This window comes from Cupressus sempervirens, chromosome 8, assembly GCF_028749045.1.
Source record: "Cupressus sempervirens isolate cs-2001-9-10 chromosome 8, ASM2874904v1, whole genome shotgun sequence".
NCBI classification, from domain to species: Eukaryota; Viridiplantae; Streptophyta; class Pinopsida; order Cupressales; family Cupressaceae; genus Cupressus; species Cupressus sempervirens.
In genome coordinates, this window is record NC_143125.1 from 326264374 (window position 1) to 326408552 (window position 144179).

The window sequence follows — 144179 nt, forward strand, 5'->3', positions numbered from 1 at the left end:
TCTCCTTATTTCTTTATCATTATGGCTCTTAGGAAGATATATTAAATCTCAAGTTGAACAAGGGCTCATTCATGAGTGGAAATGAAATAATAATAGCCCAACATACTTGCACCTCCAATTTGTGGATGATACTGGACTGATGGCCTTAGCTATAATCAATGAGGCAAGAAACTTCAAAATGATTTTAGACACCTTTTGGAAAGCTTCTAGGCAACAAATCAATGAAGGTAAGTCCTCTATTTATTTATTTGATACTCTGTAGCTAATCCAACATAGGACTGCTAGGATTCTTAGGTTTCAAATTGACTCTCTTACTCTGACTTACCTTAGAGTCCCCTTAGCTCTGGGAGCTCAGCTGAAGGATTATTGGCAAGACCTTTTGGATAGATTTCATAGCAGGGTGAGTCAATGGACTTCAAGATAGTGATTTAGGTTCTTCCCATTTACAAGTATCTTGTGCAAACTCCCCCTACTGATGTTATGAAATAATTTGATGCTTTGTCTCGACAATTTATTTGGTCAGGTAACATTCTCTCTTCAAAGTGGAGTTTAGTCAATTGGGACATGGTTTGCTTGCCAAAGTTTTTTGGGGTTTGGGTCTCAGATGTATGGCTCTTGTTGCCAAGGCTCTAGCTACTAAGTTATATTAGAGGTGGTGCAATAATTAGGATCGGGATTGGGCTAAGATTATGGCCCAAAAGTATTTTCCAGGAGTGGATTGTCAAGATATCCCAAGCTTGGCTCTAGTTGGGAAAGGTTCCTTTATTTGGGATGCTCTTAAAAAGGGAGCACATCTTATCAAGGAGGGCCTTTTATGGATATGTAATGAGGGATCAAGTGCTTTGTTCTAGCAAGATTCATGGGATGACCATCCTCCCATTCTTTCCAGCTACCCTCGGTTCCAACCTCTCTGCCATTTCTTTATGGATTTAGGGTGGACTTGTATGCACCCTAAAATGGTCGCCTAGACTATGGGCCCCCATTATTCAATTTATCAATTTATCAAATTTCCTGAATCAATGGTGTGTAATATTTTATTAAATCAATTTAAATCAATTTCCTTAATCAAATTCAATTATTCTATTTTTCTAAGGTTGATCATTTTATCCTAAGTCTTATTTAATTAAAAGAAAATCTCCTCTTTTAATTAAATAAAATAAGTCCCCATTTAATTAAAAGAAAACCTCTCTTTTAATTAAAAAATTCATCCACATTTAATTAATTAAGAGAAAAACCCCTCTTTTAATTTAATTAAATATCTCCTATTTAATTAAAAGAACTTGCTCCCTTTTAATTAAATAAAAATCCCACTTAAATATCTATTTTTGATGAAAAAGAAAAGAAAATAAATTCTTTTATTTAATTTCTCTACACTTAAATGCACATATTTCTAAGTGGGACTTATCTTTCCACTTTCTTCTCAACCACTCCTCTTTTCTCATTGGTGGATCCTTATTTCACATGGATCATTATTTCTCCACCCTTGATTAAATGTTTTTCCTCTCAATCTAGATCGTCCAATCTTCTTTATAAGGGAGAGCCCTCTCCTCATTTTGGATACCCATGATTATGCTATTGTTATGTTGCAGGATTGGAGAGCAAATTTTGAAGGAGTTTTGAATGCTAAAGCTTTTGTGGAGAACTTCTATCTTCTTGTCTCATTCTCTCTTGCACCCATGGCTTTCATCATGGGCTTTTATCATTGCATTTGCATATTAGTTTCTAGTCATATTTGCTTTCATAGATTAGAGCTTGCTTTGTTTTGCATTGTTATCATTTAGATTAGCTTGCATCTTCATTTTCATAAATATTTGATGATCATGGAGACTAGCACTCTTGCTTTTCCTCTTTGAATCTCTGATTTCATGGTGTACTTGCATGGGCATGAACTAGGTCAAACTGAGGGCCTCCATTGCAAACCCTTGCACTCCATGAATAAAGAGCTATGAGTCGCCATTCGAGACCTCACTTTTGAGAAATCTTGGATATAATGACCCATAGTAGTGTGCCCACATTTTAGGCATACGTTTTTGGCACCCATCGTGGGGCAACCCACCTTTGCTTGCTAGTTTTTGTGCAGATCTATTTGGAGACTCGAGAAACCCTAGATTTGAAAGATTTGATCATATCTTTCAAACGGCTAAGTATTTTGATCTAAAAAAAATTTTGCAAGGTGTTGATATATCTAAAAATCTTTGGTCCAATTTTTAGATTTTTTTGAAACATTTTCGGTTTTTTATGGTTTTTCCTTGATTTTTCATAAAAAATCATTTTCGAGAGTAAATCAGCACATTTTTTGAAAAATTTTATAGTTTTGGAAAGCTCTCTAAATTTTAAACAGAGTTGGTTCTTTGTGTTTTGATTTTAGCGGTCATATTAGGGGCCAATAATTCAATTTATAAAAATTGGTCTATTTTGATAAAATGACTCCCTAGGGCACAAATTAAAAGATCTTTTCAAAATTCGGATATTTTTGGAAAGCTCTCTAATTTTTTACAGGGGCCACTTTTCCATATTTTGAGTTTTGGATCCGAATTCATATCATGTAGATCCAATCTTTATGACTAGGTCAAAAATCAATTGAAAAAAAAAGGCATTTAATGAATAGTTTGCATTTCATTTTTACAATGAATCAATGCATGATGTAGGCTTTCATTTGGGTTACTTACTGATTATTATCAGTCTTAAAATTTAGATTTTTAGAGCTAACCCTAGTTTTGCATGAGTTGGACATATATTGCATATCTTATGTTTGCTTGTTTTGTTTGTGGCTTTGTTCGTTGCGAGCAAGCGTTCAAGCGTAAACAAAAGGTACAACAAAGAAAAGACACGTTGCAAGGATTACCAAGTATTTTATTTGAACTCTAAAACATTTAGATTTGAAACTAAAATGAACATCTCATGTGTTTGGCTTGAGTGTTTTTACATGCTTTCATAGATTCACACTTCAATTGGGGCTTTAAAATTGAATCTAGATTTGCTTTCATGCATTTGTGTTTCACATAGTAATTAGGCCCTATGAACATTATTTGAGAGATCTTGAGCGACTGAGCTTCATTCACTTGCTTTACATGCGAAGCTCCTCTTGACGATGGATCCTCTTATAGGTAGAGAAGGATATTTGTTATTATCTTACTATTTGGATTAGATTTGTCCTCAACATCTATTAGTCTTCTCTCTTTTGAGATTGGTGGTGTTTGTTGTTGGATTTTTCAAAAATTTGGTGACGTAATTTCAAATTAGCGTGTCAAAAAATCTTGTTTGCTATGTTTGGGTAAGGTGAAGAGGCTAGAGGAGTATGCTCTGTTCCCTTTTGGGCACATCAGAAACTTGGAACCCTTGAATCCAAACCAAGTCCTCATGTAGTACAACTTTGTGAGTCTACCTTGATTAGAGAGTATTAAACTAGAGTGGACATTCCTTTTATTGGGTAAACCACGTTGATGGTACTTCAAGTGGTAATAGCCATTTTTGACGTGGTAGTAGCAACCGCTATATAAATGTCCTTGTGGGGGAAATCCTCACAGATGTAGTCTTTTGTTGGGCTATCAGATCTCCTCAATATCTCTAATTGATTAAATTCTCGAAATATGTCAAAACTCTAGTGTGCCGAAATTGGATTTCACCCACTCTAGATTGCAAAAGCTGTAGAGTTGAACATGAGTAAGAACCGTAGTGCTACCAAATTTTCTTTTCTAAGACTATGTGCATGATTGAAAAACATTTGGAGAACATAGACGGTAGTGATTTTAGGGATTAGATTGATATTACGACACTATTCTAATTCATGTGCAAGGTTGCTTTGTCCCTTGCTCATTGTTTGAAGACATTTTCTTGAAATCCTTGATTATTATCTTACGTGCTTGGTTCATGATTAAGAATCTATCGATACATCTAGTTGGACATTTAAAATAAACAAAATTTGAGTTCTTGAGTTAAGACTTTACGATCAAATAACTTTGTTATACCATTATTTCTAGTCTCCCTAGGTTGATCCTATTTGGATTAGGCTACTTGCCCCATTGTTAGAAGCCTTTTTTCACCTTGGGTTATTGTGCTTTGACCTCTTGAATTAGTAGTCATTGATTTCACAAGAGACCTTATTTGGAGTTGGTGAGTTAGAAACCATCCTTGTTGAGAAAGATATACACTTGGATCTTTTGATATTACACTTGGGGAGTCTTAGTAATCTCTTGTCCATTCACTTTCATAAAAAATCAATTTTAATTATTTATAATTTGGGTAAATCATCCTCCTGGTCCATATGTGCTAGGGTATTCACCCAAAGTTGTGAGCACCTCTGTGGCAATGTTGGTTTATGCCTATTGCAAAAATTCTATCTTATCACATCTCTTTGGACAAGTCAGTGCTTTTACTATCCTAGTTTGGTACCAACGTTTCTTAGGGTTATCCTATCAATTAGTACCTTTTCTTTCATGCCGGTTACAACAAGATATCAAGTAGATCAAGGAAAGCAACCTCAAGTTGTCTTTAAACAATTACCTTTAGTTCAAACTCGTAGAAGACGTAAGGGAAAGGAACCTGTGTCTATTCAATCACCTAAGAGTATTCTATAAGTTTTGTGTGACCCTAGTGGTGATCTTATTGAGTTGAGTACACCCTTAACATCACCTCATTCAGCCATGGATATGAATTTTGCAAGAGCTCCATACAAGAAAAATCAAAGTAGTGAGTATAATGTTGACCTTTTGAGTGGTGATCCCACTCTTGGAAGTAGACCAACTTCACCTCTTATTGAGGATAGGTATTTGGATGCATATCAAAGGGATGAGAAAGGGAGATATTATGCCTATCAAGAAGAGGAAGCTCAACATGATGATCAAATTGGTGAGCCTTCTAGTGCTCACATGAATGCAACATTTACTGGTAATCAGTTTAGACAATCAAGACCATGTACACCACTCATGACACCTTTAGGTTATGCAAGTGGAAGACTCAAAGCAATTGATCATGAAAGAAAAGCCCTTCTAGAAGAACAAGCTAAGAAGGAAGAACAATTTCAACGCCTAGAGGAAGAAAGGAAAGTTATTATTGAGATGGAAAGGAAATCCCGTCAAGAAGAACAAGACTTTTTCAATCTTTCCCACTTTTACATTATGCTTTCTTGAATTATCCTATACTGGCCTTTCATTTCTTGTCCAAATGTTCTTTACATGACAATTTTTCCCTAGCTTAGATACTCTTGAGTAGTGAGTTCTTGAAGATCACTTTCACTTGCTTCATACACTCTTTGCTTATCCATCATATCCACCAGCTTGTTGCTCCATCATGTCCTCTACCTTGCTAAACATTGGGATTGCACGATGTGATCATGCTTGAGAGTTTGTTCCTTGTTTTTGTTTGGGGGCACTGTACATTATTTGTACATATTTATTGATCCTGAAAAAATATTAAAAAATGATATATTTCAAAAAATACAAAAAATTGATATATTTCAAAAATCCAAAAAAATGATATATTGTGAAAATTCTAAACATTGAAAAATGTCCTAAAAAAAATGATCATCTTAGTGACAACATAGCAATAGGTTCTTTGATGTATCTCCAAAAAAAATTATATATTCATAAATACAAAAAATTCAAAAGTTCAAAAAAATAAAAAAAATAAAAAAATAGAAAAAGTATCCTTGGTGAAAACCTAGAAACAGGCGCCTTGGTAGCAAAAAAATACAAAAAAATTTATAAAAATTCCAGAAAAAAAATAAAAAATAAAAAAATCCAAGTGGTGAAAACTTGGAAATGGGCTCTATTTGAGGCCTTTGCACCCCTATTTCTTAGCGCATGTCCTTGACACTTATCCTTTCTCCATCATGCCTTGTCCTTGTTGCCTTGGTTTGGAATTGGTCTTTGTCTAGGGGACATAACTATGTTAGCTTTGGTCTCTTGGATGTGTTAGTCTTTAGAACACCTCGCAAATGGTGTTTTTCAAAACCACCCCAATTGTATTTTTCAATACAACCGTTGACATCGAGTGTTTTTCGACACTTATTGGTTTGGTCTTACCTAGTATCATCATGTGATCTTCCCTTCTTGCAAGCATTTGATCCTTATCCTCGGAACTCAGTATCAGTTAACACACTTAAATTTTTTAATGCAACACTTAATGCTTGACTTATGTCATGATTTTTTCTTCGTGTACTGACTATTATTGATTTTTATTGAGTGTCCTTGTTTGATAAGTCTCTCCATGATGCATCGTTAGAGGGCTTGGGGCATGGGACATGCTTTTATTTGTTTTTTTGCTTGCGGGTGTGGTCTTGAAACTCTAGAGTGTCTCTTGTTGTCCCCTTGAAACACTTAGGAGATTTGAGGCATCATCCTTGATTGTTTTTGCACAACCGTTCTTATGGTCATCTTGGCATCTATGCCTTAATGCGAGCACGGTTTTGCTACATTAAATTGGGTAAGCTAACATCGAAGTCATCTTGACCTTTATGTCTTTGATGCTTATGTTAGAATCTTTCCACATTCCAGTCCGATATAAATTACATTCATATCTTCATAGTTGCACTTGTGACTAGTGATGATTGTGTGATTTTTCGATGTCCGTTAATAATGGCCCAATGATGAAAATAAGTTCTTTTACATTCTCTAATAAATGATGAACACAAAAATCCTATGTTACAGTTGCTCTTTTGCAAGTACACATTTTCATTTTCATGTAGCTCGCATTATTAGACTTCATGTTAGTTTGCATTTTTAGGCTGCATTATGAGTTTGAGAGGGTTCTCCCTTCATCTTTATTGTGGACTTTTAATCAACTGTGGTCATGTTTTGATCTTCATTTCCTTATCTTCTTTCATAATCTCAATCGAAATTTCTATCTTAAACAGTTGATTGATTTTGGGGCATTTTATTTTCTTCTTTCTATTTCTTTCTATATCTTTCAAACTTCTATCTTCCATTTTCTTTTTCCCCACTTCTTTTCTTCTAAATCACCTTTGGGGCATAATATTTCATGCTTGATGATCTACCTTGGTTTTATGATTCTTATATCTTTCATCTTACATCAAGAACCTTATCTTTTGTTCGATATTATCAAAATTTATCAATTTTTTGTTTCTCCTCTATCTCATTTCGATTTCGATCATGAGGGGGTAGTAATTATCAAATTCAATCTTTGAGTCAATTTTATCCTTGACTTTTTCAAGTCAAAATTTATTTGTATTCTTTTTCCTGATGTGTTCCCAATTCGACCACACATCTGGGTTGTTTTGTGATCCCAAATCGATCTCACACTTCAATTTCTTTCGTTGACTACATGTGTTCCCAAATTGATCACACATTAGTCAAAGGTGTAACAGCATTGAGACTTTGGGAAGACACTTGCTTAGGTTTACTTGACTAGTTTGAATTGGGTCCTCTAACGACAAGGGGACCTTGAGATGACTCTCTAGAATGAGTACCCCTTAGCACCAAAATAGGTTTTTTACCAAGGATAAGAGAGCTCAAATTTAAATCATAACCATTGGGATCTTTATCTTCCATCATGTTGACACTTGCTTCTACAACCTCAAGCATATTGACAACATTTTCTACAGTTGCATAAGTGTAATTGATTGCAGCCCTGCCATTCTTAGGTTGGGAAGCTTCCCCTTTCTCATACTTGGGCAAAGGCTCTTTAAATGTTGTGTGATTAGCATTGGTATTTAGTCCATCTATTTTAAGTTTTCCATTCTCAATAAGATCTTGAACAATATGCTCGAATCTCCCACATTTTTCAATATTGTGTCCAATGCCATTGTGAAGCTTGCAATAAGCCTTCTCATCCCACCACCATGGCTTAACTTCAGGTATGTAGAACTTTGCAGCAGCATAAGGGTGAATGAGATCACGTGCAAGGAGCTTTGTAAATATCTCTTCATATGACTCACCCAATTGTGTAAAGTTACGTTTCTCGCCTTTAGGCCTTTCTTGATATCTTGGCTTGTTACTCTATTGATTAGCACTAGCCAAATGGAGAATAGCTTGGTCTTTAGGGTTTGAGGAATCCACAACTCCATCATTGACCACTTGTTTGATCTTATTCCAATTTATGTTCTTTCCTTTATCCTTCTTGTTGTTGTTATTATGACCATTATTGTTGTTGTTTCCATTTTTTGTCAAAATACCTTCTCTCTCAAAACATCCTCAATTCTAAATGCATATTCAATCATGGTAGCAAAGGATTCAAAAACCATCCAATGATGGTATCATGGTATCAATGACTGGTTCAAGGTTGTGAATATGGATGATATTTCTAGTGTTTGAAGATTCTAGGTCTGTCAAGTAACTTCCTAAACTACCCAAATCAAGATTCGTCCTCACAAGTGAAGAATCATCCACTAAGGCAACATGCGAGTTCAAATCCTCTAATCCTACGTATGATTCATTAACTAACTCAAGTTGAGAACTATATGTATGAACAACATCAACATCCATATCAACTGTGGAAGATTTTGAGAAAGAATCCCATTCATACTCATTAGAATCTGTTTCAAAGTCTCGATTAGGATGCTTACACCATGAATGCTTGGGATGTCCAGATGTGGAAGCTTCAATATCATCAAGAGTCACACATTCTTGTTCTAAATTGGCAACTGTCTCACGAGATATCAGATTGTTTGAATCTCCCCAAAGGAGATTAGTAGAAGGGACCCAATCTTCACACATATCTTGTTGGTTTTCTGAATTAGGTATGTATTCTTGTTCTTCTTCACTGTCTAACTTATCAAGGATAGAAGCAACATTCTTACTTTGATCCACATACTCTAGGCCAACTGACTTCTAAGACTTGCATCCAAAAATTTGATGATCAAGAGGTTCAGCTCTAGAATCCAATCTATTACTAAGAGGACCATGTCTAGGATAACCCATTTTCTTGACAAAAGAATACCCTCTTCCATAAGCATTAGGTGAAGGAGTGAAATCTTCATTGTGCAGATACTTTTCTTCTCTATAATTCCAATCTCTAACAGCCACATCTTCTTTCTCATCTTGAATAGGCACTGATGGCTATACAAATGTGTCAAATAATGTCATAGCTAAAGAGGAAGGTTTCATCTCTTGTGAAGGTTTACCATAAGACCTAGGTGAAATTAGTAATGCAAGAAGGGAGTTAATTTGATATCCCCCCATGCCAAGGTCTATGGACTTAAACTTGTTCTTGCAATAAGCTAAAATCGCATTAAAATCATCTGCTTGTCTATTAAGGAGAACATGAGTACTTGCTGAAATCGAGTTAATAGACAAAGTGTTATCCCTAGGAATACATATCTCTATTCCATTGTAAGGAAACTTAACACACTGATGATAAGTAGATGGTACTGCTTGCATATCATGAATCCATGGTCTACCCAGCAAAATGTTGTACGCAAGGGGTCCAGCATCAACTATTTGGAATAAAACATGTTTTTCCACAGGGCCAATCTTAACAGGAAGGACAACCAACCCCTTTGAACTTCTCTCTGCCTCATCATAAGCTTTAATAATAATCTTTCTTTTGCTATCAATAACATGTTCAGAATAACCCAATGTCTTTAAAAGACTCAAAGAACAAATATTAAGGCCATCACCCCCATCTATCAACACACGCCTAACAAGGGTCCTATGTATCATAACCTCAATATGAAGGGCAAGATTGTGCGGATGGCTCAAAGATTTATCATCTTCCTCCGAAAAGGAAAGATAATGAGGGCTTGCAATATGATTAACCATGTTCTGGAATTGATCAACTTGTAAACTATTGGGGACATTCGCCATGCACAAAGCATCCTCAAGGACCTGCTTATGTCTCGGAGACAACTCTAAAAGCTCAAAAATTGAAATCTGAGCAGGGGTTCTTTGCAATTGATCAACAAGATTATAATTTGACTTGGGATTAACCACTAGTTTTGAAGGAACATTCTTGGATTGCACTTGTTTTGGTTTACTTGGTTGGTTTGAACTAGGTCCTTTGATAATAAGGGGACCTTGACTTCATGTAATAGCATTGAGACTTTGGGAAGACACTTGCTTAGGTTTACTTGACTGGTTTGAATTGGGTCCTCTAATGACAAGGAGACCTTGAGATGACTCTCGAGAGTGAGTACCCCTTAGCACCAAAATAGGTTTTTTGCCAAAGGTAGGAGAGTTCAAATTTAAATTATAACCATTGGGATCTTTATCTTCCATCATGTTGTCACTTTCTTCTACAACCTCAAGCATATTGACAACATTTTCTGCATTTGTATAATTATAATTGATTGTAGCCCTGCCATTCTTAGGTTGGGAAGCTTCCCCTTTCTCATACTTGGGAAAAGGCTCTTTGAATGTTGTGTGATCAGCATTGGTATTTAGTCCATCTATTTTAAGTTTTCCATTCTCAATAAGATCTTGAACAATATGCTTGAATCTCCCACATTTTTCAATATTGTGTCCAATGCCATTGTGAAGCTTGCAATAAGCCTTCTCATCCCACCACCATGGCTTAACTTCAAGTATGTAGAACTTTGTAGCATCATAAGGGTGCACAAGATCATGTGCAAGGAGCTTTGTAAATATCTCTTCATATGACTCACCCAATTGTGTAAAGTTACGTTTCTCTCCTTTAGGCCTTTCTTGATATCTTGGCTTGTTACTCTATTGATTGGCACTAGCCAAATGGAGAACAGCTTGGTCTTTAGGGTTTGAGGAATCCACAACTCCATCATTGACCACTTGTTTGTTCTTATTCCAATTTATGTTCTTTCCTTTATCCTTGTTGTTGTTGTTATTATGACCATTATTGTTGTTGTTTCCATTTTTTGTCAAAATACCTTGCTCTCTCAAAACATCCTCAATTCTAAATGCAGATTCAATCATGGTATCAAAGGACTCAAAAACCATCTTCTTAACTTCATACTTCATCTCAAGAACCATATTACTAATGAGGATTTCAATCTTTTCTTTCTCAGGAATAGTCCTAGAATAACGAGAGCATTGTCATCTCCATCTTTGCAAGAAAGTAACAAAGGGTTCTCCTTGATTTTGCTTTGTGTGACATAAGTCCAATAGTGAGACAGCTCATGAAAGATTGTATGAAAAGTGTTGAACAAATCTTTGAATTAACTCAGGGAATGTCTTAACAGGAGGAGTTATATTGGTAAACCATTCCATGGCTTGAGCCTTAAGACTCCTTGGAAATAATCTCATAAGATATGAGTCCTCGTCATGAAACTCAAAACTCATAGTATATAACTGACGCACATGATCATTTGGATCCCCATTTCCATCATATTTGTCATATTGGGGGATCTCAACTTTCTAGGAAAGTCTTTCATGTCAATACTCTTATCAAAAGGATTAGGACAAATTGAATCAAGTGAAAAATAACTCTTGGGTGCCAATATTTTCTTCATTTGTTTCTTCAATTCATAAATTTCTTCTTTTATGGAAGGATCATGCTTTTGAATCTTTTTATCCATATCAAAGTTGTAAGGAACCTTAGCACCTTTATTGATTAAACGTTGAAAGCATGCATCTCTATTTTGGTCCATATATGCTTCCATGCATTGTTGAAAATGTGGATCTTATGGTATAGCCATGAAAGCATAAGAATTATATTCAAAGTTTGAACTCCCACCTCCATATCGTGAACCATGATGAGCTTTTTGTGAAGGTTTTCTTGAAACTCTAGGAGGTGTTGGTCTCCTAGAATAATCATGTCTTGAAGTTTGCCTTCCTCTAGGAGCAGGAGATTGCGAAGATGTTCTTGAATATCTCCCACTTTGTGGAGTCTGGGGAGGGGTAGATGGGGGAGAGTTGTTTCCACCACCAATGTGCACATTGTTGAATTGATTGCCAAGTTGTGAAGTCTTGTTCTTCTTGACGAGATTTCCTTTCCATCTCAATAATAACTTAGCCTTTCTCCATCATGCCTTGTCCTCGTTGCCTTGGTTTGGAATTGGTCTTTGTCTAGGGGGCATAACTATGTTAGCTTTGGTCTCTTGGATGTGTTAGTCATTAGGACACCTTGCAAATGGTGTTTTGCAACACCACCCCAATTATATTTTTCAATACAACCGTTGACATCGAGTGTTTTTCAACACATATTGGTTTGGTCTTACCCAGTATCATCATGTGATCTTCCCTTCCTGCAAGCATTTGATCCTTATCCTTGGAACTTAGTTTTAGTTAACACACTTAAATTTTAAACGCAACACTTAATGCTTGACTTATGTCATGATTTTTTCTTTGTGTGCTGATTATTATTGATTTTTATTGAGTGTCCTTATCTGATAAGTCTCTCCATGATGCATCGCTAGAGGACTTGGGGCATGGGACATGTTTTTATTTATTTTTTTTGCTTTCGGGTGTGGTCTTGAAACTCTAGAATGTCTCTTGTTGTCCCCTTGAAACACTTAGGAGATTTGAGGCATCATCCTTGATTATTTTTGCACAACCGTTCTTATGGTCATCTTGGCATCTATGCCTTGATGCAAGCATGGTTTTGCTACATTAAATTGGGTAAGCTAACATCGAAGTCATCTTGACCTTTATGTCTTTGATGCTTATGTTAGAATCTTTCCACATTCCAATCCGATATGACTTACATTCATATCTTCATAGTTGCACTTGTGACTAGTGATGATTGTGTGATTTTTTGATGTCCGTTAATAATGGCTCAATGATGAAAATAAGTTCTTTACATTCTCTAATGAATGATGAACACAAAATCCTATGTTATAGTTGCTCTTTTGCAAGTACACATTTGCATTTTCATGTAGCTTGCATTATTAGACTTCATGTTAGTTTGCATTTTTAGGCTACATTATGAGTTTGAGAGGGTTTTCCCTTCATCTTTCTTGTGGACTTTTAATCAGCTGTGGTCATGTTTTGATCTTCATTTCCTTATCTTCTTTCATGATCTCAATCAAAATTTCTATCTTAAACAGTTGATTGATTTTGGGGCATTTTCTTTTCTTCTTTCTATTCCTTTCTATATCTTTCAAACTTCTATCTTCCATTTTCTTTTTCCCCGCTTCTTTTCTTCTAAATCACCTTTGGGGCATAATATTTCATGCTTGATGATCTACCTTGGTTCTATGATTCTTATATCTTTCATCTTACATCAAGAACCTTATCTTTTGTTTGATTTGATCAAATTTATCAATTTGTTGTTTCTCGTCTATCTCATTTCGATTTCGATCACGAGGGGGTAGTAATTATCAAATTCAATCTTTTATTCAGTTTTATCAATTTTATCCTTGACTTTTTTAAGTCAAAATTTATTTGTATTCTTTGTCCTGATGTGTTCTCGATTCGACTACACATCTGGGTTTTTTTGTGATCCCTAATCGACCTCACACTTCAATTTCTTTCTTTGACTACATGTGTTCCCAAATCGATCACACATTAGTCAAAGAGGGGCAAATGTATGCACCCTAAAATGGTCGCCTAGACTATGGGCCACCATTATTCAATTTATCAATTTATCAAATTTCCTAAATCAATGGTGTGCAATATTTTATTAAATCAATTTAAATCAATTTCCTTGATCAAATTCAATTATTCTATTTTTCTAAGGTTGATCATTTTATCCTAAGTCTTATTTAATTAAAAGAAAATCTCCTCTTTTAATTAAATAAAATAAGTCCCCATTTAATTAAAAGAAAACCTCTTTTTTAATTAAATAATTCATCCACATTTAATTAATTAAGAGAAAAACCCCTCTTTTAATTTAAATAAATATCTCCTATTTAATTAAAAGAACTTGCTCCCTTTTAATTAAAAGAACTTGCTCCCTTTTAATTAAATAAAAATCCCACTTAAATATCTATTTTTGATGAAAAAAGAAATAAAATAAATTCTTTTAGGCCCCGTTTGGTTGCTGGAAGATGAGGGCCAAAACCGGGTTATCAGAGGCAAAACCAGGTTTTGCAAAAAAAAATTTGTGTTTGGTTGGTTAAAATTATAACCTGGTTTTCAATTTCATCTTCCAATTTTGGTCAAAAATTGGAAGAAGTTTCTTCCAACAAAAAGGTGGAATTCAAAATTAAAACCAGGTTTTGAATTTTATGACAATTTTTTTAATAATATTGTGAGGTCCACAGTATATTCATCTTCCGTGTCAACCAAACGAACCATTGGCTTTCCAAACCACAAAACCAGGTTTTCGAAAACCTGGTTATAAGATAACCTGGTTATGTCAAAAAATCATCTTCCCCAACCAAACAGGGCCTTATTTAATTTCTCTACACTTAAATGCACATATTTCTAAGTGGGACTTATATTTCCACTTTCATCTCAACCACTCCTCTTTTCTAATTGGTGGATCCTTATTTCACATGGATCATTATTTTTCCACCCTTGATTAAATCTTTTTCCTCTCAATCTAGATCATCCAATCTTCTTTATAAGGGAGAGCCCTCTCCTCATTTTGGATACCCATGATTATGCTATTGTTATGCTGTAGGATTGAAGAGCAAATTTTGAAGGAGTTTTGAATGCTAAAGCTTTTGTGGAGAACTTCTATCTTCTTGTCGCATTCTCTCTTGCATCCATGGCTTTCATCATGGGCTTTTATCATTGCATTTGCATATTAGTTTAGAGTCATATTTGCTTTCATAGATTAGATCTTGCTTTGTTTTGCATTGTTATCATTTAGATTAACTTGCATCTTCATTTTCATAAATATTTGATGATCATGGAGACTAGCACTCTTGCTTTTCTTCTTTGAATCTCTGATTTCATGGTGTACTTGCATGGGCATGAACTAGGTCAAACTGAGGGCCTCCATTGCAAACCCTTACACTCCATGAATAGAGAACTATCAGTCGCCATTCGAGACCTCACTTTTGAGAAATCTTGGATATAATGACCCATAGTAGTGTGCCCACATTTTAGGCATATAGGACTAAGGTGGCACATTTCAAGACTGTCAAACGATGTGGCTCAATGGATTTGGCTTGTTAGAAGGACCCATGAGAGTGGCCTTTAGGGGGTCCCATGGAGATTCAAGATGATCTTGCTAACCTCCTCTTCGATAGGCTCTACATCTCTTCTAATGACAAGGATATCCTTGCTTGGGATTTGTGTCCTAACAAAAATTTCAGTGTTGCCCAAGGTTATGCTTGGCTAGAGAAACAACAACATGGACTAGTTAAAGTTTCTTGGTGGAAGAAGGTTTGGAATATGTTTTTTTGGCCTACATGTAATTTTTTCTTATGGCTGGTGGCTCAAAAGAAATGTCTTACTTGGGATAACCTTAATTAGAGAGGGTTTCATGGGCCTTCTTTTTGCTCCCTCTATATGCAGAATGGGGAGAGTGTCTCTCACCTGTTCTTCCTTTGCCCCCTCTCTAGAGAAATTTGGCATAACTGGTGGGGGGCGTGGCGTCATGGTTACATTCATGCCATGTCTCTTATTGAATTTTGGGAAAGCCTTGGTAGACTTGAGCCGGTGAAAACCACTTTCCTCCAGGTGGCTTAGATTGTTGGACCTACTTTCATTATATGGAATCTTTGGCTGGAACGTAATCACAGAATTTTTTGTAACTCCAGTTTGGGAGTCACTAAATTGTGGCAGCTTATTTTGAGTAGACTCCAGGAAACTATCTATGTCAAGTGTGTTGTGAATGAACATGTCGACCCTGGAGATTATAGTATAGTAAGGAATTTGGGACCGGTGGACAAAGGAATGGGATGCACAAGCGGTAAGAGATCTCAGTCACTCAGGAGTAATATTTGTAGAGTTGGGAGGTGGAGACTACCTCCAACTAACATCCTTAATATTAATACTGATGGATCTTCGATGAAGTTATATTTCTTTTCTCTATTTATAAAGGAGTTCATTCTAATAATCTAATGGAGGTCCTGGCCATTAAGTTGGTTGTTGCGCGAGGATGTTCTTTTGGATGGAGGAAGATGATTTGTGAATCGGACTCTCAAATTGTTGTGGATATGATAAACAACCAAATTATGGGTGATGTTAACTGACAGTTAGCCTTTATTATTAGAGAGATTTTGTATATGAGTAGTCATGTGGATTGGATCTCTTTTTGTCATATTCCTAGGGAATGGAATTTAGTCACTGATGTCTTGGCAAAATGGGCATCAGAGAAAGGAGTTGGCTGGGATATTGCAAGAAGGGATGAAGTTCGTGCTTATTATACTAAAATTTTTGACCAGTTAGTGGAAAATGATAGGATTTAATTGTTATTGTGCATGTTTCTAGTTCTCTTGGGCCTAAGACCTTCTGTATTATTTTGGCTATGATTGAATAAACTTTTACCTTGTTTTTCAAAAACAAAAAAGTTATAACAAAAAACATAAAACCACACTCCTAAAATAAAATTTAACACAACACAAGCTTAAAAATTAAAACAAAACCCAAAATATAAAAAACCAAAATAAAAGCAATAAATATATCTATATTTATGCATATGCAAATGTGTGTATATATATACACACACACATATACATATATGTATATGTATTTATGTATGTATACATATAACATTTATATATAGGGCACATTTGATTTTATATAAATATAGATTTATTGATATACATATAAACTTACGCTCACAATTATATTAGTATAATTATCAAATAGTTAATACACACACATGTACGTACACACACACACCTATATATACACACAAACATATATATATCACTCAAAAAATATAAACAATTCAAGTGTGTATTAAAAAAAAGACAATAATACTAAGCTCAAACTATGGTGAGTATATATAAGGACGACTATAAACACACACACACACACGTATAAAAATTACATACATATATATGTGTGTAAAAATATTTACATATATACATACATATATCTATACACATATATATATATACACATGTGTGTATATATACACATGTATATATACACACATGCATGTGTATATATATACACGTACGTATATGTATATACATACATGTGTATGTATATACATGACACAATGTATACATACATACATGTGTATGTGTATGTATATACATACACATGCATGTATGTATATATATACATACATGACACATATACATACACATGTATGTATATACATACATACATGCATGTGTATTTATATATTGTGTCATGTACACTTGTATGTATATATACACATATATGTATGTATGTATGCATACATACATACACGTGTATGTATGTATAGATATATACATACATTGTGTGTGTGTATACACAATGTATACATACATGTGTGTATATATAAACATACACATGTATGTATGTATAGACATACATACACATGTGTATGTATGTATGTCTTGTATGTATGTAAAGACATATATACATGTGTATATCTGTATACACACACATATGTATGTCTGTATATACACACAATGTATGTATATATAGACACATGTATGTATACATTGTGTGTATATACAGACATACACATGTATGTATATTGTGTATGTATGTATAGACATACATACATGTGTATGTCTGTATATACACACAATGTATGTATATATACACATGTATACATTGTGTGTGTGTATACACATGTATGTATGTATTTATGTAGATACATACATACATGTGTATGGATGTAATTACATATACATGCATATATATACACATGTATGTATGTATTTATGTAGACACATACATACATGTGTATGTATGTATATACATATACATGCATGTGTGTATATATACACACAATGTATACATACATGCATATATATACATACATACACAGCATGTATGTATATATATGTACATACACATGCATGATCATACATACACATGTTTATACATATACACATGTATGCATGTATGTATATATACACATGTGTCATGTATGTATCTATATACATATATACATACATGCACACATATACATGTATGTACATATGTGCATGTATGTATATACATACATACATACATGTGTATATATACATACATGCATGTATATATACACATGTATATATACATATGTATGCATATATATGCATGTATGTATATTTATTTGTGTCTATATACATGCATGCATGTATGTATATATACACATATATACATACACATATATATACATGTATATGTGTATGTATTTATGTGTATGTATGTATACATGTTGTATGTTGTATATGTGTATGTATACATGTATACATAGATACATGTATGTATATATGTGTATATATACATGCATGCATGTATTATACACATGTATATAGATACACGTGTCATGTATGTATATACATACACATGTATGTAATGTATGTATGTATATCTATGTGTATGTATGTATATACAGATACATGTATGTATATATATGTGTATATATATACATGCATGCATGTATATATACACATGTATATAGATACACGTGTCATGTATGTATATACATAGACATGTATGTAATGTATGTATGTATATGCATACATGTGTATGTATATACATACATGACACATGTATGTACATATACTTGAAAAGTGACTACACAAAATATGATTTTTTTTTACGAGGGCAAATTTTCGCATGAACCTACTCATAGGTCTATCTAATATCAGCCGACAGTAAGGATTGTTCTTGATTTTATAGCATGGTGCGTATCGTACTTTCATTTTTTTTATCTAATATCAGCTAACAGTAAGGATTGTTCTTGATTTTATAGCAAGGTGCGGATCCTACTTTAATTTTTTTATTTGATATCAACTGACAGTAAGGATTGATCTTGATTTTATAGCAAGGTGTGGATCGTACTTTCATTTTTCATTTTCCATTAGCTCTTCTCAAATATTTGGAAATGTCGTGTAGGTAATGGCACTACTTTTGGACAATGGCTACCTAGCCAGTTAGTTCAACATGGCTAGGTATGCCTATCGCCATGCCCATACGAGCATATGTATGTATATACATACACATGTATGTATGCATGTATATATATACATACATACACATGTATACATGCATACATGCATGTATATATATACACATGTATCTATATATACACATGTATACATGGATGTATTTATGTACACATGTATATATACATATATACATGTGTATATCTAGATACATGCATGTATATATGTACACATGTATACATATACATGTATGTATGTATATATACACTTGTATACATGCATGTATATACACACATGTGTCATGTATGTATATACATACACATGTATCTATATATACATACATGTGTCATGCATGTATACATGTGTATATATACATGCATATATGTATATATATATACACATATACATACACATGTATGTATGTACATATGTACATACATGACACGTGTGTATATATGTATGTATATATATATATGTACATACATATATAGATACACATGTATGTATATACATACATACACTTATATAGATACACATGTATGCATATACATGCATACATGTGTATACACATACATGTTTATATATACATACACATACATACATGTATGTATATATACACATGTATGTATCTATACATATACATGTGTATATATATACACTTGTGTCATGTATGTATATATATACACATATATGTATGTATGTATGTATGTATGTATGTATATACATACATCCATATATACACACATGTATGTGTGTATATGTATGTATATATGTACATACATACATGTGTATGTATACACACACATACATGTATGTATAGATACACACGTATGTATCTATATTACATATACATACATGTGTATATATATACATGATATGCATACATGTATATACACATGTACATACATATGTATATATATATATGTATGTATATACATACCTATAGATGTACATACATGTGTATATATAAATACATGTATGTGTGTATGTATACATGCACATACATACATATGTGTATATATACATACATGACACACGTGTGTATATATATAGTGTATATGTATGTATCATACATACATATACATGGATGTATGTATATAATATATACACATGTATATGTATAGATACATGTGTATATATACATACATACATATATGTATGTGTATACACATGCATGTATGTATATACATACATATATACATACATACATGTACATATATATACACGTGTGTCATGTATGTACGTACATACATACATATACATATATACATACATACATGACACATATGTGTACATATACATACATACATACATACGTGTACATACACACATACATTTATGTGTATATATACATACATATATACAAATGTATGTATGCATGTACATACATACATGACACATGTATATATACACACATGCATGTATATATATACACACATGCATGTATGTACATATTCACATGTATGTAGATACATACATGTGTCATGTATAATGTATGTCTATACATACATGACACGTATGTATATATACATGCATGTATACATGTGTATATCTACATGTATAATATATGTATATACATACATGACACATATATATACATGCATGACACATGTATGTATATATAGATGCATGACACATGTATGTATATATAGATACATGTGTATGTATATACATACATGTGTCATGTATAATGTATGTATATATATATGCATGTATATGTATACACATGTGTATATATACATATATACATGTGTACATATACCTGCATGTATATATATACACATATACATGCATGTATATGTATACACATGTGTATATATATACATATATATATATATATATATATGTACGTGTCATGTATGTATATACATATATTATACATGTATATATACACATGTATATGTATGCATGTATATGTACATATATTATACATGTATATATACACATGTATATGTATGCATGTATATGTACACATGTATATATGTATATATACACATGTGTATATATATACATGCATGTATACATGTGTGTATATATATATACATGCATGTATACATGTGTATGTATGTATATATGCATACGTCTCATGTATGCATATACATACATATGCTTGTATGGGCATGGCGATAGGCATACCCAGCCATGTCGAACTAGCTGGCTAGGTAGCCATTGTCCAAAAGTAGTGCCATTACCTACACAACATTTTCAAACATTTGAGAAGAACTAATGGAAAATGAAAAATGAAAGTACGATTCACACTTTGCTATAAAATCAAGATCAATCCTTACTGTCAGCTGATATCAGATAAAAAAATTAAAGTACGATCCACACCTTGCTATAAAATCAAGAACAATCCTTACTGTTAGCTGATATCAGATTAAAAAATGAAAGTACGATCCTCACCTTGCTATAAAATCAAGAACAATCCTTACTGTCAATTGATATTAGATAGACCTGCGAGTAGGTTCATGCGAAAATTTACCCTTGTAAAAAAAAATCATATTTTGTGTAGTCACTTTTCAAGTATACATACATACATGTGTCATGTATGTATATACATACACATGTATATATATATATATATATATATATATATATATATATATATATATATATATATATATATATATATATATATATATACATGTGTATATATACACATAAGTATATATACATACATGTATGTATATATGTATGTAGATATATATACATATATCTATATACATATATAAATATATATATACATATCTATATATGCATATATGTATATATATCTATATATGTATATAGATATATGTATACATACATGCACGTATCTATGTGCATGTATGTACATATATGTATCTATATACATGTATGTACATAGATGTATATATGTGCATGTATGTATATATGTATATAGATACATGCATGTATCTATATACATATATACATGCAAGTATGTACATGCATGTACATACATGTACATACATATATATATATATATATATATATATATATATATATATATATATATATATATATATATATTGATGAAGGTACGCTCTGATACCACTGATGAAGGGCCACACTACCCTACCGACTCATAACCAAGAATGCAACAATATGAAAATCAAGAGAAAATAAAATGCTTCCCAAAGAACACTTTTATTATACTTGAAAATCCAATAGCAATTACATTAACATTTCTGCAAGATCTCTCAAGATCTAATCCAAACCCAAGCTAATCCAGATCCACACTCTGGTAGAAACCTCTAAGATCTCAACTTGTGCTCGCAAGCCACCAAGCAACCTCCTTGTTTCTAAACCGCAGTCACTAGCTATTCTCCAACTTTATCTAAGATCCAAGTGTAAACTGCCTCACATTCGGCGCTCTGTCCACACACTCACAACTCCATCACAATCCTGTTGTAAACTGCCTCACATTCGGTGCTATGTCCACAGACTCATGAAAACTCACTCTTCACTTCCTCCTTCTCTTTCACACCTTCCACAACTTTCACCTTTCCAAGCTTTCCATCCAAAGCTTCTACTACCATGTTTTCTAGAGCTTCCACTTCTCAAGCTTTCACTTCTCAAGCTTCTACTCCTCGAGCTTTCACCTTCTTCTCGAGCTTGATTAGAAATGCTCATATGCCTTGCTTAAATAAGCACTTACCACCCAATGCATGAATTATCCACAACCTTCTAGAATTCCACCTACACAATATCCATAACCTTCTACAACTTCCATAACCTTCTACAATATCCACAACTTTCTACAATATTCATAACTTTCTAGAATTCTTCCCACACACTTCGATAAATGGAATGACAACCATTTATTTTTTATTTTTTCTATTATGCCACCTATGCACCTCGAAAATAGAAATCCCCTTTTCCTTTCTTTTCTCCTTTTTTTCCCTTTTTATTTATTTTTATTATTTCTCCTCTAATTTTCATCACTTTCTCTCTCCTCCAAATTTTTTTTTCATTTTTTTTTCCAATAATTTCCCCATGCAAGATGCTCCTGCATTAGACTCCCCCGGTAGATAGAAAAGTGTGTCCCACACTTTGACACCAAAAAAGAAAGATCTACCACCATCTTCATCTTCACCAAAGGTTTCCACCTCAACGGGGACAAGAAAACCACCATGCAAATCTTTCACATCTGCATTACTCTATCAAACACCAGAATCTTAACCATCCAATTAGCATACTCACTCCCAAAAATAAACTGAACATAATTCTTCATCAACAAACCCTCATTCACATCAGCAACTAGTGAATCCACACTAGTAGCAACAAACCCTGCATCAGCAACAAAAAACTCCATATCAGCACCAACATGTAGATCTCCATCAATACATGGCAAACTAGCAATATAATTGCTCACAACAAGATGCTCTGCAATACATAACTCACCTCCAACAACAACCGGATCATCCACGACCAAGTGCTTGGCAACATACAAGTCACCACCAACATCAACTAGATCATCCATGACCAAATGCTCTGCAGTCTCCATGTCAGACTCAACCAACTGATCATGAAAACCAATCTCCATCCCAACATCAGCAAGGTTAGGAATATCCTCAGCAACAACCTCTATTTGCTCTACAGGTTCTACATTAGGCTCCACAACCTGATCAGCAAAACCATCCTCTTCCACCTTGACCTTCTTAACTTGATCAGCCAATCTAGCATCCAATTGAGAAAACATCTTAGAAAAATTCCTCTCCACTATATCATGGATTTTCACAATTATCTTAGGGTCCAATCCTCTTGGAGTCATCTCCCAAGATCTTCGTAAACCCTTTGCAACAAATCTTTCCCACACTCCTTGTGACAACCAAATTGTTTGCAAGTTAGATCACAACTTGCCACCTCGCACGAACAATCAGGAACTGCATCACAAGTCTAGGACAACGGATCTGCAATCCACCAGCTCTCCACAATCATGCCTCAACAAGTTCAGTCTTCCATCTCCGCATCAATCGATCAATCTGCATGTCCTCCCAAGGTCCTGGTGCAAACTACCTCAGCTTCGGTGATCTGTTTACACGCTCAGGAACTCCCACTCTAATAAACTTCACCCAACCAAGGTCCTGGTACAAACTGCCTCACACTTCGGCGATCTACTTGTACACTTAGGAACTCCTGCTCTGATACCATCGATGAAGGAACGCTCTGATACCACTGATGAAGGTAACACCACCCTTACCAAATCACAACCAAGAATGCAACAATATGAAGACCAAGAGAAAATAAAATGCTTCCCAAAGAACACTTTTATTATACTTGAAAATCCAATAGCAATTACATTAACATTTCTGCAAGATCTCTCGAGATCCAATCCAAACTCAAGCTAGTCCAGATCCACACTCTGGTAGAAACCTCTGAGATCTCAACTTGTGCTCACAAGCCACCAAGCAACCTCCTTGTTTCTAAACCGCAGTCACTAGCTCTTCTCCAACTTTATCCAAGATCCAAATGTAAACTGCCTCACGTTCGACGCTCTGTCCACACACTCACAACTCCATCACAATCCTGCTGTAAACTGCCTCACATTCGACGCTCTGTCCACAGACTCAGGAAAACTCACTCTTCACTTCCTCCTTCTCTTTCACACCTTCTACAACTTTCACCTTTCCAAGCTTTCCATCTAAAGCTTCTACTTCTCGAGCTTCTCCTTCTCAAGCTTCCACTTCTCAAGCTTCTACTCCTCGAGCTTTCACCTTCTTCTCGAGCTTGATTAGAAATGCTCATATGCCTTGCTCAAATAGGCATTTACCACCCAATGCATGACTTATCCACAACCTTCTAGAATTTCACCTACACAATATCCATAACCTTCTACAACTTCCATAACCTTCTACAATATCCACAACTTTCTACAATATTCATAACTTTCTAGAATTCTTCCCACACACCTCAATAAATGGAATAACAACCATTTATTTTTTATTTTTTCTATTATGCCACCTATGCACCTCGAAAATAGAAATCTCCTTTTCCTTTCTTTTCTCCTTTTTATTTATTTTTATTATTTCTCCTCTAATTTTCATCACTTTCTCTCTCCTCCAGTTTTTTTTTTTCAATAATTTCCCCATGCAAGATGCTCCTGCATCATACATGCATATATATATATGTATGCACATACATGCATGTACACATACATGTCATATATATGTATATACATGCATGTATGTGCATAGATGTATATATGTGCATGTATGTATATATGTATTTAGATACATGCATGTATGTATACATATATGCATATATGTGCATGTATGTATATATGTATGTAGATACCTGCATGTATGTATACATACATCTATGTACATATATAGATATATATACATACATGCATATCTATATATGTATATAGATATATGTACATGTATACATACATGCACATATATACATGTATGCACATACATGCATGTATGTATATATGTATATATATACATGCATGTGTATATATATACACATATATGTATATATATACACATATATGTATATATATATATATATACATAGATACATACATGCATATATAGATATGTATAGATACATGCATGTATCTATATACATATATACATACATACATGCACATATATACATACATGTATATATGTGCATGTATGTATATATGTACATACATGTGTCATGTATGTATATACATACACACATGTATGTGTATATATATACATACATGTTGTGGATGCATGTACATGCATGTGTATGTACATATATATACATACATGTTGTGTATGTATGTACATGCATGTATATATATATATATACACACACACACACACACATGCATGTATATACATACATGCATGTATCTATGATACATGCATGCACATGCATGTATCTATATACATGTATGTACATACATGCACATATCTGCATGTATGTACATACATGTATGTATGCATGTATGTGTATTTGTATATGCATACATGCAAATACATACATACACAACATGTATGTATCTATATACATGAATGCATGTATCTATATACATATATACATACATGCACTTATATTCATGTATGCACATACATGCATGTATGCACATGTATACATATATAAATATATATACATACATGCATATCTATATACGTATATAGATATATGTGCATGTATGTATACATATCTATATATGCGTGTGTGTGTGTGTGTGTGTGTGTATAAATAACATACATGCACATATGTGCATGTATGTACATACATGTGTCATGTATGTATATACATACACATACATGTGTATGTATATACATACATGACACTCTATATACATACATATATATACACATGTATAGATACATACATGACACGTGTATATATACATACATGCATATATGTGTATGTATATACATACATGCATATATGTGTATGTATATACATACATGATATTGTATATACATACATACACATGTATGTATATATACACGTATGTATACATTGTGTGTGTGTGTATACACATGCATGTATATGTATATACATACATACACATGTATGTATGTATCTACATAAATACATACATACATGTGTATATATACACACAATGTATATACATGTATACATTGTGTGTATATACAGACATACACATGTATGTATGTCTATACATACATACACGACATACATATGTGTGTATGTATGTATATATATATATACAATACATACATATATACACACAATGTATGTATATACACGTATGTATATATATACATACATTGTGTGTATATACAGACATACACTTATACATGTGTATATATATACATACATTGTGTGTATATACAAACATACACATGTATGTATGTACATACAATGTATACATACATGTGTATATACATACATACATTATGTGTATATACAAACATACACGTGTATGTATGTACATACAATGTATACATACATGTGTATATATATACACACATTGTGTGTATATATAAACATACACGTGTATGTATGTATAGATATACAGTTGTATGTCTATATATACACACAATGTGTGTATATATAAACACTTGTATATATATATATTATGTGTATATATATACACAATGTATGTATATATCTATACATACATACACGTGTATGTATGTAGATATATACATACAAGTATACATGACATAGTATATACATACACATGCATGTATGTATATATATACATACATGCATATGTATATACATGACACAATATATACATACATACATGTGTATATATAGATACATGCATGTGTATGTATATACATATACATACATGTTTGTGTGTATATATAGATACATGCATGTGTATGTATATATATATACATACATGTGTATATACACACACAATGTATCCATACATGTGTATATATACACGTGTGTGTGTGTGTAAATATTTTTATACACACATATATATGTATGTATTTTTATACATGTGTGTGTGTCTGTTTATAGTCGTCCTTATATATACTCACCATAGTTTGAGCTTAGTATTATTGTCTTTTTTTCAATATACACTTGAATTGTTTATATTTTTTGAGTGATATATATATATGTTTGTGTGTATATATATAGGTGTGTGTGTACGTACATGTGTGTGTGTATTAACTATTTGATAATTATACCAATATAATTGTGAGCGTAAGTTTATATGTATATCAATAAATCTATATTTATATAAAATCAAATGTGTCCTATATATAAATGTTATATTTATACATACATACATACATATATGTATATGTGTGTGTGTGTGTGTGTGTGTGTGTGTATACACATTTGCATTTGCGTAAATATAGATATATTTATTGCTTTTATTCTAGTTTTTTATTTTTTTGGTTTTGTTTTAGTTTTTAAGCTTGTGTTGTGTTAAGTTTTATTTTAGGAGTGTGGTTTTATGTTTTTTGTTATAACTAATTTTTTTTTTGAAAAACAAGGTAAAAATTTATGCAATCAGAGCCAAAATAATACAGAAGGCCTTAGGCCCAATAGAACTAGAAACATGCACAATAACAATTAAATCCTATCCTTTTCCACTAACTGCTCAAAAATTCCAGTATAATAAGCACAAAGTTCATCCCTTCCTACAATATCCCAACCAACTCCTTTCTCTGATGCCCATTTTGCCAAGACATTAGCGACTCCATTCCATTCCCTAGGAATATGACAAAAAGAGATCCAATCCACATGACTACTCATATACAAAATCTCTCTAATAGTAGAGGTTAACTGTCAGTTAACATCACCCACAATCTGGTTGTTTATCATATCCACAACAATTTGAGAGTCCGACTCACAAATCATCTTCCTCCATCCCAAAGAACATCCTCTCACAACAACCAACTTAATGGCAAGAACCTCCATCAGATTATTAGAATGAACTCCTTTATAAACAGAGAAAAGAAAGATAACTTCATCATCCATACTTCTGCCAATACCCCCAATACCTGCCCACCCAAGGTTCCCGTGGGAAGATCCATCAGTATTAATATTAAGGATGTCAGTTGGAGGTAGTCTCCACCTCCCAACTCTACAAATATTACTCCTGAGCTGCTGAGATCTCTTACTGCTTGTGCATCCCATTCCTTTGTCCACTGGTCCCAAATTCCTTACTATACTATAATCTCCAGGGTCCACATGTTCAGTCATAACACACTTGACATAGATAGTTTCTTAGAGTCTACTCAAAATAAGCTGTCACAATTTAGTGACTCCTAAACTGGAGTTGCAAAAAATCTCGTGATTACGTTCCGGCCAAAGATTCCATATAATGAAAGTAGGTCCAACAACCCAAGCCCCCTGGAGGAAAGTGGTTTTCACCGGCTCAGGTCTACCAAGGCTTTCCCAAGATTCAATAAGAGACTTGGCATGAATGCAACCATGACGCTACGCCCCCCACCACTTATGCCAGATTTCTCTAGAGAGGGGGCAAAGGAAGAACGTGTGAGAGACACTCTCCCCATTCTGCATATAGAGGGAGCAAAAAGAAGGCCCATGAAACCCTATCTATTGAAGGTTATCCCAAGTAAGACATTTCTTTTGAGTCACCAGCCATAAGAAAAAATTACACATAGGCCAAAAAAACATATTCGAAACCTTCTTCCACCAAGGAACTTCAACTAGTCCATGTTGTTGTTTCTCTAGCCAAGCATAACCTTGGGCAACACTGAAATTTCCTTTAGGACACAAATCCCAAGCAAGGATATCCTTGTCATTAGAAGAGATGTAGAGCATATTGAAAAGGAGGTTAGCAAGATCATCTTGAATCTCCATGGGACCCCCCAAAGGCCACTCTCATGGGTCCTTCCAACAAGCCACATCCATTGAGCCACATCGTTTGACAATCTTGAAATGCGCCACCTTAGTCCACCCTACATCCATAAAGAAATGGCAGAGAGGTTGGAACTGAGGGTAGCTAGAAAGAATGGGAGGATGGTCGTCCCATGAATCTTGCTAGAAGAAAGCACTCGATCCCTCATTACATATCCAGAAAAGGCCCTCCTTGATAAGATGTGCTCCCTTTTTAAGAGCATCCCAAATAAAGGAACCTTTCCCAACTAGAGCTAGGCTTGGGATATCTTGACAATCCACTTCTGGAAAATACTTTTGGGCCAAAATCTTAGCTCAATCTCGATCCTAATTATTGCACCACCTCCAATATAACTTAGTAGCTAGAGCCTTGGCAACAAGAGCCATACATCTAAGATCCAAACCCCAACAAACTTTGGCAAGCAAACCATGTCCCAATTGACTAAACTCCACTTCGCAGAGAGAGGGTTACCTAACCAAATAAATTGTCAAGACAAAGCATCCAATTCTTTTGAGACATACATATACATATACATATACATATGTATCTATATGTATACATGTGTATAAATATATGTATATACATACGTATATGTATATATGTATATATATATGTATGTATATATGTATATATATATATGTATACATATATATATATATATATGTATACATATATATATATATGTATACATATATATATATATGTATACATATATATATATATATATGTATACATATATATATATATATATATATATGTATACATATATATATATATATATATGTATACATATATATATATATATATATATGTATACATATATATATATATATATATGTATACATATATATATATATGTATACATATATATATATATGTATACATATATATATATATGTATACATATATATATATATATGTATAATACACGTATGTACATATATATATATACATATATACATACATACATATATACATATATATACATACATACATATATACATATGTATATACATATATATATATATGTATATACATATATATATACATATATATATGTATATGTATATATATATATGTATATATGTATGTATGTATATATATGTATATACACGTACGTACATACATACATACATATATATATACGTATGTATATATATATATATATATACGTATGTATATATATATATATATATACGTATGTATATATATATATATATATATATATATATATATATGTAAATACACGTATGTACATACATACATACATACATTTACGTATGTATATACATACATACATACATATATATGTATGTATGTATATAGATACATACATATATAGTATATATACATGTATGTATATATATATGTAAAAGGAGTTGCAAGCGGAAGATAAATATTAGAGAAAGAGATGAAGCGATGTGACAAAAAATCAAACAAGAAGTTCGATCCTAGGGAAAAGCCCGGAAGTGAGAAGAAAGGGATGAAGGGGGAAGGTTAAGGGCTGAACAAGGGGAGGGGGTGAGGGGAAGAGAACAAAAGCTAGGAGAGAATCAAGACAATAGAAAGGAGGAGACCCAAGGAGTAGAGGAGCGTGCATTACCAAGGAAGATGACAAGGGAAAGACCTAAGGGATGGTGGGGCGGGGGGGGGGGGGGAGAAGAATCAAGGAAGATGACAACTATGAGCAAACTTAACAATGGTTGCCAAGACTAGTATTATATACTTTCATTTGATCATGTTACAACTAGTATCGTGGCCAATGATTTCAATAGTATTGTAGCACCAGTGCTTTCAATAATATCGCAGCACAACTAATAAAACTACCAAATATTTATGCTAAAATATCTTAAAATATTAAATATTTATTATTTATAATATATTATAAATAGATAAATAATTTTAATTAATACATTTATTCACGTCATAATAATTGAGAAGTTACTTTTAATATTGGTATGATAAGTATTGGCTCATAAATACCATCTTATTGCTAGTTTTCATCTTTGGCAAAACATCCCATTGGATAAAAGATATAAACTATTCATTTACATCACAATGTAGTATTATGTACTTTCATTTGAACATGATACAACTAGTATCATTGCCAATGATTTCAATAGTATTGTGGCACCAATACTTTCAATAATATCGTAGCACAACTAATAAAACTACAAATATTTATTTATTTATAATATGTTGTAAATTTATTTATTTATAATATGTTGTAAATAATAAATATTTAATATTTTTATTTATAATATGTTGTAAATTTATTTATTTATAATATGTTGTAAATAATAAATATTTAATATTTTAGTGTAAATTCTTATATTTGGTAGTTTTATTAGTTGTGCTACGATATTATTGAAAGTATTGGTGCCACAATACTATTGAAATCATTGGCAATGATACTAGTTGTATCATGTTCAAATGAAAGTACATAATACTACATTGTGATGTAAATGAATAGTTTATATCTTTTATCCAATGGGATGTTTTGCCAAAGATGAAAACTAGCAATAAGATGGTATTTATGAGCTAATACTTATCATACCAATATTAAAAGTAACTTCTCAATTATTATGACGTGAATAAATGTATTAATTAAAAATATAAGAATTTACACTAAAATATCTTAAAATATTAAATATTTATTATTTACAACATATTATAAATAAATAAATATTTGTAATTAATACATTTATTCACGTGAAGTTACTTTTAATATTATTAGAATAAGTATTGGCTCATGAATAGCATCTTATTGTTATTGTTAGTTATCATCTTCGGCAAAATACCCCATTGGGTAAAAGATGTAAATTGTCTACTTGCCGGTTTCTACAGAAGGAAATCAAGTGAGTTTGGTTTGATTGTTAGCCAAAGCTCTTATTGAATTGACTGGCTTTAACAACAACTTAAAACACCCACCAAACTCCGCAGATGTACAACATTTCGCATAGTTAATTTGCGTTTCGGACCAAGAAACAGCGAGGAATTGTAAGGTTTGAAGATATCCTTTTCTTGGAATTTAGGAATTAATGGTAGAATTAGCAATTAAGATAGATGTTGAAACCTGTGCTTCGTGGGTGAGTAAGGGAATTCACAAATTCCAAAGTTGGAAGGAGTGCATTTCATTATCAATTTTCCGTTTGACACATGACGGAGGTTTTTGACTTTACTGCAGGCTGGGCTCTTCAATATTCTTATTTTTCAGGCGCTCATAATTTCAGATCCATAAAAAACTAATGCTGTGAGCGCTATGCTGTGGTTCTCTTCCACATTGATACCTCTTCCCCGTTACTAATCAATCAATCGTACGAGTCCTTTCTCCTCGTCTGGTCACACACTTTGCATTCTCTTTCAGGAGGTACAACTGCCTTGAAAACCCATGTGGTGATTCTTGCGCATTTTGAGAGGGGATCTGGAGGCCCACTAACTTGGAGTGGTATCTTGTGAGATGGTCTACTGGAACTGCCATCTGGGTCATCAAATTACCAACAGAAATCTCAATAGAGGGCATACAGGTTTCGACTACCTGACATACAAGGACTTGGGTTCTTTAGGGGGAGGTTAGGTTGAGTGTCAACCCCCTATTGGGTCTATGTGTATATATGTTAATTCTGAATGCCTGGTGGGCTGGTGTGCAAGGGGCAAATTAAATGCCCAGGCGCAGAGAATTCCGGATTTCAGACTACTTGGTAGTTCTGGTATTAGTGCCCCTGGTTAGCCTCGCGCTCTTCCGCAGATGGCAGAAGAAACGGGCTGCGAAGAGGGCGGAAATAAGGAAGCTACTTGTATTGGCTGCAGAAGAAGCTGCAAGGGCCGAGGAAGAGGCTGCACAAGTCTACACGTCAATTTTTGTTACACGGTATCAGTGCGCTCTCTGTTTCAGTCCTAGTACAACAAGGTGCTCCAGATGCAAGACTGTCAGATACTGGTTAGTTAAAATTTACACATTTTTCCCGCTCAAAGCTGTTCATTGCGGTGAATTCAGTAGATGGTTTTTTTATTGTTGTTCATAACTGATCTAAAATTTGTATTATCCTACATATGGTAATAGTCGTATGAGGGCTAACTACAGCGTTTGCAATCTAGATCTAGTTATATTCTTCAAAAAAATGTATAATAAGAACAAATTTAAACTAAGATGAAACTGGATAATATTTAGTTAATGGGTGAAGGAATAGGTAGACATCGAAAGACAATCTCAGAAATCATACATTGGTTTGGTTGTGTTTTTAGTTTCATTTGGGATCTGAGAAAAAAAGATTCATGTCTGTTTCTGTGGAACTCTAGATAAATTATGTCTGGCATTTCCTTTCCAGTACCCATCATCTGAACCTTAAAAGTGTCATCACATGTATCACCATTTTTGCAGTAGTTGAGGCAGAGGATATTGTGTTTTCCCCCCGAGTTCATTTTTCTATAGCTTCTTTGTTATTTTCTCTCTCACTTCATTGGTACAGCTTCATCTGCGATGGGAGGTCTAATCTTTAGGAATTGGTTTGCACCCAAAAATATATATTGGTTTAAAACTGTATCCATTATTGAATACATATATATGAAAAGACCATTCAAAGTATTAAACATAAACGTGCAGGGTGCTATATTGGAGAATTTGGACACATTGATCATATTTTAAATATTTGGTATTTTGCTTCATGATGGAAATAACATGTATGCAAGCTGGAAGTGAGTGTTTGGTTTTACAGAGTCGGGTAACATGAATATTCCATAACCTCCATCAGGAAGATTATATTCGACAAAGTTAAATACTAAAACTTAAAAGTAGTCTTGAATATGGAAATACGATATTTAGTAAACCTTCCAAATGTTGGGAAGATGGGTCTGTCAACATTTCCTTTTCTACAAAACTAAGCTAATCCAGTGTATTCCATAGAAGACGTAAAAATCTGGAACAGAAGGAACTGCACAGACTTACTATAACTCCCACAAACCTATGTTCCACAAAGTCTGGAGATGGGGGTATGTGGGTCTTGAGGATGGGAAGAAAACGGGTCTAGATTTGGTGATGGGGGGCAAGGATAGCGGGTATGGGGATGAGTGGAGATTTGGGCTTGGAGACTCTAGTGGGATCCAGGGGCAGTGCACTTGGTGTGTTCCTTGTGATGACAGGAGGAAGGGTCAAGGGATGGAACCCTTGCCATCAGGGGCATTTAAGGCCTTTGAAATCACACAAACCTTGATGGTTCAGGACAGTTTCACTCTTTTATCACTTTGTTTTTTGCAACACCAAGTTATTATTTTCGAAACTAAGGAGTTATTTGGAATGAGGTTTAGATACCTAGATGCCAAATAACGATTTTTTTTGTGACTGCTTAGAGGTGTGGTTGGGGTCCATAGACCATTATGCTTAGGGTTAGGGGCACAAGGATCCAATTCTTTGGAATTTTTTAAAGATGTTTTTTTAGGAATGTCAAGGGGGACGCTTGGGTGTCTTGGATGTGGTTAAAAGAAAGGAGGGAGTCTTTTAAGCATCTCAGGGCTGTCTATAAGATGGGGAAATGTCTTGTAAATTTCCCCTTTTTGAGGGAGACATTGTTAAAATGCTCTTGGGTACTCAATGGTAGTGGAGGAAGACTAGAGGGATGTTACCCCAAATATTTATGTTGTTGAAACATCCTCGTCTTGTAAACTCTTGGTTTTGGGGTGGTGTGTCCTTGAGAGATAGTGCTGCAAAGAAAATCTCATGGGAAATTGAAAAAGAACCAGCGAGCTTCTTTTTAAACAAAGTCAAATGAATTCTTGGATCCCAAACAAGTAATTATCACAAGAATGTACAACCTACCAAAGATTCTCTAGTTAGGTGCTCGATAAGGCTTGTCTTGGAGGATCTTGTACCTCTTTGCTGGCAGTTTTTGCAGTAAAAAAAAGTGTCAACAATTAGTGGTTAATGATGCAGGAGCACCCTAGGCTTACTTGCAATGCTGCATGTTTGGAGGAACTTTGGTTAAGTGTTGAGGAGCATCGAGCTTGGATTTTGGTGGAGTTATGCTTTCATGGTTAGGGATGTGTTGGAGACACATTGGAGAACCTTTCCTCATGATTACATAGAGATTGGATGGATTGAGTTGAAGTTTGAACTGTTTTACCGTGCTGCTGGAACTGTATTTTTTCTAGTTTCTGGGTGCCTGTTGCAGGCTGTATAACTAATTTTGTGCAATGAATGAGAGGCTGCACACTTCAGGGATTGAAGAGGGCCTCGAGTACTTACTTGTGTCAAAGGCGCAAGTTCTAATTCCTCATAAGTTGGGAGATATGGCAATTCTCCCGGAGTATTGATTTCTTGCAATTTTGTGCGATAGTTTTCTGTGCTTGACTTTCGGATGGATGCGCACTTATCCTTAAGGAATCAGCGTTTGCGCATTTAAGGGGTTGTAGAGGACCAAAATTTCTACCTTCGGTTCGAAGGACGAGTTCTAATTCAATCGGAGCTAGGAGATATCGCGATTTTGCTCAAATTTCAATTGCTGGACATTTAATTGCTGTTGCAGGCCGACTTGTGGCTCTTCAAGTATATAATGTTTAGTTTTATTTAATTTGTAATTGCTAGGCTGACTTGTGGCTTAGATTGGTTTAAGTAGGGGTCTTGTGGAGTCTTTTAGTCATTTTTTTTCAGTTGGGGGATAAAAGGAAGGATAGATGCGAATTTGAAGAGCTAGAGCTGTGACTTAGGAACTAGAGGATCTCTTGGTGGACCTAAGGGTACAAGTGTGGATTCTTCTTGGTGTTCTTATCCAGTTGTGTATCTGGACTAGTTGAGATTGGTTGTAAGTTGGATTTTGTTGGATTTTGCAGTACTGATTTTGTAATTGCTGTTTGTATTTGGCCCTAACCCGGAAGGCCTTACAGCTGGGCATATTGCATGTAATCAGTTATCTTTATGAACAAATTATTGTAATTTGGTATCAGATCTTGCATTGTTGCTTCTTGTTGTTGTGTTTTTGCTATGTGGTTATATAGCTAGGGGCTAGGATATCTCCTTTGGGGATTCTCTTGCCTTGTGCTGCGTCAGTTAAGACAATAGTTCCCAAACTTGGATTTAACGAAGCTGATTCAACTAAGACTCGGCAAAAAATCTGCAAGCCTCAGCAAAAACTCCATAGGACTCATCAAGAACTCGCTAGGACTCATAAAAAACTACTAGGTTTTTGGAGAGTTTTGCCTAGGTTAAGTTTCTAGAGAGTCAGGGGTCACTAGGACTCGGCTAGGGTCACTTGTTTTGGAACTCACTAGGATTCAGAGAGAATCTACTTTATTCATCAATGATTTAAAAGAGTTTTCAGCCTTCATTGAAGGTTAGATTGTTCATGAGAATGACGTTATAGTAAGATTACACAGTATCATTATTTTCAATAAATCTTCTATTTGGTGCCATCATGCTGATAAAAAAATTAATATGCGGGGACATCGTAGTTTGCTGAGCTTCATTTTAGATGTACTTTCTTCTCTTTTTAGGAACATTTTAGCAAATTGAAATTGTTAATATGAGTTCTCTATCAGCTATGGTAAGAAACATATATGTGAAAGATATTGAAGGTAGAGCATTGTTCCTTTTCCATGAAAAAAATGGTGGAAGCATTTTGTGCATGATACAAACATCAACAGGTAGCATAGGATGGAAAGTCTTGAATAACTTTTCTCTCATTGCAACAACATTTGGTTTGGCATACAGTTCAGTCAAGAAATTGAGGATAATGGCTCTCTCTCATTACTTGATTTATGTATATCAGGAAATATTTGTAGGTCAGTGGCTTGAATGGTAAACAAAAAAAGTATTCACATTGACATCTCCCTCTATGCCTTGTCACATCATCGCCTTTTTTAAAAGGTAAGGACTCTTTTAACATTTATCAATGATAATGGACATTTGGAATCTTGGATGTGTATCATTTTTAGGAAGAGAAATGGGTTTTTGACTAAAGTCATGTGCATGGTGTCATGTTTGGATGGATGTAGAGTGCACTATAATTGCATTAACATGTGCTTTATCAATGAATGGGAAGGTCATGAATTGATTGTGAATGGGTTGTAGCTATGGCTCCACGCTCGATTGTGATACAAAAGCATTGGTTATGAAATGAATTAGATTTCGACAATGTTCAAAAAACAAATACTTTTGGGTATACAATTGAAAGTTTCAATGTGAATCTTCTCAAGGTTCTATTTATTGATGACATTTCTTTCAATATAGAAAGGATTCTGGGAAAGCACAATGATAAATCAACTTAAATCGCATAGAATGAAATCAAAAGCATGATCAAATTGGTCAAAGAATCTTGATTGGGATTCATCATATTTTATTACTTGGCAAGTCTAATGTTTAAGAGATGCAAACATTCTTTTAACAAAGGTTGGAGGATCATGATTTTTTCTTGGAAAAACCAAGAATTCTAGGGAGGAAGAAAATTACTTGAAGACAAAGCTTCGAGAAATGGTTGAAAGTAGTAATATCCAAACAATATAAATATAGATGCAGTGCCAAAATCGAGCAATTTGCAAAAAGACTATTTGCTTTAAGATAATTAATAATGTGCCATTCATCTTTTTAATATCATCATTTTGCATAAGTAATGAGTTCTCAAATGGAATTTGATTTATACGTCTTGTTTAGATCTGGGTATTTGCATAAGATCTCCTTTTTAGAAAACTTTTCATTTATCCTCATGATTTTCTAGGACGTTGGGTTCAAAGATGTTGATTAATTGCAAATATTTTCACAAGTTTTTTAGAAGCCTTTTTATTGATAATTAACTTGGCTTTGTGTTATGTATCCAAGAATATGATGTTATAATGTATTTAGGTGGATGGAGATGCCAATTTGGGGCGTTCATTGCTTTAGTTAGTTATATTAGGTCATGTGGACAGCTTGTGTAACTAATTATAAGAGGTGTTGAGAAGACATTCATTGGGATAATGGTACCCCTCCGTTATATTCGTAGGAGGTGGTATATGAATAGGAGATTTATTTCATTGCATAGATATGTGTTAATTATGATATTGTGTTTGGGATCTCTTGGAGGTATAGCATCTGTTCGCTTCTTGAGGAGTTTAGTGTTCCTACCTCAAGGGTTATTATATTTTTGCATATATGGCATAGTAGGGCATCTTGGTCCATATAAATCTTTTGTATTGTGAGTTCTTTCGTCTACATGATTATTACAATTTTTTTTGATTGGTAATCGCTATTTACTAGAGCTATGAATCAGTTGGGTCAAAATGGGGAACCCCATCCCCCTAGTGGCACAATTGTCAAGGTATTAACCCCTCATTTTTTTTCACTTTTTGGAGAATGTCCTCTCAGTATTCAGATTAATGCTATGCCTATCTTTATTTATATCTCCTTGGCACCCATACAAAACTCCTTATCTCTCCAATATCTCCTTATACCTCTGTGTCTTTGAGCACTTTTTTGTCGTGTCAAACCATCCGAGTTGGCATTTGAATGTGTGCATGTGGGTCGAACAAGAGGGTGACAATAGAAAGTGGGGACTCTATGAGCAATGTCCTAGTCAAGGCATCATTGGATCTCTATGTGTATTAGTAGCCTAGTTAGCAGGCAAACCATCCTCGTATAGGTAATGGTAAGCGCAGGCGAGGGATGCCCATTGGTACTCATGTATGTGTAGCATTCGCTATCAACAATGACAGTCACTCAATATTTTGTCCTTCGTCCATCGAGCAGGGAAATTGAACAGCAAATGCTAGGGGTAGTAATCAGGGGAGCTAAACAATTAACCTGTATCAGCTCAGGCTTGCAACGTTACCAGTGCACTGCGGGTGAGCCCCCACGATTATTACGATTATTATGTGTATGGATCTCATCAATTGACACTTAGGTGCTGCAAAAAAATGTAAGTGGAGGTTTTTGGTAACATGTAGCCTACCAAAACCATTCAAAAAATAATTAGCTTTCTTGATATCACTTGAATTGCATAAGCCAGAATTACATGTTGTCATTTGCCTCCTTAGATTGTTCTTTCGAAGAGGAAACACAATACATTTCTCCTAATATGATTGCATCCTTAAACAAATTTATATTTAGAGCCATATCAATTTCTTGCATGTCTTTGAAGAGCTAGGCTTGTCCTCCCATCAATTTGCGGAAGTGTTTCGAGTAGTAGTGTGGAAAGCCTTGCCTTGTTTGATAGTGCCGTTGATACCTTGTTGCAACATGAATATGCTAGCCCCTATTGCCAACATGAATATGATAGCCCCTGTAGACAACATGAACATAGAATTAGAGCTTGTGTGATGTCAAGGGCATTCTTCTTGCCAATTGATTGGTTTGAGGCTAGCACAATGAATCCATCCGCTTTATTCCAGTGCATGGCTCCCCATGCAAGTCTCTCTTCATACTCCAAATCTTCAAAAGCCACATTCTCAACACTGAATTGGTGATTAACCTCTTTAGATATGCTGCAAATCTTTCCACCACCTTTTGTTGCTTTGCTTCTTCCACCATTAATATTCTTTAGTTTCCTATCATTACCTCCTGCCATGCTTTCTTTTTGCATTTTACCTTCTAATTCTTCAAAACCTTTGCCATCTTTAGAGTCACACTCTCTATATAGCCAATAGATGCACATGAAACCAATAGAAGCCACCAAACAAGAAAAATATATGGTTCTTCACAACCAAGAGTGGATCCTTTGCTAAATGTTGGCTTCTCCTTTCTATCTTGTCTAGATCAAATGTATGATTAATGCCATTTTAACACATAATCAAGGATAAAATGCTTCAACCAACATACATCTTGGCTATAATTACCCATCTTAATGCATGAATCATGTTGCTCTTACCCCTCAATAAAGGCTTTTCATCGTAACATAGTATTGTGCCATCCTCCTTTAATTGTATATACATGCCCATTATTTATCCTCATTTATTGTTCCCTTGCAAATCTTTCACTAGAAGTGTTTGTGCCTTATTTGTGAATCTAGTTTCCCAAGACATAATTCCAATACCTTCTTTGCCTTTCAATCCTACACCCTTTTTTGCAAGCCAATTTGTGACTTAATTTACTTTTCCTCTTATGTAGTTAAGAAGATTGCCATTTTTTTTCATTTTTATTTCGTCTCATTAAATAATTATACTCAAGAACCACGACTTATGTCTATTGCCTTTCATATGATGTATGATATGCTTTTGGGACTTGCACCACCTTGATTTTTTGTCGTCCTCTTCCTAGGCATCCTCCATACTTCACAACTTGCTATCCCTTCATTTCTATTCCTTGCACCATCAATGTTTAGTTTTACCCATCTCGGTTGTTGAGGCTGCTATATGGCCACTTTAGGCTAGACCTTGTTGGCTTTGGATTGCAAGTTGTGGAGCCAAAATAGTCAAGGCCATGCTTCCAGCCTGAAGTTTTGTTTTGGATCATTTTCCATTCCTTTGAAGCTCAACATTCTTCTCTCTCTTGCATGGTGACCCCTATTCTATCCCATACAATTATCTCCTGCATTTCCTTGTTTTCAAATACTCTACGATTCTCTTTCTAATGAAATTTTCCAAACAGTTAGGGAAGGGGTGATTTCCCATATTAACATTAGACTAGGGCCTTTTTATTCTCCTCTTCCTTTTTAAAAGTAACTCCTTGATGTTGCTAGTGGTGGCTAATTATCGCTCCATTATGTTGCAGATCATTTCCATAGTTGTCTCACATAAGTGCATGAAAGCAAAAGGTAATTACTTGTTTGAGCTACCTCTTTATGCACGATACACCTAGATGACCCCTACAACCTCATGAGTTTCACTCTATCCGATTGAGGATCGGCCCCATGTTGTGGTGCATAAAAAGGCATTGGCCTCTGGGAGGGTGGGACTCAACCAAATATTATTGTTAGGTAATGGAAATTGACACCATCTCCTGTGGCGATTGCTCCATAAGCTTCTCTTAGCATTGCAACCTTTAATTTATTTTTATTCAATATGAACTTGTCATCACTTAACTTGTTTTATAGGGGTAATTTCTTTAAAAAGGAAGTGAAGATTAGAGTTGCCTGCCCTTTAGACCTATTTTGGGGCTTGGAGCTCAATCCAAACTCTCCCTTCTCTTGATTTATTGATGTAATCCTATACCTGAGAACACTTAGGGACATGCTTAGGGGTTAAAGAACTTAATTTTCTTCCAAAGGTTTGTCTTTTAACCAGACATTTAAAAAAAAATTCATACAATCCCCTCCTTGAGTTATCTACCTTGTTCCTTCTCTAGTAGGAGATGATGCATTTTGAAGTTCTATGTACCTGATCCCAATGGAATGCTGTGCGGAAAGAAAATTGAGCAATCTCCAGACCCTTCAATGTTGTATTATGAATGAAGAATTCAACTCTAAAGTTGGTCCTATTTAAGCACACATCCTTCATAGTGATTTCATGCCTAGGGCTTTGTTCATTTAGCAGCAGTTTCAAAACAATCCACCAACTTTATTCTCCTGAACTCTAAAATAGAGTTTACAGATGCTAATAATAGTGTAGTCTACAAATAGACTTAACTGAGAAAACTCAAAAGAAAGCCTAAATGACCATTATCTAGAACTAGATAAATATAGCAAGATACTAAAAATATAAAAAATATTCTGATAGCATACATTCTCCCATTTTATTAGATTGTTTTTCCTTCATTCCACCATGCCATTCCAGAGTGAGTATTTCTGACTGCCCATTGGTGCTTTTGCTATCTTGCTAAGTGGTTGCAAATTGGAATGTTTACATTACATAAATAGGGATGGCAGAGAGCGACACCTTTATTAGTCGGATCATCCCTACTATTGCTAATCATTTTCCTTTCCATGAGCATAATTTATTGTGTACTTTGCCCATCAATACCTTCCACTTCTCTAGAGTTGCCCTCCTTTTTATCGGAGGCATACCCAAATATGAACTCGGCAGCGTTGCAGTTTGAAACCAAAAGAATGTTGTATATTCAGGGAATCTTCACTATAGTCCATAAGTAAGTAAATTTCCTACATCTGGGTAGTTGAATTTTTTGCTTGCAGTCCTCTCATTATTTTTTATGATCTTCTTCATTACCCTCGCTTCCTTGATTTGTGCCTCCTCAAACGAAAGAGTATCACCTACGAACTATAGCTGTGTGATATTTTCTGCATCTAGCTGATTTTTGCTGTCCTCGAATGATTTTTATTTCAAATGACCACCCTCGGAGCTTTCCCAAGTGACTCTGCTACAATGTGGAATAAAAGAGGAGAGTGGTTCTCCTTTTCTTAAACCATGCTTGGCCTAGTCCAAGGGAATGCCATTGATGCCAACAAAGAATGAGGCCCTAGATGCCACTATACACCATTTCTGCCATCATTCCAAAATCCCAAACTTTGCCAACACCTACATCAAAAACTTAATGCCACCATGCCATGATCTTAGTCACATCTAATTTTAGAAGCAGTTTATCATTTTTCCTTGTTTTATGGAGTGGATAATCTTGTGCTATAATTATCTTGTTGAAGATTTCTCTACTAGCCAAAAATCCAATATGCTCTTTGAAACGATTGCTGCCAAAAGAGGCTTCAGTCTGGTTGCTGTTACTTATGTTACACTTTTATAAATTACAGAGCAATTGATGGAAAGGTATCTAATTATAATTATTTTATTATGACTAGGAATATGTTGGTCTGGCCTCTCAACATCAACTTCTTTGATTTGCATTCTTTTGCTGCCTACTGCACATCCTTACCCACTATATGCTAGAATTTTTGAAAGAATCCCACTGCAAGTCCGTTAGGTCCAGATGATTTCTTGGCTCCTAAAGAAAAGGCTGCCTTTCTAATTTTTTCCATTGTGGTAGGTTTCATCAAGGACTCATTTTGTGCTTTGCCACTCACATAGTACATGTCACCGAGAAAGGAATACCTAGCTTGAGCTGTCTCAAGGGGGCCTGGCGAGTAAATCTATGTAGAATCTTGCTTCTTCAGTTCTGATAGCTGCAGTATTATCTATTATGTTGCTCGAGGGAAGAGTTATTTGATTTATCTTATTCTACTGTTTTCTTATATTTGGGATAGGTGAAAAAGTTCCGTGTTTGTAGCCCCCTCTTTGAGTCACTTTCCTTGCAATTTCTATAGCCAGAACATGTCCTCCATTCCGTAGAAGGACTACAATTCATTCATGATGTTAAAGATTCCTTTGATAGATCCCCCTCAGCTAAATTTTTCCTACACCTTCTGTAGGTTCTTTTCCTGCTCTTCATCTTCTTACAAAGATGTTTACCACTATATTTGTTCCATTTCCTAATCTCTAACTTGACCGTATTTGGTATTTTTTGAAGGATGTACTTTTACATCCTTTGAATTTTATAAGCGTCTGGGTTTTTGCTCCCCCATAATATCCAGGGAGATTGGCATTGGATCCTGTGAAGGGTAGCACTTTTTGAAATGTCATTTGCATCAGGACTGGTTCTGAGTTGAGAAGGTATCTATTCAACCAAATTTGTATACAATCTTCACCCACTTGCTTATTACACCATGTTTATCAAATTTGTTTGCCCTTTTGTTCACCAGAGCCATCTTGTAACCAAACTACTGCACAAGATAACATTTGTCAGGGGCACTGACGAACGTGACATTCCAGCTTATGACCTTCATGATTTCTTGGTGGGGAGAATGTTCTACCACCTTGACAAAAAATGATTATTGGCGGCAGCTGGGTGCCTTTTTCTACATCTTCTTTAGCTGCTGACCTGGCCTTATTCTTTTCCATTTACCTAACACTTGGTCTTTCACCTCCAAGATTAACAGAAGGTACAGAGGGTTGCTGTCAAATTCTTTGCACTGCTTCTGGTAACTTTTTTAAACCACTGTACCCTTCTTAATGCGTGCCATATCTTCTAAGGTTGCTTTAAAGATATCTTTGTCGCTTTTGAGCTCCTTGAATTGGTTCTCTGATTTATCTTTCATTTTGGATTCCAACGAATCTTCACGACCTTCATCAACCACTGCCTTTCTTTGATTCTCCATTCCCTTTCTTGACTACTCCTTGTTTGTTCCATGATCAACTGGTTCCCCCAAAGTATATTTGACATCTAACTCATAACTTTGGAGGAGACGAGATATGCATTTATCATTGACAATATCTGCTGCTGGCCATTTAATGTTTTAAGTTGATTTGTACACTTTGATATTTTACTCATAATGTTGGATCAGATGTATAAACATTAATTCTATTAGTCTCAATAGACAATATCTGATACTAACTCTTTGATGGGCTTGCAATTTACTTTTAAAAAAAGTTGATGTAAATTGTTTTTGATATTTTCAAGTAGCTCCTAGCTTAGGATTGGACTCGTAATAATCCCATCTTTCAGTAGTGGATTATGTCATGTTTATGTCGATTTGTCCAATTGTTTACATATCAATAATGCTGCACAACTTTCCTGGAATTATCCTTAACACCAAACTGCATTCTCAGCTAGTTAACTATTTTAATTCAAGAAATTCTGGAATTACATATTTGATCTGTTTAATTTAAGAAATTCTTGATCGACAGTTCTCAATTGTTTAATTTGTGAATTTATAGTTACATGATTATTCAGGTAACGAAATTCTGGAGCTTGGTAACTTGACTAGTAGTTTAATAAATTTGGGAGCTACATAACAAATTCTGGAGCCAAATCAAATTTTCAAAGAAAACAAAGTTGAGGGTTTTTTAGAGTTTAACTTGATTGAAGTATTGAAATGTAGGAGATAGAAGATAAAAAGAAAGTGAACAAAAAAACAAGGAAAAAATCAAGTGGCAGGGAATTTCACCTAGGAATCAAGGTCAGGCAGTGTTGACTGTGAATTGTTACTTTTTGATACCAGTGAAACTTATATTGGACGAGTAGAGACTATCTAAAATTGGCTATGTACCTTGAGCTCTGGATTTGCTTTCTTTGGTAGAAACATGCCCCCAGCTTGAGGAGCCTATGTATTTGTTCTCCTCTTGCCCTACCTCGAGTGTCTTTTCTGATTATGCAAAAGGGGTTCCATTTTCTGGAATACAAACTAGTTTTTGAAAAATTGGTTTTCAGCAAGCAAATTCAGATTCAGTTGATATAACAAATTCAAGAAATATTCAGACTACTTTTTAACATGTTATGTTTCTCATCGGCTTGCAGCTCAGGAAAATGCCAAATAGCTCACTGGAGGCAAGGTCACAAATATGAATGTCAGCCACCTGATATTGATGATTCAAATGATTCTTTGCCACGTGTTTCAGTTCAAGGAAGAGAGATCAATCTAAATTCTATATCTGAGCCACAAACTGTTGAATCTAGTAATGCTAATGTACAAGGGTTAAGTACCTCAGCTGAAGCTTCTAGTTCTGACCAATCAAAAGAGTCTATTTCTGAACTTCCTCCTTCAAAAAGATCTGAGGACTCTGCATCAAAGATCGATCCTGTAATTGCAATTGAAAAACCTGATCTGAATTATGCTATCCCCAAAGTTCTGGAGTTCAGTGTTAAATCATCAATTAAGAGTGACACTCATAACGCTTCTTTAGGGGATGCTCTGGTACCCAATGATCTTATGCATGAACACTATACCCCTAATGTGCCTGTTAACAACACAGAATATCTATTAGGCACTACCAGATCAGCTAAACCTAGCATTGAAGGTTTTATTACTGATGTACCAACCCAAAAGCCTCGTGTGAGCAGCATAAGCTCCTCAACTTCTGCAAATAATGTTTTGTCTTCCATGGTCCCTGCAAGTGATTTTCCCGTTTCTAAAAATGAAAAGAATGAATTCAGTGGATCTGGAACTAGCAATTTTGAACATAAAAGACACAACTCTACAAGCTGTACACAGAATCTTTGTGTTGCCATGGACGAACCTGATCTTCCAGTTGCTAGAAACAGTTCTCCCATATCTGAGGAGTCTGTACATGATAATTCCACTTTGAAGGCAGCTAAGCATTCTTCTAACACTAGTGCCCATGTGGTGAATCCATCTAGATCCTTTAATCCAGGAGCCAGCATTAATGGCCATATGGTGGAATCGTCCAGGTCTCTTAATCAGTCTCCCAGCACCAGTAAAACAGTCATGGATGATCTAACAAGAAAACAGTCCATGAAGAATATCACAAATTTGGGAAATCTGGTAATCAGTTCCTCTGGCCAGAAGGATTCAACCTCTTTGAATTCAAAATCCTCCTTCAATTCTATGTCCAGAACAGATATCCATATGGGGAATGCATCTAGCTCTTGCAATCAAACTTCCAGTAAGAAAGCGGTTGACAGCCAAACAAGGAAGAGCCCTATCAATAATACCTTGAATTCTAGAGAATCAGTTACTAGCTTCTCTGGCCAGAAGAATTCAGATCCTTTGGCATCAAGTTCAAAGAGTTCACAGAAAACTGGTGATGATTCTTCAAGCTCCACAACCTCTGTTTCTCTAGACAGTACGTCAATGATTATGAATACTAAAATAGCAACATCTAAAGTTGAGAACCAGAGGGCTTCAGAATTAAGTGGTACAAGCAGGAGGTCTGTTAGATCTGCTTTTCAAAACTCTTCTCCACTCAAGGAAAGAGCTCCTGTTTGCAGCGTATCACGTCAAAAGAATGGCGGCCATGATATAATTTCTTCTAACACATTCCATACTGTTGTTTCATCTCTTCCCACTGGTAATGCCTTGAAAGCATCTGTTAAAAAAGTTGCACAGCAGCTGAAGTCTTCAAAAACCTCAAAACAATCTTCAATAAAAATGATTAATGACAGCTCAGGAAAATCAAACCAGGTAAGTCTCAAATGTGCTAATTAATTACTTTCATACTATTGTTGGTTTCATTTTTTCAATGCTACCGAGGTTTGTGTGGTACACTTTTTTAGCAGCTATACTGACTCACAAAAGAGGCCTTTAATTGGATTAAATTTTATAATCTGTGTTGCACCTGGAACAGAAATTATGTTCAATTTATTCTTGTTATGTAATTTTTGCACCTTATATTTATTTTTCTTACACACAGCTTTTGCTTGTCAGACACTGTTTCCATATGAATCCTTTGTCAAACTTTTCAACTGGGACAAGCTTGAATTGCCACTTTGTGGTCTCATCAATTGTGGAAATAGGTATGGCAGTTTCTAGAACTAGTAAGACCCTAATATATTAGTTTATAGTTGCTAGTATCATTTTTTGATTTTTAAATTGTCTATGCACAGAGATCATATATTATGGTTCACCTAAAGACATATAATTGTGTTTATTCATATGGTGAGGTTGATTTATAAACTCTCAGTGATGCATAAGATTGAATGAAGCAGCAGATTATAAACATTAAGGCACATGATATGGTTGCAACAGTAGTCTTCAATTAAAAGACTACATAAAGTTTAAATCATTCAAGTGTAAGAGTGACAAATAATTCATTTATGGGCCTTATTCTCTTATGCTAACAACATCGAATTACTTATTTGTAATATGAATTCCCAAATTAAATTATTTCTGGGCTTGGTTAAATATGATATCCATGGTTTGGCTCCGAAATGAATCTGGTTTTCCATTGGCCACTTTTGTTCCTGATGCTCATCTTGGATAGCTTAAATCTAATGTGTGCCATTTAGAATATATAGAGCCTTGCAAGCTAATGATCGCCAATATAAGATGTATTATTCTTTTATTAATTCCTTTACCCTCTTTGCTGCTTTTCATTTTATTCCCTGTTGTCTGAAACTGTTTTACATCCTAATTGGACCTCCTTAGCTAGTAAGACGTACCAGTATCTCAAACATATTCCTCTTTGAAAGGACATCTGTTTGTGTGTCCTTTTTGCATCAGAATATTTTTGAATTATGGAATACTTAACCAGAGCTATTTTTTGAGATACTATCTGCAGGATAGAATGTTGGGAAGCTTGATGTCTTATGTCTTTAATGAACGAGGTTAGACTGTAAATAGTATAATTTGTAAGGTCTTTTTGGCTGTGCAATTGCATATATAGTAATATGAGTGCTTTGCTTAAAGCTTTAGGAATGTTGTGTAGTTTATCTATGCAGGAATTTTATTACCACATTTCTTTTTAGTAATATGAATGCTTTGCTTTAAGCTTTACAAGTGGTGTATAGCTTACATGTATTTTTTTACGTGTCTATGCAAGAATCTTATTACCAAGTTTCATTTTGTTTTCTTTTTGCTTTGTAAATCTCAGGCAAGGGTATAGGCCTTTAGTATGGCATGAAGTAAGCTTGGATTAAGTTCTTAAGATTTGTAATTAAGGGTCACAAATAGGCCAAAATTGTTTTACTGCAATCTTGGGACATGCTAGGAGTTTGGGTTGTAGTATTTTTGTGAGAGGGATTTGGACATGGGCTTCCTTCTTTTGAATGTGTTCCATTACCATTACACCACAAGCTCATAGACTTATTATCCAATTTAATTTTTTCAACCCCTTTTTATTGAAAATAGCTATTTTAGTGAGCTCAATATGGCGATTTACAAATTTAAAACAAATAGCTATTTTAGGGAGCTCAATATGGTGATTTACAAATTTAGAACAAAATTTTGCATCATTACTTTTTATTGTTTCAAGCCCCCGTAAGGAACATCTTTATCTACTTGAATTGATCATCGAGGACTCTGAAAGGAGATGAAATTTGTAGACTTATGATCCAATTTAATTTTTTCAACCCCTTTTCATTGAAAATAGCTATTTTAGTGAGCTCAATATGGTGATTTAGAAATTTAAAACAAATAGCTATTTTAGTGAGCTCAATATGGTGATTTACAAATTTAGAACAAAATTTTGCATCAGTGGTTTGTGCTTCAACTTTTTATTGTTTCAAGCCACCGTAATGAACATCTTTATCTACTTGAATTGATCATTGAGGACTCTTGAAGGAGATTAAATTTGCAGCCAGGTGATTTGGGGATTTTGGTTTCTATTTTTAATGTTAAACAGGTTCTACCTATAATGATGATCAAACTTCTTGAATGTCATGCATTCATGTAGTTATATGTTTAGTGCAAATGTGGGTTTTTCCTAAACAATAACACAGTTCTTATGCAAGAACTGCACTTTTTCATATTTAGGAATTTAAGAAATCTAGAGCACATAATTTGGTTAATCAGGAGCTCTAATCATCTTCTTAAGTTTAGACTGCTACTTAAATTGAATTTTCTTTCAGTTCCTAATATCAGTATGTTGGTTTAAACCAAAGAAACGATAATCAGAATCGGATCAGAATCGGCAAGGCCAAATCGAATCGCGAATCAGCCATGAATCGGCCACCTGCAAATTAAAAAAACCTTTGAAATTTAGTAACTTATTTCATAAACCCTTTATCGCTGATTTGATTCACTGATTCACAAAGAATTGTTTGGCTTGAATCAAATCGCCAAATCACGTGGATCGCCGCGATTCTTGTTACTATGGTTTAAACATTAGCAGTATCTCATTCTTATCAACTACAGAGCTCATGTGCATGATTTCAGAACCACTCCTGTCAAATAGTGCTCATGTTGTAGAGTAGCCATGATGCTCACAATCCTAAACAGCAGTTTGACTCATAACTCTGGACTTCTAATTTGTTTGAGAATAAATCTTTCAATTTATAGATCTCTGGTTCTTTATAGAGAGGAACATATATTTTCTTCAAAGGAAATGTCTTGTGTGATACATCTTTTACCCTAAGACAATCTTTCCATTGTTTCTAAACTACTGATGTGAACTGGTATTCTAATTAATTATTAGTGTTTGTGGTCCTTATTTCTTGGCATTAGTTGAGGCTCCCATATGTACTGTTTTGTTCTTGCACTTTCTTATGTGCTGTTCAAGGCTTCTATATGCTTACCCTATTTTATCTAAATCTCAATCCACACATTCTAAACTTCTCCTGTTTAAATGTTCATCTTTATCCAATGTCTGCATGCTATGTGCATTTCTGTATTTTAACATGTTAGGTCTGCGATAGGTACAGATCTCTATTCTAGATTACATACTTTTTCATGGGTCCCAATTATATGCTATTTGATTTATGTTTCAAATCTAGTTTATTCATGCAATATTTCTTATGTTACCGAATTTGCATATATAGGCCATGCATCGGAACCAGATTTGAATCGGATCTGGTTTTGCAAACTGATTCGTGCCGGATTCACACAGGGTGTGGACTTGATCCTATGGGTCTGTCCAGATCTGCAAATCCGGACCTTGTGCGAATCCGGAATGAATTCATGCGGACCCAGGAAATCTGGTAGAAATTGGTCAGCAATCCACGGGGACCCTGGAGAACCCTACACGAATCCACGTGGATCCCCACGGACCCACTGGCAAAACTTGGAATAAATACACATCCATATATAATGCATATATATGTTTTATGTATATATTATATATATATATTGCACAGACACACACACACACACACACAAATCCATAGGAATCATAATGGTAAAAACATTGAATCCGTGAATCGGATTCTTGTACCTAAACCTGTCCCCGAATCCGATTCGACAGCTTAGAATATTCCTGTTGAAACATGGTATAAAATCGGAGTCAGTATCTCAATTAGCTTTTAATTTGTATCTTCCTTTAAGCAATATTGGTAAAATGGATGTTTAGCCTTTTCTGTGTTAGCGATTGCTACAGTATTGTAGTCCTGGAGATGCAGGGGTATAGGTGTGGGGACATCATTTTGAATCAGGCTACCTAGTAAATGAATAAGGGTACAGTAATACTACTACATGAATAAGGGTTCGGTTGTATTATATATAAATATGGTCACCAAAAATGTTGGCATGGAGATGGCAACACCATTTCAAATCGGAGTAACTAGATAATGAATAATGATACAACTTTATAATGTATAAATATAGTACCAAAATTACAGGTACAGAGATGTTGTATATATATGTCTATGTGGTAATTATTTTTTGTTCAAAGGGTAATGGATTTGCACGTGGTCCTTGGTTGATAATTGATGTAATTTATGTTGAAGTTTGAGGTAGCAGTGCTCCTTGTCATCATAGTACCTCATTTTGTTATCAATGGTTGCAGTTTCACGCACTTCATCAACTCTCCTTTTGTATCTTTTAACATTTTAATTTTTTCTCTTGAAACCATGCATCTTGTATTGCTTCTCCAAGCATAAGATAATTACATGTTTGTCTGGCATCCGAGGGATCATCTTCCCATAAAATGAGGAGATAGAATCTATGTGTTAAGATAAAAATGGTTTTAACATTTGTTAACTACATTTCATCTAGACATAACTTGCTTGACTAAATGATAAATCTTTCCTAAAAGCATGTTTTCTTCTACTTGGAAAGAAGGGCAATCTTCTTATAGGGATGATTTACGTCTTTTTCCCCAGAAAGGAGAATGCAACAAGAACCCACAATTATTTCTGTCTCTATGATTTCCCCTGTTTTTCTTAATTTCATTCCAAAGCAAGGGGTCCATAAAAGATTGCTATATATTGGTTGGGTCAATTGTTATTAAGGTTTAGTTGGTTTGCATTGTAGAGGTTTCAAGCATACAGGAAACCATTTGTTCTTGCTAACACCAAAAAACTAGCAACTCCTGTAAAACTTTACTTAGCTTCATATTGATGTTTAAGCTCTTTGGTAAATCATCCACTCCAATACATGCTTCTAAAAATTTTGGTATTCCATTGTTTTCACTTCAGAGCAATTATAAAACTCCCTAATGTGGCTTATATAAATAGTGCAGTTGCACTGTAGATCCATTTGAACAGGATAAATTGAATCTACATGGTCATTGTTGTTTGAGCCATTTTACCAAGTACCAACAAATATTAATTATTATATCTCTTGATCGTGAGTTCTACAAGGGAAATAGAAGGTTTCTGTCAGCCATTTTATTAAAAGGTTTGCCTCCTATAAAAAAATGGCTACTCAAATCCCTTCCAGCTCTTTCCTTGGTTACCCAGGTTTGCCGGTTTGCCCTCAGAACCACGTCTAGGTTCAAACCAGTACGGGGTTCTGGTCCCGTTCGACCAAAATTCGAGCAGGGTTTGATTTTGAGGGAGGTGGTTCGAATCCGCAGGGAGGAAGTTTAAACCCGGCGAATTTGATGAGCCCAATTCGAATTTGCATTGAATCTGGGCGAATTTTTGGCAACGGGCGGCATTAAGTTATTTTTTATAACGTGTTTGGTATTTTTTTTAGTTCCGGAGCTCTAAAAAGTGAATGAAGTAGGTTATTTCAGCTTCCAACATCATTTGTGGTGTGCAAATAGGTGATTTTGTGAGCAAATAGGCGGTTGAGCAAAAGTAAGTTTTCGCAAGGAGGAGTTAAAAGATTGGATTGCGAGCTATATTGAAGTGTTTGTGTCTCATTGCTACATCTTTGCAAGCTTGAAACAGTGATACTTGAACTTGCTGTTATGATTCATGGATTATTTTTTAAAATCTTAATGTTTTGAATCTTTGATGTTGAATTTGAAAATTGAAATATATGATGGTATGATCTTGATTGATGATGCTACGATTGCAACATACATGTTTAAAGTTTATGCCTATGGTGTTTTTGTTGTTTGAATGATTAAATCATATGATTTTATGATACTCCATGCTTCTAGGCTTTATATATATATATATAAATAAAATACATGTTTATATATATATATATATATATATATATATATATATAGTACATGTTTTTGTACAAATGAACCCAAAACCCTTTCCAAAATTTTGCCATATCGGCGAACCGGTTCTTTGAACCCGTATTTTGAATTGAACTTGAATCGGTACTAAGGCTTTTTCAATTATGCTGTTTGTTATCCTACAAATTGTTCTACTGAGAAAATCATCAGTTAGATCAGGTGCTTTCCTACCAAGGCAGCTTGACCTTATTGTCATCTAGGTGGGAAAAAGTCTAACTAAATGATGCTCTTGAAGGTGCTTGGATATTCTAAGAAGATGCTACCTGAGAAGCCTTTTGGCATGTGTTCAGTGTTGGTTTCCATCAATTTCAGATGGTGTCAGATTGAAATTTGTGATGAGATGAGGATACATGCAGGCATTATCTTCTACAGTTAAGTCTGAGCAATATATAGTTTTAGGTTGCCTATCTGCTATGAGACTAGCTGTAGATACTGGTATAAAAATCCTCATGGATGCACAAGGACCTTTATCCATTACAGGGATTAAATGTGTATTTTCAATCCATGGGATTTTCTGCTTTAAAATTTAGACAAAATATACTCAGATTGAAATCAATTACAGTGGCGGTTGGAGATCAATGACCACCTATTTTGAGATAGTTTGTGTTGAGTTGTAAGAGATTAAATAACTAAATGATGCTTTTAAATCAATCAAGCAATCATCGTGTTATTAGCAATTTCCAATGTTTGTTTCTTTAGTGTTTTTTGCTGTTTATGTATTTTTTAATTGTATGCTCTTCAATCTATGTTTTAGATCCAGTGTATTCATGCAATAACAGAGTTAATGTCTCATTTAGCATTTAATTCATATATTCCTTCAAGCAACATTTGTAAGTTGATTGTTTTGCCTTTTCTGCATTAGCATTTGCCATATTATTGCAGTCCTGGAGATGGAGGGGTATGGGTACGGGGACATCATTTTGAATCAGGCTACCTAGTATATGAATAAGGGTATGGCTATAATATATATAAATATAGTCAACCAAAAAATGTTGGAATGCAGATGGGAACACTATTTCGAAAAGAACCTCTTCCATTAGTGCCACCTTCCGTATACACAACCTTACAATTAATTGCTTCTCCACAAACACTAGGTCTCTCTTCAAGTCAAATATCCACAAAGCTAATAAACAAAAAGGTCTGAAAAATACAATACAATGTTAATTTGTAAGCCTCTCATTTGACAGGTCTCGAGTTTGAGTTTATTCAAACTTAACACATAATAATAATTAATTACAACAAATAATAATTAATCTAGACTTCAGCCCATTATGTATAAAAAAAAATGGTAATAGTAATAATATCATTAATATTAATAAACTATAATAATAATATTAATAAATAGTACAATTAACTGCATGAAAAGAAACCGTTTTTAATATCAATGTATATAAAGAAATTTTAAAACACCTAAAACGAGATAGAGGAGGAAAATAATACATATAGAATTTGTCTGCAGAAGGCTTAATACAGAAATATTTAATAAATATTTAAAGTCCCAGCAGGGGACATTACAAATGGTATCAGAGCTGACTTTCCTGCCAGCCTGTGAAATTTTATCAGAAATAAATTGCAGAAGATTTATGAGAAGGGGTTAAATATTAATAATTGTCTGAGATATTTCAGCTGTAGAAGCATAGAGTTCAGGATATTCTTCCAACAGCTTCTGGCGTTCTTCTTTGAGTTTTGCTAAATCAGCAAGGACTCGCTGGTGTTGAAATGGGGTTAGAAAATTAATCTTTCGAGCCTCAAGTTGTGAGGCTTTAATAGCTATCCGCTGAAGTTGTTCTTCAGGAGCTAGAGTTAACCATTGAGGGTTACTCTGGGTGAGTGACTGTCCATGTCCAGCTTGATATGGGTGTTGTCGGAACATAGAACACATGAACGAAATTTCAGATTCAGATGATGAATCTTCTGGAGAAAAGAATTCTTAAGGATGTTCTTGCACGACATGTCGGACTTGTATGTCATCCTGATCGTCTTCATCACTGGAACTTTCAGTTAGACTGATATCTTTAGAATGTGAAGGTACTTGAATTTCTGTAAGAGGCAAGGAGTCTATGTTAAAGTATGAACTCTTTTAGAATTCTTCTTATCCTTATTAGGACATTTATTTGCATAGTGCACTCTTTTACATATATAGCATGTAGGAGTAAAATACTTTTTGCGCACTTTACTTTGTTTTCTAAGAAATGTTTTCCTATGCTTTGATTTCTTGAATGGCTTAGAAGAAAATTGCTTTCTATCAGAGTAGTCTTTGAATTTTTTAATGGATTTATGTTTTCCTTTGTGTTGAAAACAACTATAACTATTTTGACTACAATGGCACAAACTTGTTTTCAGATAAGGAAGAACTTTTTTCTTTCTCTTCCTATTTTTCTTTTCACTACATAAATCACGGTTGATTTCTTTAATGAATTGCACCAACTGGAGAAAAGTGACATCATTGATAGTCATGTCAGGAGTATTTAAAATACTGTTAAGAATTTTTCCCCTATATAAAGATTGAAACTGGTTAGGGAATCCCTCAAGGAATGTATTATACATCTAGACATTATTGTTTGTCTGTCTTGACTGATAGAAGTTGGTGTATTGTTCACTACAGTATGAGTCAAAATATCTCATGTCACAGATATGATTTTCTTTGAACCTTTTGTAAGCAGCTCTTTGCTCATTATCATGCTGTCCCACGAACATTCTATACAGAGCTTCACAGTGAACATTTACACCACTAGTGATCAGGTTTTCTTTATATTCTGGTGTAAATGAATCCGCAGAGTGAGCTATCCCTGTGAGTGCATTCAAAGCTTTGCGAATGGCTTGTTCTTGAGAAATGTTTGTAGCATAGACAACATTGTCTATCCAGGTTTTAAAGGCATCTATGGTAGCTTTATTTTTTGTGGGATTGTATTCATCAAAATTTACCAAAGGTGGGACATTTTTAGAAAAATTGTGTAGCTGATCGTATGGTCCTCCTGGGTCTTGTTTGACCATATTCACATTCTTCCAACAGCCTATTTTCGTATCAAATTCTTGCAGCTTAGGTTTTGGCACCTCAAGAGTAAGGGCTTTTCCTTTGAATTGACTTTGCAAACGAGTGACATCCTGGGAAGAATTAGGAAAGGTGCATTTGGGAACTTGTTGCGTTTGCAAATTAGTTGCAATGGCTTGCTCGACTCGAGTAGTGATTGTTGTTAAAGATTGGGACAATCGTTGACTATCAGCGAGTTGTTGTGAGCGAATTTGGGTTGCAGTTTAATCAATTTGGGCAGTAGTTTGGGCAACTGTTTGCAATTGATGCATTTGGCACGTATTATCAGTCGACCACGCTTCGGTAGATGTGCGGAAAGCAGCATAAGTTTGGTGCAAGGCGGCAATATTAGCAGTCATAGTGGAATTTAGATGGGCCATAATACGGGAATCAAGAGATTGTAAAGTAGCAAGAATATTATGGAGATTGGAATTCATGCTAGCTTTGGCCTTTTAACAAGCAAGTTCTGCTTGAAGAAACTTCTGATGCATATCTTGCTGAACTAATAAAGCTTTACGGATACAAAGATTGGCATAGTTTAGCATTTTAATTTGAGTTGTGGCATCTGGTTGTCCAGAGGCAATGACATGCTATGGCCAAAAGAGATGCCAAACTTATCATCAGAGGATTGTAACATAAAATCATGAAAAGGTGGTACCTGAGGTTCAACAAAACACTTTTTTGAAAAAGAAGTTGTTTGACCAGATAAAATCATTCGAACATGGAAGACGGGTTGAACAAAAGAGCAATGGTTACATTGTAGACTACCATCATCAAGTTCTGTAAACTGAGGATGTTGGCAAGTAGGAATTTGTTGGGTCAAAGGATTAGACACCAATTTCTTTTCTTCAAAAGATTGTTGACAGATTGTACAAAACAAAGGGCCAGTAGGATTTGGAATAGCATCATTATGGGAACAAATTGGCAAAGATTTTCGACTCAGGGTTGAACTTGATCGTAGTAACTTGTGCTCATTAAAAGACAACTAGGTGCTGGAAGAAGAGCCGTTTGAAGGTTTGCTATCATCAAATGAGATTCGAGCTCCATTAGCAGTTTCATGGATACTAGCAATAGTGGTCAGATTGCGAGGAGCATCTAATTGTTTCAGGGCTCTTACATCAATAATCCATTCTTTAGGCATCTTAATATCTGTAAGGTTGATCATTCGAGGTACAGTCAATTGAGCACCTTTGGATTCTGTTTGCCAAAGCAGAGAGTAACGGGCTTTGAACTTATCAGACCTTGGATCCTTGACTATTGGCACAATAGTGTTAAACAGAGGGCCATACAAGGCAAAAAACAAAGCATGGGTTCTAGATCCAGGTTTCATATCCAGGTATTGGGTACCAAACTGGAACATTTAAACTTTATCAAGATGGTCATCTAGCAAACTCACAACAAATTTGGGTATTACATCAAAAGCTGTAGCTCTAGTAGCCATAGGGGTAGAAATGCCTCCCATAAGCATATCAGTATAACGATTATGTCTGACATCCAGAATGGTCATGAAAACAATTGCAGGAATACCTTTACGGTAGAGTGGCTCTACTCCAGTGACAATACTACCTATATGTAAATACTTAAAACCATTTTGTTGTTTAGCTTGCTTGATAAGACTTTGAATTTCTTTGTTTGACAGCAGATTGATGAAACTATGGGGTTGATCGTTTTTGACAACAACTTGCATTTCTATCAATTTACAAACAGACTTGGATTTGTAAGACAAAAACCCTAAATCACCATAGATCTCATTCCACTTTTTAGATGGCAATTTGAAACGTTTAGAAGGAAGATCTAAATGTGATTTCTCAGATTGAAAAGAGTCTTCATCAATATTTATATTATTTACAGTGTCAAAGACAGAGCTTAAACTTACAAGTTTATCTTCAGTATTACTGCTTTCATTCACAGTACTCTGGAATTCTGACATCTTGTTTCGTCCTGCAAATGGTTAAACAATGCTACCTTCCTTGCCTCTATACGCCTTTCTCACGGCTGCAACACAAGGACTTACTTCATGCAAGAACCGAACAAAACAACCAAGTTCTTTCTAAAAAGAATATGATGTGGCACTTGTAATATTCTAGATGCATATATGATCGGGCCTTCTAATTTATATATGGGGCAGATTTATAATCAAACTATATTGGGACTTTGGAAACATAATATACTGGGATGTGTTTGCCTTTAGTTGGAACCAAATTCCATTTTTATGAGCCTTTCTATTGGCTGACACCTTGCCTTGCATCTCATCCTTGACAGTTCAGAACTATTCTACAGAACTTTCTTGGTATGAAGGGGAAATAGGTTTGAAAATATTTGAAGACATAGTGGGTCCAATATGTTTAAACAGAGCCCAAAGTTCTCAGTTTTTTTTAAAATTCCGATGTTGAAGAAGATTAATATGCTAAGCTCTCAGAGAGCGTCATTTTACATTCCGGAACAGAGAACTTAAATCAGTTCGAACAGGTGTGGATTGTCCATGGTTAGTATGATTGTCAATATTTTACTTGACTGATATTACTATTGAACGAGAAAACCATGTGTTACTGTATTTGGTAAGACTATCACATGCTGGGAGAAGAATATTGAGACCAAGATAGAGCGTCCAGGTGAATTACCAAGTCTATGCATTTCCCTTGTAGTTGCATAGACAGGGATTCTGTTGTTAAATGAGAAGTTACTGTAATATAATCAGAAACATCAGAAATAAATTCAATCGCATCCTTCCTGTGGTGCGAGTGACCAACTTCATGTAACAGATGCAATAGTAATGGCATTCTGAGCAACGCTATGGTTTCTCCCTAGCTTGCAGAGGCAGAAAACTTTGACGAACAATTTCCTACTGGTTCAATTTATATATATTACAATGTGATTTGTCCGCAACCCGAACACCAGAATGTGTTGTATGCTAGTTAGTGTATAAAGATGCATTGGCTGAAACACAAATGGTATATTGAAATGAAAGACACGGCAGTTGGCAGCAGAGCAATAATTTGCTTTGAAACTACCGATGATTATGAATTATATATATCATTTCTTTCATTTGGAAATTTGATGTGTGGATTGCATGATAAAAACAAATCACTGCTGTCAGAAGTAAAATTGTTGCTGAATATGATATTCACAACAACATAAAAGCCTTAAACATTCGTAACAGAGGAGCTCTTGAATAAGAAGAATTGGAGCAAGATTCTCAGTAGAAAACAGTTGGCAGGATGGATGTTACAATATATATGTTTGGTATTATTCACAGTAAAGAATGAAGTGAAAGAAAGTAGTGGCATAAAGATATCCAAGATTATTTGATACAGATCAAGGAATATTCTTTTGGAAGTATATATATTAAATAGACTTGATATTCTAATAGAAAAAGAAAGGAAGTTATAAGTAGAAGATAGCTTATAAAAATATACAGATTGATTAGTGAACTAGATCAGAAACATACAAGAAAAACAGTCAGAAAGATACAGAGGATACATGACACATATAGCTGATAACTTACAGATATTATATTACACACATAGTGCCCGGGAAGGGTATAAAACCAATGAACTTGGAAACTTTGCAATCTACATTTGATACAATCAGACATAAAATGCATCAGCACAGAAGAATAAGACCCATGCATCTCTGAGGTAAGTATATTATCCATTATAATGCTTAGAATAAATTCACTTAAATAATATTCATGCTCAAACCAGTTACTATTTCTAAGCCTGAGAAATGAGTATGGATACAAGAAAGGCCTGCATAAATCAAGTGAACAAGTTCTCTCGAGATGGGTAAAGGGTCAACGTCCTTGTAAGATGCCTTGACGTCTTGTTCAAGATGGGATTAAGGGCTTGGATCCACAAAAACCTTGAGGGAAATTGTTGAGTTTGGTGTCAAAACGATCTATTGTATCTCATCAATCCTTCTAGGCCAGAGTTATAATTAGAATAGCATGATGTTTTCAATCTACATATAGTTTATTACTTACCTATAAGGGTAGCTTGAGGAGAGAGAATAAATGTGTATTTAGGGAAAGGCTAGAGTAAATCCAGCCAATCAGTTATTCCGAGACGGGTAAGGATCAACGTCCCTGTAAGATGCCTTGAGGACTTGTCCAAGATGGGATGAAGGTACCTTGAGGACCTGTCCAAGATGGGATTAAGGGCTCGGATCCACAGTTACTTTGAGGAAGACCGTTGAGTTTGGTGCCTAAGCAATCTGTTTACATCCTAAGTATTCTTCTCGACTAAGAATGATAATAAAAGCAAACAAAATAAGCATCCTACTAAGTAAGCCACCTTGTGTGGACGCATAAACACCACCACCGAGGCCAAGGGGGCCAAAGTTCTGCTCTTGGACTTAGTATGGGATTGGCTTGGAGTAATTTATCATAATTCATATTTTCTTGAAACTCATATATACACTCATGTACTATTGATCACTTGTGATTGCAGGTTTGTAAATTATTTTCTTGACTCTAGTATTGTAAGGCATAAATAAAAAATGCATGTATTATGTGTCTGCTTCATGTTTTCATGCACTTACGTGTCTACATTGTGTTTTCATGCATACTCCATGAATACCTTATGCTTTCTTGCATTCAATTATATGCTGTACAAGAAAAGTTATGAATATATCTATTTTGCTTGAGGACAAGCAAATTTGAGAGGGGAGGATTGTGATATCCCTGTCAAATTTAAAATATACATGAAATAATAATTATAAAATAAAATTAGTAATCATATTATAATAATATATGTAAGTATGAAAAATTAATTATTATTATATAAAATGATAAAATATAATGTAATGATTAGTTATTGATAATATTAATATTATTAATAATATTAATAAACTATAATACTAATATTAATAAATAGTACAATTAATTGAATGAAAAGACACACCTTTTCTAATATCAATGTATATAAAGAAATATAAATAACACCTAAAGAAATGCATAAAATGTCTGCGTGTTGAATTGTGGTTTCAGCCTATACAGTGGTATTAGATTACCAAGTAACTTGTCAGTGTTTTGCTTGGTGGATGATGTTCCTTTCATTTGTATATCACAAGGCCATGATTTACTGGAGATATTTTTCTGACCTTTGTTCCTTAGGAATATTATTTGGGGATGTGTATTCATAGTGCTTAAGGCACAAGTAAATATATTGAATAAATACTTGATAACAGAGTGTAGGCAATTCAACTATGTTCCTGGATTGTAAACACACCACTTTGTTCTTACCTTTGTTAAGATTTAATGATCCAGCAATGACCAGGATTTTCAGATCAATCTGTTATTTGTGCAAAATTTCCATTATTTTGATTTTCTTGGCACAAATTTCTTCTTTGTGTAACTTCCAATATGGGAATAATTTATGCAGCTTACAATTTGATTTTGTTGGAGAGAATTTTTGACTCTTGACGAGTCAATTAGATCACAGCATGCAAGGATGGTTATTAATTGATTTTGGTGCTTTTTTCACCTATACATGAGATTTATAAATGATTATAAACTGTTTATTTTCTGCAATCTCATTTTAAATAATCTTTCAGTTGACTTCATGTACCTGCTATGCCCATGTGGTCCATGACTACCTTAATTCAGAATGAACAATTTATTTCTAACAATCTACAGATGATTGACTTTGGATGTGACTTTGTCCAGCTGCTATGCCAATGTTGTGCTACAATGCCTGATATTTACAAGGCCTGTTTCTGCATATTTGCTCCAAGGATCTCATTCAAAAAAATGTATGTTACATTTCCTTCATCAGGTCATTCCTAAATGTTGACATGTTTTTAGGTGAAAATTGTACTTATGTATGCTGGCCATTTTATCTTATGAATATACACAGGATTGTCATTTGGTATGTTGTTGAATTCAGGTCAGAGAAGTGAGAGAAATAATTGGTGCTTCATGTGTGAGCTCCAACATCTTGCTTCCAAGATGAGGGATGGAAGAGGTCCGATTTCACCCTACAGAATATTATCACAAATACAGAATATTGGCAACCACCTTGGGTATGGGAGAGAAGAAGATGCTCATGAATTTTTAAGGTGAAATAAGTTTTAAGATTGCAGTGTTTACAGTGTCTTGTCAGGGCCAGATCACATTGTCTCTTGGGTTTTTAGTTTTTAGTATGTTTTCTACTTTTAAATATTTGTCATGGTTATGCTGATTTTTGTTTTGGTTCTTTGTCATTTTTTACCAGAAATTATTTCTATATATCTTGATGCATATTGAAGACGATCTATATGGTTCCTATTTCCAGGTTTGCCATTGATGCAATGCAATCAGTGTGTCTTTCTGAAGCTGATGGAGAGAGGGCCCTTGATCCACTATTGCAAGATACAACACTTATCCAACAGACATTTGGGGGCTATCTTCAGTCAAAAGTAATGACACTTGAATCTATAAGGATTGTTTTGCAAATTATGTTTCATTGCTTAACAAACAAGAATAACATTTCTTTGCCTCAAATTGTAATTCTTTCTTATAGAAAATGTATAGGACAAAGTTATTGCTGCAATTTAAGGAAATTAGATGTAAACTTTGATATATTACTTTTCTTTTGGTACTGTAGATAAAGTGTTTGAAATGCCAATACATATCTGAGCGGTATGATCGCATGATGGATCTGAATGTGGAGATAGAAGGCAATATTGAATCTCTTCAAGATGCACTTGCACGATTCACAACTCCTGAAATATTGGATGGCGAGAATAAGTATAAATGTGACAGGTTAGTCTATTTAAAGTTCAGATTGAGATCTTTACCAGTTTTACTAAATCATTCTTTCAGTCCCATATGGTGACAGTTGCTCTTTGAATTACCTTCCCTGCACTTGTTTTTCAAGAAAACCTAAATTTCTCCAAGTTTTGATGATAATGGGACTTGTTTTTGAGGTACATAGATGGTACAGGGCACATTGGCCATATCCACCTAATATTAATCTAAATTTGAATGCTAGAAATAACCACCTATTATTGATTGTTCATTATGTTCAAGATAACTAGATAACCATTGTAGCAGCTATATGGAGATCAAGTAAATATTGAAGTAGGCTGGACTCTGGACTTTCTGCATGTGCACAAACACATAATATATGGATATATTGTGTTGTACATCTTTTAGTGAGTTAGTTGTTAACTAACAAGTAAAATGAAAATACAATGAACCTTTGTAGTCTTCTACTTTCGTCAGTGATAAGAGTCAAAGGGCTGCGGCCTAAGTTACCAGATTCTCTCCAGCAACCCTCAAAGTCTGGTCCTTGTCAAATTCTCCCCAAATTCTCCTGCAGAGCTACAAATTTGCTGCAAATTCTGTCAGAGGAACCCGGGCAGAATCAGAGAATTTTGAAGAATTTGCTGCTCAACACCCAAAGCTGGGCTGGATTTGGTCTCAAAACATTTTTTTAGACTTTTTAAAATTGTTTTTTTGCCTAATTTGGTCTATATTCGTTCCTCCCAACCCTAAAGTGACCACTAAAAAGACCAAAAAAAGATAGTTTATATGTTATGCATTTGTGAATGAAAATGAAAACTTGCTTGTAGAGGAAATCCAAATTGATGATAGGTGACATCCAAATTGACAATTATAGAGGAATTTCTTAAAAAAATATATGATTTCTTAAAAAAATATATGATATCTTTGAATCCAGGGCTTAAAACTTGAATCTCAACTTTTGATCTAGGCTGGTTAAAAATCCTCTCACCAATACAAAATAAAAATTCAGAGAACTGCACTTATTTTTTGACAATTCCTTTCATTTTCAAACTGTCCCCTTGATATTGAAATATGTCCCATGCATGTGACCAAGCAAGTGTATCATGTTTTATGTATGGCTAAATGGTGCAATTAATATTCCATTGAACTGAAACATAGATATGGTGGTGTATTTTGCTATGTTGCTTGTACTATTAGCATAGTAATGTATGGATTCTTGTAGCATATATATACACACACATACATATTTTAAAAAAAATATGTTTTTCTATGGATGAACCCAAAACGAAGCCAAACCCAACCCAACCCCAAAAAGATTGGATGAACTTCGAACTCAAATCTCGAACTCTCATCCATACTGGAATATGAACCGGCAACTTAGAGTCAAACTAATGAATTTCTATTTGCTCATGGGTTTCTCTTTATAGGTTATGTTGGAGAGCTGTGTACCGAAAAGAATTGAGACTGTCCAAGGTAGCTAAGCATGGATGAAAATTGCAAATTCAATGTGTGATAAATTATTATAGAGAGACAATGGGTCCTTGGATGAGTCAGAGATTTCTGTTGTGGGTAGGTAGATTGGCTAGGTGCTTCCTTTGGGATGGATATGGACCATGCCCAAGTCTTTTTGCTAGGGATAGGGATGGTAATAGTTGTACAAGGACAGGCCATGCCCCTTAGTACTTCGTTGGCAATGGCAAGACCCCTTTCCTTTCTTTGTGTTATTTTTTCATTCAATCACCATTCCTCGAATTTGAGCTAAACTTCCAGGTGTCTGCATTTTTCCCAGATTGTAGTTGCTCTTTATAGCCATAGCAGAGATGCATTTTTTAAATATACATCCTGAAGATCTAGAAATGGGTCCTATTTTTAAAGACAACAGAGCAACATGAACAACACAAAAGAAAGATGCCTACATAAACAACCTGTAAATGGGTGTAGCAGTCTTCCATAGACATCTATGAGACAATTCTATCTAAAACCCAAGCTAACAATACATAAGACATACAACACCAACAATATCTAGCAGATGAACCCATGACAGACAAAATTCCATTGATTGCAGTCATCGACACCCATTCATTGAGTCTGAGGAAGATTCTAGTGTGCCTTGGAAGCTACAAACGACTAGTCATGCACTCTGTTGTAGATGCCATTGCCTGAGGCCACCACATATTTAAATGTTGTCGCTACCAGGTTGGCTGTCATTTCCAACCCATTAAATCATATCTGCTTGTCCAACCAAGCACATCAGTGTATAATTCTCGGACGCTGGCAATGCATGCCTGCTAGAAATTGTCCAGCACCCCTCTGTGATGAGACACTACCAAATTCCTTATTACCATATGCAGGTCTTGGCGGAATCAGATGTAAGGAAACTCAGGTGCAGAAACAGCTTCCTACACTAATCTCTTAAGGAAAGTATGGTGCAAATCCTATTAAAATCTTTTACACTTACAGATTCAATATCATGTAAACAACAATATTGCAGCCAACCATGCATACATAAATTAGATAGAGAAAGAAACACATAACACAAAGATTTGCCGGTGGAGAAAAACCTTTTGGTAAAACAACCCCACCCCTCCAGAACTTGCACAATGTATTATCTTCAACAGAAGGTTACAATACACTTGCAATGCAAGTTCAACAGCGACAATAGAAGACTCCAGCAGCACCTCAGTACCTGCACACTCTCCTCTTCATCTCTCTTGCATTTACAACATGCAATACTGCCTTTATAAACATCTTAAGACCCAACAAAATGCCCACAAAGGAGTTGGGCGTTTTTCATGGCTCAACCACCAAGAACCATGCACAATGCCACATGTACATGCAATACCAAGAAAAGGGCGTCCATCCCTTGAATAGGCAATGACAGCTTGTCATAGAATCTGCCAAAAATAGCGGTCACAAGAGAAGTGTAAGGGAATCCGTCATACCAACCTATTTTTGGCATATTCTCTTACACAACCCAACCACTCATTCTTGGGCGCCCAAATAGGCCCCATGTCATAAGATGCTCTTACACCTGTCATAGCTCATTCCTTAAATAGCTCTTACGCGTCATAGGAATCCGTCATAACCATTTTAGCCATGATCTCCTTCACACACTTCAAGATGCCGACACATGTAAGTGATCAACATGCCAACTAGACATGTACATTTACATATTATTTGCAAAAAAATATATTTTACAAAACAAATAATAAGAAAAGGAATTATCCAAGGTTGAGACACCTTATTCCTAACATCAGATAGGTGCTAACATATTTTATCTGTTGCTTAATCTCCTCAAGCATGTCCCGCTTCCCCTGGACAGATTCCATAGTAAGCACAGGAACCTGCAATATTATATCTTTCCAAGGCCTCATTAGAAGCTCCATGAGGCTATCCTTCACTTCTTTTCAGTAGACAACCTCCATTACAATAATCTTATAATACACCAGGATATATACGCATGTACACAATATTTCATTGTCTTCAATGTTGTACTTATCACTTTCCAGAAAAGAGCTAATCTAAATTACTTCAGGTTGGCAGCACGTGACTACTGAAATTTTTATTTAATATATGATCAGAAATCCTTACCTATTGAAGAGGCTCCTGTGCTCTATCCTTACCAACTATGAGAAAAGCAACACCAGCCAATCATAACAACTACACTGGCACCTCAAGGAAAGCCGAAAATAATAGAACAACAATCCAGGATGAATCTCTCAACACATATGGCCATACAACACAAGAGAATGCAGTTTCTTGTGTAGTAAAGCTATAACATCTGGTTCTAAGATTTATCTGAGTACGAATAGAGGTGAATATTCATCCGGAATATGTTAAAATTGAAATATCCCACTGGATGTTACTACTTCAGAATAGTGGAGTGAACTGGATGGTTATCTGCTGTATTTGGACCCCTGCAAGCTGCAAATTCTATGAACCCACTGCGCTGAACTTGGAATAATGCTGATTTCTGATTGCTTAGCTGCCTGTACAAATTTCTAAAGCTTTGTCCATTTCGGAGCTGGAATCATCTACTGACTTTTGGGGGATTTTGTTCCCTATTTTACTTGAGATGTTCAATAACTTTTGTTCTTGACAGTTTCACAATCCTTGGGGTTTTTGTGCTTTGGATTGAATGAACAAGTGTTGAAAATGAGAGCTTGAGGCAAAAATGATTGAATGCTGTATATGCTAGCCTTCATTTATTTAAGTAGCTTTCTTGATTCTCTACCTGTAGGTCAGTGGCTACTAACCTTGACGCGTTGACTTCTAGGGTGTTCACCTCCTTAGTCTTGCTCTTAAATTATTTTTATGCTGAAGGCATTCACCTATATGAGATTGACCAGCTCATTTTGTCATTCAACGGCTGAGAATGTTTGTGCCGGAGGGTCAGCTGATATCAGAAACATCTTGATGAGGGGTCTGAGCTGGTATGGCCCTAGTAGGCACAACGGTCACCTTTCGATATCGTGCAGCAGACACCCCTATTGATCTGGAACTGTTTATCGATGGAGGCCGAGGCAGTTTGGGTCTGGCAGTCAATACTTGCCCGAGGGAGACTGCTGGGACTCACGGGAAGCCATTGGATTGATTTACCCGATTTACATGCTTCCACTGGCCGGAAATATGTATTAAGGGAAAGGACGTCACTTCATGAAAACTTCCTTGGGGCAATGTCAACAAACACCACTCTTGCAAATCTGGCTTTGTTGACAGCTAAATATTGAAATCTCTGAGATGATGACAAAGTTGTCAGTGCAAGTAGACGAAACATTCAATGCTGGAGATTTAATTATACGGTTCAATTACTCTTTTTTCTGCATAAAAACTATCTTTTTCTTTATTAAATCAGCTGAAGAGCATGCCGGCTGGATGGCAATACACAGAAATGTAATAGAGCTCAGTGACTGCCTATTTAAGAGCCTGTAGTTTTTTCGTTGACCACATGAAAAAACCCAAACTTTGAAGAGACGGCTCCAATGCCTCAACTTCTCATAAATTCTCCTATCTGTCATAACTCATGTTTTCACTGTATACAAATTCCATAGTCAAATTAAGGAAAGCAGATGTGCAATTGTTTTATACGAACAGAACTGTAAACACTGTTTTAACTGTTTATACTAATATTCAATTGATATAATATATTGCTGGAAGCTTTTCAATTTGTTTTGTTCCACAAAAAACTAAAATAGCTCTTGATATTTTCTGTGTGATGAATGTGGAGCAGGCGGATGTGATGCTATACTTGGACAGAAGTTAATGATGCTCTTTTTAAATTTATAATAAAGATCTTTCTATTTTTGAATCCATCTCCTGGTATCAATAAGAGCATGGATTTTAAAAGGATTAATCCCTGGAATAAGGACAGTAAGAATGTTATCCAGACATAGACTACATACACACACGGCTGGAGTCTCGACGTTCATCTCTGAAAATTAAGTTTTGTAAGAGATTGCAAAAGGAGGCTCAGTGCAAATGAGAGATTGTGTCATAGGTGACTGACTAACACATTTGCAGATTTATATACCTCTTTTCTCTTGCTAAGTACTCATCCACATTCTATGCCCAAGTGATTGAGTGCCTAGGTCATAAATATAGTAGAGCTCCTCGCATGAGTAAAGGAATGACAATGAAGGGAAGGTGCCACTTGCGTATCAAAGAATACAAACCAAAATCATAGTCTAGGACTTATCTATTACAATAATAGATAGCTTCTATTATTATTTAATGGTTATATATTGTAAATATTAGAATGTTAATTTAGTTAGTTGCTAGTTAACTGTTAGCTAGAATAGAATGTTTCTATTCTTTACAATTGTTTCCTAAGGAAACATCGTTTATTCATTTGTATATAATGATCTATTGATCACTATTAATATCAAGCAAATATTTACCAATTACTTCGTAATATGGTATCAGAGAAGGTCGATGGGATTTCATAGAATTTGGCAATTTGAGTCTCTTGATCTGGAATTTTATTCCAGAAATTTGCTTTTTGATTTTTATAAATAAAAATTGTAATAGGTATTTTATGAAACTTTTGTGGTTAGTCTGAAGATGTTTTGCTGGCAATTGCAAGCTTGGTAAGGGGTTTTGATCCTTCTATTTCTTCGTTGCAGCAAAAGTCCCTGATTTTTTAGGGTTGCATGTAGTTGCATGTTTGTTTCATGTACTTGCATGTGCTGCTTTACCATGTGAACTCTCATGTTTTGCCTCCCATAAAAATTCTAGTGGGTTTTCATAATTTTTTCTCTTTAAAAAAAGTTATAATTTTTCCTTTAAAAATTTCTGAATTTGTAATTCGCAAAGTTGAGTGGGATTCCTTTGTGGGTTATAATATTTTCCTAAAAAATTATCAAGTGGGTTTTACCGTTTTTCCTAAAAAACGAAGCTTTGTATTGTCTGGTTTAGATTGATTTTTCATCTCAAAAATCATGTTGGGTTTTGATCTATTTTTCACCTCAAAAATCAAGAAACTTCCTTTTCTGCCAAAAATGAAGGGTTTTCCTCCTCTAATATATTCTAATATTTCTTGTGAGTGGGTGCTTTGTTCCATGGATTAATACTGGGCAGTCCATTGGGCTTCGTATAGATTGGAGCGAGGGCATCCTTGCATACCACATCAAACAACTTTCTCTCTAAAGCCATCAGAGCGAGGAGAGACCTCTTTGGATTCAACTGCATGGCCTTACAACAACGAAAGACATTGGAGATACAGAAATAGTATTTCTTAAATGGTGAGCTTAGGGATGACACATTGAGGGGAAGGGGAATGTTTCTTTTCCATAACCACGACAACAACTTTTGTGTAGTGATGAGGAAAACGACCAGAGCTGAAGGACCAAAGATGGATAGGAAATCTTGCACAGAAATATGGCATCTCAATTGGATAAAACTAAAGAATTTGTGAAAGTCTTGAAGAAGAATTCATGCGCTTGTAGTGTCACTGACAGTGTGCTTTCATCGGTTTGCATGTTGAATACTAGTTGAAATATTTGTTTATTTTGGATAATGTGGTCAAATGTGCATTCTCCCAATGAATAGGTAATATATAATTGAAGTTGATTATAGGGATTGCATGCTTTTTCAATGTTATAATATTTTTCATTTCATCAACAAACCATTTAAAAATAAAAATGTTGGTTAAATATTTTAGATTTAATTTATCTATCAAAGATCATTTGCTAAATAAGGATAAAATGATACGTAGGAGATATTTTCCACAGCTAGTCAAATTGTGATGTTGCTATTGAAAATATTTGTTAAATTCTAATAGCAATATCACAAATTGACTTGCTGTGGAAAATATCTCCTACTTATCAATTGATGAGCTTAAGGGGCTTTCCAATGAATGGCTCATAAGGCACAACACTTGGTGAAGGTTTTGCAAATGGGGTTGCAAGTAGAGTGGGTTTACCATGGAGGAAACTCCATAGTTAAGCGCGTTCAAGGTGGAGTAGTACTGGGATGGGTGACCTCTCGGGAAGTCCTGATGCTTCACCTTTGTGAGTATCACCTAGATCCAATGGGTGCTAAGTATTCCATTTATTCTCATCAGAGATGGATTCGTGTGAATCACTACTCATGGAACATGGGTCAATGAGTTTGACTCAAAAACTACATAGTTAAATCCTGATAGCAATATCACAGTTTGACTTGCTGTGGAAAATATCTCTTATCAATTGATGAGCTTAAAGGGGCTTTCTAATGAATGGTTCATAAGGCACAACACTTGGGGAAGGTTTTGCAAATGGGGTTGCAAGTAGAGTGGGTTTAACCATGGAGGAAACTCCATAGTTAAGCACGCTCAAGTTCGAGTAGTTTTGGGATGGGTGACCTCTCAGGAAGTCTCGGTGCTTCACCTTTGTGAGCATCACCTAGATCCAATGAGCGTTAAGTGTTCCATTTACTCTCATGAGAGATGGTGGGTTTAACCATGGAGGAAACTCCATAGTTAAGCGCACTCAAGCTAGAGTAGTTCTAGGATGGGTGACCTCTCGGGAAGTCCCGGTGCTTCACGTTTGTGAGTATCACCTAGATCCAGTGAGTGCTAAGTGTTCCATTTATTCTCATGAGAGATGAATTCGTGTGAATCACTACACATGAAACATGGGTCAATGAGTTTGACTCAAACTACACAGTTAAATCTTCATAGCAATATTACATTGACTTCTTGTGGAAAATATATCCTACTTATCAATTGATGAACTTAAGGGTCTTTCTAATGAATGGTTAACAAGACACGACACTTGGTGAAGGTTTTGCAAATGGGGTTGCAAGTAGAGTGGGTTTAATCATGGAGGAAACTCCATAGTTAAGCACACTCAAGTTGGATTAGTATTGGGATGGGCAACCTCATAGGAAGTCCTAATGCTTCACATTTGTGAGCATCACCTAGATCCAATGAGTGCTAAGTGTTCCATTTATTCTCATGAGAGATGGATTTGTGTGAATCTACTCATGAATCATGGGTCAATGAGTTTGACTCAAAAACTACATAGTTAAATCCTGATAGCAATATCACAAGGATAAAATGATTAAAGTATTCAATGAATTATTGTTATTTGAGATGAATTGCTCTTTTATAATATTATATTTATTTATTTCATATTCAAAATAATCTTATATTTATTTCTTGTGGGATGAAATATTGTAAAATTATGTGGTCACTCTATAGTATGAAAATATTATTTCTACTATAAATACCTATGTGAAAATAAAGAAAATTAAAAAAAATCATTAGTTGTTTCCAACACGCACATGCACGCATATGTGATCATGTGTTAGAAGAGATTTGTGTATCTCTTCTCTTGAAGGCCTCATCTCTTCCCGGCTCCTGTTGCGTGTCTTTGTCCTTTAATATCTCCCTTAACACCAACTGCAACACATATGCCTGTTCAATTTACTACACTCCTCTAATGCTCCCTTTTGTAAATTAATTTACCATGCAACAAGATAGTCACTTACATTCAAGACTTTCTATGTTGTCTTGAAAAGGACACAAGAAAGAGATGGACAACCTTGCAGCTTTCAAAGCATCCATTCCTCAAAACAAAGTTCACAGTTTCAGCAGCCCTGCAATTTTCATCTTATTCATATCCCAGAAGAATCAAAATATGGCCATGTAATTTTACCATATCTATATCCCTCCCATCATTCAAATATCACTAGTAACAAATTCTTGACCTATGGATGAGAGTTCCTATAATGAGTAACAAAGATATCTTGTCCACACATTTGAATTACATATATGTCAATTCAAAATTCTTATTTTAATGCATTCTGTAGAGGGGATATAGATGGACGGTGAGGATGGAAAATCAGAAACTGACAAAAATATTGACGAAGATCCAATGTCTAACAACAATTCAATTGTCACCCAGCCCTTCTCTTCCACTGCATGTTGTAGATGCCTTAAGTGAGGTCAGACTTTAAAAAAAATTGATTGTCACTGTCAATCTATTATAGTCACACCTGTGTGAATTTCTGCAATCAAAACAACAAAGTATCAGCGATATGTGGTTGATTGGCATCCAAAATATAGAGAGGAGTGCAATGAAGATGGAGTGAATGAGAGAGGAGGGAGGGAATGACATAAATAGATAGAGATATAAGATATGAAGATAGATAAAAAGTGATAGAAAAAGATAGAGCAAGATAGAGGATGTAGCTAGAGTTACAGGGAAAGAATGAGCTAGAGAGAGGTTTAGAGAGGTAGATAAACTTATAGAAAGAGATGGAGAGAGACATAGAGTTATTCACAAAGGGTCATGTCATTTTCCTCTATCTACCACTCTCCTCTTTATATATTTTTTTCTGAAATTGATCTTCAATATATCTTTGGCATACCTATTGCACACCAAGGTGTGATTGCTAGTTTAATTCCTATAAAAGAGAGACCTTATCCTAAATCAGGCAGCCGCTTTTTTATTTAATACTCTACTAATGAGATACACCAGGTGTCTTATCACTTTTCTTTTTTGTTTATTGATTTCTTTTGCTATGTAGAACATTTACAATATTTTAATATTTCTTTTCTAGCTCATTGGTAAGGGGAAATGACAAACCTCTGTTCTCAATATTGCCTGCCCCCAAGTAATGTAAGTCTGGAATCTGGATGTTCAAAGATTTCCAGACAATTCTAAATAACATCTTTTATGCGAAGATTCTTATATCTCAGCAAGTCTTCTATAAAGCTTTTGTTCTCAACTTTCACTCCTTAATTTCTATAATTGCTTTGGGCTCAAGAATTAATTTGTCATTGTTGTCCAAAAGTGCTAGAAGTGTAGAAGCCACAAGTTTCTTTCCAATTACCTCCTTGAGGCATGACTCAGGGAAAGACATTATGGAATTTGTGTCATTTTTGGTAATTTAGGAGTACAATCCTGTTTGGGCATCTTATTTAGAAAGATGACTACTTGCAAGTTTGTAATCTTAGGAAGAACATGTTCCCTACTGTAAAAGTTCTCTTGGTTCTATGTGCTGATTTTCAACTTGCTGCAAGTGTTCCTCGAGAATCTTCAACAAGTCACAACTTGTTTGAAACGTATCTTTGGCCCTTCACACCCTTCTAGTTAATTCTAGCCCATATGCCACAAACTCCAAATCTTCGTAGAACCCTGTTTGGTCCATAAAAATGTGGTTTGAGCATTTCTGCTCAACTCATTAGAGAGATGTCTATTTGTTGTAAGGCTGTAATATTAGGAAAACCATGTCCCCTATTGCAAAAGTTCTCTTGGTTCTTTGTTTATCAACATATCTTTGTGCTGATTTCAAGCTTGCTGCAAGTGGTCTTTGAGAATCTTCAATAAGTCACGATTTGTTTGAACCGAATCTTTAGCTCTTGGCACCTTGCTATCTGAAATGATTAGATCAGCATAAGTTGGAGTATCATATGAATATCCATACAATGCCTTGAAAGGAGACATATTGGTAGAGGTGTGTTGTATTTTAATGGTTATCCGCTTCCTTTTTGCTGCATTGAAACATAATTCCTTAAGTATCCTTCTATCCATTTGTTAACTATTCCCTTTTGGCCATTTGTTTTGTGGTTGAGTGAGTATAGTATAGTACCCACAAGTCCAAACAATTCTTGCCAGATAGACTTAAAAAATTGCTGTCATGATCACCCAGTTATGGAGTCTGAAAATTTCTCTGAAGATCAAATCTAGTAGCTATGGTGCCTTGTAATCAGATAAAACAGGAAATTAATGTTCGTATTTTGTGAACCTTTCCATCACTACATAAAAGGAATCCTTTGTTGAAGATTGTAGCTGCGATAGAGATCTTTATCTTTGTTTTTATGAAATAATCTTATGACCGTTATGGTCATCTTCAGCTAAAGAAGTTATTTATGATAATATTTGAAATTATATTATATGTAGAGACAAGTGTCATGTGAAGAGGCGTGTATTTGGAAATGTGAAAATACCTGTATTTGGAAATTGAAGAGACCTTCAGTTATGATATGAAGTCTCTCAATTCTGTATATATTTGTGATTGCGTTGTGACAATGAAATCAAGAGAAAAAGCATTTTACTTGAACATTTTATTAATAATAAAAAAAATATTTTGCTGGTGTGGCTGGGTTTTTCCCTTCAAATGGAAGGGCTTTCCTAGGATAAATTTGCTGTCTTTTTGTGCCTTTTTAAATTTTCATATTGCTGTTTATCATTATTTTCTGGGCCAAAACATTAACATGGTATCAGAGCCTAGTTAGATAACAGGAAAGGTGTCTGCATATCTGTTTCACATTGATTCAAATACGTTGTCTGCAATTTGTTTTCATAAAGTCTTTCAGGATCTCTTGTTGGAACGAATCAAGTCATGTCTGATCAAGAAGTTACGACACTTCTTGCTGCTTCTGTGATGTTGGAATTTTGGTCTTTTGATATTTGAAATTTGGTGTTCACGTTTATATTGACTGAACTTCATCACATTTTTTGTTTCATACTTATATGCAATTGTAAAGCTGGCATGAACCATTTTGATGTTTCTCATCCAGTGGAGTTTTATTATTTACTAAATGCCATTTTGATGACTTCCTCTTGGCGGAAGAGATTATGCTCTATTATTTGTTGTCTCCATGCAGAAGTCTTTTCATTGTTAATTTTGTTGGTTCTCAAATTATTATATTCCTTTCGATTCAATTTCCTTGGCAATGGTTCATTTCTTTACCGTTGAAAGTTTTTTCCCTGGCATTCTAAGTATTATGAAGGTTGCTCTCTATCACAGACACTTGTAGAAAATAACTATTATCGTTCGGAAACAGGACTCACTAACTCTGCAGCACTAAAGTCCCATCCAAATCAAAACTTGGCAACTAATGACACTGTCAGCTCACGATACCCAACCGCACAGGCAGCTTTCTCAACACAGACACACAGTCAGCTCTTAAAAGGCACTTGATTCACTCTTATGAATAACAATCAATATCCACAATATTACTGCCGGCAAGAGTGATCATATTTTCTCCTTCTCACAAACCAGCAGGAGAGATGCTTGTGAAAGCTCAATAGTCTGCTGTTATGAATGCCAACCATTAATGTTAAATGGTATATTTAACCCGACAAAACCTCTATCATACGAAATTAGCAAAGGAATCCAAGGAGTCCATGATGACATGGCATAGTAAAAATGCAGCAGTTACAAAACTTTAAGGTAGAATGAATGAGAGAATTGAATGGAGGATGACTCGTGATGCCAGCATGGACCAAGACATTGCCCAGACAACTCACGATAATAAAGTGAGTAACAGCAACAACTCCCAAATATAGAGGCTGGCTTTTGAATGGAACAAGTGGAAAAGATAAAACCATGAACATAGAAGAAGCACCTTCCAAACAATATAGAGAGCAAGAACAATACAGAAGCATCCATATTATATGAACATATATATTTCTGAGAACCTTACGGCGGGACATACAGGTAATTCATCTCTCTCGCAGCTACATAACTTCAACACTCCCTCTTAGCAAGAGAGAGAGCATTCATTTGTCATAGCATGTCTCAACTTGACAAGCACTATGAAGCCGCAGTCAGAAAGTGTCAATAACAAAATCTCATCACATATTATCTCAATATATATTGTTATTCAGCATAACAATATTCACCATAGCTACTCTTAGATGGTGAACCATAAAAGCCTAAGATTAAAGTTATGGAGTCACACACATGACTTCCACCATGCCTACTCACAGTGGGTTGATCCACTATACCTAATTGTAGAGGGTAGAATGAGAGCTTTCACTTCAGACTTATCCCAGAGAAAAATGCATTTCCACCATGAGGATGGATGAAGAGATTGCGCCTTGAAGTTCTCACAGAGAAGAACTCATTAACATGGGATTGCACCTCGAATTTCTCTTGCAGAGAGAAACTTATAAACAAGGGATTGCATTTTGAACTTCTCTCGCAGAGAAGAACTCATTAACAAGGGATTGCATCTTGAACTTCTCCCTCATGGAGGAGAACTTATTAGCAAATCTTCATGATGATGAGCTGTCTCTGAAATAGATATCAACTTTCTGACTTCCTTGTCTAAGTCAGACTCTTCTGAATCTAATATTAATCTTTTGACCTCCTTGTCAAGGTTGCTTGTGATGGATAGACAGATTCCCTCTCAGCAGGGGCAGCATTTTTCACTGCTTTGATTATCATAGCAAAATAACTCTGATTTCAATAATGACCAAATAAGAACCTTTAGCAGTCATACTGCTTCATGAGCTTGTTGATCCTCAGCAAAAGGATTTGGCATTCTCCCTCTGCTGCTCAAATTCCCTTTGAATCTCCAAGCATTTGCATCAGCCTCCAAAACTTCTCATATGCCTATGTCCAGGATTGTCCTTCTTGACCACATCCCAGATCACACTATACAGAAAGCTTGCAAAGCTACAAAATGTCAAATCCAAATTGGCTTGCAATTCTGCTCTTCGCATTTGAAGTGTTTTACCACAGAATTCAGGACCTTGTATTGCAACACTGCACCCTCTTAGTCAACATAAAGATTTCTTCCCAAAGCTCCCTCTGGATCCTTGCTGCCTCAGAGATTTGGAAAGAAGCTCCCTCTAAGTGTCATCTCCTCCTTTTAGAAGAACTTGGTCTCAAGACTGTCCGACTCTTCAAACTTTTTCAAAGGTTGCATCAGGTTCTACCTCACTTGAATGTAATCTCTCATCAATCTTAAGCACCTTTGATCTCAGATAGATAGCTAAATAAGCTTAGTGCACCATTGCTGCAGGCTCAGTAATGATAGAAAGCAAACCTCCAACTATGATGGCTGAGAAGACACCTCTGAAAAGTAATCTTTGAAATCACTGAAATCACTGAAATCAGATAATTCAGTCTTTGTAACTAATACCAGTTACTTAAAATCTGAAACATCATTAATATTTTTGCTGCAGCAACCCACAAGGATTCCAATCTTCTCATCACCATCCCATGGTAAGTTGATCCTTCACAAAAGTACACATAATGGATCTTTAATCATATCAGTCCCATGACTGCATGTGGGTCTTCATTCTTGTTTCTTGATCCGTCCTGAAAGCATTTTAGAGAGATCAGTAATAATTCATAAAACCAAACTACCCTGAAGAAAAATATACAGACCAATTACTACATCCAATATTATTGCATGAATTTGACATGATCATTATTCAAGGTATAAACATAAAATACTTATCTCTTTATATGTTGTTGATCAATTTAGCAATGCTCTTTTGAAATTCGAACTTCATATATGCCTATAATAGAAACAGCAAGCAACTTGAGTTTTCACATCAACACCCTCTGTCTTCTAGAATCCCCTGATTGTAATTGACCTAACTTCAACCATAGATGATATGACCAGAGGTCTAAAGCACGACACACACACTCTACCCACTTTCCATTTGTCCAGACTTATTCCCAAGAGCAAATCAGATAGGGCTAGAGATTTTCACAGACATGATAGGTGCATACAGATTACTTCAGCTCTATCATGTTGTATGTCAAGAATAAATTCCACCAAGAAGTGTTTCAGACAATTTCTAACCTTAAAAAAGACTCCCAGTTCATTAAATGAGATCTATGCAATCAATCTCATGTTCAACCTGCATATCAAGTGATTGTATCAATTTAATCACACCCTTGCATTTGCCACAGCGTTGCCATTTGTGTCTGTGATCATGAACAAACTTAAAATCTGTAAATCTTCTTCACTTCTTTTTGCATTCAATGTGTCATCAGCCCTTATGCCTTTTCAGTTCTTCTCTGTCAAAAACTGTCATACTTGACCAATACGATAAGCATTCTCAATCAAGGATGCATTCTGGTTCTTGAACCTAGCTCCGATGCCATTTTAAGTTTTAAACTAGAATAGTAAAACCGGAGAGCAGATAACTTATACAAAGCGTAAGAATAAATACACAGATTTATCCTGGGAAAACCCTTGTACTCAAGGTAAAAACCCAGGCATGCCTGAAAAATGGTTCCATTATTGAATGATCAAATCCAATACAGTGATCTTGAGTACATGATTGATAACTCTTATCAGTCAATCAAAAGATGCATTCTTCACAGTTCAAATGCACTAACTCTGCTGTATACAACACTTACTGATTTGAGTAACTCACAGATACTACTCACAGTGAAATGATTTTTGCACAATAAAATTGTTTATCCTCAAATCATATATCGAATAGTTCCATATGCTCTCCACCACAGACACTTATAGAAAATAAGATACATTCTTCAGATGTGAGACTCACTAACTCTGTATCATCCAAATCAAAACTTGGCAACTAATCACACAGTCAGCTCTCGATACCCAACCACACAGGCAGCTCTCTAAAGGCACTTGATACACACTTGTGAGCAATAATCAACATCCACGATATTACCGCCACCAAGGGCGACCATAATTTCTCCTTCTTACAGACTGACAGGAGAGATGGTTGTGAAAGCTCAGTAGTCTGCTGTTATGAATGCCAGCCATTAATGTTGAGTGGTATATTCAACCCGATAAAACCTCCATCTTACAGAATGAGCAAAGGAATCCAAGGAGTTCATGATGACATGGCATAGTAAATGCAGCAGTTGCAAAACAGTAAGGTAGCATGAATGAGAGAATCGATCGGAGGATGACTCATGATGCCAGCGTAGACCAACATGTTGCCCAGACAACTCACGATAATAAAGTGAGGAACAGAAACAGCTGCTGAACACAAGTTCTTGAATGCAACAAGTGGAGAAGATAAAACCATGAACATAGAAGAAACACCTTCCAAACAATATAGAGAAGAAGAACAATAATGAACCGTCCATATTATATGAATAAATAAATTTCTGAGAACCTCATGGCAGGATATAACAGGCAATTCATCTCTCGTGCAGCTACATAACTTCAACAGATGTATTGTTTGTTTTAATAAATTATGACCCTTAATCAAGTAATATTGAGGGACTTGTATTAATATTAATCTTATTGATTAATTTGATGAATTTCTCCATGAATATTGATTTAATTAAATAAATAATATATCTGGTATTAATTAAGAATTTTATTAATAATTATTTTTATGTTAATACCAGTGTTACCCTGGCGCAGGGGTGTGGCAGTGCGGGGGGGGGGGGGGGGGGGTGGGGGAGGGGGTTGCATAGTATATATATATGACTGAAAATGCTAATTATGAAATGATACTTCAATATATTATATAACATTAACATACCAAATATAGTTGAATACAATGAATAGAGAATATTGAAATGCGATTCACAAACCATAAGTTCAAACTTGAAACTTTGTAACCATTACCAATGACCATTTAACAAATTAACTTAGTTCAAGATGCAAGATTCAAAATTCATTGTTCAAATATGATTCTATGAATATCATATATCATAAAGATGCTCATGATGACAATGAGCCGAATAGCATGAAATAGTGAAATAATAATAATGTATCATAGCCATATCAAAGTGAGTACAATCAACAAAATGACAAAATGTCAATAATGAGAATGGAATCATCTCAAGTGCTCTCTAATCATCCCCTATACCGAAGTCCTCATCATTGGAACTACTAGACTCCTCGTGGGTAAGATCTCGATCCTCTAAAGGAACACCAACTAGCCCTACATTGGCTTTTGCTACATCGTCATCCTCATCAATTTGAGTTGGATCCTTTGGCTCCACATCCCATCGTGCTGCAGGGCTCTCCTTGTACTCGCGTGTCTTGCGATCTTTGAGCCGCAAGTAACCATGTACAACAACCAACTTCTCTGCTCTCTTAGAGGTAAGTCTGTTCCTCTTAAAAGAGTGAATGAAGCTATAGGTGGACTAGTTCCTCTATGTAGCCGAGGAGCTAGACACCTGAGATAACAAAGTTGAAAGTTACAACTTACAAGTTACAAACAAATGTTTATACAATTTGTAACAAATGATAAATAGTAAATCAATGATTATTGAATCAATGAATCATAAATTGAAATTAGTAAAGTAAAACTCTTAGGGTCTGTTTGGTTCGTGGAATTAAAAAAACCAGGATTTCTACAAACCTTGGTTTAGCCAAATCAAGGTTTTGCAAATCTTCATTCCGATTTTTGGGATTTTACTTGAACCGTTTGTTTCACTCGGAAGATGCATGTGAAGACACATTTTTATGTGTAAGCTTGGAGTTGAAGGCAAATTTCAAAAAGTAGTCCAATCTATTTTGTTTTTACACTCCTTAAAAAACATTACTAGGTTTTTATTTTCAATTCCTACTTGCTAGTAGGAAGTTGGAAAACTTGGTTTTGAGGCAAAATTGGAAGTCTGGTATGCCAATTCCATTTTGCCAATTTTGAAATGAACGCAAAAAATTTCAAATCCGGATTTTGAAAAAGCCAATTCCTGTCATCTTCCAGGAACCAAACGGACCCTAAAAGTTAAGATTATAAAGGTTTGGAATTAGTAAATAGTATTACAAACCTGAGAAAGCAGTCAGATGGCTAGTGAGGTGATCTTTGACTTCTGTGACCCATGACATTTCCACCACAAAATGGGATTCTTTTGTGCCATGGTTTTGAGATCCACCTTTGCAATATCCGAGTATCCTACATGTTTTAAAGTTTACAACATAATATTAAAATAACTAAAATAAAGTAATAACTTATCAGTAACAATTAATTATAAAAAAAAATTATAATTATAAAGAGTTTAGAGCACTGAATCAAGATTTAAGGATTACTTGAAAGACTAGCAAATTCGGACCACTCGGTGTGAATCTCACTAGTAGTCTCAATATCATACATCTTGGCAATGCAGTAAAAGAACCCATTCTTCACCTCATCCCGAAGTGGTGTGGCTCTACTAGGCCTAGGTATGTACCACTTTGGGTTCAATGCATAGGTAGCCATGTGCAAAGGAGTGTTCAACTTCTCCCACTTGCGGTGAATGATAGGCTCAATGTGCTCCATATAGAATGCTAGAGTGGGGTCTCTCACACTCACAACAGTCCTTATCTGCCCAAGCATGGAATCAATGCACTCATAAACCTCTCCAAGGCTAGGTGAATCTGCATCTCCATATCTGATCACCTGTTATGTATTTTGCGTTACTCCAAAACTGGTCACTCTTCATTGTCTCCTTTACCCTCTTCTCCTGCTCTGTTCTGGACTCAGGCCATCGATTCCATTCTTGTGTCATAACCATGAGTTGCAATGGCTCTTGCACCTCAATTATTCTCTCCAAGAGAATATAATATGATGCATACCCGGTCTCAATTGGTTTCAGGAATTGCTTCTTTGCGAAGCTCCTGAAAAGTGCATGTGATGTATGGTGATTGTAGATAAACATTTGCACCTCTCTCCCATCATCAACCACCTTTCTAATCCACTCTGTTTTCCCCATGTCTTTGAGTGCATTGTTCATGGCATGCACACAACATGAAGTCTACCAAATATGCCTATAGGCTGCCTCAACAAGCCTCCCTGCAGCTTCGCACACATGTGCTACATCTGTCACAACTTGGACCACATTTTGTTGCCCAACCTCCTCAATGGCTTCCCTAAACACATAAAATTGAAAATCAACATCTTTACGATGCCTTGAACAATCAACTGCTTTCAAAAAGTGTGGGTTGGTGCATGTAACCATAATGTTGATGTGTGGACGATGACTAATGTCCGTCCACCCATCCATGATAATGCTACAGCCTGAATCCATCCAACATGCTTTCGTCTGCTCCATCAAGATCCTAACCTTGTCTTAGGCTCTATCCAACACTGTGGTCCTCAACTTGTGGTCACCTGGTGGCACTTATGACGACTCTCCCTCGTTCACTACCATGGACATCATCCTCACAAAATAGGGAGATTGAGCCACATGTGTAGAGATGCCATTGGCAAAGAAGAAATCACCAACAACATCATCTAACCGGTCCCTTGCGTGCATGTTAAATAAATGAGCAATGGCGTTACTACCACTACGACTTGTAGTTGCTTTTCATTCCCCCCTACCGCTATCCCCCGCTGAACTGTGTAAGTGAGGAAAATGATGGTGTAGGTGACATAGTCCTTGCTCTTTGATGCAAGATACAAGTAGATGTATCTCGCTGCCCTTGTAACTGTTGTATATTCTATACTTGTTGCCTAGCAGACAAAGATCTAGGCACTGGAACATCACTATCATTAGTAATGTCTCATAGTTTGTTCACTTCAATTCTGTATTACATTCTCAGGATTTGACAAGAATATGTATGGGTTCACGCCATAGCCACTCCAAAAAAGGTGTGAATTAACTCTTGTAATGCTGCCAAACCATTTTGCGCTCCATATAGTACACTTCCATTTACGTGTGCCACTACCTGAAGGTGTAGGGCGTGTAATTTTCGTAGCAAACTGTTTTAGAGGGGACTTTGGATCATAAGGACCCCTAGTATACTTTGTGAAAATCTATGAAGGACAATCAATAGAAGGCACCCTTGGTGCTACATAAGAAGGCTCTTCTCAAATTGACCATCTACATCAGCCCCATGATCACTTCCTTCGGGCTTTGGCTCATAATCAGATGCACTTGCCTCATTGATTTCTATGTCTTCTGCACTTTGGCTGGATCTAGATGCCATTTATAAAACTGCATTTCACAAAATGAAAATAAAATTATAAAAATGATCATGATACATTTCAGCCTAAGTAAAAATAAGTTATATAAACTAGTTTCAGCCTAATTAAAACTTAAAACTTTACTATTTAATTTTAGCATTTTCTTTTTAAAAATATTAAAAAAGGAAGCTAAATACTAAATATTTAATACATTTCAGCATATGCCATATTGCCATATTTTTATTTTAAGAACAATGAAAAAATTAATATAGATAATAAAAATCACAAAACTATCAACTATCAACAAGATTCAAGAGTGAAACATTAAAAAATTTAAGTTGAAACTTGAAAGTAACGCTAAATACTAAATTAAAAAATTATAAATTGATTTCTAAAACCAAAAAAAGTTGTAAAATAAAAAAAACCTACCTTGAACTTGAGGAGACACTTGCCAAATCAAATCTTCTTGCTCCTCTTGATTTTGCAATCCCTTGCAAAATCATCCGCTAAGCTCTCACAAACTTTTCCAAACTCTTTTGCTCACTTAGCTCCTTGCTGCTCCAAAACAATGAAATGAAAATGAGGTCTATTGGTTTTATTAAACCTTCAAATAGACCACATGGTACCCACACCCAATTAGGGCTAGCATGCCTAAAAAACAAAAAAAAAAGAAAGCAATTTTATTTTTTATTTTTGACTTTTTCAGCCATCTACCTCGAAGCAGCCTGCGAGCACCCGGGAAGCACCTCGTGAGCACCTTGGGAGCATCCCAGCACCCAAGCACCTGCCATGCACTCGAGAACCACGTCTTACCCGGGTGCTCAACCGGTGCGGCGGCAAAAATTCTCTCGGTGGGGGTACTCGGGTGTGTGACACACCCGCACTCGGTGCTTCAGGTGCTTACGCGCATCGGGCACGCCGAGCTTTTGAACTGGGTGCACTGGTTAATACCAAATATGAAATATGTGTCATCAATTATATTAAATATGTAATATATAATTAATTTGGCAAGTATGTCAAGTATATTCATATATGAAATATGTTAACAATTATACATTCAAATCAATTTCTTAGTCTTAAAGGGTGGATATGACAATCCTCTCTTCTCGAGATTGCTTGTGAAGCAATTTTAAGTTTGGATGATCAAATATTTCGAGTTCTTCCCAAGCTCCCTCCTTTATTGGTAGGCCCTTTCCACTTGACTAGGTATTCTTCAATATTCTTGTTTCTTGGCCTTTTCCCTCGCATGTTGAGTATAGCCTCGAGTTCCAGGATCAGTCTGCCCTCATCGTCCAATGTTGGTAATTTTGGGTTCAAAGTGACATGTTGCCCTGTTAAGTTTATAACAGTGATAATATACTGATCTGAGAGTGCAGACCGCACTTAGTCTTTTTCGTTTAATCCATTCAAGGCATTATAAATATGTCTTACACCTCTTGTGACGGGCCTCTATTTTTAGGATGTATTAATGTTAAACTAACTTAACATAATATGTTAGTTTTGTTAATGATTAGACATCTTCATAAAGTCGCCGATTTTTGGGAGAGGAGTATAAGTCGACCTAGAGAGGATCATGTCCCTTTGAGGGTCATGCTCTTTGGTCATGGTATTAAAGGTAGGAATTATTATAGGTTGAGGACACACAATAATTACAAGTCTGCTCCTCAAGTAGTAATACTAGTTCAAATTTATTGCAGAGATAAATAACATTCAGATCAGAATTAAAGTTGACAACTCCTCCATACTTTAGAATATTAAGAAGATCATATTCAGCATCTAAGGATATTATACAAGTCTGAATTATTTAGTACAGAATTTGCAAAAACTTTACATGGCATCAGAGCTCTATTAGTTGAACCTAGGCTCTGCAAATCAAGTAATCAGACCTTAAATATATCTAGCACCATTCTCCTATCCTTAATGACATACACAGTCAGACCCGAGGACAGGTTTGATGGGAAATAACACTTTGATGCCTGAAAATTCAGAATCATGATGATTCTTCAAGAAAATGATGTAAAACAATTTGTTGATTTAACATCCAAACAACCTCGAGTTGAACCTCATAAATCTATTTGGATTAAAGAAAATAGGAAAGCCATTCAAATCATATTAGATGGAGTGAAAAATGATATGTACCCATGCTTACAAAACATCAAACAACATTTGCTATGATGAATGCACTACTGAATGCATATGAGGTCAACAATGCAACTAGAGTTCTCGCACTGAAAAGGCAACTAAATCACATACAAATAAAGAAAGGATAATCAATGAATTCTTACTTCCTAAGGGTTGCTAGCATAAGAGATGAACTTTCAAGTATAGGAACCATCATTAGTGACACGAAATTAACACTGATGGCTATAGATGGATTACTAGATTCATGGGAAACTTTTGCACAAGGAATAAGTGCCAGAGATAAACTTCCTGACTTCCACAGACTTAAGAGAGATTGTCTTCAAGAAGAATCTAGAAAACTAAAGAAAGGAGGGAAATTGAAAATAGAAGATGAAGAACTTCATGTTCTTAATATAAACTCATATAAGGGCAAGAAGAAGCATTTCAAGAAGAAAAAAGGGAAATCAAAAGAATGGAAAATCCAAAAAAGATCTATCTAAAATAAAGTGTTTTAGATGTGAAAAGTTTGGACACTACAGATCTAATTGTCTTGAGAATTCTAAACAAGCAGCAAACTGTACAAATGTTACTAGGGAAGAAGATAACTACGATTCCGAGAATTATGTATTGTATTCGTCATTATCAAATGAAATCTCAAGTAAAGCATGGGTAATTGATAGTGGATCTTCTAGACATATAACAGGATACAAAGAAGCACTAAACTCAGATATCAGAAAAGGTTAATGGCGAAGTTACCATTGGTGATAATTCAGCGCATTCCGTTGAAGGAATTGGAAACTGCACCTTGAAACTAAAACAAGGAAATTCTCTTTTCCTCAAAGGAGTACTCTACGTACTAGGAATAAAAAGAAATCTAATCTTGGTTACAACACTTGAAGATGATGGGCATAATGTTGCATTCATGGACGATCAAGTAATAACCTGGGCAAAGAACTCCTCAATTAAGAAAGCGAAGTTGATTGTCAGAGAAAAAGATATTTGTATGAATTAAATTCACAATCTAGTCGACCTATTCAAGCTTTAATTCATGAAGCTGTAGACATAAATGAAATATGATATAGAAGGTTACTGGTTTATCTAAGCTAAATAAAGACCACTCAAGCATATGTAAAGGGTGCGCTCTGGGTAAGAACACCAAAAGTCCATTTCATGATAGCACTAGAAAAATCAACAATGTTTTGGAATTAATTTATTCAGATTTTGTGAACCTATGTCTGTTCCTTCTCTTGGAGGATTCTGGTACTATATTTTGTTCATAGAGGACTTCTTTAGGAAAACATGGATTTACTTCTTAAAGTGCAAAGAATTAGAAGAAATTTTGAAGAGATTTAAAGAATTCAAAACATTAATTGAAAACTTATTTGGACATAAAATTAAAACTCTTAGAATTGATAATGGAGGGGAATACACTTCAAATTTGTTTAAAAAGTTTTGTAAAGAAACAAGAATTAAGAGGGAGTACACCGTCCCTTATAATCCAGAACAAAACGGGGTAGCTGAAAGAAAGAATAGAGCAATTATAGAAGCTGCTAGAGCTATGATATTTGATCAAAATTTAGAGTATTATCTTTGGGCAGAAGCCTCTTGTACTATTGTCTATATTCAAAACAGAAGTCCTCACTCCTATCTTAGCAATAAAACTCCTGAAGAAGTCTTTACTAAGGTTAAACCTAATATAAGTCATCTTAGGATTTTTTGGTGCCTTGTATATATCCATGTTCCAAAAGAAAAGAGAACTAAGTTAGAACCCTGTGGGAGGAAAGGTATTTTTGTAGGGTATAGTGAAACAGTTAAAGCATATAGGATTTTCATACTTGGACAAAAAAGTATTGAACTTAGTATAAATGTAATTTTTGAAAAAGATCTAGCATTCAAAAGAGCCTAAGTTCTGAAAAACCCTCTCCTCTCTGCTCTACCTAGTTTTGAAAGAAATACCGAGTCTGAGTCTCAAAGGGAGAACATGGAAGAAATTGAAGATGAAATTCAAAATTTTAATCTTGGAGAAACTCAAAATTCTAAGAGACCACTTTGGGCCATTAAAATAGTCAAGGAAGTACAAGATTTTGCTGCACCTTCTGGAACAGTAAGAGAAAGCAAAAGAACTCAAAGATTTTCTAGTTATACAACAAACATGAATGATCTGTCCAAAACAAAACCAACCAATCCTTCAGATGCTATTAAACTTACAACTTGAAAAGAAGCTATGACAAAAGAATACCAATCTATTATGAAGAATGATGTTTGAGAAATTGTTCCAAGACGTAAAGGAAAATCTATTGTTTTTTCCAAGTGGATATTTAAAATAAAGCATGTTGCTGACGGTAGCATTGAGAAATATAAAGCCAGATTTGCAGCCAGAAGATTCTCATAGAAGGAAGGGATTGATTATGAATAAATTTTTGCTCCTGTTGCCAGCTATACCTCTGTAAGAGCAGTTCTAGCTGTTGTAGCATCGAAGGGATGGAAAGTACATCAGATGGATGTAAAAACATCATTCCTAAATGGAAAGATTACAGAAGAAGTATATTTGGAGCAACCTGAAGGATTTGAAACTCATGATTCTAACATTTTTGTTTGCAAGCTCAAGAAAGCTCTCTATGGGCTTAAGCAGGCTCCAAGGGCTTGATATGAAAAAATTGATATGTATCTCATTGGCTTAGGATTCTCCAAAAATGGAGCCGATCCAAATTTATATTATAAAAGAGATAAAAATGATATGGTAATTCTGATACTGTATGTTGATGATTTACTAATAACAGGTGATGATCATCTTATAGATCAATGCAATAAAGATCTAATTAGAGAATTCGAGATGAAAGACTTGGGACTCCTTCATTACTTCCTAGGACTGGAAGTACAACAAAATTCATACAGCATTATACTTAATCAAGGGAAGTACACATCAAATAATTTGAAGAGATTTGGAATGTGGAATTGCAAGTCTATGTCTTCTCCAATGGAGACTAATCTACATAAACTTAAAAAAGCAACAACAGAATCACCTTTCATAGATTTTACTCTTCACAAACAGATGATTGGGTCCCTTATGTACTTGGTAAATACAAGACCTGATATTTGCTATGCTGTTAATGCCTTAAGTTAGTTTGTGTGTGAGCCAAAGGAGATTCACCTAATTGCTGTCAAACACATTATGAGATACTTACAAGGCACTCTTAATCTTGGGCTCAAATATGAGAAAGTTGACTTATTTGCATAGATTCAATGACTCAGATTGGGGTGGAAGTGTTAAAGATAGGAAAAGTACTTCAGTATGCTGTTTCAGTTTAGGATCAACAATGGTATCTTGGATATGCAGAAAACAGTCTTCAGTAGCTCAAAGCTGCATAGAAGCCGAATACATTGCAACACCGATGGCCTCTCAAGAAGCAGTTTGGCTAAGGAAGTTACTTGTGGGATTATTTGGGCAAGCCACGAATCCTACGATTATTCATTGTGAAAATCAGAGTTCCATCAAGCTTTCGGTGAATCCAATTTTCCATGACAGGTCTAAGCATATCAAAATTCCTTACCATTATGTAAGAGATATGGTAGACAGGAATACTGTATAATTAGAATACATTTGCACTGCAGATCAGACAACAGACATACTCGCCAAACCTCTATCTAGAGTGAAGATAGACCACTTCAGGAGAAGACTTGGTATGGTTGAATTGTAATCCATTTGTATCTTTAAATTATTAATAAAATAATTTTATTTGTCAGGCTATTGACTGTTATGGGCTCCGCCATCTGTATTCATTATTTCAGAGTTGACGATCTCTGAGATAATGAATACTTGTATAAAAAACATTATGAGAGATGACGTCCCTTAGATAATGTATTGAACAATATAGAACTACTGTTAGATCTAGGTGAGTTCAAGATCATTTGTGACTAATAAGCATTCCTATGCCTATTAATCGCAACTTGGATAAAGGAAGAATTTATTCTTTAGACTTTATCCTGTTCTCTGATAGATTGTAACTCAAGATCAAGTTGTGATATAGGATTACCAGTACCTATGATTCACAACTTGGATAAATGAAGAATTTAATTATTCTTCAGATTTTATCCTATGTATTGTATTACATGCAATACTGACATCACAAGTATAAGTGATAATTCATATCACAAGATAGTTATATGACTCAGTATCATGTGTTCCATGATGCCATTTGCTAAAGAAGACTTAGAGAGATATAGAGTATCAATCTATGCTTATTCATCGTAATTGATGAGTTTAGATATGCTATCTCTCAATATGATTATCAAGTTAAGAGGGAGTGTTAAGTTTATAACAGCGATAATATATTGATCTGAGAGTGCAAACCGCACTTAGTCTTCTTCCTTTAATCCATTCAAGGCATTATATATGTCTTACACCTCTTGTGATGGGCGGGATTTTTAGGATGTATTAATGTTAAACTAACTTAACATAATATGTTAGTTTTGTTTATGATTAGACATCTTCATTAATTCGCCGATTTTTGGGAGAGGAGTATAAGCCAACCTAGAGAGGGTCATGCCCCTTTGAGGGACATGCCCTTTGGTCATGGTATTAAAGGTAGGAATTATTGTAGGTTGAGGACACACAATAATTACAAGTTTGCTCCTCAGGCAATAATACTAGTTTGAATTTATTGCATAGATAAATAACATTCAAATCAGAATTAAAGTTGACAACTTCTCCATACTTTTGAATATTAAGATCATATTCAGCATCTAAGGATATTATACAAGTCTGAATAATTTAGTGCAAAATTTGCAAAAACTTTACATGCCCCAATACCTTCTTGAGGTGTGATACATCAAACACATTATGAATCCTAGTATTGGTGCGAAGCTCCATTTCAGAAGCCATGTCCGGTATCTTCCATATTATTTTGTGTGGACCATAGAATCATAGTTTGCGCTTTTCAACTCCACTGACTTTGATGGATGGTTGTTTATATGGCTGCAATATCCCTACCCTCAAAGGTGTGCTCTGTTCTTTTCCTATTGGCATATATCTTAAGTCGATTTTGTGCAAAATTTAGATAGTCTCTAAGTGTATTAATGATGTCCACATTGTTGCTGAATGAAATCTCAAGCTGCAAGTACATGACTTTCTGATTAGATCAAATCTCCAAAGGATGTTGCCTCTTATCCTTACAAGGCCCAGAAAGGGCTCATTCCCATGGATATATGATGGGTGGTATTGTAACAATATTCTCCCAAATGTAGCCATTTAACCCATTCTCCTTGTTGCCTTATAACATAGTTTCTTAAATACCCCTCCAACCACTTATTGACAATCTATGATTTCCCATCTAGTAGTGGGTGATAACTAGTACTAGTGGTTAGTTTTGTTCCTGCTAACTTGAACATGTTTGCCAAAATAAGCTAAGGAATTAGGGATCCCGATCATTTACAATGTCTTAGGAAAGGCAATGGAGTCTAATAACCTCCTTAAAAAATGCCTCATCCACTTGAGGGGCCTTGAAGTCTCTGAAGTCTGTTGATATGGCCATGAAGTGTACATACTTAGTTTGACAATCTACCACTGCATAAATGCAATATTTTCCTTGTACCTTGTGCAATCCTGAGATGAAACCCATAAAGATGCTTTCCCACTTATGATCAGGTATGGCTAGTGTTTGAAGTAGTTCAGTCAGGTATGTTTGCTCATCTTTATTCCTTTGGCATATCATGCACTTATTTGTATACTTTAAGACCTCTCTTTTGAGTCTCTCTTGTGCAAATCTTTTGCGTATTTGTTTGTGGGTTTTGAAGTACCCTTAATTTCCAGATAAGGGTCATCATGGTAGGCCTTCAAAATGTCCTTCTTAAGTCTTGATCATGGAGTGATGTATACAGTGTATTCTATTCTTGTAAAGATTGATATCATTATGGATCCGCTACTTCTCATCTTGTACTTTGCATTCTATTAGGTCACTTGAGAATAGGTCTCTAGCATGCTTAGCAATCAATGATGTTTTCTATTTTGTGGTTATTGTTGTCATGGAACCTAGGTTAGGTCTTCATGATAAGGCATTAGCCACAACATTGTTTTTACCTTTCATATAAGGTCTTCATGATAAGGCATTAGCCGCAACATTGTTTTTACCTTTCATATACACCATGTCAAAATAATATCCTTCTTGTTTGCTCACCCATTTTTGTTCTCTATCATTCAAATTCTTTTGGCGTAGAAAGAACCTTAGGCTGCTGTGATCTGTCTTCACAATGAATCTCCCACAAATCAAGTATTGCCTAGATTTCTTAGGGGCATGCATGACGGCTAGCATTTCCTTGTCATAAACTGAGTATGTCGTTTCTATGCCCTTAAGCTTTCTACTTTCAAAAGCTATAGGGTGTTTTTTCTGCATCAGCACAACACCAATGTCTTCTCCAGAGGCATCGCAATACAATTCAAAAGGTAAAGTAAAATCAGGTATTGCTAGAAGGGGACAAGAACTCATCACTTAATTTTTTCGAATGCTTCTTGTGCTTTCCTATTCCAAGCAATGCTTCCTTCTTAGTTAGGCCCATGATTGTGGTTGTTAATTTTGAGAATGTCTTTACAAATCTCTTGTAATAATTGCAAAGTCCCGAGAAGCCCTTGAGGTGAGTTAGGTTTTTGAGTTTTGGCCAACTATGAATTGCCTCAATCTTTTCTCTGTCTACCTTTACACCTTGAGCACTAATTTTGTGTACCAATACATGATCTCTTCCAAGCGAAATTCACTCTCTGATAACTTAGCATTCAAGGAATGTTGCTCTAGTATGTTTAGAACTCCATCTAGATGCCTTAAATGTTCTTCCCAAGTCTTGCTGTAGATCAAGATGTCGTCTAAGAAAACCAACAAGAACTTCCTTAGCTGTCCTCTGAAAATGTGGTTCATGGCAGGACTGAAAAGTGGCAGCTGCAGTAGTTAGCCCAAAAGGTAGGACGAGCAACTCAAAGTGTCCATAGTGGCATCTAAATGATGCTTTTGGTATATCCTCTTCCCTTAATTTGATTTGGTGATAGCCTGACCTTAGGTCACTTTTTGAGAAGTAGACTGCTCCATGGAACTTGTTAATAAATTCATCAATTCGAGGAATAGGGCACCTGTTTTAAAGTGTTTTCTTATTCAGTTTCCTGTAATCAATGCACATTCTCATTGTGCTTTCTTTCTTCTTTGAGAGTATAACTGTTGAGGCAAATGGGCTGGAGCTTGGCTGAATATGCCTCATCTCAACAACTCCTTCGTGGTTTTCTCAATTTCCTCGTATTTGTGAGGATGGCGGCAGGGAGTAATAAAAATTTGTTTTGTTCCCTATTCTGGTTCAGTGGAGTGTTCAAAGTCTCTTTGGGGGAACGACCTGGTGGGATGTCATTGAAGACCTTCTTATGTCTTTTTAGTATGGGTTGTATGTTCGTGGACTGGTTTTCTTTCTAGAATTGACTTATCTAAAATCAGACATTTGGCCAACCACTCAACTTGGTTATGAACAAGGGTTTCCTCCATCTTCTATGATGAGATTACTCTACAAGACCTGTCAAATATTCCATGCAAACTAATCTTCTTTCCTCTATTTCAAAAACCATATCTCTAGCTTTGGGAGATAAAAAGTAATGTGACCCAAGAAATGTAGCCATGGGCTGCCTAGGATAACATTAGTGTCTCCCATATCCACAATATAGGATTTGTCTTTGATTGGATGTCTTCCTAATGTGATGTGAAGTTGGATAATCTTATTCATGCTGGGAGTGGTAAATTCATGAGCCAATGTTACGTTAAGCCCTTTGAAATCTTCTATTTCTAAGCCCAATCTTGCAACTAAGTTCTCATCAATGAAAATTATGAGTAGCTTCACTATTGAGTAGTGCTGTTACCTTTTTAAGTTTGATTACTCGCATCCTAAAAGGATGATGCTTGGCTGTTTCTGAAATGCAAGCCTGTGCCTCACCATCTTTATCATTTTCATCAACCTTGTCTTCTTGCTTGGGTTTTCCTCTTCTTCTGATTCTTGGAGCATTGGCTCCATATTATTAGCTTGGCTCCTCTTGCCCCTCCTATGACCTGATTCTCATTTTCTCTTACATCTGAAGCTTAAGTTTTTCTTTCTAAGATCCTTTTGTCTACATTTATGCCTGGGTGTCCAAGGACTCTTGCGATTGAAGCATGAACTTCTTTTTAGAACTCTCTTTTGGTTGCAGATATGCTTGGTTTTCCACTTTTCTTTGCAATCAAAGCATACTCATTTTCTTCTTAGCTCCTCCCTTTCCTTTGTAGGAAGAAAACCCCTCTTTCGTCCTTGTTTATCCTCAAACCCCTCTTTCGTCCTTGTTTATCCTCTTTGTAGAGATGCTTAAAGTGTGTCTTTGATGCAATTTTTTTGAATTTATCCTTGGTTGAGGGTGTATCAAACTTCAATGCCTTTTGGATTGCCTCTTTCAAGTTTGCTGGGTCTAGGACGTTCAACATGCTCTTAATTGATTCTTTCAATTCCTGTATGAATAGGTAGGCGAGTCTTTCTCGGGAAATTTCTGGTACCATGACTGCCAATCTCTCAATTTTGGTGGCCAAATTCTTCCACCAACCCCTCTTCTTTAAGTTGAGTTAATTTCTTGAAGTACCATTATGGGTGTCTTCAATCGAATCTTTATATGAGTTGTTGCATATATTCATCATAGCTATTAATTTGTTGGCGACCTTGGGTGCTAAGGCCACAATGCCACCACTTATGGGCTGCTCCAGTAGATGGAGCACTGCAAGTTTTATTGCATTTTCTTCCATCATGTGACTTAATTAGAGATAGTTCTCTAATTTCTGCACCCACAAATGTGCCGTGGTTCTCCTTGATCCTTCAAACTTAGGAAGGTTTACTTTATCTATTCTTTCCTTTAGGTCTTTATCTTCTTGTGTCTTTCTTTTTTTATTAGAGGGGGCTCTCATTTTGGCATCACAGTAGCCTTGAAAGGAGATTTCCCTTCTAAGCTTGGGGTCAATTATAGAACATACATTTACAATTTCATCAATATCATTCATAGGAGGGTTGTTCGTCTCCTCCTCCCTATGTTCCTTTCTAGTTAGGAAGGGAGGCTTCAGTGGTCCAGTATTTGGTACTCTGGGATGACCATTATTAATATTTTCAGAACGGTTAGAGTTTGTATCCCTCCCGTTGTTATTCATATTTTGGATGGCCTGAAGGAGGAGTCAATTTGTCTTATCATCAACTACCCCTGGCAGGATGGCAGGAAAGATGCTCTGATACCACTTGTAATGTCCCCTTCTGGATTTTACACTAGTTTAAACCCACTGAATCTGTGTTCTATCCTTTGTCTTTCATGCTATTCTCTCTTCCTGAGCATTGTTTCTTGACTCCAGCGACTACCCTCTGATCTCTAGCTGGTTTTGCCCTTTCTACTTATTTCCGTATGTCTTGGAGGGAAGGGTAGAATGCATTTTTATGCCCAGTCAAGAGCCACATCCTCTCCCACGGGTGTCTTATTCATTTTTGTTTTTCATAAATAACCTTAATCAAGAAATATTGGGGGATTTGTATGAATATTATTTTGATTGATCACTTCGATGAATTTCTCCATGAATATCAAATATTGATTTAACTAAATAAATAATATATCTGTTAATAATTACTAATTATATTAATATTTGCATGAATACCAAATATAAGTGTCATGAATTATATTAATATTCATATGTGAAATATGTCAACAGCATATATTCAAATCAATTACATAATCTGAACGGGGTATAGGACAGTTGTTGTAGATAACAAAATCTGATTCCCCTATTAGGAATAAACAGGGAGGGTTTGTAATTCATTATCTTGTTGTGTAAAGTCTAACCAAGGTTACATTTATTGCCAATTGCTCAGGTCTGGAATGATCATTCTGTAGATATTTTTAAATTTTTATTTATTTCTTTGGGCCTAAAGCTCACAAACACATTTCCGAACAGGATAGAACTGAATAAGATATGTTATATTGCTATCAGGATTCAACTGTGTAGTTTTTTGAGTCAAACTCATTGACCTGTGTTTCATGAATGAGTGGTTCACACGAAACCATCTCTCATGAGAATGAATGGAACACTTAGCACTCATTACATTCAAGTGATCACCTAGATGCAATGAGTGCAAGTGTTATATTCATGCTCATGAGAGATGGGTTTGTGTGAACCACTTACTGATGAAACATGAGTCAATGAGTTTGACTAAAAAAACTACACAGTTGAATCCTGATAGCAATATCACAATTTGATTTGCTGTGGAAAATATCTCCTACTTATCAAGATGATATCTGTTTGCAGACAACTTATTGAATTTGTAGCATGAAAGGACAGAAAAAATAAATATTTAATTTTACTGACCATGAATGATTAAAGTAGGCAAGCAGGACTGGAAAGTAGAGTCAGGTTCAATGTCATAACATATGAATAATGAGGGTTATAGAGAACCATAGGATCTGAAACATAAGTAAACACAAACCATGGAGGACTAAAGCTATGCTGCAAAATATTTGTTGTGAATATCTAGAGGCTGGTTCTGCTGAGCTAAAAATACTGGTTAGCAGATAGAAAATTTTGTATGTTCACAATGTTGCGTATGTTTCGAGGCTGGTTCTGCTGAGCTAAAACCTAGGATGCATGGGTACATGTACCTACACCCCTGGTATGCGTACCTACGTACCCATGTACCAGGTACACATACCCCAAGTACCAGGTACTCCATGTAGAGCATCATAGCTAACGACCTTGATTAAGATTTCTGTTTTTCTTTCTCGGGTTTCTGTTTGCACATCAGCTTGTTTGTCAAGCTTAATTGAATACGTATTCAGTTTGAAACTTTGATAATATAAAAATAGTGATAAACAGTAAACTTTATCACTGTTCAAATCAGAATTTTCTCATTTGCAATGTGTCATTGCTAAATGATTTTATGATCTTCTTGTTCATATTTAAAGTCCGCCTTCTCTGTTATGCATCTAAACATTTATCATATATTATTATTACAAATATATGGTAAATTTGTAACTAAAAACAATACATTTGCAAACTTTATCATTGTTTTTGTTTTGAAAAACCATTGTCATGCTTATAATTTCAGATTTTCTATAAATATATAACTTAAAAAAAAAGTTGAACATACCCAATTTTGAAAAATAGTCATACCTGTACCTGAACCCTAAGTCCCAAGTACCTCCGTCCCCATGCAACCTTGGAGCCTAAAACTATTGGTCAGCACATAGAAAATGTATATATTTTATACATTCACAGTTTCTTTTCTTTCAATTTATATTTGATGTTTAATGATAGATGGAGTAAACTCTCTCTTGGTACAATACATGATGACAGGTGCAAATCCTATGTGAAAGCTAGAAAGCAACTGACCATACATGAAGCTCCCAACATTCTCACAATTGCTCTGAAAAGGTTTCAGGTAATGGTCTAGTTCCTTGGATTTTCCTGGAGATAATGTTTACTGTCTGATGTTTCTGAGGGCTTTGTTTTCTTTTGTATCAGTCTGGGAAGTTTGGCAAACTCAACAAGCGAGTAGTTTTTCCTGAAATCCTCAATATGAAACCATACATGAGTGGAACTGGTGACAGACAGCCAACATACAAGCTTTATGCAGTAGTAGTGCATTTAGATATGATGAATGCTTCCTTTTCTGGGCATTATGTATGCTATGTGAAGAATTTGCAAGGGGCCTGGTACAAGCTCAATGATTGCAAGGTAAGCTCCCTTGGCAACACTGGTAATTGATATGGTATGCAAAGTTATCTCCATTTTATGTTCTCAATAGGGGGATAATATCTTAAATTCTCTTGACGGGGGTTGTAATTTAATTTAAACTCAATATTTTAGTACCTGTCACTCTGAATTTTGAACACTATTTAACATTATGTCCCACTAAGAGAATCTAGAATAGTTTTATGGATTCTGTGATTTTCTGATCTTCGCAGTCTTGTTTTTGATTTTGATGATTAAAACTCACTTCTGGTTTCTGATCTTTAGGTGAAGCAGGTAGAGCTTGATAGAGTACTGTCTCAAGGGGCATACATGCTTCTGTACTCAAGGTAATGGATTCATTGATTTCACATACTTCCTCATTCTCTCGTTTTATCATCTTTTGCAACAAGGAGTAAAGTGCAAATCAATTTGCTCCTAATGATTGATTTTTCCTCAGGTCCTCACCTCGACCACCAGCTATCATGAATGGTGGGAAAATTCCTTCCTCCACACCAGCAAATGCAGTGCATTGTGAACATGCCATCAAGACACCGATAATGCAGAATGGACTTGAAAGGATCAGTGTGCATGGCATATCTCCAGCAACCTCATATGCAGTTAATTTGGAAGACTATGGGTTTGATTACAATGGAGCTCCTTCAGTCAAGGGAAGCAGGATAAAGGGTTCCAGAGACTATGCTGATTGGGCATCCAGTGATTCTGGGTCTCTTTTTAGTTGTTCAGATGAAGCTTCTTGGAGCACTGAGAGCAATAGAGATTCAACAAGTACAGACGATTATAGTGAGACAACATTTGGAGATTCAGGGCGACTGACGTGTACCAGTTCTGGATTGCCTGAGGATCCTTCCACACTTCATAGTTCTTATTTTTGCACGAAATCATCTCCTTCTGTTCAAACGGAATATTATTTTCAGAATAATGGTTCTTTCCAGGATTCTGTATTATCAAATCAACATTTCTTTGGTGACATATACAACCAGAACAGGGAAATGGATCCAGAAATATCCACTTCCCCAGTTAAAACTCCCCAGGAAACTGATGGGCTGCCTGCCTGGCTTAATAACAGCGCTAGCAGTTTTTTTTTCTCCCCATCAGTTACTTTGGGAAATGTAGAAAACAGTTCTGATTCTGACCCATCTAGCATAAATAGTTATTGGTTAGACAGTAGGAGTAACAAAAGCAACCGTGCTGGATTTTTGCAGTTTCAAAATTCAATTGGGGCTCCTGGGGTGTCAGAAAGTGGAGCCTTTAGGAGTGAAGATTTTGCTGACCCAGCAAAGTCAAAGCACGTCAAAGAGAAGTACATGCCAGGATTTTTGCAAGAATCTGCCAGGTTAAATTTTGATGTATCTTCAAGATCATTTAATGCAACTACTAATTTTGATTATTGTTTGGTACATGACACAAGAACATCAGATTCGCTAACCGATTAATATCATGGGGTTGACAGTAACTTTATTATAAATGTATATGGAAATTAATTTTCTGAGCCTCTTTTCTTATTTCTGTGAATGGATTAAGAAAAAATGTTCTTGTTGATTACTCTAAAGATTATGGTATCATGCACTGTGGGAAATAATATTGTAACAGACTACGGTAAGATTTATTTCTTGAGAAGGGGTGGGAAACACTATTCTGTCAGCTAGTAAATTCAGCAAAAATCATTAAAAATCTAGGATATGGCTCATAGAAGCAATAGCTGGGGAAAGCTTTGGGTAACCATGATGTGGTTTTGGGATTGTGCCATTTTAAACTTGCCAGCCACGTACAGTTTGTTGACCAGAATTTCCATAAAAAATGCAGTATTTGGAAAACAGCCAGAAAACCATGTTTTTTTGACATAATTTGTAAATCATAAATAATTTATAAACTTCGGATTTTTGACTATTGTCTTAGTATAACGTGACTAGTATTTATCCTCGAAGTGCATTTGAAAAAAAACTGTTTTAGGCTGTGTGTTATGGAAGCACAGTATTTTGTCCTCAAAATACAGGACAAAATACTTGTGTTGTATTGTAGAAACCCTTTGATTGGGAGTTCGATACTTATCAAGAATTTCAGAGTAACTGGCAACATTGCATCTTTATTAAATTATTTGTCTTGTTTGTAAAGTTATGTTTCCCATTTTATGGAATTTCTTTAGCACAAAATACGGTAGTGATCCCCACACACATCCACTCAACTGCCTCCCCCTACTCCGAATCTTATCAATATTTTAGCCTTTTTTAATCTTCCATGGTTTTGAATTTTTCCCATTTTAATGTTTTTAACCCAAGTAATTGAATTTCATTTTTACTTTCAGTTCACTGTGTCAATGCTGTGTAATTTTTAAATGGAGTACTACTATGGCTCAATATTGTTAATCGGTGGATCTGACAACAGTGACAAAGTACAATATTTGGAACACAGGACTGTTAAACATTTGTGTGTTCCAGATTGCTGAAGACCCTTATATTCTGCTTAGCTTCTTTCTTTGCACAAATCGATCGATTTTCTTTAAACAGAATATAATTTTCAGAATAGTACATATTTCCAGGATTCTGTAGTTTTCAATTAGCATCTCTTAAACAAAATTTACCACCACAGTACAGAAGTTTATCCAGAAACGGCCACTTCCTAGGATATAACTTCTGAGGATAGTATGGACTACTTGCTTCTGTTAGCAACAGGGCTTGCTGCTGATATTTTGCTCCATCTATTCCAGGGATACACAGAAAGTTGAAACCAGTTATATTCTGATTCTCATCCATTGGTCATAGGCACTTATTGGTTAGATAATGGAAGTAACATATGGAACCCTCTATTGGTGGGATCTGCAACAATTCTGTTTGAAACCAGATGTGTCCGGACAAGGTATTGATTATGGTCTGGGTCCAGCACATATTTGCCTAGGTTCTTGCCCTGGGCCTGTGGATCTGGCCTGAGGTAGGACCTGGGTAAACCTGAAAAGAAGCTGCCTGGGACATTGAAAAAGTTAAGATAGATGGTTTGAGAATGAATACATCTGCTCAGGCAAACTGTCGAATAATCCGCCGAAGACTTGAAAACATGTTTCTTATTAAAAAAATGTCAGGAAACTAAACAAAAATCCTAACAAATGGCTTTCCTTAGTCTTAATTGAGGATGAGGGAAACAAGGCTAGTGGGAGTGGCATTGGCACTGCTTTTAGTTTCAATATACAAGTTGAATACTTCGATGCACTTGTTGAAGAGGAATATGATGTTTTAAACTGATTTTACAAGTGAACTTTGAAGGAGCATTAACGTAAATCATTTCGATTAATCTCTTATTTTTAGACATTGACTTGTAAATTATCCATGGTGTTGTGTATTTAACTTGTACAGTTTGTGAAAATTCTATATATATATATATATATAGGATTGAACTCAACTGTACCAAACATGGGAAAGAAGATTATCAAACTGCAGAACCCAGATCTGAACCCTAACAATCAACATGGATAAGAACTTAAATAGGCCTTTTCCAATTTCATAGTGTAGTGGGGGCTCATAATGTATCAGATCGAAGAGCTTGTTGTGCACATTTTGCTGCTCAAGAAAATTATTGAAGATTAGGTGTTTGTCTGGTTTCTTGAAGAATCTGCTTAGTTTAGTTTTGATATATATAATATAATGAAGATCAGTCTGTGTAGCAGCTAAATTTAATAGCTGGTGCATTCCTCACGCAATGTCAGCTTTGCTAACAAATTGATCTATTGGACTTGTCAGATAATCCAAAATGCTTTGTTCATCTTAAAGACTTATTTCTGTGAAAGAATGAACAGAAGGTTCTTGTTGATTTAATTTAGTGGAAATTTTGCTACTGTTCTTACATAAGTATCATTTATGGAACAAAATCTTTAACAGACAACAGAAGCTGTAATTTATTGGAAGAGGGTACACAAAGCTATATTAAAAAATGTGCTCTTTTAATCATTTATATCTGTGAAATATTAGTGAATCACAAGCACGCTTTATATCTGTGAAATATTAGTGAATCACAAGCACGCTAACATGTTTAACGTGAATTGACTTGCTAAGATGTTTTGAATCTGGGGTGTTTGCATGTACACGAGACAGAGCAGAGTTGTCAATTCAATTGATTTGATAATAGCATTTCTGCGCCAGGACACTTCCCATTGTGGTAATTTGAAAAAAATTCTGAATGAAAGCAAAGAAAGAAGACTATGTTGAACTACAGATGCAGTTTAACAATCTGGAAGAGGGGAGAAGTGAGAACACTGGTGTTGTGGTGTTGGATTGTAATGTCCCACCTGGAGATTCTTGGAAACAAGGATAAACAAAGACAAGCATATTATTTTTCGAAGATAAAGCATAGAAACATGCATCAACCAACATAAAAGAGATTGCAATGGAAGACTTAACTCACTGGTCAACCAAGTGTTCATCACTTACTACCACATTCATTTTTATCTACATGAGTTAAACATACAAGATTCATTCCATTAGTATAATAACCAGGTGATAATGTTCATTTTAAATCCCAAACACATATTCTTGAATGATTAAACCATACAAGTCTATTTCCGACTAACCATAACATGATCAAGGATTATAAGCAAAGACCTTCAAATGGTTAAGCACAAGACGAGGGCTCAAGGTTACAACCACTCATTTATTGGACACTAATAAACACATAAGTCAACATGGTCAAACACGAGTAAACACTGCTGCAGGAACCTAGTCCAGTGCATGAGGACAAATAATACATAGTGCAAACACTATTCACATCTTAGCATAATCACGACACAACATCGTGATGCTACATCAATTCGGGTAACTACTGACACACCTTAGTAAAACCCACCAAATACATCATAGTCTCATGAATTGGGTATAAGCATAAATTAGTACAGCTGATACAATAACATAAACAAAACATCCCAAGGGTGTAGACCACTCACGGGTCCCAATCACAATCACTCACAAAGCAAGATCATCGAGGTAGCATCTATCAGGATGACTTACATAAATCAAATGGGAGAGGCACTATCATCCCCCCCAAGGACTAGACTTACTCCTAGAAGCCTATAATACAAGAATAGAGACTAATCACACCAAGAGCAAAATCAAATCCGAACAATATAAGAAAACCACGTCAACTTCTCCACAAGTTGAACCAAAAACACTCCAACACTCCCAAGGAATCTTGTCAACCCCCAATAGGTCAACCATGAGAGAAAAGGGTGCCACAATGCCAGTCCTTCAACAAGTTCTTATGGGCTAGGAATACATATCTAGCCACAAACTCAATGCTACAAGGCAAGGAACCTACCACTCTACCTTGTAATAGGTGTCTAACTGCAACATGCACCTACTAGGAGACCACTAACCAAGGTTCAAATACCAAGCACTACCAATCATAAATGGAGTAATGGGGAAGAAATATCCCAAAATACTGAAGAACATTACCATGCAACATATGAGCATTCTCGAATCCACCTAGTCTCACTAACTCACCCTTAGAACACAAGGAATGAGGATTCTCTATCACAATCATAGTCTAAGGGATACTCTCGAAACTAACTACCAAGCATAGGAGCAACCAAGTCTCTTTGGTACAAAAATCTCAACTATCACTCGAAACTAGGGTTAACACAACTAGACAAGGTATCACTTGTCAACAAGGTTGTAAAGAAATCCTTTAATGGACAAAATCATATGTCAGCTTCATACCAACTCACAAGAGGGTAATACGTGTTGAAGGATACCATGTCTCTCTTGCGACATGCTAGGAAAATTGTGCCAAATCTTCCACTAAACTCAATCTGCAACCTCAAGTCAACCAAGGAAGAACATCTTGATTGAGATAGCATCCTAAAGATGCAAGCTTAGGGAGAAAGGAACTATAGAGTATTAGGAGTGAGAGGGAGTCTCTCCCAACCTCATTGCTAATTCAACCCAAGATGTGTTCGGGAACTCACAATTCAACCAACCATCTAAACACCTAGTCCCACACTGATTGTGCTAGTGGCATAACCATGCCAACCTACTCCTCTAGAGAGGTAAGCACAAGGGAAAAATATAGCAACACCGAGGCTCACAACTAGGGTTAACCTCAAAGGTGAACTAGGCCACCCAATTATCAAAGGATAGCATCCACTCACAGAAAATGGCTCTAGAGAAACACATGGTCATAAGACCCATGATCATAGATCAAAGTTTTCTATGCATTAGGTCATGCAATAATGCTTTAAGCAATAATGACCTTCACTGTGGGAGCCACCAAGAGCCATAACCTTCATATCCAAGCTCCACTTGACCCTCCTCAAAAGAGATCAAAAGGGATCTACACAAGTTCTATGACACAAAGAACTTAAGCCAGCTAAGGACCGCACAAAAAACAACTCACAAGAGCATCCAACAAGGCAAAAAGCCATCTGTCTTGGTTGCTAAATAGCACAAACAACCAAAACATCCAAAACCACAAGGCGGAGGGATACCGACAAACAAATATCAACACATGCTAAAACTAAATAATCTCATTAACATAATCAACATTAAATCATCAATAAACAGTTGCAAATATTTGAATTCAAGATAGAGAAATACAACAAGAATAAATTACCATCTAACACATACGTACTTTTATCAACTTTCTTTCTCCTTCATGAAAACATTGCATTTATCAAAATTGAACCAAACAACATTTTCACTACAACCTTACATCTATTAACAAACTCCCCAATATGTTCTCCGCTATTTTATCCTTTGTACATACTATCAGTGGTCTAAAATGGACATAATAGAGTCACAACACATAAGTGGGCAACAATAAAAGACATTTAGAAAAGTCACGATGAAACAAAATGAAAAATCCCAAGCGAGGGATTTATCAATTCCAATAGTAAATCTAAAAAATGTGCATTTTTGAGGAGGTACCTCTTAATTATTACCTCTTTGTATTGGCATGTACTGTGGGTGATCTCAAATTGTAGTGAGAAAGATCGCCTTACCTGTTATTGCTACATCTTTCTTTATTGCAGGAGTTTGGTGATTACCGTGAGTTATAGGATGGGTGGTGAGCCAAGGAAACAAGAGCCTGCAAACTCTAAGCATTGGAAGGAGAAAATAGAAGTTTGGAACATTTTTCATAAAGGTAAGGTTACTAATTCTCTTGAAAGATTGCATGGCTACAAACCCCATATTATTGAGGAATTTTTAAGAAGTTGGGCTAGGGATGGTGTCACTTTGCATGGGGTTTCTGTGAATATTATAGAAGAGTTTATTGCTGAAATAACTGGGCTTTCTGTTGGGGGAATAAAATTCAAGAAAGAGACTAAAATTTCAAATGATGCCATCAAAAAATTTCCAAAAATCCTTGAAGAAGAGAGAAAGCTGGTAAAAGAAGGGGACTTTTCTGATTTGGATCATATTAAATTTGTGTAGCAAGATGTTCTGTCTTGCATTCGTGAGTATTTCATCCTTGATGGGAGATCCTAAAGAGTGCATAATTTTCATTTTGTTTTTTTAAATCACTTTAGATACAAGGATATGGTTTCTTTTCCATTCTACTTGAAGTATTCCTTGTTAAACAACCTCAATGCACATAGGAAAAAGATTTCTAGGCCTATTCTTCATGAAGGATTGATCCTTCTTATTGATGAATATTGTAGGGAGAATGCTATCAAGTTCTATTCGTCAACTGGTAAAAGAAAGAAGTCTTCTAGTAAGGAGATTCTGGATAAATCTAGTGTTGAAAAAGTCAAAATACACAATGTTAAAATTGAGGAGATTATGGATATGGAAACTGAATTAGATAGCGACTAGACTAGTGAGAAGGAAAATGCAAAGAAAAAGAAAAACAGGGAGGTTAAAAGCGAAAGGAAAAGCAAGAACAAACTTGAGGTTAGAGAAGATAGCTCGGAAGAGGAAAATGACACCATAGAAGTAGATAATGAGAATGAAAAGGAAGGTCAAACAGAGACTTTAGCTCAAACAATGATGGGTACTCGGGCAATCAGGATGACTCTATGGCTAAGTCCGATGGGACTGGGAGTAATGTCGGTTCTCCAAACCCTAAAATTAAGAACCTCGACATTTCTTTGATTACTAAGGATAAATATATTGAGTTGAAAGATATTATACCCACAAAGGAAGCTGTGAAGGACGAGGGGAGTCGACTGGAAACCAAGAAGGATGATAACATTATGTTTACTACCCACGACCCAAATGTTGCTGATTCAACCCAGATGATGGATAATGAGGAAATGTATCTTGTTGGGGATAGAGATTCGAAGTTGGAAGAGACTAGTCTGGAAGAGATCGACATTGATTCTAGTCACCATGAGCTGAAGAGTGTGAATGAGGAGAGTGGGGAAGAAGAAATTCAGTGGAAGGCTTTTGTTTCTTGACAAAGCTAAAATGAAGGCAGATGTTTCTTTGAAGGCTGATACATGGTTCTATAATTAAAACGTTTCATTAAAGAAAAATGTTAAAGAATTGCAGAAGAATCTAGATATTGAAAGAAACAAAATAATTGAGCTCGAAGGGAAAATTGGGAACATTCTTGAGAAACTGATGGCCTTAGGCAATTGGTCAAGGAGAGCGAACAATAGATGGACATAATTACAACCAACTTATGTGTGACGAAGGTTAGTTTGGGCAGGAGGAGCAATGAGGAAATTATCTCTCCTATGCATACCAAAATGTCTGGTGGGTCTAGCAGAAGGACAAGGTAGAGGACTAAAAGGGTTAGTGAAGCTGCCCCTGTCTCCGTTGTTGAGAATCTCTTTTAAGGGATTGCTAATACCGCCAAAGATCTAACTAAGGTTATGGAGGAACTCCAGTGACAGAGTTTTCCTGGTTTTCTTTTTTTGGTTGTGGTTGCTAGTCCGGATTTCTGGTTTTGGTTTTGGTTTTGTACTTTTGAGCTAGTTGTTTCTTACTATTTTTTACTTTCTAGCTGGTTTTTTGTTGTTAGAATGCTACTTGTAGGTTTCACGTCCTTGTAAAACCTGGTTTTTTAATGATGTTATTGTAGGTTTCCGGTTCTTGTAAAATTGGGTGGACTTTTTATCATTTATCTTTGGTTTTTGTATGGGGTTTTAGGTTCCCCCAAAACCTATTTTTTACCTTAATCCAAAACAAACAATTAGTCAAGTATGACAACTATCACAAAGAGAGAGATAGAGAAATTTTGATGAAGAGTCCAAGCGAGAAAAATACTGAAAACCAATGCTAACCCAAACAACATGTGGAAAGTTCCACCAACCAAAATAAAATAAGGCACCAATCTAGATTACATTACAAGTGATGACTAAGAACAAACACTGAATAGGGATTAATTCCCACACAATGCTAAGGAATACATCTTCCTAGCATCATTAGAGAACACACTCACGCATGTTAGGGAATACACCATCAATGACCTTATGCATTTACATAACTACATTTTCGCTAATTCTTCTCCATGTAAGCTTAAGAAATAAACAATTTGGGGATGTTAGTCATTAACCCAAATGATCTAATGCAAAACTAATCCCTTTTCAATGATTTCAAAATATACACTAATTTATTCCAACAAAAAGGAACTATTTCATTACTATAATGAATTAACAATGAATTACAATTACATTTCATTTCTTTACTTTCAATAGGAGAAACAAGGAAAACAATGCACCTTACTCCACAAGGAGAAACAAAATTGGCGCTCAAAGCCAACACATGGATATCAATTAGTGGTCCATCTAAGAGGGTCACACAAGCAACCAACCATGCTAAGGCACATCGATTCCCTCTACATAACAAGGAAAGATTCACTTCCTTCTCCTCACATTACTCGAGTCACATCTACTGGATAAGCAAGTTCATCCCAAGTAGGTACCCAAGCAACAAGAAATCACGACCTCACAAAGAGACACTCACATTCACACAATCACAACATCAACCATGTGGGAAACATATATACAGAGATCCCAATGTTTGAACATGGGCTCTAATACTAGATGTAATGCCTCACTCGGAGATCCTTGGAAACAAGGATAAACAAATAAAAATATATTTTTATAAAGATAAAGCATAAAACATGCAACAACAAACATAAAAGAGATTGCAACAGAAGAATTAACTCTTTGGTCAACCAAAGATCCCCAAGCGTTCATCACTTCCTACCACATTCATTTTCATCTACATGAGTTAAACATACAAAGTTCATTCCATTATTATGATAACCAGGTGATGATGTTCATTTTAAATTCCAAACACAGATTCTTGAATGATTAAACCATGCAAGTCCATTTCCAACTAACCATAACATAATCAATAATTATAAGCAGAGACCCTCAAATGGTTAAACACAAAACAAGGGCTCAAGGTTACAACCACTCATTTACTGGACATCATGTTGAAAGAAAAATGTTGAATCTTGAAATTATGCTAAGTCTGAATTCCTAAAGCCTTGAAATCTGACTAAGTCTGAATTCTTGAAGCCCTGAAATTTGACAAAGTCTAAATTCCTGAAGCCCTCATGTTTTCTAGAATCTTTATCTTAACTCAGAGAGGTTTGGAACCTATATCAAATGAATCATCACACATATATAAAATACATCTTAAGTATAAGAAATAATACATAACAAGAAGGAATAAGAGAATGATATATTTTATATATAGGAAGCAAGAACCCCCAAAAGGGTGCCCAAATCACCTTAAGAAGATGTGCGATACTTAACACAACTATCATGTGATACTTCTCACTATAACCATGCAACACTTCACTAGTATTGTCAATACTTCATATAACTGTGGTGTGATACTTCACTAGTATGGTACAATACTTCATATAATTGTGGTGCAATACTTCACCAGTATCGTACAATACTTCCTCCAACTAGGGGTGATACTTTACTAGTATCGTATGAGATATTGTCCTAGTATTGCGTAGGATTAACAAGGTTAAAAGGCTAAACTAGTATGCAAATAAGGTTATAACGTCCACATTGGAGAGTACCAGAGTCACCAAACTCAAGGAATGAACATTTGAGAGCATCAAATGCATAGAGAAGATCTACATAACTCACATAAACAACATGTTATTCTAAACCATGATAAATAACATTGCAATGAAGTAAAAACAAGATCCACACAAATACATGGACACAAGCAACATCTCAAGAAGGAAAGTACAAGCATATGATGAAACCAAATCCAACCAACCACGCTCGTTTCCTCCCTACCATAATGACATCATAAGACCTCAATGGCCCTAACCATGCCCCTGAGCATGAATCTCAAATTGCAAGATAGTTGGAGTTGTCTCATGATAAGATAAGATATGACAAGATAAAATTATTAATGTCCAATGAGAGACCACAAAGCTCTAAGGGACTAAAAAGTGAACAAGATAAAAGATCATTAGCAGTTAGAGCACTAGGTAGTGCCAAGAAAAGAAAGCAAACAAGAAAAACAAGAGAAACAAGAAGCAACTAGGATCACAAGGACAAGGCAAGGACTAAGGGTCCTTCCTCAAAAGAAAGAAGCTAAGCATTGAAGGGTATGAACTAGGGCGAGCATGAGCCCTAAACCACTGCCAAGAAGAGTTGGAAGGGTGTCACTGACGAGTATAACCACTATGAGGTCTCACAGATCTAGAGTGACTAGTGATGGTGGCACTCGAAGGATGCTTTGTCCCACATGCATGAGATGAGGGAGAGAAGAAATCGGTGATGAGCTGAACTTGGGTCACTCTTTGGAAGAATCAAAGCTATAAGGTGTGGTCACGGAGCTGCATGGTCTCTCTAAGGTATAGTATGAGGCATCTCTGGTCCGTGTAGCACAATAGATCATTCTTACCAATAACTATCAATTAACATCATAAGAACAAGTACATCCAACATGCTAATCTACCAATAGCATCACTAATCCAAAGTAGTGGCAAGAAACATCATCTAGAAATATGATACAACATCATGATAAAGGAATGCATCAAGTAAAATACTAAACATAATCTTAACATGATATCAATGCATCTAAAGTAAAACATAAATCTCAAGAGAACATACCCCTATACACCGAAGTACCAAATGAATATCTAACACCGGTCTCAAACTAGAAGTAGACCATCTCTATACACTAGTCCCTAGCAGTGGTATAGGTAGCTACACCTCCCAACCACATGGTACCCATAGGTCCACACCTGTCATGCTCATGGAGATAATGACCCAACCACAATCACAAAAAGCAATCACTCATGGCTAACACTCACGCCAATCAAGTATGATACCAACATCTATATGATCATGAATACAATGCAATATATCAGGTCATTGGTCAGACCCACTATAGGATAACTATGTAGGGACTCTAATGGAGTGTAAGCACTTGGCGTCAGAAAGCCCAAGCTATATGTGGCATGGTAACACGCTCCCCTTGGGAGACCCAATACCTTGTGTCGTAACACGCTCTCTTAAGAGGCCCAACACCTTGTGAGGTAACACGCTCTCGCATGCGGCCCAACACTACACCCTCGCATAGGCTCCCTTAGGATGCTCAAAGAACGTACATGTGTTCACTTATCTTATATTTAAGTTTATTTCCCATTTATTAATTTTGATTATCACTTTTTAGAACCTTTTCATGTTACCTTGTTAGGCACGTTCAGGCCAAGGTACACGAGAGAAGCCACTCCACACATCTACCCTACATACGCATGCTCATCACATGATGAGTGTCCAAAGGCAATGCAAGTTTTGAACCCAACCCCCAAATGAATAATCCCTCAATCGACCTATATCCGAGAGTTCGAGTCTCACAAGATCCCTTCATATGCATGCACACGTGCTCGTGTGTGGGCACAACCAACTTCATGAATGTAATCACATAAAACCAATGCAAGGGTTGGATACAAGAAATGAAGCAAATGAAACAAGAATAACAATCATAGTCAATCCGCCTAATTTAGGAGTACAAATTTGACATGAATCCCAATAAGCAATAACTCACCAAGCATCATGAACTCACTCAACCAACCTAAATCTGGGAGTGTGGATTCTACACGAATCTCAATGTCTGCAAGGAAACATGGGATACAATCCATTTCCACAATCCAAGAAGACACTGCCAAAACCTTAACAAAATATGGGTGGCACACAAATCAAGGCAATAGTAAAAAAACCCAAAATTCAAATTTCTTAGATAACAATGAAACTAAAATTCCAACTCAAGAATATGGTCACAAGACCAAAGGTACAATACAGTTCACAAAACAGGCTCAAATTTACAATCTGGTAAATTGACAAAAGACATAAGTCCACAAAATCCACTATGACAACACGAGTTCGTATTGGGAAATAAAATACCCCAGAATGTCCTATAACATTCTGATTCCACAATCCTAATCATTGAGGCAATGATTCCAAGATCCAACCTCTAATCAGGCCAAATAGAGAAATGGGCGAAAACGACATGGCACACAAAACGAGATAATGCCAAAACACCCAAAATTTAAACATCAAATAAATCAATGAGATTAAAACCCATTGGTCTAAATCCAACCAAGAACACACTTTTCAAATAAAATCTTGGACCTAGACGCTTCATGGAAATTCAACATCATAACAGTAGGAAAACCCCCAAACCCATAGGCTGAAAACATCAAATACTCACACCCATCCAATCGGGTGGTGGAATTGCATAAAAATGAAGGGGAACACTAGTTCTCTACTCTCTAACATTTAGAAACAAGAATAATAAGCTAAAACAATGTAAAACCATTAAAACCAGAAAGCCTTACCTCACAATCAAGAGGCAAAACGAGAAGTACCATTGTAAAATAACGGGGATGCTGAATCAAATGAAACCATTGGCATAGTAGAGAAATCTTGATACAAATCCAACAAGACCGATCTCATGATGATCCGCCAAGCCAAACTCCCGAAACGAGTAAAACATTGATTTCTCACAAGAGGGTTTTGATGAATATCCTCCAAAACCATGGAATAGAAAAAAAAGAAGTGAGAATATATTCACTTTTAAGCCAATATATGTATTTTTACAAAGTGACATATAAAATAATATAATTGGCTTCCTTAACCCAAATTAAATCAGGCAATTCCAATTGAATTGAAATTTAACTATGACAAATTAATGGTAATAAAATAAAGATTAAATTCAATAATTAAAATCTCTCTAACCCATTAAACATCATTCAATTAATATTTTCCGTGATCACTGTGAAATCCTAAATGCGTAGACATGCTCACGATTCTAATCACATAATGCATTGTGAATCCGAATTTACCAATTACCAGAGGGTTAAAATAATAATAAAAGATACATCGCCCATATAGGGACAATATTGGCTTAACATGAAAGATCTAGTCAATAACTCAATGTGCCACTGTCAAGGATATTAGTCGTGCATAATGAATGAACACAATCAAGTGTAGATGCACAATAATAATAGTCAAAGCAACACTTACGCAGAATCACGTAATTAAAGCATTTAATTAATTTCATCTAAATAATACTTTAAATAACCCATTTGCATAAAACTTCTGAAATGGTTAAGGTAAATATCCATAGCACATTATTCCATAAATCTAATATGGATAGACCATTTTCAATTTTTCTAAGCATTTAATAATGGAAATAATTGCTATTACTTAACAACAATTAAAGCATAATAAACACATAAGTCAACATGTTCAAACAGATGAGTAAACACTGCTGTAGGAACTTAGTCCAGTGCAACAGAACAAATAACACACAGTGCAACTATTATTCACATCTTAGGGTAATCATGACACAACATCATGATGCCACACCAATCCAGGTAACGGATGGCACAAACCTTAATAAAACCACCAAATACATCATAATATCATAAATCAAGCATAAGCATAAATTAATCCAACTGATACAATAACATAAACAAAACATCCCAAGGGTGTAGATCACTTATGGGTCCCAATCATAATCACTGACAAAGCAAGATCATCAAGGTAGCATCCATCAAGATGATTTACATAAATCAAATGGGAGAGGCACTACATGGATTCTCTTAACTATGAGTTGATGTAAAAAAATTGTACTATTTTCTATGTTAAACCCAACCTTAAAACCTACTTCTTATTGTATAATATTTATAAGCAACATAAGATTAGGTTAGCTAATATGATCAAGAAGACTATATTCATCCACTTAGAAGAGATTTTATGGAAATACATAGATAAACTTCTCGTTCTTGACACACTTTCCTTTCTCTCCCAATCTCAATCTCTTTGGCCTTATGGATCTGCTGAAGTGTAGGAGAAACAAACTTCATGTTCATGTAACAATAGAGCATGTGGGAATTGAAAGTGGGACCATTACAATCAATTGATGTCACACCTATTTTTTAATAAGTAATACAAAATAGTGTTTAATGTTGCATAGCAAAATCTTATTTATGAGAAAATAGAGGATGCATGGATAAATCCTTGCTTTCACACACATCTTGTATTAAACAGGAAGATGCAAGGCAATGGAAAACAAGTCATATGATGGAAAGTTCTCAGGGGCTTACCCATTTTTCTTTCCTACTAGTTTATCTCAACATTCCTCTTTTGATCACCTACTTATGTTTCTCAACTTCATGACCATTCATTCCTTCCATGTACCTTCTCACGTCGATCTCTCTTAGATACACCCCATAAACTCATCAAGCTAAACAAAGTAGAGAAAACACATTTGTTTAGTACATTTGACAAGGGAATATTAGTAGTGTGGGGTAAACCAATTAAAGAAAAAGCCATTGAATTAGATTGGGTATGCTGTGGCCAAAGAATGTGTTGACAACACACATTTGACTAGAATTGGCTGAATTCCATTTGTGAATTTGTGCTCATGAAATTTGTTCCGTACACTTTCAGAAGTTAGGATGCGAACCCTTAGATTGGAAACTATATATGCCAATTTATTCCTAGACTTGTTAATATCTAAGTTACCAAATTCTCTCCAGCAACCCTCAAAGTTTAGTTCAATTATGTCCAAAGTCTAGTCCTTGTCAAATTCTACCCAAATTCTCCTAGAGAGCCACAATTTTTTTTGTAAATTCTATCAAAGGAATTGAGGCAGAATTCAGAGAAAAATTTGAAGAATTTGTTGCTCAACAGCCGAACCCAAGCGAAATTTGGTCTCAAAACAAATTGTTTTTACTTTTTAAAAGTGTTTTTTTGTTGAATTTGGTTTATTCAATCCTCCCAACCCTAGAAGTGACCACTTAAAAGGCCAAAAAATATGGTTTATATGTCATTTATGCATTTGTGAGTGAAAATGGAAACAAAAATTTTCTTATAGAGGAAATCCAAATTAACAATTGGTGAAATCCAAATTGACGATTATAGAGGAATTTCTTAAAACAAATATGATATATTCTTTGAATCTTGGGCTTAAAATTTGAATCTCAACTTTTGATCTAGCTTGTTTAGAAATCCTCTATTCAATATATTTTTTCTTTTAGATAATTGCACTTATCTTTTGATGATCCCTTTCATTCTCAAACTATCCCTTGATATGGAAATATGTCCCATGCATGTGACCAATAAAGTGTATGATGTTGTATGTATGGCTAAATGATGCAATTAATATCCTATTATATTGAAACATAGATATGGTGGTGTGTTTTTCCTATGTTGCTTTACTATTAGCAGAGTGATGTATGGACTTATTTTTTGTTGCATACACACACACACACACATATTTAAAAAAAACACATATGTTTTGGTATGGATGAACCCAAAACGAATCCGAATCCAACCCAAAAACTATTTGGATGAATTTTGAACCCATATCTGTACAGAATCCGAACTAGCAACTTAGGTTAGTATGAATGACAATTGCTCCATTATGTAAAAATTAACTTGATACTCTTCCACAATTGCATTAAGACATCATAAAGGAGCTTTTTTTGTATTCATAATATTTAACAAAATTTGAGAACACTCTTCAATGATCACTTTTGCAGTAATCTCATGGTAACCATTTAGATGCATTTAAACATTGGTAATGTCTCCTCTTTATTGTTTTGCCAGTCCAACTTTTATGGAGTAAATGAATGAGCTTGAAAATACTCATCCCTTTAGAGTCCTCCCTCTATAGATAAACATGGTTAATCTATAGGATGCCCATCAAAATTAATTTACTGGCATACCACAAGGCCTGAATCAATTCAAAACTTTTGTGTGGACTAGATTCAAGAACCTTGAACTTAACTTGATCCTGCTATCAAGGAGCTCTTGGATTCTTAACCAAGATGTAATATGTGATAGCTCAGAGGGTATGCTTGTTCATATGTTCCATTCTTGGAAAGACATTTTTTCATTGAAGAACTCGTTGCTTCTTTCTATCCAAATAATTTCATACTTAATCCGTTTAAGAACATATAATAGAATACTAATAACAATGTTGGATTCTAAGGCTTTATTTAATGCAATAAGTAGACAAAGGTTGATAGGGTGGAGGCTTTGCACTTAACAGAAGCACAAATTGCATGCATCCCAATCTTGCTATTCCCAAAAGAAAAAAGTTCATAAAATGTCTATCCAATGCATCCATCAAAAATATGCACTTGATGTGCGAGAAAAAAACATGTGAATGGAACCTATGGAACTGTTTTATTAGTATGTGTTTTGCAACATCCTACCATAAATGAAGAATACAATTTTTTTTTTTGATGAAGGGTTCAGACCTGCGAGGCAACCTAGTGAGGCATGAAGCATGCGAGCTACCAACCAACAAAGGCCACCACATAGACTTTTTAGGGACCCAATACTGAAATGTCCCTTTTCTGATTTTAAATGATATTTCCAACCTTTAATCAGATCTTTAAGATCAAACAACTAATATCACAAAGATCCTCCAAATTTCTCAAGAAACCCCAAATCGGGTATGCCAGAAATTGTGCCAAAAGCTTCACAGCTTCACCAATTATTAATAAATCTGAAAGTGGACATTTTTACAGAAATTTCAGCAGCATAACAGCCTACAAAATGACATTTCCAGATCTGTATAACCTTTACACAACAGTTCTCAAATGTAGGACAAAAACTATGCTCATCGGGCTCCCGAAATTAACACAAAAATGCCTGAAAACACCACACAACACTAATAAACTATCTCAGAAGTTTAATCATGTCCCAATACATATATTCAGCTCTATTTTAACACCTTAAATTCTGAAATACAGCAGCAACCCAAACTGATATGAAATACTCAACTGGAAACACCAAACTCATACCAAAAACACACCCGAAAACTCACAAATCTGCACTGTTCAGCACAAAGGAAAACTCTGTATGAGCATGCACATGGAATGGCTTCAAAATCCCGTCCTTAGCCTTCCTGGAAACCTGCAAACTCCCATTCTTGGGTCTCCCTGGAAACCTGCAAACTCCCGTTCTTGGGTCTCCTTCTCCACAGGTTTGGCAACCTCTGAAGAATAACAAAGAATGAGCAAAATCAAGTTCTGGAATGAGCCCAAAATGCCTCCAAACCCCTTAAAAGAGGGCATAACTGTAACTCACGTCCAAGAGAGGTTAATGAAACATATTTTAATAATAATTTTCATTTATTAGTCCAACGGTTTCCAAAGATTAACCCCCTTTTTCCGAAACTTCACTTTCTTGGGCCTGCCTGCCTTAGCAAAGATTATTATTTTTTTAATTATTTGAAAAGGGGACATGAAAAATACGGGCACACTCGTGCCTAAAATCTCTTTGGCTTAGAGCCAAGGACTTAGGGGCATCCACATCATCAAAATCACCCAAAGGATGATCCTGGTCTCATCCCTTATGATGTTGGAGCTTTGCACTCAGAAAGACTTGATCCTCGGTGGGCTCTTTGTGAGCCATTCAACTTCACCAGTAGACGAAGGGCCCATTTACAAGAATACAAATTTAAATATCCACTCTCCACTAAATGTGTTTTCCTTATCATGCACTCTCATTTCCCCCCAACGTTTTATTCACTATCAAACTAGTTACTAATAGCTCTATTCAAAATAAGAAATTGGCAACATATAATTATAAATTGACAACATATAATTATAAATTTACATTCTCATTATTTATTCATTTATTATTTATATAATATGATTAATCTAGGTATGTTAAATACATCTATTTAAAAAATGTTGAGAGATAAATTTGAAACTATTTATTTTACTTTGAAGTTTTTTTTAGTTATATGTTGTCTTCATTTTTACTTGGTATGATCGAGGGATAACCTTAAAAAAAGTGTTTACTTTTTAGTTCAATATCTCAGGTACACATTTCAAGGTTTCTCTATTGCCCTTAAAATTCAATTATCATATTTGATCATACACAATTGCAATTTGGGGTTTGGAACCTAAGTCGTAAAATACAATGTGTGTAGTTCAGGGTTGCAGATCCAAATTGAATAAAATACATCATACAATTTGGGGTTGCAAACTCAAATTGCATAAAACACATCATGCAATTTGGGTTGCAAATTCACATTTCATAAAAGATATTGTGTAATTTAGGGTTGTAGATTTGAATTCTATAATTTTTTTTTGTGTAATTTGTGATTGCAAACACAAATTACAAAACATAGCATGTAATTTGGGTTTGTAGACTTGAATTGAAAAAATACACTATAATTCATGGTTACATACTTGAATTGCATAACAAATTGTGTTTTTGGGCCTTTAAGTCTTGACTACATTCAATGTTATTTGCACTACCTAGTGTAATGAATTTTTTTAAGTTCTGATTGTACTCTATTACATGTACATGTGAGATTGTGACTTTTAGTCCAGATTGCATTGATATCACCCTTGCTTTGGGTAATTGAAACTAAAAGTTTTGATTGTAATATAAAGGCTTTACTACTTCGTGCAGTTGAAACTTTTAATTTTGATTGTATGCCTTTTCCTTGACTATGTGTAGTGTAATTGAGATTTTTAGACCCAATTATGACTACAAACACTTTTTTTTTCATTTTCCATGTGGTTCTCAAACCCTGAGATCACAAATTGGACTATTTTTATTCTTATCCCCTTTTTACATATGTTTGGAATTTCTCTATGTCATCTTGTGTTTCATGTCAAGATGTCCAACATTGGAAACCCTCAAAATCTACCACTACAACTTTGTTTCAAATGCACTCATCCATGTACCAAGAATCTGAAGACTCCAAACACGTGACACCCTATAGTAAAATGCAAACCTCTTTGATAGAGAATGACGAAATTAAAGTCTTCTTGTCAGAAACACAAGTTTCTTTTATCATGCATTATGTAATTCAATCTTAACACATTACATAAAAAGTTGTAAGTTGTAATCTTACATGATTACATTATTAGTTAACAAATTAGGACTTTAAGTAAACAACTACTCATGATTCTCCCACCTTCTCATAGCCTCTCTTCTATAAATACAAGAGGGCTCATTGTAAATACATCTTTTGGCAATGCAACAAAACCTTGCAAGTTTGGTGCAATTTAAAACTTTGATTTTGGATGTAAATTGTATTTCAATCAATAAAAGAGACTAGTTGCTTTCAAAAAAGTTATGATGTGACAACATTACCTAGAGTTGATTGAGTTGTGTGGTATTTCTAAAAGGGATTTAAAACCAATCTTGTAGACATTGAGTTCCTCATTGTTTTTAAAACTAGTATTTTATGTTCAATCTAAGAAATTACTTGCAGTCTTTGTGTTATTTTTTTCTTTCGTGTTTTGAATGTTTACGGTGTACTACATGTTGCAATCTTTAAATTACATGTACATTCATTTTTGTTCTTAAATTCACATAAGAAGCCATGGAAAGTCTTTGATCTTTCGTGAGCTTTTTGGTTACTAACTTTTCTTGTAGTTGAAAGTCTATTAAGAAAGGATATTTGTTCTGAAAGAAGAGGACATGATGAAGGAATAACACCTATCCAAAAGGAAGATAATTGAATGAATGTAACACCTTATTGATTGAATTAGTGTACACAATTCTAGATACAAGATTGGTATTATTATTTTTTAGCCACAATAAACAAAGGTAAATTTCCGTTATAATTCATAGAGACCATGTCTCATGTGATGTGGTTTAAACTACTATTTTGTAATTTATCTAAAAAAAGTTGGTTGTAAAATATTCACCCAACACTAAATACATCTAGAATTTTTTTATATGTCATTATTTTGGAGATTTTGTCTATATAAATATTAATATCGTTTGTGTAAATTCTATCAAATTGAAGTTAAAATTTTAGAATTTTTGTTGACACACTTGTGGCATCACACCCCACTTCTAATCATTCTAGAATGCCTTAAGACATTCAATAATTTAAACCTCTTGTGTAGATGAGCCATAATGACAAGTTATCATGACAACTTACATAATTTGATTGAGAGAGGAGCTAACTTAATAAGTAGAGGAAATGGTGGCTCTTGATCAAAAGGTGACACATTATTCCTCTAGCCAAGGAATGGTGAGGCAAAGGTGACACCTAATTACCGTCAATCAACAAAACACACATGTACTTACAACCACCTAGAAATAAAATATATTTACTCATATAAACTTAAGAAAAATGGTGTAATTAAATATCATATCAATACCCTTTTAACTGAAACCTAGGAAAAAAAATAATGGTTTCCAAAATCTAGTGTCATGCTAGGTACTCACATAGTAAAGAGTTGATGTTGGGCCTTCCAAAGGTCATAGCTTTTGAGTTGGTAGTGACTTCAGGGTAGAACTTAATGTGGAGGTGTATCTTGAAGAGCTTCAAAATATGCTAATTGAATATATTTGATTTAATTGAATCATGACACTTTTCAAGGGCCAAATTCCTTCATATGGGGCTTCAAATTGGGCTTTTGTGTTTTTTTTTGGATTTTTTAAAATTGTAATTTTGAGTTATTTTTTCTTTTACACATGTGATTAGCATAGTTAATATATAATGTCATATAGTTATCTTTCAATAATCAGAAAGTTTTGTCGTCATATGGATTGAAATGCAATATTATGAAAATGAAAAATCTAGAATCTTGTAAAAATATTCAAAAAATATAATTTCTAAATTCTAGAAGCATATTGAAACAAGAGTAAAACATAATTAATTTAATATTTTGGTGTTGTTTATGTATTTTGATTCAACATTAATGGTGAGAATATTATAGTAATTTGGCTACATCATATGGTATTAGAGTAGGATGATGGTTTGGAGAGGAAGAGGAAGAGGAGGTCTTGAAAATTAATAGTGCAAAAAAATACAAATAAGATCAATAAACATAAACACATAGATTTATATGAAAAATCTTGTAGAAGTATGCTAGAAAAACACCACCAACAAGATCTCATTATTATTCAAGAATTATTTTAGTTATAAAAACCTTCAAAAGTGCATGAAAAATGGCTTTGAGTAGCATATAAGAGTTGCAACTTCTTAATCAGATACATCTCACCAAAAATAGTATGACTTGTACAACTATATATTTTAACAGTACCATGTTACCCCATTGTCATGTTACCCCATTGTCATGTTACCCCATTGTGACTATTCCTTATTGTCAAAATAACACTAGAATTGACTTCATATTCAACCAACTTAGATGTACATACATATGTAGAATCTTCAAAAGAAAATAATTTTTTTTTTCTAACATGATGGAAAATAAGATAAAGAGGAGATAGATTCTATGAGGAGACAAACTACAAATGTGTAGATTAACATGCCAAAATTGAAGAAGAACAATTAGAGTACACAAATTTTTGTGAAAAGATGCTTAAGGCTCTAGAAGGGAAATATGATGGAACAAAAATAGTAGATTTAGAGTATGTAGGTGGTCTTAAATAAGAGAAAATTTTAAATTTCTTGAACAACATGAGAAAATTCTTTGAATGGAAACATACAATAGAGAAAAGAAGGTAAACTCCATGACATGCACCAAGGTTGATGCAATGAGCTTGTGGGTCATTTGAAGAAAGAAAGAACTAGAAAAGGAAAGGATAAAGTTAGGGCTTAGAATAAGATGGAGATGTTGAGAGAATTTCTTTCTCCTCTAGACTATCTACAAATATTTTATGTGGATTTCAAAACTTAAATCAAAACCTATCTACTATGGAAGATTATATGAATGAGTTTTATAAATTGTCCAATTGTGTGGAGCACCGAGAATATAATAAAAAAATGGTTGTAAGGTATGTAAAGGGTCTTAAATTACTATCCAAAATGAATTGGAGCATGTACAAGGTTAGCAACATGGAAGAGCCATACCAATTAACCTTAAGGTAGAAGAAAAACAAGTTCCTCAACACTTTCAAGAAATATAGAAGTGAGGAGAGGTACATCATCTTTATCACGAGGTGCTTTGAACTATTATAGGGGATAGTGACCCCATTGTGTAGAGAAAACACAAGATAGCAATAAAACTCAAATCCACAAAGATGAAGAAGATTTCAAATTGCTAGAGGTTATAGTGGTGAAAGAGGATGGGAAAGCCAACTAAGACCTAGTTTTCTTTGAATTCTCAGGATATAACATATAATAGCATAAACAAGAAGAATAATCTATATTAAACTTGGCCCAAACTAAGAATGAAGAAGCAAAATCTCAAGTTCTATAAGTTGTGAGGGAGGTAAGACCCTCAAGTCAAGGAGATAAATCATGATTTGAGAAGAGTACAAATAGGATAGAGGTAATTGTGATTCTTGATTCCATACAAATCTCTCTCAAACTATGAGTACTTCGTGGAGGAAAGCATGCCAAACTATTGTCAATAGAGGTAGTTGTAAGAATATGGTTTCAAAAGAGATGGTGGATATATCAGACCTATAGTATGAGAAACATTCCCACCCTTATTGTATTGCAATTTACAAAGGAAATGAACTCATTATTGATGGAAGGTATTTTACCAAGTTTTCTATATATAGGACTTGCAAATATGAAATATAGTGTGATGTGGTTCCAATTGATACATACCATTTGTTATTTGGGAGGCTGTGACAATATGATACAAAAATTATGCACCATGGAAAGAAAAAACATACATATTTAGGAAGGATGGATCTACAATTAATTTATTGCCCCTTAAGGATGAAAGGAAAGTTGAGAATATATTGTCCAAAAGAGATCTCATTAAAGAACTAAAGGTGATAGGATTTTGATATGAATTAATGGAAAAAAAAGGGGAAGGAGGAGGACAAGTACACATACCTACTAAAGCAACAAAGGTATAAGAAGACCATGCTAACATTATACTAGATAAGCTACCTAATGGTCTTCAACAAAAGAGGGATATTCAACATCACCTTGATATAATCATACGACCATCTTTACCTAGTCAAGTAGCATATATAAGATGAATCATATCATGCATATCTCAACAAACAAATGATATAGCTTATAGAAAAATTTGTGGTGAGAAAAAAACATGGCTCAATGTGTTGTCCAATCATTATTGACTGCAAAGAATGATGACACATATAGAGGATGTGCATAGTGAGAAATATATAAAATTACTATTGTGGCTTCATAACATGCTTTATTTATCTTTGTGTTAAATAGGGACCCTACATAGGCCAAAATTCTAGGAGTTATTGAGGTCCCACAATTGCTTACACAAGATGATGAGAATGTAATGATCTTTATAGATGAGTCAAATATAATATTTTACAAACCCATTCCCAAGTTGAATTGGTCTAAACATGCAATGTTACCTTCCTAAATGAAATCTCCAAAAAAGTGATAGGATCTACTTCAAAATGACATATTCTCTATCCATGAACCTTATAGATAGGGGGTAAAAATAACATATGCTAAACATTATATATGAAAGTAGGGAAGAGAAAAGTGGAATCCATTGTATTTTTTGAAAGGTGAAGAGACTTGAAGATGATGCAATTAGACCTGAGGAAGGCAATATGCCATTGACACTAGAGGTGATGGTTGCTTCTGTTTATAAACATGTAATCCCCATCCCTTCAAGGACAACAAAAATTGTAGAGGCCTAGTATCTAGTTTACTAACTCAAATAGTCACTCAATTTGAAATTGCTACTCCGAGTTAGCCCACTATAAGATGGTGGAGTAAAATGTCCCACCAATAGATAACCACCATACAAATTCAAGCTCAAGCATGATATATTGTCTTCACTTATTTAATCCAAGATATCACTACCTAAATCAAACCACTCTTTCTTTAGGGTTAGGTGCTATCGATATAATATAGTAGAATGGATATAAAATCAAATAACTATTTATTTTTAAGGCTTCACCTTATTATTTCTAGGTTATATTGTTTTATTATTTGGAGAATGCTTCAAGCATTCTTCATTCTTTATAGCAAGAAAAGTGGAGGTTAAAGAAGAGCACACTACGTTGCACATTGGCATAACTTATCAAAGATCTATAGGTAGTTCTCCCCATCGCATTGAATAGGAGTGACACATCAATGTCTCCTAGAATAACATAAGAAAGATATTGGATTGGGTCTATTTTTACAAAAGCAACCTTCGAGCAAATGTTGGGTTAATGCACTTTCAAAGAAAAGATCCTCCGTGAGTTCATACGGAGGATCTTTTTTTGTGAATATGTAACTTTATTGTATTTTTTTTTAATATAAGGAAGGGACTATTCATCAAAAAAAAGAAAAGATCCTCCCTAATGTACTAGTGATCCATGGGTCAATCGTTTCTTTTAAAAGGGCAAAAATAGTTGTCTTTGGTTTTAATAGGCGGGGAAGGTGACATATAGTACCACACAGCTATACCATGCATATTGAAGCAATTTTTAAGCATGAAATCCCATAGAAGTGCATAGTTTTAGCTTTTCAAAAGTAAGATGGTTTTGCACATGTCTTGATATAAATCTTGAAAGCTCAATATGGTTTCAAGCTCATGCTTAAGTAGTTTCAACAGAGATAATTAGCAATACTGGTAGCAACATCTCTATTCTCTAGTAATGGAGATGATGATGCAAAGATTATTATTTAGCTACTAGTAGCAACCATCATGATGGAATGTGAGAAATATTTTCTATTAGACCGCTTCGTTTAGTTTTGGGGGAAGGGAATTGTATATGTGCAGAGTTGGATTTTCTGAGAGGGGACACTTTATAGACATTCTCAGATAACTATCAAAAAGAACTACTCCTCCATGAGAGGGAGCACTAGATTTTGTGAGAGGGAACACTTTATTAGAGATCATTACATTGTGCTTCACTCTTAATAGATGTGGTTGCCTCTTTCTTAGTTTTTCCTATCTTTTGTGATGACTAGCATAAGTAAATGGATAATGGATCATATTTTTTATATTTTTATTTGTTTATAACATAATGATATTGAATCGTATTGTGCTTTGCAGTGATTAAGATCTTAACAGTGTTGCAAAAGATTTGCATTCTAGCACATTGTCTCAGTGTACATTTTTTATAGATGTTTTCTCCATATTTTCCCAAATTCCCTATAAAATAAAGAGACAAATTCTAAAATTCTAACTTTCAAGAAGGATTTTTCTCATAGTGCAAGCTTTTAAGATTGATAAGTGAGAATAAAAGAACTAAGATGATTTCTTTAGAGAGAAAGATAAGAGAAAAATAAACCACAACAATGCCCTACAAATTCCTTGCTTTAGATGAAGTAGGATAAAGAAAACCTGAAAGGAGTTTCTTCATTTTTTTTGACAAAATTGTTTGACCTAACATATGATAATATGATGGATTAGTATGGGTCCCATGCTTGATAATAAGATACAAGAAGAAGGATCCTTTTTGAAAATTATAGGTTTGATAAAGTAAAAAAAAATCTAGGATTCAATTGAGGAAAAAGGAATAGATAAGACCTTATTCAAGTTAGTGTTGATAAAAACCCAAGAACCAAATATAGAAAATATATCAAAGGTTTTAATTAAAATTCCTTTACCAACGCAAGGGAGGCAAGAGTCCTTGCCATGAAAAATGTGATTGATGTTGATATAGAAAACATACCTTGAATTGAAATGACAATATTAGTAGGAGGTGTTGAAAGTCTTCATAGTAGCAAGCTTGGAGTGCATGTTTTAGAAGGGAAAGAAGTAATAAGACAATACTCTCAACTTGGGACTTGTTTGATCACTAAGAAGATACCAAGGTAAAAAATGATGACTCAACTTGAGTAAGCCCTAGACATGGACAAAATAGTGGATAATTTGACTTGGATCAATACAAAGCAATAGATCTAGGTTCTTCCTTTTGACATGAATGAAGTAATCAAAGAACAAGAAATATAACTGCCAAGAAGGAAAGCTAGAACCATGATTAAATTAGAAGAAGAATAGATGATAGTAGAGTGCCTTAAAAATCCCCACGCATTGTGGAAAAATATAAAAAGGATATGACTAGGGAGTATTACCAAATGATGACCAATAAATTAAGTCACACTTCTTAGAAACAATATATTATCAAATCTAAAACTTAGATGAATGTCATGTACTCCAAATCTGAGAAAAAAAAGCGAGGAAAAAAATATTTATAGGCTCAGGTTCCCTAGCTACAAGGTTTCATCACAAACCTTATAATCCAAAGATAAAGGATTAGTGAAGTATCACAAAAGTTGACACTAGTTTCTAGTGGGAAAAGTGCAGATACAAAAAGAAGGAAATATGTGTTCAAAATTTTGATTAAGGGAAAGAAAGTTTGAAGGGACCTTGAAATATATTACAATAAGATCAAAGATAAAATAAAATAATGAAGATCAACCTAGAGATAAAGAAACAAAAAGAGAAATTTTGGCATAAAGACATAAGCCAACATACACAAGGAGGACAAGCTAACATGCATTCCCCACCAAAACAAAATCATGCAAATAGAAAAAATATACAATAGATTCCATATTGCAACCCATAATGAACTAGCTCATCAATGATTTCCCTTTCGCATTACCGTTATGGGAATGAAGGGTTATGTCAAAATGGTACTGAGGAGATTTTGGTTGTTTTCCTTTTACAATAATCCATCTCTCTTCCACCCTTTCAACAACATCCTGCCTAGATATTATATCTAATATTGGAGTACACCCTCCTTGGGAAAAAATGAGTTCCACAGGAAGGGCCAAAAAAAGTAATAGGTGCAATAGAAATGAGAGAGCGTAAAATAGGTCCAATAGAAATAATACTACCATCCCTCATCTAGATAGCAACATCGGTTGCATTAGGGAAAAACATAATAGTATAAATAGTCTTACTTGTAGAATTAGATCGGGTAGCAGTTGTAGGGAAAACAATAGTAGATGTAACATAAGGGGCCCTATCACTGCCAACAACATGGATATTAGCAATAGAAGCATCTAATCCCTCATTAGGGACAATAAAAATAGGTAGAGGCTTGCCCTCTAGAGTGCCAACAGAAGGGACAACCACAATCAAAATGTCACCATGTGTGCTATTAGAAGTAGGATCCAAAGGAGATGGAGGATCTTTTCCATCTCCTTTCATCATGTAATGTTGAAAAGAGGCACCATTCCATGAAGAAGAATGGTTCATAGTGTTTAAGGGTGAAATAGAGGCCAATGAATTTAACAATATGAACTATGTGAGATAGATTCAATAACTAACCACTTCCACACTAACATTCAAAACAAAAGAGAAAGAAGGTTTCCAAACACAACTCTGAATATAAATCAAGTTAGATTAGAAAAACCTAAAGGGATAAAGGGATGCCAATACTAAACCCAAATTACACAAACAAGTCCTTTCTTGCAATTCTAATTTATTAAGATATGCAATGTAAATGTGAAATTGAGCTAATTGATTACATGAGAAGTGTAAGATAGGTCCAGGTGATAAATATATGTAATCAACCTAATTAAGATATAGAAGTAGGTCTAGAATAAAAAGTGCAATAAATGATAAAGTTATCACCTTGAAATTTGTAAGGGAATATTCCTTTTCACTCCAAAATCGTGGATTTGAACATGTGATAAAAATTCCAACTGCAAACTCATTATCACTAATGAAAACCTATAAAATGTTGACTTAGTTATAAAGTCTCTAGACACTTAATGACAAGATGGACATGATCCAGGGACACACTAGCAAAGCTGAACAAACTTCTTTAGAAATGTTTCAGTAAGTAGTTTCCAGATATGTAGTCACAATTTGGATATCCTATTCCCGCACACAGTAAAACATGATATTTATTTTGGCTTGATAAGGGATTTTCTTGATAAAGCTCTAGATTAAGGAATCAACCTTGGAATTGAAATGTAAAACATTTAAGGAAAGAAAGACTAATTTAAGTATTCACCTTACTCGGAGAAACCCTTGTCAATAAGGATTTGTAATGCTCATGTTTTGTTGATGTTGAATTTGTAATAAAGAATGTATAAAATCTCCACAAATTCAATGGATCTACCAAAACCATGTTATGGACCCATGTATGTAATTGTGCATCAATGAAGAAGATGGAAAATTCTAAAATGCATATCTCCTCCCTTGATGGCCAACAAAACACTAAATCTTGAAGAGGAAATGATCACAATGGATCCTTAAATCTTGAATGCCTTAAATTCTTGATAAAAATATGCTTACTTGAATTACTGGGAATGTATTATGATTGATGGATTTTCAATTGATGTGAAAATGAGGTGCCTAGGCTTCCTTTTATATTATTTTTTGGGCACAAAAAAACAAGCCAACATGGTCACTTTCTAATTTTCAACCCTGAGATAAAATAGGCTCTGAGATCCAAAATCCTTAGGGAACATGTCAACCTAGTCTAGAACAAGTCAACTAGGGTAGAACTATTCCAAGATTAACTTAGAAGGAGATAACCCTAAGGTCTTAGATTCTGTATTGATGAAAATGGATGATGAGGAACATAATAGGAGAAAGAGCCGATTGAGCACTAATCCATCCATGGTCCATAAGGTTACTAAAGAAAAAGAGGTAAAAGGTCTTAAATGATAGGTACTTCTATTTTAAGATGGTACATTTAGGCCCCACTTTAGTGGGAGTATGAGTTGCCTCAAACTCATGGTAAAGTAGATCAAAAGAAAAGGATGATCTCATCATGACTGAGAAGACAAAAAAGCCCATCAAGCCCCCAATAGACTTGAGCCTTCATCATATCCAAAATCTCAACAATAGAGATGTCGTTGACAAGAGAAAAAGTGTAGCCAACTTGCCAATAATGTTTGTGTTCCTTATTATAAACTACATAAAAAAGAAAGGTGTGATGCAAAAAAAGATGTCATTAAATGGTCTAACAAGTGTGTGTGGCATGCTACTCAATCTATCAAAAAGAAACATTCTCAAGGAAACTCAATGTCTCAAAAGAATAGATGAAAAACAACCTAGGCATAAGGACATGTGTTTCCTTAAGGGGCCAAAAACAAGATCAAGCTTTCAACACTATTAATAGTTCAAAGAGGGATCAAATAATGATTAAAACTCTAAGACTATCAATATTCCAAACATGGATCAAAATCAAGGATCAAGCATGCCAGAATGTTAATAGTATAAATAGAGATCCAAAAAGTAAAAAAAAAAATAATGATCATACCTACATGAAATGTTAGTAGTCCAATAAAGGAAACCAAACTTCCAAGTGCATGTGTGCACAAGTGAGTGGAGTGTATTCCCAACCATTAAAGTGATTAAAAATTACTTAATGAAGAAATTTATTTAATGGAAGCATACATGCATCCCCTAGAAATGTTTCCACTATGAAATACACACCAGAGATAACACTTCAAGGGAAATAAGCACATGAGAAAAAGAGATCATAAAGGGATCTACTAAATTTGAAGTTAGTATGATTATATGATAATATATAATATTACATCAAGTATGAAATGTCATAATTTTACAAAAGAAGTATAAATACAATAAAATAGAGGAAATCATGTAAGAGATATGAATATTCTTTTTAGATAGACAACACAAAGACCAAAAAGAATCAATGCTACCATGTGACACACATCTAAGAAGACTAGTCAAGGAAACATGCATGAAAAATAACACATGTAGAACATAAAATGTAACAAGATATAAAATATGAGAGGTAAAAATAGAATTGAATGTGTACGAAATGTTCAATTACTTTATCATCTTGTACCAACATAAAAACAAGAGTAATCTAAAGTAATCTAGATAAAATATATAACAAAGACCACAACATAGGGGAAAGCACAACATAAACATACAAAGAATACATTGCTAGATAAGTCCACTTCAAGCATGATTCCTTAATCCCCTATATTGGTTTATAACATTAGGGAAATTTGGGAAACTCATAAGAGGAACAACATCTAACATAGTAGGAACCATTGCCAGACCCAAGAAAGGACAATGGTGGGAGTCACTGTGCTTAACACTAGTAGTGAGTGTTAACTTGTAGAAAACATGTTAGGAAAATCCATTTCAATATTTTCATATTCATTATCACTAAATGTGCATCAGAATCATAATTAAGAGTTTATTACATATCAAGATTAATAGAATATAAAATATGAACATAATCATCATGTTTATCCATTTGCATGTTATCACTATGTTTAACTTCCTCCAAAGGATCAAGCATGGGTTGATCAAAGGAAGAAAAAGGTTGAGATGAAGATGCAATTTAAGAAGGAAGAGCATGTTCCTTGGAATTATCTTGATGATTCTTGTGATGCTTATGAGAATGTTGATTGCAAATGATTTTATGAGATAAACTTGAAGGATTAAGATCAACCATCATAGGTTCTGAAGAGTAAACAACTACATGATGAGGAATGATGGGGGGGGGGGGATAAGTGAGGTAGGAAAGATAAAAGATAATTGTAGGAGGATCAACCTTAGAAAGGATAAGCTCAAGAACCTTTTCTACCTTATATTACTGATAGGATCGATAATGATGATCGAGACAAGTAGGTGGTTTTTTAGGAAAAGATGGCCAATATAAATCCATCTCAACAAAATATCGAGGGTGCAAGGGTTTATAAAGCCAATGATAAATAGTGAAAAATTATCCATTATAGGGATATTATAAGCCACAAAATTCATGAAAAAGAAGTATGAAATACCAAGCTTAACGTGAAATTGATGAGAAGTAAGAATGACAACAAAGGTAGTATGCATAACCTTACTAGAAAAGGTCATAAAAGGATTGATAGAACCTTGAAGGAAATAAAGAAAACCATGAAGAGTTTGAATCCAAATATCAAATGTGTCATAGGAGTCCTTATGAAACCACTTATAAAAAATATGCTCTTTAGTGATGACATTTATGGAGGAAGAGGGATTAACCAGAACACCATGAGAAGGGATATGAGCAACCCTATCAATAATATAGAGAGGACCATTAGGATATTTAAATATATTATAATAATAAAAGGTAGTAGGAAGTAAAATTTTAGGCTTGGGTAAATTTAAAACTAAAGATTGAGGTTAAGACTCAACATGATTAGCTTCTTCTACCTTATCATTGTAACTAATATTGATAACATGAGAAGAAGGTTGATTAATGAAATTACTTGAATGTGAAGGTAAAGGGTTGGTATAAATTTTAAAATTATGATTAGGAGGTGATAAAAACTTAGTCATACTATTAACCTCGGCTCAATAGATGTAGCATTGGAATTAATAAGATCTTGAATATCATTCTTCAAAGCATACCAATTTTGAGTATAATGACCACGTTGGCGATGTGGTATTGAAAAAAAGTATTTTGATCAAACTACTTAGGCATTTATTTTATAGTGTCAATAGGAAAAATAGGAGGATGTTTAATAATGTTAGCATCAATCAACTTCATCATCACCACAAGAAAAAGTTATGATAAAGAAGTCTATTGATGACTAGGATGATACACAAAGGAACAAGTAATCATAGCTTTAGACGTAGTAGTCACTTGATCATCAACTGTGTTTGTTAATTTGTTTATTTTGATGTATTTTTAAGGATTAGAAAACATATTTTGATGAACAATGACAACACTTATATCAGTAGTAAGAGGATCCATTCGAGTGGTGCTCTAAAATTGGGTCACTTGTGACTAATAATGGTGAAGCACTACATAGAGATGTGAAAATGAAGTTTAATCAATAAGGAGAATCTTATCTCTAATGTCTTTTTGTAAGTTAAAAATAAAAATATGTTGAATATCATGGTCAGGCACATGATAAGATATTGAACATATACATGTTTGAATCTACCAATAGAGTCACTATATTTTCTTTTAAGATTGTGTTTACAATGCATCAAATCAGTTAAAGAAATTTGAAGACCAATATTATTTTGAAATTTTTGAATGAAAGCATTGGAAAGGTATCAATAGAATATTGGGGTAAAGAGAAATTCCATTAGAAGGATTTTTCCCTAAGAGTACATGTGAACAACTTAGCTATAAGCCTATAATCATAAGAAAAATCACTACATATAGTTTGGATAACATGTTAGCTAGTTAAATAGCTGTAAACCTATCTCAACATGTTATGGGATAACATAATGAAGGATTTCTAAATAAAGAGGATTAAAAATTTCACATGGAGGGATGTTGTACTTAGATTGAGTGAATTGAGCCACTTGTTGCAAAGCAGTGACAATTTGAACCAAGATACTAATATTAGGATTAGAAGTTGAAATAGTAGGCAGGAAATATTGGATGAGTTAACAAATTTATTGTATGAAGCACAAGGAATATGTAAATATGTTGTTGGAGGATTGGAAGGAACAAGAGGAGGATTGGAATATGTGAAGGGAAAACATTATATGAAGGAAATAAAGAAGGTATGGAGGTAGGAGGAACACTCAAGGGAAGTGAAGGATTATGAAGACATACACTTAAAGGACTAGAGAATTGTGTAGAAGTACCCATGTAAGGTGAAACATAAGTTGGACTGCTAGGAATATAAGTGGATTCGACGATTGTGGAAGGTGGAGTATATCCATCAAGGGCTTAGCATGAGTATTAATTGTAATCAACTAAAAATGGTCATCTAGACTATGAGCCCCCTTTCTAACATTTGTTCTTGATTTATCCATTGGTTATCTTTAGTCAAATCCTCAAAAATCTATTTATTTGATTATAACCTATGGTGTGACCACTTTATCCCAAGTCTCTTATTTAATTAAAATAAAATGCTCCATTTTAACTAAATAAAAATCCCCACTTTCCACTTATCTTAAGTGTGCACACATCAAACATATTCATATTTTAAAAATAAAAGAAAAGGTATTTTTGTCTATATGAAACAAATGCACAATTTTCTAGGTGGGCAAAATCTTCTATTTTAAAATGATTTTAATTCTCCTCCACATATTTCTTTCCCTCTCAAAAGTCAACTATTGATTGTGATTGGTTAATATGCTTGTGCACATGGATCACTCAAGATGCATTCTCCTCTCTTGATTATGTCTCTTTTGCTTCTTAATCTTTGCCATCCATTTTTCTTTGAAAAGGAGGGCCCTCTCCTCATTCAAAGATCTTAGTCCCTCATGCTATTGTTATGTTGTAAGTTTTCTTGGTGATTTTGGAGACTTGGAGCATTCTTGCATTTTTATTTTATTTTAGCTTAGCTCTCATTCTACTTACATTATGCCATACTTTGTAGCTTAGTTTCCTTTATGCTTTAGCTTAGTTCTCCTTTTTAGCTTGCATTTCATTTTATTCTAAATTCTTGTATATTGGTACTCTTGCCTATACTCTTTGAATCTATCATTCTATGGTGCACCTTGCAAGGGTTGCATAGTTTGGTTCATTTGAGAGCCACCATCTCATAGTCTTTGCACGTCATAGATAGAGAGCTATAAGCTGCCACTTGAAATGGCATCTTTCATGGGTATTCTCCAAAATCACCAAGAAAGCCTACAACATAACAATAGCATGAGAGACTAAGATATTTGAATGAGGAGAGAGCCCTCCTTTTTAAAGAGAAATAGATGGTAGAGATTAAGAGGAAAAAGAGTAATAATTAGGAGAGGATAATGCATCTTGAGTGATCCATGTGCACAAGCATCTCAACCAATCACAATCAATAGTTGACTTTTGAGAGGGAAAGAAATGTATGGAGGAGAATTAAAGTTATTTTTAAAATAGAAGATTTTGCCCACCTATAAAATTGTGCATTCATGTCATGTAGAAAAAAATGCCTTTTCTTTTATTTTTAAAATAGGAATATGCTTTATTGTTAGAAATAGATAATACAATGAGGTGGGGGGGTGAATCAATATTCTACAAACTTTTGCCCATAATTGAATATTGTTAATCACTTTACAACTTGTATATGAAAGTAAACCAACAATGCTGAACAGTAAATATAACATGCATTATTTGTTAACTAGGGAGACCCTGGCCAAGGGAAAACCCCAGTGGGGATGATACCCACTAGATGATTCACTAAATAAAAGGATCTTGTTAAGGATATTGACCCTGTTAAAAGTCTATGAAGTACATATAATGTTTTGAGTCCTTGTTAGGAGACTGGGCCTTGTTAGAAGCCTCAACCCTATTAGGATTTTCTTCAACCCTGTTAGAAGCCTCAACAAATACAATGTATGCAATAATTCAGTTCTTCACAAGAGTAGATATACATACAATACTTGCTATCTATTGTATTTTTCACTTATTCTGATCATACATCAGAATTTGAATCACATAATTCTCACATATCTTATAGATCATTCACACAATAGTTCACATATCACATCATGTCCAAATTTACTGCACAAGATAAGATTTCTACTTATATCTTGCACATTTACAAAACTTTGCTCAATCAGTCTTCATGTGTTCACACATTTGACATAACATAAAATAATGTCCATAAAGTCAGTTCATTATAACTTAGTATATATTTTGTAACCAAAATAATTCCTAAGTTTGTACAATCCAATTCTCTACTATGCTTTGTTCTACACTGTTGAATACCCACATTGGTAATTTAATCAAAACTCATGTTGTACTATCCATACACATCTGCACATTGGCATATGCCATCATGATATTGTCATGAAGCTTCCCTTAACTATGTAAGAGTTAACTCTCAACAAGTTGTCTATACACATAACATCTGTTCATTGTGCTGTTGCAAATTATCTAACACTTAGACAAATTTCTATATCTAAATGCATAAATGAAATGCTGAATGTATGTTGCCATAAATGATAACCATTAAGACATCTATCTAACCATTTTGACAACAATCTCCCCCTTTGGCATTGATGGAAACATTTGAGAAAATTGGCTAAGTCCCAAAATGATGTCATACAAAATAAACAAAAAACAAAGTGACTACAAAATTGCCTTCAAAATATAAAATTTTTATTCATGTTTTGATGGATATTACATCCCTTATTACTCCTTTACAATAGCTTATACATATGATATTACTCCCCTTTTGTGTATACTCCTTCATGCTTACATATTACATACAATTTTTCTTACATATTATTCTCCCCCTTTGACATCAATGGAAAAGGTGATAAAAACTTATATACAAAAATTTGGATCTTCTACCGCTGATCAACCTATTAATTTGGAAAAACATTTTTCATATACAACCTTCAATCATTCAATCTCTTTCTTCTAGTTGTCTTTCACTATTTTTGAGATGCTAACTAGTGTACAAAGTGCATAGGATTCCACTTCTACTACACTTAGATCAGTATAGGAAAATTTGTCATAGGAAGCCTTAACAATAAGACATTCCTCGAGTTGCTTCTGCAAAATGTTGATCTTAGATGACAAAATTTCTCTAAGATTAAAGAATCTCCTTGCTACTCTTTCTTTGTTAGATTCTAAGTTTCTGATCATATAATGTATCTTCTCTACTTTTGCTCCATAGTCTTCATTTCTGAATTTTGGAAGGTGTAATTTGACAATGAGTGTTTCAAGCTCACTTGTCTTACCTTTTATTTGATTCTCATAGTCTACAAGGTACTTGTATGACTTCACACATTGTCCATACAATATTTTTCCCTCATCGATATGCTTTCTTATTCCTTTGATGTTTCCATCAAGTACCTTTAGATCATTGTACACATTTGTACACACTATGTTGAATAGAGTTGCATCATGATTAACTTGAGCTTGTGCTGAAGCTACTTCTTCTAGGGTTGTGAATTCCTTATCAAAGGTTTTCACCAACTCTACGACCTTCGACTACAAGTCTAGAATAGTTATAGTTGTAGGAACTATCTTTTGCATCCTGTCCAAGACTTTAGTTCATGTCTTTTCCAAAGACCTTACATATTTATGTAAGAAGAGCCCACTGCAAATACAATATATGCAAGAAGAGCCCATTGTCCTAACATGCAATTATACAATTCAATTCTTCATAAGAGTAGATATACATACAATACTTGCTGTCTATTGTACTTCACACTTGTTCTAATCATACATCAGAATTCACATCACATAAGGCTCACATATCTTACATATCATTCAAACAATAGTTCACATATCACATCATGTCCATGTTTGCTACCTAAGATAAGATTTCTACTTATACCTTGCACATTTACAAAACTCTACTCAGTCGGCCTTCATGTATTTACATGTTTGACATAATATAAAATAATGTCCATAAATTTGGCTCATCATAACTTAGTAATTATTTCATAACCAAAATAATTCCTAAGTCTGTACAATCCAATTCTTTGCTATTCTCTGTTTTGCACTATTAAATACCATACCGGTAATTTAATCATAACTCATGCTGTACTATCCATACACATCTGTGCATTGGCATACATCATCATGATATTGTCATGAAGTTGTCCTTAACTGTGCAAGAGCTAACTCTTAATGAGTTGTTCATACACATAACATCTATTCACTGTGCTGCTACAAACTATCTAACACGTAGAGAATTTTCTCTATCTAAATGCATAAATGAAATGCTGAATGTATGTTGCTACAAATGAAAACCATAAAGACATCTATCTCACCATATTGCCAACATTTATGTGTTCAAACCCAAGATAAGTGGAAAGTGGGGATTTTAACTAAATTAAAATGGAGCATGTTCTTTTAATTAAATAAGAGACTTGGGATAAAGTGGCCACACCATAGGTTATAATCAAATAAATAGATTTTTGAGGAGTTGATGAAAGATCACCAATGGATAAATTAAGAACAAATGATACAAAGGGGGCTCATAGTCTAGATGATCATTTTTAGTTGATTACATTTTCCCCTCTTTGACTAATGTGTGATCAGTCTAGGAACACATTATGTCAACGAATGAAGCATCCAAGATAGTAGAAATATCTGACTCTAAAGAATGAAGCACAGAGGGATAGTAGATCTTGAATGCACAGTCTATTAGTAGTAATACTAAACACTAGGAGAGAGAAGAGACAATATTAGTACCTAAGATAAACACTGACATGTCAAGAAAATAAAGCAGATAAATCAAGAGAAAAATAGATAGTTGTAGCAGAAAGCAATATGCAAGAATGATAGAATATTCTTGCCCCTTCAGGATTGAAATCAAAATAAGATAGGGGAGATGCAAAAATAAGCTAGATTTGATAAAATCAAAACAAAGAAAATTTCATGATTATAGATAAGAGATTATGACCAAAGAGTGACCACTAAGAAATGAAGATATGCCCTAGTTTGACTAAGTTTAACCAAGAAATATAAAGCATATGAATTAGGTGAAAGAAAGAAGAAAGAAGAAATAGAATGATGAAGAAATAAATAAATGATGATTTCCCCAACAAGATTCGAAGATTAAGACTTAATAGGTCAGCAAACTACATAGAAGAAGGAAGAAATTTTGACTAGGAAGATGAACCTGAATTTGGATTTCAATCTCAAAAATGAATCCAGGATGTTGAGATTAGAAAAGATAGGTCAAAAGAATAGATGAGATGGTAAGATAGAAAATAAGAGAGAAATATGAAAGAAGAGATAAGACCAAGAAGAGGCAAGAGAAGGATGAATGCAGTTTGCTAACAAGTCCATGAAAGATAAAGAAGAGAGCTCTCTCAATATGAAAAATGCAAACCTAAGCTAGAATGAACCCTAGAACACAAGCTAGTATGAAAAGGTGCAATTACAAGGGTTACATAAGAAAGTCCTAGTTTTTATCATCAAGCCTTATTAGGGACATCAGAAGGTCATACAATCTTCACTAGCATAAAATATGAGGATATAAATATGATCTATATCAGATAAAAATGTGGGAATCTTACCTAAGAATCAAAGAAATGTAAGTCAAGATGGCTACGCAACTAGATTCCCTAGGTTTAGTATAGAAAGATTACACCTGTATCAAGATATAAGTGCCAGGATAACCCCTAAGTGTGCTCATGTCAAAAAATACAAGGATGATACATTGTAGGCCCAAAGTGTCAAGTAGGAAAAGCACAAGGCTCTCAACAACTTAGACTAACAAAGTACACCCACAAGCATAAAACAAGTAAAACATGCCCATGCCCCTAGTCTTCTAATCCATGAAATCCTTGAAAGACTATTAGGGAGGGAGCACTCAACAAAGAAATTTTCATATACAACACACAAAGAAAGATAAAGTTCATTAGAGCTCATCAAGTTTAATGTTTAAGTGTGCGTGTAAGCCACATGGCCATTTCCTTAATACTTGATTCTGATTGTGAGAAATATCATAGCACCCTAGATTGTAGGTAGAGTATTTGAGAAGTGTTAAGAAACACTTGATATTAAAGGGGGTAGTGTTGAGGAACACTATTTTTCATGAGTTGCCAAAGAAACCCTAATGCACAAGGAGACCTCAATAGGCTAAGTAGTTGTGCCCTCTAGATGAGGACAAGAGACAATTCCAAGCTAGGAAATGTGTTGTAGATAGAATGAGACTAATAGAAATAGGTGCAAGGGTCTCAAGTAGCACTCGTCCCTAGGTTTTCACCACTTGGTAGATTTTTTCAATTTTTTTTTGGATTTTTCAAATTTTTGATTTTGTTGCTGATACATCAAAGTGCCTATTGCTAGATTTTCACTAAGATGATCATTTTTTAAGGAAATTTTATATTTTTAAGGATTTTTCAGCATCATATATGATATTTTTTGGAATTTTTAGAATTATTTAGAGATCACTAGTTCTCAAGCAAGGTCACATCATTTTCTCCCAATGTCTAGTGAGGTATAGGACATGATGGAGTAGCGAGATGGTAGATAAGTAGAGATGGATATGAAAGGAATATGAAGCAAGTGAAAGTGATGCTCAAGGAATTGACTCCTCAAGAGTACCCAAGCTAGGAAAAGATAGCCATATAAAGAAGGTTTTGGATAAGCAATGGAAGTAATGAGAAAGATATCATGTAGGATAAGCAGTTGAAGCCAATAAAAAATGTAGCATATGGGATAATCAATGTAAGCCAAGATGCAAGATAGCATGAAATCATGTAATACAAAAGAGTAGGCATGTCAAGAGGCTTAAGAACCATGTTTTTCTTTAATGTGATCAATACCAAGGGGTCAACTAGATAGGATAGAGATAGGATATATAAGTAAGAATGAAGTTGGATATGAAGGCTATGAATGAATGAAAAATCAAAATAGAGAATCTCGTAGATAAGATAGCCAATATGCAAGGATAGCTCAACATTGTCAAGATCAAAAAAAGAAGAGGAAATAGATGGATGATGGAAGAATTACACATGACGTCTATTTAACCAGGTTTTCATCATGGTACATATTGAAGGTGCCACAAGAAGTAGTTTTCACCACAGGACAAATTTATTTCTCTTTACTTTTGCTACCATGGTGCCACAAGAAGTGGTTTTCACCAAGGAACTTCTTTTTTGCTTCTTTTCCTTTTTAATTTTTTTAGAAAGAGCTCAAGATTTTTAAAAATTGGATAGTTCTCCTATAGGAAAGATAAGTCTTGATACACTAATACTGTAAGAATTTTCCTTAGGGAAAAATTCACCCAAGACCAAGGAACTCAAGCATAAGCACAACTATAGACCAAAAGAGTATGTTCAAAATAATGATATGATATTCATTCAATCTAATTGATATGAATTGATACTAAAGTACACTAGAGGTGCCTGTATATAAAGGCCTCTAAGATGCATCTATAATGCATATGAATCAGCAACATGATAAGTCATACGACTAGGCACATGTCCACCAAATATGGGTTATCCTCCATTAAGCACATGAGTAAGCACAATGATGAGAGGATAAGCCTACAAAGGTGTAGCATGAAAAATTATGTTGTAGACACCATGTGCTAAATTAGGAATGTGAATAATTGTGTTGTCTACATGACAACTCAGTTAATTATGCAAACTCCAGTGTTGTAGACACCATGTGCTAAATTAGAGTTTCTTACTCCAGTGTTATCAACATGACAACTCATAAGAGTACACAAAATCCTAAGTGTCTCACCTAATAAATAATAAAATAATGCATTAACATAAGTAAACTTAAGTAAAGTGTAATAAGTAAATACTTATTTATACCAACACCCCCCCTTAAGTGTAACTTAGGGGAATGCACTTAAGCTTACAAAAGCTAGGATGAAATGTAGAATGGATCCTGGCTAATAGGCCATGTTAGGTACCCATTTACATAATGAAATTCAATCTCTCATAAAGTAGAGAAAGAGGGAAAACCTCATGGGAAAAACCCTCCCCCAAAAAGAGAGATGAAAAAATAGGATGCAATTATATTATTCATATGCTTAAGGATTAATAAGGTTCATAAGTGTTTTAATAGTTGGATAACTGATTCACACCCCTCCCCCCACTCTTAGTTATCTTGGTGGACTTTACTTTCTAACAATTGGTTTCAGAGCATTAGTTCCTTGAAGAAAAATCTTAACATCTTAAGGAGATCAATAGTAGGTCACTTCAGAAATAAAAGTCCAAAGTTTGATGAAGTTAATTTTGATATTGACAAGATGGAGATCCTTGGTGAGATATCAAAATTATGTACAAAATAGAACACTGAGTTTCCAGATCCATAATATTTCTATTGCATACAAAAGAATAAACCTATTAATGCAAGCACAAGTGAAGACAAATCTAGATCAAAAGAAGACAAGAAGATTGAAGAAGGAATTGCTTTCCTTATGAAAAAAAGAGTCAAAAGGTATGAACATTTTTATTTGTTGGACATGTAAAGAATTTGGTCATTTTTCATCCAAATGTCCTAAGAAAGTAAGGAAAACTAGAAATTATTCTCTTTATGATGATGAAGAAGAATTTAAAAAAAGTATGGAAAGATTATTGGATGATAGTAATGATAAAGATAATGATCTTGAATTGGTTGAGAAATATGAAGTAATGGAAGAAGCAACTTTGGTAATGATTACTAATGAAGAAGAAAATAATTATAAACATATTAGAGAGAATATTGAAGTCTTCCTTGCGACTAAAAATTATTTTTAGAATGATGTTCAAATTATTGAACAAAGAGAAGAACAAAGATTTGAACCTGGGGAAGAAGTAAGACTTGTAACAAAATATCCTACTCTGAACATGAATTTGACAAAGAACCACCCTAAGAGTTAGATTATTGGAAATAAATACAAAGAAGTGATGACAATAAATAGAGTACATGAGGAGTTATGTTTGATTTCTCAATTTGAACCAAAGAGTGTAGATGAGGCATGCAAGGATGATCATTGAATTCAAGCAATGAAGGAAGAATTAGATCAAATTGTGAAGAATGAGACATGGGATTTTTTTTCTAGACCTAAAGACAATAATGTTATAGGAACTAAATGGGTATTAAAAAATAAGATGAGTGAACAAGGTGAAGTTGTGAGGAATAAAGAAAGATTGGTATCACTACAACATCTAAGGTCAAATTGCGATGACAATTTGTGAAAGTGGTGTAATTTGTGGTCATTTTCATATTTTTTTCAATTATCCCTAACAACATCACAATACTAGTGTTGGCATCATAACTATGATGCCCTTGTGAGCATAAAACAAAACAAAAAAAGAAACACAACAATCATTTTCCATTTGTTTTATTTTGGAGAGAGCTATGCGTGAAAGAGGTGGAGAGGTATGAATGTTGTCATGGCACCCTTATGATTAGTGCATTTGGTTGTTGTGCCCTCATGATATCTACATTTTTTTGTCATGCCCTTTCTCTATGATTTCATTTTCATGTCATGCTCTTTCTTTGCAATTTCATTGTCGTGTTGTGCCCTTGCTTTGCAATTTTGTTGTCATGTTATGCCCTTGTGATCTATGTGCCCTAGCTCTATGATTTTATTCAAGGGTGAGAAGGGGTACATATGTAAATGTTTTTTTAATTTTCCTTGTAAACATGTATGTCTTTATATTTCCCTCTAAACATATATCTCTTTATATATTTAGAGAGTTTTTTTCAAGGTGCTTATTACATTTATGATCCAGTTGCATACATATTCTAGAATCTAAATATTAAAATAATGAACTCACTCAACCCATGCTAAGTGACTTACCTCAAGATCTTGCACAAAAATAATGTAGACCATGAAAAATGGGTCAATTTTGCAAGAAATTTTACAAAAACATATCATAGAAGATAATTTTAGAAAGAAACAAGCCATAACCAGTTAAATGGGTCTAGCTACTAATTAGTTGGGTTGATATATACATATATTTAACTGGTTTATGTCATCTACAAGGGAATGAGCCTCATGATTATGCATTTGTGTTTGGTGTATTTCTTTCTAGTGATATATCTTTGCATTTCATTATTGTGCCCTTTCTCTATGATTTGGTTGTCATCCCCTTGTGATCTCTGTGTTTTCTTGTCCTTCCCTTTCTCTATTATTTTTTTGCCATGTCATTCCATTTCTCTGTGATTTTGTTATCGTGTTGTGCTCTTGCTCTATGATTTTGTTGTCATGCCCTAGCTCTACGATTTTCTTTAAGGGTATGTAAATGTTGGTTTTTTTTCCTTCTAAACATGTATCTCTTTATATCTCCTTTTGAATATGTATATCTAGAGATCTTTTTAAAGTTTCTTATTACATATTAGCTACACGACAAAAAAATTGATCCAATTGCATACATATTCTAAATTCCAAAAAAAAAAACTCACTGAACTCGTGCTAAGTGAATTACCTCAACATCCTCCACATAAATAATGCAGACTAGGAAAAATGGGTAGAGTTTGCAAGAAATTTTACAAAAATATATCATACTAGATATTTTAAGAAAGAAACTAGCCATAATCATGAGGTTCATTCCCTTCCAGAAGCCTCTACCATAATGATATTACCTCTAAACCTTGCAAAGGATGTTGAAGTGGTTCCCAACCTTGAAAAAATCTTATAAGCATTTGATACTTGAGATCATCATAGGGAGACTGTGCCAATACTTGAAACACTGTTATAAGAATTTGATATTTGGATTGTAAATTCTCAAAAGACACTTGCAAGTGATTGCAATGTCATAGTACCTATCACAACACTTTCCTATAGTCTATCTAGTGGCTTCCATAATATCCTCTATGTTATCTAGCTATTGTTTATGTCATGCCGTCTCTTTGTAAAGTTGCTCCTTCTCATTCTCTTTCTAAAGCCACTCATTCTCCTTTACTCTCATGCTTTAAATTTTGATTATCAAACTTTTGAATATCTGCATCTACCTTATCCAAAATCAACTTCACAATGTGTTGTAAATCTAGCATAGGTGTTTGATTATTGATATATTTCATCTCAACATTCAAGTTTTCAAGATTGGTCAACACCCTCACTGGTGGACCTCTCATGTCAAGCACTTTTTGTACTGTTTCAACACCATGTTCTTGCTTCTGAGCTAATAGTTCTTCAGAGGCATTCTCTTGTAAAACATTAATTTTTAAAAACAATTGTAAGCTCTTAGAAGGTGCATTGTTGTTTTCATGTATGTATGTATAAATTTATGTATGTATATATATATATATATATATATGTATGTATATATGTATGTATGTATATATATGGATATATATGCATGTATGTATGTATATATGTGTGTGTATGTATGTATGTATGTATATAGAGATGTTTGTAGATTGTAGATTATTTAAAAAAATGAAAAGAAAACATGACATTAATAATTTCCCATTTGTTTTGACTGATTGTTGAGAGTTTTGCATGAAAGAGGATGGAAGTTTCTAGACGAGGATGAAGAGCTCTAAATGTTGATGGAGATCAGTGGAAATCTAGGATTTTGTTGTCGTTCCCTTGTGATCTTCGTGCCCTTTCTCTATGATTTAATTCAAAGGGAGAAGAGGTACCTACATGTAAATGATCTTTTCTTTTCTTTCTAAACATGTATATCTTGTTCATATATAATATCTTTGGTCAAATTCAAGGATAACTAATTATGATGATTGTATGCATATGTGCATGTATGTATGTAAATTAGTTCACTATGTGAATTGATTTACTTGCATACATACACAATTACATAGTCTTGGATTCACACAAGAAATTATGGTTGCATTCAAGCGAATTTATTCATACCAAACTAAGTATGCAAAAATATGTACTTATAGATTATATTATCTCTTGATGATTGAGTAAAGGTCATGTGCATACTACTGTTCAGGTAATGATCAGATGCATTCACATTAAGTCATAATAGGATTGAGAAGATACTCCATTTATGTTACTTCATATGTGTTTTATTGAGCATTTTTTTAAACATAATCAGTAATACTAGAATTATACAACTACAACTAGTACTCTTGTTTATTTTATTTAATCATATACATTTAAGACTATTGTTTTTGTTAAAATTAGACTATATATATTTTTATCACTAAAACACAAATATAGATCTCTGATAGTTATCTTTTTAAATTTCAAGATCTTCATATTTAATGTGAAGAGTTTCCACTACTAGACAATGGAGTAGCCACAATGTGGAGCCACATAGCTCATGGCTTTTTCCACCAAATTATATTTTTATTGTATTTTTGTCCTTCAAAAATATTATAGGTGAATGTTCTTTTGATTTTCTATATATTTAATGATTTGTCTCTTGTGGTTTGAGGCAATTTTCTATTATGATATAGAGACATATAATAAGGATGGACATGCCAATTTGATCATCTAAGTTTCAATGCTGACTCCCTTATCTAAATAATGAAACTACTTGCAACTGACACCCTAATTTTCTCCAACTTGCCCGATCAACCATTCAAACAAACAAATCATCCCATATCCATAAACAACATCTAATCTTCTATAAGTCTCCCTCCTCTAAAGACCCAATACATGGAGCCATTATCATCATGAGTAGACTCACTCTCTTCATACAAATTCAATCGAAACTATTCATACCAAAATAAGTATGCAAAAATCTACTGTGATTGAGTATATATCAAATACATTTTTCCAAGGTGATAAAATTGCATATGCAGATGTATGTATGTATGCATGTATATATGTATCTCTACATCTCATTGTCGTGCCTTTGTGATATCTATATTTTTATGCTTGTATACATACATATATATATATATATATATACATACATATATATATATATATATGTATATATACATACACACACATATATGTGTGTGTATGTATATATATATACACATACATACACATAAAGAGAAGCTTCTCTAATGACTTGCTGGGTGAATATAAAGAGATACATGTTTAGAAGGAAAAGAGAAGAACATTTACATAGCTACCTCTTATCCCCTTGAAGAAAATCATAGAGCAAGAACTACTACATTTTTTCTTGAACACCACAAATTACACTGTCATCATAATTTAACCCCAAATGTTGTAGTGCTACAAATGGCATAGAGATAACAAGGGCATGACATGACAATGAAATCATAGAGCAAGGGCACAGAGATCACAAGGGAATGACAATGAAATGTAGAGATCACATGGGCATGGCAATGAAATCCTAGATATCCACTGATCTCCACCAAGGGCATAGTAACAAAATGCAAAGATCATAATGGCACATCAACGAAATGTAGTGATCACAAGGGAATGGAAATGAAATCTCCACCCTCTTTCACATGTAGCTCTGCACAATCAAAAAAAATGGGGAATGATTTATGCCATTTTTTTTTAATATGTTTATATCTATAATCAACTTCACATTATGTTGTAACTTTTCCATAGGTGTTTGATCCTCGATAGCTTTCATTTCAGCATTTCAACATTCAAGTTTTCCTCTTCATTATATAGTCCTTTCCACCCTAAAAACCACTTTGTTACTTCATTAAAATAAAGAATTGAACAAAGAAAATGATAAAAAAAATCCCATTTTCTAGAATCCAAATAATAAAACAATAAAAATAACTCAACTGATGCTAACTGACTTAGCTCAAGATCCTACACAAAAATAATGTAGACCACGAAAAAGGGCAAGAAATTTTAGAAAAACATATCGTAGACGATAATTTTAGAAAAAAGAAATCCATAATCTAGTTAAATTGGTCAAGTTATTGATTAGTTGGGTTGGTTAGAAATTCCTCTAGTACTATCATCAGATTAGGTACAGTAAAATGAACAATCTGTTGTTCCTAGCTAGCAGGATCAAGTACAATTTTTCAAGGTGATAAAATTGCATAGGTAGATTTATGTATGTATGAATGTGTATATATGTATGTATGTATGTATAGAGAGAGATCTTGTAGATTGTGGAGATCTAAGATTTTATTGCTATGTATATAGATGTGTATATGTATGTATGTATGTATATAAATGGAGAGATCTTGGCACAACAAAAAAATGAAAAAACTCACTTAGCAAGTAGCATGTCCACGAGTACTGTCCCAAGCTTTTAAACATAACTATATAAGGAGTGAGTTAGGATGTAAATAAGTTAACCTTACATCAACTATAAACTAAA

The 144179-nt window shown here is 34.7% G+C and overlaps 1 protein-coding gene across 2 annotated transcripts; it reads left to right on the forward strand.

The window, feature by feature from the left end:
* The first annotated feature begins 31976 nt into the window (after nucleotides 1-31976).
* UBP16 (ubiquitin-specific protease 16) lies at nucleotides 31977-97944 on the forward strand. Of its 2 annotated transcripts, XM_089797564.1 has the most exons (12): nucleotides 31977-32107; nucleotides 32290-33042; nucleotides 45238-46861; nucleotides 47105-47193; nucleotides 61445-61530; nucleotides 61665-61836; nucleotides 62052-62175; nucleotides 62364-62521; nucleotides 96057-96141; nucleotides 96225-96437; nucleotides 96720-96781; nucleotides 96892-97944. In XM_089797564.1, the coding sequence occupies exons 2-12, from the start codon at nucleotides 32765-32767 to the stop codon at nucleotides 97886-97888; spliced, it is 3888 nt and encodes a 1295-aa protein (XP_089653690.1). In that variant the 5' UTR covers nucleotides 31977-32107; nucleotides 32290-32764; the 3' UTR covers nucleotides 97889-97944. The 2 variants fall into 2 exon arrangements, with proteins under 2 accessions (XP_089653690.1, XP_089653689.1); XM_089797563.1 differs by lacking the exon at nucleotides 31977-32107 and having other exon boundaries at nucleotides 32158-33042.
* Nucleotides 97945-144179: the final 46235 nt, after the last annotated feature.

What these genes read in the sequence shown, in the direction of transcription:
- UBP16 (XM_089797564.1), top strand. Translation starts at nt 32,765, where the DNA reads ATGCCCAGGCGCAGAGAATTCCGGATTTCAGACTACTTGGTAGTTCTG. An exon ending in CTCATCAATTGTGGAAATAG is followed by an intron (nt 47,194 to 61,444) that starts GTATGGCAGTTT and finishes GACTTTGTCCAG; the next exon opens with CTGCTATGCCAATGTTGTGC. An exon ending in AGGATCTCATTCAAAAAAAT is followed by an intron (nt 61,531 to 61,664) that starts GTATGTTACATT and finishes TGTTGAATTCAG; the next exon opens with GTCAGAGAAGTGAGAGAAAT.